At 45.2% G+C, this 122,776-nt stretch overlaps 1 protein-coding gene across 1 annotated transcript; it reads left to right on the top strand.

Annotated features, from left to right (window-relative positions):
* The first annotated feature begins 60,789 nt into the window (after positions 1-60,789).
* PIK3CA (phosphatidylinositol-4,5-bisphosphate 3-kinase catalytic subunit alpha) lies at positions 60,790-121,669 on the top strand. Its single transcript, XM_040428258.1, has 21 exons — positions 60,790-61,032; positions 74,876-75,298; positions 78,038-78,247; positions 79,627-79,877; positions 80,795-81,040; positions 81,163-81,248; positions 81,643-81,748; positions 82,087-82,239; positions 87,967-88,101; positions 89,108-89,232; positions 91,107-91,188; positions 94,212-94,376; positions 101,235-101,338; positions 108,324-108,495; positions 109,899-110,005; positions 110,091-110,212; positions 110,922-111,000; positions 114,379-114,549; positions 117,866-117,983; positions 118,715-118,866; positions 119,086-121,669. Exons 2-21 carry the CDS (start codon positions 74,947-74,949, stop codon positions 119,354-119,356), a joined length of 3,207 nt encoding a protein of 1,068 aa, XP_040284192.1. The 5' UTR covers positions 60,790-61,032; positions 74,876-74,946; the 3' UTR covers positions 119,357-121,669.
* Positions 121,670-122,776: the final 1,107 nt, after the last annotated feature.

Genomic DNA, 122,776 nt, shown 5'->3' on the forward strand with positions numbered 1-122,776 from the left:
TAGACATTTTAACAATGTTTCTGTTTAGGCTATGCTTCTCCACTCCACCTTCCCACTAGAAGGTTCCACTTTAGCTAGAAATTGTATATAAGAAGAGCAGTCTGAGCCCATAGTTGTCTGCAGAAAGGGACCAGACTGTATATGTGACCAGAAAAAGATGTGTTTGTACAGTCAGAGTTTGATGCAGATTTCACCAAAAGGCCAGTGAGCGGCCATCGGAATCTGTGTTTTTTCTTGCCATATTTGCAGCAGTAAACCTCCCATTTGAAGCCCTTTGAACATCCCCTTAGACTATGTTCACTTGGCTATATTACAGCTCCAAATTGGAGGCATATATAGTAGGCTTTGTTAAAGGGGTTGTCTCACTTCAGAAAATGCCATTTATCGTGTAGACAAAGTTAATACAAGACACTTACTAATGTATTGTGATTGTCCATATTGCCTCCTTGGCTTGATTCATTTTTCCATCACACTGCAAGATGACTTTTTGCTTGATTATGACTGCTTGTTTTTTCACTTGGCTAAAGTGTGAATAAAACACTGAACTGTTTGATCCAAAAAACGTGTTGCCACTATACTGCGTACGCTAATCCTGTCTACCAGAGCGAAACCCCACAAATGGTGGAGGATGCGGGAAAGAGCAGTAAGGCTGGTGTGAACGCTAATATTTTTGGTTTCTGCATTTTTCAGGCACGGTTGTATGTCGTACATTAAACCAGCTGTATTACAACCAGTGCCCCACGACAAAATGGAGGCTGTTGTGAAGGTCCTCATGGAGGCTAATCTGCAGCAGCAAGAGACAAACCTGCAGCAACACGAGGCTAATAAGCAGCAGCAGGAGACTAACCAGTTGCTGCTACAACACGTGATGGCTTTGAAGACAGCAGGAGCAACCCCGAGCGTCCACGATGCCTGGAAAGCAGTCCGTGCCGCGATTCCTAAGATGACCCCTGCAGACGACATCGAAACCTACCTGCCGATGTACGAGATAGTGGCCGTCAGGGAAAAGCTACCCCGTGACCAGTTGGCTGAGGTCATCGCTCTATTCCTAGCATTAGATTCCCAGCGGGTGTATTTCGACTTGCCGGATGATCAAGCTGCCGACTACCAAAAAGTAAAGGGTGAGATTTTGGCAAGAATGTGTTGGTCCGGGCCCAGCGAGGACCCAGTATTATGACTTACTCCACCTCTTGCAAAAGTGGCTACAGCCTGATGGATATGGCTATGCTGGATAGACTATTGGCTGATATGTTCTGGAGGGCGCTGTCACCCCCTCTCCAGCACTGGATCGGCCAGGTGTCTCCTGGCAATGCTCTTGAGATGGTGGACCTGGTGGAATGCTATGAAGCTACCAGGAATCTAAAGGAGGGTTTTGTTAGGAGGGGGTTGGCAAACCCGGAAATCTCCACCCCAGGCCCGGAGATTTGATCTGGTAAAACCCGCCCGGAATGTACCCATGGCGGACCTGGCTCCGATAGTCTGCTGGTGGTGTCAGGAGCCTGGCTATGTAAAGGCTGACTGTTCCCATCAGGTTGAGCCCATGGACACTAACTATGGCTACCGTCAGTTGCTATATGCCAGGAGGCTGTGTACAAGAGGTACCCCAGAGTCTCTAGATCACTTGTGCCAGGTAAAAGTGGGAGACACTCCGGTGGAGGCTCTGCTGGACTCAGGGAGTCTGGTGACCCTGGTAAGGGCTACCCTGGTGCGGTCCACTGAGTATACTGGCCGGAAAGTTGGAGTGATGTGCATCCACGGAGACCTAAAAGACTACCCCACCGCGCTGGTGTCTCTAACCATGGTGGCCAGTAGATGGACCCACGAGGTGGCTGTCGCCACAAATCTGAATTGTGAACTCATAATAGGGAGAGACTTCCTGGGCTTCCCGACACTGTGGCCTGCTATGAGAGGGACTGATACCCATGAGACAGGGGTAACCCTAGCAGAGTGGCCCGGCTCAGGGGGCCAGCGGTAGGGGTGACCACCACTTCGGTGGAAGAGGGGGAGACAACCCCGCTAAGTGTGATGGTGGAAGACGTGGAGGACTTACCGCCGGGTCCTGAATTGGCAGACCTTAATGTCTCCGCGAATAATTTTGGTACCGCCCAACGTCAGGACCCAACCCTATACCGCGCCTGGGAAAATATGCTAAAAGTAGATGGTGAACCACAACAACTTTGGGCAGAGTCAGTGTATCCCTGTTTTGTGGTTCATCAGGATATGTTGTATCAGGTAAACCAACTACAGGGTGAGCCTATTGAACAGTTGGTGTTCCCCAAGGCTTATTGCAAGCTTGTGTTAGATCTAGCCCACCAACACCTCCTCTGGGTTCACCTGGGGCTGCAGAAAACTCAGGATCGCATTCCACAGCGGTTTTACTGGCCCAGGATATTCAAAGAAATGGAAGAGTTGTATAAGTCTTGCCCGACCTGCCAGATAACTAGCCCCAGACACATTTCCATAGTCCCCTAGTACCTCTCCCGATTATCGAAGTACCATTTGACCGAATAGCTATGAACCTCATAGGCCCAATCCCGAAATCCGCCAGAGGGCATCAACACATCTTAGTCATTCTAGACTACGCCACTCGGTACCCGGAGGCAGTGCCACTGCGACATACCTCGGCCAAACTCATAGATAAGGAGTTAATGGAGTTGTTTCCTCCCGAGTGGGACTACCTAAAGAGGTTCTGACCGACCAAGGGACCCTTTTTATGTCCAAGGTGATGAGGGAACTCTGTAAGTTGCTGCACATAAAAAAACTACGGATGTCCGTTTACCATCCGGAAACGGACGGTCTTGTAGAACTGTTTAACCAAACATTAAAAATATGTTGAAAAATATAGTGTCTAAAAATGGGAAGGACTGGGACCTCCTTCTGACGTATGACATGTTCTCAGTGCGAGAGGTACCCCAGGCCTCTACTGGGTTCTCACCCTTTGAACTGCTATATGGCAGACACGCTCGCAGTCTCTTGGACGTGGCCAAAGAGGCGTGGGAACAACAACCCACTCCACATAAAAATGTCATTGAGTACGTTACCCAGATGTAAGATCGGATAGAGACATTGTTGCCTCTTGTTAGGGAGCATATGGAGGCAGCTCAGCGAGCCTAGAGTCGGGTCTATAATCGGCAGGCTCGGGTCCGGATCTTTAACCCAGGTGATCGGGTTTTGGTTCTGGTACCGACTGTGGACAGCAAGTTCCTGGCTAAGTGGCAGGGGCCCTATGAGGTACTCGAGAAAATTGGAGATGTAAACTACAATGTACACCAGCCAGGGCGGCAAAAGCCAGAGCAGGTTTACTATGTGAATTTACTCAAACCGTGGAAAGATAGGGAAACGTGTACAGAAGACAGCCCGCAGCCGGGTTTTCTAGGAGAAGAGGTACAAGCCCCTCTGTCTGATGCAAGAGAGGCGGCTGCCACAGTAAAAATTGCTGACAGCCTCTCCTCTAAACAGACTCAGGAGGCCAGGGAGTTAGTTAGTCGGAACACGGATGTGTTCTTGGACCTCCCTGGATGCACTTCCATAATCCAACATGACATTGTCACTGAGCCTCAGGCAAAAGTTCGACTAAAACCATACCGGATACCCGAGGCTCGGCGACAAGCCATATCAGAAGAGGTGCAGCTAATGTTGCAGCTAGACGTCATTGAGGAGTCAAAAAGTGAGTGGGCCAGTCCTATAGTATTGATACCCAAGCCAGATTGGACGTTACGGTTTTGTAACGACTTTCGAAAACTTAACGAGGTTTCCAAATTCGATATGTATCCCATGCCCCGGGTGGAAGAGCTCATCGAGAGGTTAGGACAAGCCTGGTATTTTTCTGTTTTGGACCTCACGAAAGGGTACTGACAGGTGCCCTTAATGAAGCCTGCCAAAGAGAAAACTGCCTTTATCACGCCTGAAGGGCTGTATCAATATAAGGTCTTACCCTTTGGTCTGCATGGTGCCCCCGCCACTTTTCAGCGACTAATAGACATTGTGCTTCGTCCACATTGTCAGTACGCTTCGGCTTACCTGGACGATATTGTCATCCACAGTACCAACTGGGAAAGTCACCTACCCAAAGTGCAGGCTGTAGTGGACTCCCTTCGGAAAGCTGGCCTAACCGCTAACCCAAACAAATGTGTGATAGGGTTAGAAGAGACTAAGTACCTGAGGTATGTCATTGGGTGCGGAGTCATCAAACCCCAAGTGAACAAAATAGAGGCGATACGTAATTGGCCTCGACCTGTCACCACTAGGCAAATAAAGTAATTCCTGGGAATGGTGGGCTATTACATGAGGTTTGTTCCCCACTTTCCTACTCTAGCCGCGCCCTTGACAGGACTCTTGAAGGGACACAAGTCAACGATGGTACGCTGGGATGATCAGGCGGAAGAGGCTTTCTGCGCTTTGAGGTTGGCCCTGTCCGGTTTTGGTGATGCCCGACTTCAAAAGGGAGTTTGTAGTGCAGAACGATGCCTCCAAAGTAGGCCTCGGTGCTGTACTGTCTCATGAAGTCAACTGGGAGGAGCATCCCATTGTCTCTCTCAGCCATAAGCTCACCCCAGCTGAGACCAGATATAGTATAGTGGAGAGAGAGTGCCTGTGTCACGCTTTGCCCTGTGAATGTGCGGAGGTCTGTCAGACTGACTGCACATGTCTGACTTCTCTGTTTGTTTTGATTTGGCTTTGAGCTGGATCCACCTTCCCTCAGGTGTACTGGGTTTCATTGCAATTTATCCCTCCTTCCCCCAGTGGCCTGTGAGAGTTATAGTTCTTTCCTGGGAGCTCTTGATGTGCGGTGGATTGTCTGCTCCAGCTCTTCTCAAGATAAGTCCTCTCCATTATTTCCCTTTGTGTGTTGTATCTAGGCCTCTAGGGAGACGCTCGCTTCCTCCTGGTTTGAAGAAGCAGGTTGCCTCTTCCCTTTTCCCTGCTGCTTAGGGTTTGCCCAGGGTGTTTAGGTTTAGGCATGAGGGCATGTGCATATCCACTATAAGGGTATTATAAGGGCTTTTTCTCTGCCGACCGGTTCACCATACCTCTGGTCGGTGGATGAATTTTTTAGAGCCTTGGGCTTGATTTATGATGTTCCAGACTGGGTCTCTATGGCTGAATCTAAGCTGCGCAGTTTGTTACAGGAAGAACGTCCTGCGGAGTCGTATTGTGCAGAATTTAGAAGATGGGCAACTGACTCGGGGTGGAATGATCCTGCACTCCGGAGTCAGTTTTGGCAGGGGGCTATCTGAGAGTTTGAAAGATGCCCTTGCTTTTCATGAGTATCCTGATTCATTGGAGACGACCATGTTTTTGGCAGTGCGACTTGATAGACATCTCAGACAGAGGTATAAGATTCCTCTCGAGCGGGTGTTCCCGTCTGTAAGTGGATCCGTCCCACCTAGTTCCCGGGTAATATGACTTTTGAATCTGGGGCAGGAGAGGAGCCTATGCAGTTGGGCCAGGTTTCCTTTTGCTCAGGTGATAGGGATTTTAGGAAGCTGAATAAGCTATATTACTTCTGTGGAAAAGAAGGTAATTTTGTTTGTGGATGTCCTTTTGTTAAACCTCAAAGTAGTAATGAAAAACTACGGAGGTATTCACATAAAGAGGAAAAAAAAAACTTCCCTGACTCTTGGTAGTGTGAATGGGGAGTCTGAGCAAGCAATTATGCATTCTCCCTGCAATACCAGTTTCCTCCTGCCAACCATGGTGGCGCTAGACTCAGGAAATTTAGATTTTGAGATATTTGTTGATAGTGGTGCAGGGGTAAACCTTATTGATTTTCAGTTCCTCCAAAATCTTGGTTTTATAACTAGCACTTTAGATAAAGAGATACCAGTGTTTGCTATTGATTCCTCCCCTCTCTCACAAAAGAGTCTTACTCATATCGTTCATGACATTCAGTTAAGGGTGGGTGATTCACATGTTGAGTCCATTTCTTGTTTTGTTATGAAGGGCTTGCCTGCTCCGATGGTTCTGGGTTTACCATGGTTGATAAAGCATAACCCTACTATTGACTGGTAAACAAGGCAAATCAGTAGCTGGAGTAAATCTTGTTCGGACAACTGTCTTTGTGCTTCTATCTCAGGAGTGTCAACTACGGTCCTACCTCAGTTTCTCATTAATTTTGCGGACGTATTCTCAGAGGGTGGAGCTCAGGAGCTGCCGCCCCATCGAGAATATGATTGTCCGGTCAATCTCATCCTTGGAGCTAAACTGCCAAAATCTCGACTATACAACCTTTCCCAACCCGAAAGAGAAGCTATGCGGAAGTATATTGCAGAGAGTTTGGCAAAGGGACATATTAGGCCATCTAAGTCCCCTGTGGCCGCCAGCTTCTTTTTCGTAAAAGAGAAAAACGGATCACTTAGACCATGTTTAGATTTCCGGGAATTGAATCTCATTACGGTCCGTGATCCATATACCCTTCCTTTGATTTCTGATCTATTTGATCAAATTGTCGGAGCCAAGGTGTTCTCCAAGTTGGATTTAAGAGGAGCTTATATTCTGATCAGAATTAAGGAAAGAGATGAGTGGAAAATGGCCTTCAATTTCGATTTCGAGAATCTTGTCATGCCCTTTGGTTTAACTAATGCGCCAGTGGTCTTTCAGCGATTTGTCAATGATATTTTCCATCATTTAGTGGGAAGGTTCATTGTTATTTACCTTGATGATATACTAATTTACTCACCCGATTTGGAGACCCATCAGGATTACGTGAGACAGGTGTTGTCGATTCTTCGGGAGAATAAATTGTATGCAAAATTGGAGTTACAATTGTCCAGGAGTTACCATTTTTAGGATACCTGCTTTCTAACTCTGGTTTTCGTATGGACCCCGAAAAGGTCCGGCTGGTACTGTAATGGGACCGGCCTGAGAATCAGGAAGCTCTGATGCGGTTTTTGGGTGTTACCAATTACTCAAATCACTGCAAAAAATGCACCAAAATGATACGCAACTGACAATACTAGCTAATTCCTCAGGCCGATGTTAAAAGCTGAGAATTTTGCCTATATCTTCCAGTCAGGAACATATCGGAGCCCCTCATGCACCACGTCGCGGTGTCTCAGCACGCATGGGGTCCTACCACTCAACTGCCTGTGGTGTGTGAACAGGGTCTGAACAGTGCTAGAAACCAACTCACAGCCAGACTCTAACATGCCATCATAGTGGTATCACCAATGCACTATGAGGTAGGATAAAGCTGTGAGCCGCACTCACAATAGACCATGTGACACAGAAGCTACCAGGTGCAAAAGAATGTTACCAACAAAATAAAGGGGCACATTCCATACACATAAAGACAAAAACTCACTGAAAAAAAGTGGCCTAAACGGGTGAAAATGCTCCAAACCCAGACACTGTAGCGGGTCTATAACCGGGGGAGCAATTCCTCCGCATGCGTTCCACAGACAATGCCAATTCCCAGCAAAAAATGCGTACAATGGAGGATGCCAGGGCGGACCGCATGCACCACAAAAACATCTTACACAAAATGATATATTGTGCAGATGAAAAAATATACATACACAAATCACTGCAAAAAATGCACCAAAATGATACGCATTGAGGGGCTCCGATATGTTCCTGACTGGAAGATATTGGCAAAGTTCTCAGCTTTTAACATCAGCCTGAGGAATTAGCTAGTATTGTCAGTTGCGTTATTGTCATTTTGGTGCATTTTTTGCAGTGATTTGTGTATGTATATTTTTTTTATCTGCACAATGTATCATTTTATGTAAAATGTTCTTGTGGTGCATGCGGTCCGCCCCGGCATCCTCCATTGTACGCATTTTTTGTTGGGGATTGCCGTTGTCTTCGGACCGAATTGCTCCCCCTGTTATAGACACACTACAGTGTCTGGGTTTGGAGCATTTTCACCCGTTTAGGCCACTTTTTTCAGTGCGTTTTTGTTTTACCAATTACTACAGAAAATTCATCTTGAATTATTCCACCATTGTAAAACCTTTGACAGATATGACTAAAAAAAGCGCCAACTTTTTTGTCTGGTCGGATGAGGCATTACAGGCCTTTTCTGCTATTAAGAAATGTTTTGCGTCTGCTCCCATTCTGATGCAACCTGATGTGTCTCAACCGTTTATCGTGGAGGTTGATGCATCAGAAGTGGGGGTCTGAGCAGTTCTGTCGCAGGGTCCATCCCCTAGCAAATGGCGTCCGTGTGCTTTTTTCTCCAAAAAACTCTCGGCCGCTGAAAGAAATTATGATGTAGGAGATAGAAAGTTGCTGGCCATTAATCTGGCCTTTGAGGAATGGCGTCATTGGTTGGAGGGGGATACTCATCCTATTACGGTATATACAGACTACAAGAATTTGGCTTACCTGCAGTCTGCTAAGCGCCTGAATCCTAGACAGGCTAGATGGTCACTGTTTTTTACTAGGTTCAATTTTGTGGTCACCTTTCGCCCTGGGGTATCAAGTGGGGAATCTCTTTGCTACTATTTGTTGGGGAGAAACTTCCACCTGGTAACTGACCACACCCCTCTCAAGGGGATGAGCCAGGCCAAAGAGAGAAATGCCCAAGTCACCAGGTGGTTTCTCTACCTGCAAAACGTTAGGTATTTGGTGGAACACAGGGTAGGCCGGTCACAGGGAAACCCCTCAGGGTTGAATAAAGGGGGGGGGGTATGTGACATAGTGAGAGGTTTGGTCTGGGAAAACAGGTATTTTCCTCCCAGCCTGTGCCGCTGGGCTGATTTACAGCCAGGTGAGGTCAAATACCGGACCGGATTTTAAGTGACGGTCCGGGTTTTGGCAGAACCTGTCTGTCCTTAAATAGGAGAAGCGAGGTCTCTGTGTTGGTATCTGGGAGCCTTGTGTCTGGATGAAGGCTTGCTACCTGTTTGGTGTGAAAACAGGTTGGTGCTGCTATGCTCAAGGACTCTTTGAGGGAGATTTGCCGCATGGTGTGAATTAACACCAAAACTGCAAGGTGACTTTTTGCTTGATTATGACACTTTGCCTAATTTATCACTTGCCTAAAGTGTGAATAAAACATTGAACTGTTTGAGCTAAAGAACTTGTTGCCTCTATTCTGCATCCGCTAATCCTGTCTACTAGAGCGAAACCCCACAATGGTTTAACAGTCGAGTAATTCAAGATAAATTTACGGCAGTAGTTGGTGAACCCCAAAAATCGCATGAGCGCTTTCAGATTTTCGGTTCGATCCTAGTCCAACACAGCACGGATTTATTCCTGATCCATACGAAAACCCGAAGATGAGAGTAAGTAACCCAGGAATTGCACTTCCGGAACTGCAAATACACACTTCTTCATCTTAGCATACAATTTTTTCTCCCTTAGGATCTGTAAGACCTGTCTCACGTGATCCTGATGCTTCTCCATGTCAGGGAAATAAATTAAAATATCATCCACATACACCACCACAAACCTGCCTACCAGATGATGAAATATGTAATTGATGAAATGTTGAAAAACAGCAGGATCATTGGTCAACCCAAAAGGCATGACCAAATTCTCAAAATGACCTTCAGGGGTATTAAAGTCTTCCATTCGTCCCCCTCCTTGACCCTTACCAGAATTTATTCCCCCCTCAAATCCAACTTAGAGAACACCTTCGCACCGACAATCTGATTGAACAAATCTGAGATCAAAGGAAGGGGATAGGGATAACGGACAGTAATGCGATTAAGCTCACGGAAATCCAGACATGGCCCAAGAGTTCCGTCCATTTCTTAACAAAGAAAAACCCTGCATCACCTGGGGATTTGGACGGTCTTATATGTCCCTTACCAAACTCTGGGTGATATACTGTCGCATGGCTGCTCTTTCTGGTTCAGAAAGATTATACAACCGAGATTTGGGCAATTTAGCTCCGGGAATAAGGTTGATAGGGCAATCATACTCTCGATGTGGGGGTAACTCCTGGTCTCCACTTTCAAAGAATACATCAGCAAAATCAGAAATAAAGGAAGGTACAGCTTTAGTGGTTACAACAAAAAGTGATGTGCTAAGACAGTTGTCTATGCAATAATCACTCCAATCAAGAATCTGTCTCGCTTGGCAATCGATGGTAGGATTATGTTTACTTAACCACGGTAAACCTAGCATCACTGGAGCAGGCAGACCCTCCAGCATAAAACACAGGATGGATTCTTGATGAAAATCACCCACCTTTAAACGGATGTCCTGCACAATTTGTGATAAACATTTTTGAGTGAGTGGAGCGGAATCAATTGCAAACACCAAAATATTTTTGTCTAATGCATTTGTTGTTAAACCATGCATACGAACAAACTGATCATCAACTAGCTTAACCCCTGCCCCACTGTCAATAAACACCTCAATTCCCACAGTTTTGGAGTCTAGCGTCACCTCGGCCGACAGGAAAAATCGGGTACTACGAGTAAATGAAAAAAGTAAGTTTTCTGACTCCCCACCCACAACACCAATAGTAAGTTGGGGATTAAACGTATTTTATTTTTATTTTTTTTCACTTTGACGTTGAACGTACAGCCATATATTCACAAAATGTCCCTTCTTTCCACAGCAAAAACAGACTACCTTCATATGACCAAAGCTCTTACCAGCAGTTCCAGAAGTAGCTCCTCCTAACTGCATAGGCTCGTCACAAGGTGTAACCACAGGTGTCTCTCCACCATAAGTGTGAAAGGAAGCTGCCACATTATTCGACATTACATCCTCAGGGTGAGGAACCATAGATCTCTCTCTCAGGCGTCTATCAAGATGTACAGCAAGGGACATAGCTGCTTCCAATGACTCAGGATTTTCATGAAAGGCCAATGTGTCTTTCAGCCTCTCAGATAGCCCCTGACAGAATTGGCTACGGAGAGGAGGATCATTCCACTTCATATCCTTAGACATTTCCTGCCATAAACCACGTAATTTGGTCTCGGCCTGAGAGATCCAATCAAGGTCATTTTAAAAAAGACCCAAGGCTCTAAAAATTAATCTACCAACTTCAGGAACTGTGATCCAGTCGGCCGAGAAAAAGCCCAAGACTGTGCGTCACCTTTAAGCAATGAAATGATCATACCCATACGTTGACTCTCATCCCCAGAAGAGTACTAACGCAGCTTAAAGTACAATTTACACGACTCCCTGAACCGAATTAAATTGTTGCTACCCCCGGAAAATCTGTCCGGGAGGGCAACCTTAGGTTCAGGGCAAGCCTGGTACCCACCGCCGGAACCAGCCAGCTGAGGTCTCTGGATCTGCAAGACGGTCGCGCAGAGGTCAGATACCTCTAAAGACAGACCCTGCAGCTGTCCGACCAGTGCAGACATAGGATCCATAGCTGCACTGATCCGAACAAAATGGCGTTTTTTTGGCGGTTGATAATGTCACAAATATAGAGGAGGGAAGGGACACAGAACTAGGCCTCAAGGCTAGGGAAAGGGAAAAGGTCACCTGCTAGGAAGCCCCTAAACCATGCCCTGACTCCTGTTAGTATATATAGACCCTAAAGGTGGGAAAATACATACGCTGTAACCTAGACCCTAGGAACCCTGAAATGCCCTCGGTTGTGGCAGGAAATTAGACTACTGGTTCCTTCCCAGGTTAACGAACCAGCGTCTCCCTGAGGCCTAGTAACAACAAGCACTGGGGAAACAACCAAATACAAAGAGCAGAACAACTTATAGAAAATGGATGAGCAGGAACACAGGTAAGGTCCACACACCAACTCTTCCAAATCCAAGCAGAGAATATCAACCGCATGGTATGAAGGGTGAGACCAAACTAAGTAGTGAATGCAGTAATGACCACGGGCTACACCTGACAAGAGGTGTGGTCATTACCAAACCATAACACTGAGAATCAAGAGACGGTCAGTTAACCTCACGTGCAGTCAGTCTCTCCGATCTAACCTATGTGCCTTTAATGAACTGTGTGAACAGGACTTGCAAAACCCTGCTTTATTGTAGACTGCCTATTGTGAATGAGCCCCAACTGTTTGATTCTATTGGGCCAAAGAACTGTTAAAACTGCTTAAAGACTGTCTGCATGTATTGTGCTATCCTTCTACTACAAAACCGCATCGTTAAAACTGCAAAATTGTGGGCATTCTCTCGGCTGCAAGGAAGCCTTTTGCGACCTCCTGGAAGCTGCCCATTACTCCTCAGGTGACTGATGTGATCTCACTGGTTAATCAGTATATGCAACATGAATATATATATGCAGATTCTTACTCTGAACGCTTAAAAGCTCACAAAAGATGGGAATTGTGGAACTCTTGCCCGTTTGCAGCTAAGATTCACTCTTTGGCTTTGTAGTGACTGATAATGTGGTATACATAGCAGGAGAGAACGGTGGATAGATAACTGTCTAGGAGATAACTATATAGTGGTACGCTAAAGTATAGAATAAATTATATCTTAGAAAAGGATCACAAGTTCTGGATTAAATCTATTAGTTTTGTTCTTGGATTGACTATGTTACAATCTGTTGTATATGTCATTAATATGCTTTACATATATTAGTGATTGTTGCTGGATTATACAAGTGACATTTATTATCTGATATTCTTATGTTGGATTAACTATGTAACATCACAATATGAATGTCAAAGTTGTACTTTGCAAATCTTAACATTGTTCTGGCTTATGCAAGTGACATATTTACTGTCTGATTTTCTTATGCTGAAAAATCAATAAAACTTGAAAGTAAAAAATAAATAAATGTGAAATTGTGGATTTTTGAAAAGTCAGTAGCGCTGCTGCTTCATTTGAATGGACTGTTTTGCACTTAAAATGGCCGCCTAAAGGCTTGTAATTGTTTGCTGCGCCATCACTGAGCAGCTTGGCCGTAAAAACGAAGACACTCCCCTCTGAAAGCGGGAAAAATATTTCCGCTGCCCACAGACCCAGCCTAATTTGCATGGATTACAATATGTGCACTGCCTCCCCTATACTGGACTACCTAGGGGGCGTACCCGAGAGAGGGTGGAGTCTGACTGAGCAGTGGGAAGGACTGATGCATGTCCTGCTGCCTACGAATATGCCGGAGACTGCGCTCCCAAGAATGACGGGCACCAGAGCAGTTACTGAGACTCCTTCACCTGCCGATGCACAGCCCGAAGCCGCAGCACTAGAAATGGGTGAGCAACCTGCTTACTGTCCGGGACCGGAGAGACCACCCTGCCCCTGCCTAAGTATAAGCAGAGATTTTCCTAGGCCGAATCCCTTGTGGCCTATTCTAATGCAGGAGATACATGCCGCTGCAGTACGGAAGACTACCCAAGTTAAAATATACTTTGAGGAAGTCGCCAAAGCCATCCATAAAGACCCCAGGTACTGTCAGCCCCGCCTGGAACGGAGGACGGGTACTGTCATCGCCTTTGATAAGGATTGCGGGTTCGGCTTTATTAAAGACCTCACCACTGGCCGCGATTTATTTGTGAACTGCAGATCGGTGAACTGGAGCTACCTACCAGGATATATGCACAACCTCCGCGATGGTGAGCCCGTGAAATTTACCCCTGCAGAGGACCTGAGGGGTCCGTACGCCGCGGCTGTGATGCTCCCGCGGCCTAAATCAGAAAACTGGGAGGACCCTGATGAACTGCCTGAAACTACCCTAAAGGTCCCCAGTAAGCGGGTCCACACCACCTACCACGAAAAAGCCACCTTCATTGGGCCCAACGTCTTCTGGCAGCCCACTGTGCTGATAGTCCATATCCGTCCCCAGAGCTGCCGCACAAACATCAAACACCTGAGGATATCGTGAACCAGGAATGGTTCAGCGATTATCTGGACCAGATGCGCCAGAAAAAGACAAAACCCGCTGCCGCTGAGCCTGATGCTAGGACCCAAGATATACAAGAACGGATCGCCCAATTAGAAATACACCTGGAGGATCTGCGCTATATTGCTGTACTTCAGACAGCCCATCCCCAGCGCGGTGAGTGTGATCAGGAGCAGCCACCCGAGAAAAGCTGTACCCCCATGGACTCTGCTACACCAGAGCCAGTTTCTGCTGTTCCTTTAAGTTCAGAATCTACCCGTGATGATGCCATGATTGCCGCATCCATGAGGAAACTTTCCTATGCCACCAGCCGGGTCCGTCCACAGAGAGAGTACCTGCACCACAACCTGTAGGACCAACGCAATGGGTAGGTCCTTTTCCCATTTACCTGCCAGCAAGCACAGTTGCAAAGGTTAACCCTCTATTTGACCCGAACTACAGGCCTCAGTTGAAAGCAGAGCCTGGATTCACCATCTATGATGACCAGGGTGAAATGGACACCTATTTGTAAGTAGGCCTGCTAATCCAGTTTACAATGACTGCTCCAGTGTGGGATTTCCTTTGTTGCTACAATGTTTAGCTGCTGCCAGTTCCCCACGGCCAGTGACAGTTTCCTAAAGTCACTTTTGGATCCAATGCCACATTGTGCCTTTTTCAGGATTCCCTACTGAACACCAGTATTATTCATCACCGTTGTGCCTGTTTTTGCACATTTTTCCCTTTAACCCTCTTTTCAGGTTGATTTGTGATTTTTGCTATGGACATGTTTTATAATGTTTTAAGCCATATGCCCAGAAGGACATTTTTTGTGATTATTGCACTAAACTATTTCTTAAAAGTTCTAGATGCTAAAATAATATATTTGCACTTTTTAATATATGCCAATGCTTATTGGGACTCTTATTACTTGCCATTGACTTTATTGCCCTTACTTATGATCTTCGCCCATATTTCCCCGTCAAGCACCAAAAAGTGTCAATGCCCATTGTTCATCCAGACTACTGATATATATATTATATGTGACGTATTTGCCTAGAATGTATTTGTAATACATTGCAAAGTCCACATTTATATTTGCTCTTTTTGGAGGTGATTGTATATGGCGTATGTTTTGGCGTCTTTCAGGTGACCGTCTTCCTATTACTGGATGTGACCGTGGGCACCGCAAACTTGTTTTAATTATGTTTTATTGTCATGCAATATGCCTGCATTTTGTACTTCATCTCCTGTCATATTCTCCCATGTCACAATGTGATCCTACATGCAAGATCCTTTACACAGGCCTAGTTAGGATGCACTACACTTGTTTCTCCACAAGATTGGGCAGTGTCAGTGTATATATACAGTGCTGCCCATAATTATTCATTTCCATGGCAAATTTTGACTTAAAGTTACTTTTATTCAACCAGCAAGTAATTTTTTGATGGGAAATTACATAGGTGTCTCCCAAAAGATAATAAGATGATGTACAAGAGTCATTATTGTGGGAAAAAAAACATTTCTCAGCTTTTATTTACATTTAAACAAAAAATACAAGATGTTCCGCACTGTGGAAAATCTCAGAGGACGTGGTCGGAATCCAAAAGTGACACCTGTGCTGGCCAGGAGGATAGTTAGAGAGGTGAAAAAGAATCCAAGGATAACCACCAAGGCCATTCTGGTGAATCTGGGCTTTGCTGGTGGCAATGTCTCAAGGCACACAATCCAACGGACACTGTACAATGCAGACCAAGGAGGACGCCACTTCTCCAGATTAGGCACACAAAAGCTCACTTGGCCTTTGCAAAAGCTAATCTGGACAAAGAAGAAGACTTCTGGTCTTCTGTGTTATGGTCAGATGAAACAAAAATTGTATTGTTTGGTCACGATGATGTTTCCTTCATTTGGCGTAAAAAAGGAGAAGCCTTCAACCCAAAGAACACCATCCCCACTGTCAAACATAGTGGTGGGAACCTAATGCTTTGGGGGTGTTTTTCAGACAATGGACCAGGGAACCTAATAACAGTAAACAGCACCATGAAAAAAGAGCAATACATGAGGATTCTCAACGACAACATCAGGTAGTCTGCAGAGAAACTTGGCCTTGGGCACCAGTGGACATTTCAGCATGACAATAACCCAAAACACACAGCAAAAGTGGTGAATAAATGGTTAGCAGACAACAACATTAACGTTTTGAAGTGGCCCAGCCAGAGTCCAGACTTGAATCCAATTGAGAATCTGTGGAGTGAGCTAAAGATCAGGGTGATGGCAAGAAGACCCTCCAACCTGAAAGATTTGGAGCTCATTGCTAAAGATGAATGGGCAAAAATACCTGTGGAGACATGCAAAAAGCTGGTCTGCAATTATAGGAAGCGTTTGATTGCTGTAATAGCCAATAAAGGCTTTTCTATTGATTATTGAGAAGGGTATGAATAATTTTGGACTGGACACTTTTTGCTCAAATGTAAATAGAAGCTGAGAAAATGTTTTTTTCCCACAATAATGTTTCCTCCGAAAGGGGGTTGCTTTCCCGGAGGGGTTTAAGCAAACATCTAGACAGTGCGTTTCCGGTCCATCTCGTCGGCGGCAGGTAAGTTCTGGTAACCTAGGTTGTCTGCTGCCTTTTGTTACTTACCTGTCATTCAGCTGTGAACCCTGTCTAGTTGGTTGCAGGCTGGAGACACCATGCATCCGTTGTGTAGGATGAATGGGTGGTCTCTGCCCTGTCTTCAGGCTTAGGGAATAGAAGGGATACCTAGGGTTCTAGGTTGGTGAGCATGAGCCCCCTTACCTTCTGAGGCGGCTCATGCATTAGGAGTTTAGGGAGATCTTCAGGGTCGCGTTAGGAGGTGACTTGCTCCCTGTTCCCTGCTATCCGGCGTAGCAGCGACTGATATTATACGGTGGGGGGTTTCCCCCACTCCCCGCTGTGACAGTTAGTGAGATAGCAGCAGCAATGTAGCGGTATAGCTGGAGGGAGGCATATTCACAGCCTCTCTGCTCTGTCCCTGCCGGCTCCACAGTCCAGGGTTAAAGCCTGCAACTATTCTACCTAGAGGTGAGCAATCCACTCCTATAGATCGCTCCTCCGGGGTTACCAATGTCCAAGGTGCATTCAACCGAGTATCTAAGGGAATACTACAGTTTATTCAAGACAAAGGATTAGCAAGACAGCCATTACTTGAGGGCTTAATAGGCACCTTTGTATCAGGTGTAGGAAACAGCATAAGGCATCCACACCACCAGTTTAAACTCTGAGGACAGTTAGGCCAACTGTCAGAACAACATTGGAATAGAAGTTCCAGGATTTAGAAAAGCACCTTCAACCAAGGTTAGAATAAGGCTGGAGTTTTTACCAGTGTAAGACTTTCATATTTTACAAGCCTAGTCTGAAGCAGTAGCTTTCTTATTCATTACAAAGAGCCTGTTTTTCACTGAGGACTTGCATTTCCCTTTTTCCCCATATGCATGGGAGATTGTGCTTAATGCCTGGCTGTACCAAGATACTGTTTAATACTTTGGATGTACTGTTATCAGGAGTTATCTTCATTAAAGTTCCACCCTGGATTTCATCCTTCTTGTCTCAGTCTCAAGTTCCTCCATTAACACTACAGTAAATGTTTGTACCTCCATACAAAAGGTACTGGCGTCACAACTACAAGGGACCTTGCCATAGGCACATTAATACAGACCATCAAGGGCACCTCAAACCACCATCTGGCCTGTGTCCCTTACACCAGAGTATGCCCCAGAGAATCCTTGTGCCATTCTCCTCTTCGTTTATGCGAGTCTGCCCAGGGACGACGTAACCGTGAGTAACCAGAACTGTATTTACCTCGGCCCACCTATTGCTCACACAGTGATCTCACGCATAATTCCCCTGTTAGGTCTGGCATACCGCACCTCTTCTTGCATGCGCGGTAGGATTGGCACCATCAACTTTCTCTGTGGGTGGAAATTCCTCTAACAGCGCCCACAACAGCAGAATGCAGCATCTCTCGAAGCAAGGCCTGGAAATGCTGCATTCTGACAGCCCTCTGTGATGCTGGTAACAGGTCCGCCATTTTGTGTTTGTATTGGGGGTCTAAGTACGTTGCCACCCAGTACTGGTCCTTGCCCTTTATGCTTTTTATATGGGGGTCCCTCTTCAAACACTGAAGCATGAAGGCCCCCATTTGCACTAAATTGGAAGCGGTGGAGCAGCCTGGCTCCTACTCATCGCCCAGGAGAATGTCGTCCTCAGTCTCCTCCCCCCATCCACAGACAACATAAGGGATTTCAGAAAAGTTTAAAGCCTGCTCGTCTTGCTCCTCCTCCTTCTTCTTCCCCTAGCCACCATCCTCCTCTGACTCTTCTTCAGACTCCTGCTGACTTGTCTCAGATGGAGTAGCCCCCCAGAACCTGTCCTGCCGCAGAGTTTGTACAGGTAGTCGTTAACGGCACGTTTCTGCTGGAGCAGCCTATCAAGCATATACAAGATGGAGTTCGAGCGCGTAGGACAAATCAGACGTCTGATGGGCAAGTGGTGTCACCGCTGAACGTCAGCAGGGCCAGCCATGGCCGTGAAAGATCTTCTAAAATGGCCAGAGATTTTACAGGCCTGCCGCAAGACGCCCTGGACCACGGGGTATTTGGGAACGAATCGCTGCACAACTAAGTTCAGGACGTGTGCCATGCATGGCACGTGTCATTTTGCCGTGTTTCAGCGCGCTCAGTACGTTATCGCACACCACTTTACCAACTGTCAAATTGAGCGGGGTTAGCCACTGATCGGCCTGTGACCGCAGAGCTGAAAGCAGTGCAGGACCGGTGTGGCTCTTGGCTTCCAGGCAAAACAGCCGCAGCACAGCATGGCAACGTCTCACCTGGCACGTCAAATAGGTTCAGGGGAGCTGGTGGGGTGCAGCAGAAGAGGTGATAGCAGTGGAAAAGGAGGAGTCAGCTGAGGAGGAGACGGAGGATGGAATAGGAGGAGGAGAAGAAGAGGCAGGCCTGTATGCAATCTGTGGCGGTAACACCAAATCCACATGGGTGCCACGGGTTGCATGCTTGACAGCAGTCAGAAGGTTCACCCAGTGGGCAGTAAAAGTTATGTACCTTCCCTGCCCGTGTTTGATAAACCACGTGTCTGTGGTCAGATGTATTTTGGCACCGACACTGTGTGCCAGAGATACATTCACTTGCCGCTGAACATGGCCATATAGCTCTGGGATGCCCTTCTGGGAGAAATATTTCCTTCCGGGGATCTTCCTTTGCGGTGTGCCAATGGCCACTCATTTTCTAAAGGCCTCTCAATCAACTAGTTTGTATGGCAGTAGTTGGCGGGCTAGCAGTTCCGACAAGCCGGCGGTCAGCCGTTGGGCAAGAGGGCTGTCCGGCATCATCAATTTTTTATGTTCGTAAGTTTGGGCCACGGAAGCCTGCCTTTTGCCAGATGAAAGCAACGACGAAACGGTGGAAGGTGGAGTGGAGAACAAATGGGAGGCGAGAGAGGAAGGAGAAGAGGCAGGATGAGGAGCGCCGGGAGTGTGGCTTTGTGGGTTCTGACGGCGTCCTAGGAGCGCCAGATGTGACCGTGCATGATGGACAGCTCGCTCCAGATACATTTGCAGTCTGCTTTTTGCCTCCTGTGCACTGCGAGTTCTGCCTGCTTCTCCTACTTCTACCCCCTATATGCTGCTCTGCCTCTCCCTCTGAACTCCCCTCCTCTTCCTCTCTTGTGGGCACCCACGTGATATTCAGCGACACGTCATCATCGTCACCTTCCCCACCACTGACATTAGAGATCTCGGAGTAGGCAGCAACAGCGGGGACCTCCGTCCTTGGGTTGATCTGGGTACTGTCGTCAGACCGCTGGGTGGCAACCGTTGCTACCTCCTCTTCCTCATCCGATGCCAAGAATGGCTGCGCATCGGTAAGGTCTGGGAATGGATGGGAAAATAATTCCTCTGATTAAAGTGGAGGGGCTATGGTGGTGGTGGTGTATTTGGGGTTGCACACAGCAGAGAGTCAGAAGGGTTCAGATAAAGAGGATGAGGAGGGTGCAGAAGCGGAAGGCTGAGTGAGCCACTCAACCAACTCTGGTGCGTCCTTTGACGTAATCGCACACACCTTTTCCAACTTCCCACTTAGGCTCCGGCCTGGTGCACCTGCCCGACCCCTACCACCCCTGCGTAATGGTCTGCCTCTTCCTCTGCCTGTCATTTTCAAAATGACCCTGTGACAAAGTCCCTAGAGAAGAGCAGTATTTGTGGAAGCAGGTATATCAAACACCTTAATCAGTTTTTTGGGGGGCAATAGGTATATCACACCAGTTGCAATTAGTTGTTCCAATAGCGTTTGCCCCTCTGCATAGCTGCGGTATCGCAGCAGAACCGCACACAACTGTTGCACAAAACAAATGCACTATATAGAAAGTATATTATAGGTTTATCACACCCCTGCCTCAGTCAGTTTTTTGGGGGGGCAACTGGTTTTTGTGCTTTTTCATAGGTGCAAAACATTTATATTCAAATATTCTAGTTATAGTGGATATCGATTGCCTATAAGAAACCATGTTGGATTATATGCACCATCTCATATGAATTTTCATGTATAGTTGAATATAAGTTCATGGTGAGGTTACTGTGTATAAAGGTAACTGCTCATTAGTGTATTCTGTTTATGAATCTACCAGTCTGAGAAGAGGCCTCCTTGTCTCCTTATAAATTTATGGCTGAGATAAGGGTAAGCCCTAGAAGCAGCTGGTACTAATTACCTAAACAGTTAGGTATTTATTAATGAAACAGAATATCTATGTATTCATATAATCAACCTTAGTTTTGTATAAGAAAATTAATATGACATCTGTCTTGTTTCATATTGTTAGATGTTATGAAAGACCTTGATGTATCCAGTATCATATATATATATATATATATATATATATACACTGCGTGCAGAATTATTAGGCAAATGAGTATTTTGACCACATCATCCTCTTTATGCATGTTGTCTTACTCCAAGCTATATAGGCTCGAAAGCCTACTACCAATTAAGCATATTAGGTGATGTGCATCTCTGTAATGAGAAGGGGTGTGGTCTAATGACATCAACACCCTATATCAGGTGTGCATAATTATTAGACAACTTCCTTTCCTTTGGCAAAATGGGTCAAAAGAAGGACTTGACAGGCTCAGAAAAGTCAAAAATAGTGAGATATCTTGCAGAGGGATGCAGCACTCTTAAAATTGCAAAGCTTCTGAAGCGTGATCATCGAACAATCAAGCGTTTCATTCAAAATAGTCAACAGGGTCGCAAGAAGCGTGTGGAAAAACCAAGGCGCAAAATAACTGCCCATGAACTGAGAAAAGTCAAGCGTGCAGCTGCCAAGATGCCACTTTCCACCAGTTTGGCCATATTTCAGAGCTGCAACATCACTGGAGTGCCCAAAAGCACAAGGTGTGCAATACTCAGAGACATGGCCAAGGTAAGAAAGGCTGAAAGACGACCACCACTGAACAAGACACACAAGCTGAAACGTCAAGATTGGGCCAAGAAATATCTCAAGACTGATTTTTCTAGAGTGAGTCTTGATTGGCCAGATGGATGGGCCCGTGGCTGGATTGGTAAAGGGCAGAGAGCTACAGTCCGACTCAGACGCCAGCAATTACTGGTTTGGGCTGGTATCATCAAAGATGAGCTTGTGGGGCCTTTTCGGGTTGAGGATGGAGTCAAGCTCAACTCCCAGTCCTACTGCCAGTTTCTGGAAGACACCTTCTTCAAGCAGTGGTACAGGAAGAAGTCTGCATCCTTCAAGAAAAACATGATTTTCATGCAGGACAATGCTCCATCACACGCGTCCAAGTACTCCACAGCGTGGCTGGCAAGAAAGGGTATAAAATAAGAAAATCTAATGACATGGCCTCCTTGTTCAACTGATCTGAACCCCATTGGGAACCTGTGGTCCATCATCAAATGTGAGATTTACAAGGAGGGAAAACAGTACACCTCTCTGAACAGTGTCTGGGAGGCTGTGGTTGCTGCTGCACGCAATGTTGATGGTGAACAGATCAAAACACTGACATAATCCATGGATGGCAGGCTTTTGAGTGTCCTTGCAAAGAAAGGTGGCTATATTGGTCACTGATTTGTTTTTGTTTTGTTTTTGAATGTCAGAAATGTATATTTGTGAATGTTGAGATGTTATATTGGTTTCACTGGTAAAAATAAATAATTGAAATGGGTATTTATTTGTTTTTTGTTAAGTTGCCTAATAATTATGCACAGTAATAGTCACCTGCACACACAGATATCCCCCTAAAATAGCTAAAACTAAAAACAAACTAAAAACTACTTCCAAAAATATTCAGCTTTGATATTAATGAGTTTTTTGGGTTCATTGAGAACATGGTTGTTGTTCAATAATAAAATTAATCCTCAAAAATACAACTTGCCTAATAATTCTGCACTCCCTGTATACACAGTACAGACCAAAACTTTGGACACACCTTCTCATTCAAAGAGTTTTCTTTATTTTCATGACTATGAAAATTGTAGATTCACACTGAAGGCATCAAAACTATGAATTAACACATGTGGAATTATATACATAACAAACAAGTGTAAAACAACTGAAAATATGTCATATTCTAGGTTCTTCAAAGTATCCACCTTTTGCTTTGATTACTGATTTGCACACTCTTGGCATTCTCTTGATGAGCTTCAAGAGGTAGTCCCCTGAAATGGTTTTCACTTCACAGGTGTGCCCTGTCAGGTTTAATAAGTGGGATTTCTTCCCTTATAAATGGGGTTGGGACCATCAGTTGCGTTGAGGAGCATTTATTTTTTGCTAGGAGAATATTCACTTCTAAAACATTGATAAAGTGTGTTTGTAAAGATGTAATGTTTTTGTAACAAACAATTAATCACCTGTTGGTACAGCAGAGGAGGTACCCATATCTCTGTGAGAAAACAAGGCCCATTCATATTATTACAGGTCCATAGATCAACAGTGTGAGAAATATTCAGAGGGACGCCTAGAGGTCTGTCTCTAATTGGGAAAAATATCAGAATTAATCCCTATAGCTTTGATTTAAACTTCAGGTGTCAAATGTCTAGAATGACAGATGAAGTCAGACTTACATAGTTAACCCTTTATAGGATGATGCAAATAGCTTTGACAACAGTGCCACCTAGATATGAGTAGGTGACATTGCAACAGTAGCAAAAGTGCATTCTGGGTGATGTTATGATGTCAATTCCCTTATCAAAGTACACGCCTATCCGACAATGATTGGAAAGCTCCAAACTAGGAAGATGTCTAACTGATTAGTTTGTGATCATAGATTCATAAACCAAACACACATGGAGGAAAGAAAAACCCCATTAAAAAAAGAGATGCCAGAGGAACCAAGCAGATGGACAACTACAGAGGTGAGAAGACAGGCTTAGACACACAAAGACAAGTTGAGCTCTCTAAAGGGGTCTATCAAGATGAAAGCCATGGTGAGATACGCTATGATGGAGCACCCAGCTTTCCTGGGGCAGAAGGGAGATTCCTACTAGAGATGTCCCAAACTAATCGCCGGCGAACAGTTCCCGGCGAACATCGCTTGCTCGCGTTCGCCGCGGCGGGCGAACATATGCGATGTTCGGTCCGCCCCCTATACGTCATCATTGAGCAAACTTTGACCCTGTACCTCACAGTCAGCAGACACATTCCAGCCAATCAGCATACCCTCCCTCCCAGACCCTCCCACCTCCTATCAAAAAGCAAGGACAGCATCCATCTTAGATTCATTCTGAAGCTGCAATGTTAGTTAGAGCAGGGAGAGTGCTGCTGCTGCTGAAATAATAGGGAAATCATTAGCTAGGCCAGTGTTCTGTGTCCACTCCAGTCCTCAAAGACTCATCTGCTATAAGGACAGCGTCCTGACAGCACCCCAAAAAGCCCTTTTTAGGGCTGGTACATCAGTCTGCTTAATTTTATTTTTTATATATATATATATTGCAGTTTCCTGCCCGTGTGTGAGAGGCCACAGGCCCACAGACTGTACTGTGTGCACACCACTCATATCGGGTGGCACAGTACCTTGCAGATAAAAAAAGTCATTTAAATTTTACCCTTTAATATAATTGCAGTTGCCTGCCAGTGTGTGTCAGGCCCACAGATTGTACTGTGGCCACTGCCAGTGCCCACCACTCATATCGGGTGGCACAGTACCTTGCAGATAGAAAAGTCATTAAATTTTTTCTTTGTAATATAATTGCAATTGCCTGCCAGTCAGTGTCAGGCCCACAGACTGTACTGTGCCAACTGCCCACCACTCATATAGGGTGGCACAGCACCTTGCAGATAAAAGTCATTTAATTTTTCCTCTGTAATATAATTGCAGTTGCCTGCCAGTGAGTGTCAGGCCCACAGACTGTGCTGTGCCCACTGCCCACCACTCATATAGGGTGGCATAGCACCTTGCAGATAAAAAAGTCATTTAATTTTTCCTCTGTAATATAATTGCAGTTGCCTGCCAGTGAGTGTCAGGCCCACAGACTGTACTGTGCCCACTGCCCACCACTCATATAGGGTAGCACAGCACCTTGCAGATAAAAAAGTCATTAAATTTTTTCTCTGTAATATAATTGCAGTTGCCTGCCAGTGTGTGTCAAGCCCACAGACTGTACTGTGCCCACTGCCCACCACTCATATAGGGTGGCACAGCACCTTGCAGATAAAAAAGTCATTTCATTTTTTTCTCTGTAATATAATTGCAGTTGCCTGCCAGTGTGTGTCAGGCCCACAGACTGTACTGTGCCCACTGCCCACCACTCATATAGAGTGGCACAGCACCTTGCAGATAAAAAAGTCCTCTGTAATATAATTAAAGTTGCCTGCCAGTGAGTGTCAGGCCCACAGACTGTACTGTGCCCACTGCCCACCACTAATATAGGGTGGCACAGCACCTTGCAGATAAAAAAGTCATTTAATTTTTCCTCTGTAATATAATTGCGGTTGCCTGCCAGTGAGTGTCAGGCCCACAGACTGTACTGTGCCCACTGCCCACCACTCATATACAGGGAGTGCAGAATTATTATGCAAATGAGTATTTTGACCACATCATCCTCTTTATGCATGTTGTCTTACTCCAAGCTGTATAGGCTCGAAAGCCTACTACCAATTAAGCATATTATGTGATGTGCATCTCTGTAATGAGAAGGAAAGTGGTCTAATGACATCAACACCCTATATTAGGTGTGCATAATTATTAGGCAACTTCCTTTCCTTTGGCAAAATGGGTCAAAAGAAGGACTTGACAGGCTCAGAAAAGTCAAAAATAGTGAGATATCTTGCAGAGGGATGCAGCACTCTTAAAATTGCAAAGCTTCTGAAGCGTGATCATCGAACAATCAAGCGTTTCATTCAAAATAGTCAACAGGGTCGCAAGAAGCGTGTGGAAAAACCAAGGCGCAAAATAACTGCCCATTAACTGAGAAAAGTCAAGCGTGCAGCTGCCAAGATGCCACTTGCCATCAGTTTGGCCATATTTCAGAGCTGCAACATCACTGGAGTGCCCAAAAGCACAAGGTGTGCAATACTCAGAGACATGGCCAAGGTAAGAAAGGCTGAAAGACGACCACCACTGAACAAGACACACAAGCTAAAACGTCAAGACTGGGCCAAGAAATATCTCAAGACTGATTTTTCTAAGGTTTTATGGACTGATGAAATGAGAGTGAGTCTTGAAGGGCCAGATGGATGGGCCCGTGGCTGGATTGGTAAAGGGCAGAGAGCTCCAGTCCGACTCAGACGCCAGCAAGGTGGAGGTGGAGTACTGGTTTGGGCTGGTATCATCAAAGATGAGCTTGTGGGGACTTTTCGGGTTGAGGATGGAGTCAAGCTCAACTCCCAGTCCTACTGCCAGTTTCTGGAAGACACCTTCTTCAAGCAGTGGTACAGGAAGAAGTCTGCATCCTTCAAGAAAAACATGATTTTCATGCAGGACAATGCTCCATCACACGCGTCCAAGTACTCCACAGCGTGGCTGGCAAGAAAGGGTATAAAAGAAGAAAATCTAATGACATGGCCTCCTTGTTCACCTGATCTGAACCCCATTGAGAACCTGTGGTCCTCCATCAAATGTGAGATTTACAAGGAGGGAAAACAGTACACCTCTCTGAACAGTGTCTGGGAGGCTGTGGTTGCTGCTGCACGCAATGTTGATGGTGAACAGATCAAAACACTGACAGAATCCATGGATGGCAGGCTTTTGAGTGTCCTTGCAAAGAAAGGTGGCTATATTGGTCACTGATTTGTTTTTGTTTTGTTTTTGAATGTCAGAAATGTATATTTGTGAATGTTGAGATGTTATATTGGTTTCACTGGTAAAAATAAATAATTGAAATGGGTATATATTTGTTTTTTGTTAAGTTGCCTAATAATTATGCACAGTAATAGTCACCTGCACACACAGATATCCCCCTAAAATAGCTAAAACTAAAAACAAACTAAAAACTACTTCCAAAAATATTCAGCTTTGATATTAATGAGTTTTTTGGGTTCATTGAGAACATGGTTGTTATTCAATAATAAAATTAATCCTCAAAAATACAACTTGCCTAATAATTCTGCACTCACTGTAGAGTGGCATAGCACCTTGCAGATAAAAAATTCATTAAATTTTTTCTCTGTAATATAATTGCAGTTGCCTGCCAGTGTGTGTCAGGCCCACAGACTGTACTGTGCCCACTGTCCACCACTCATATAGGGTGGCAAAGCACCTTGCAGATAAAAAAGTCATTTAATTTTTCCTCTGTAATATAAATGCAGTTGCCTGCCAGTGAGTGTCAGGCCCACAGACTGTACTGTGCCCACTGCCCACCACTCATATAGGATGGCACTGTACCTTGCACGCATAGTACCACTAATCTAAAAAAAAATGACAGGCAGAGGCGGGCCACCCTGCAGGGGCCATCGTGGTCGTGGTGCTGTGATTTCCTTTGGCCCTAGAATAATGCCCAGTGTTCAGAGGCCACGTACCCTGAACTCGAAAAATTCTGAGGACATAGTTGACTGGCTTACACAGGACACCCAATCTTCTCCGGCTTCCGCTCGGATCCTTGACGCACCATCCTCCTCCAGCTCAGCTTCGGGCACCTCTCAAGTTACCACTCGCCCGCCCGCCGCCACCACCAACACTAGCACCACAGCCGCTTCACTTGATCTGTCAGAGGAGTTATTTACACATCAGTTGGAAGAAATGAGTGATGTGCAACCATTATTGCCAGAGGATGTAGATAACAGGGATATGTCTCAGTCAGGCAGCATTACACACATGGACGTACGGTGTGATGATGATGATGTTGTAAGGAGCTAGTGGCACAGTCAGACAGCATGTATCGGCACCCGGGGTCAGCCAGACAGCACGCCAATCAACGCATGCTGTTGCCACCACCAGAATGCCGTCATTGCAAAGCTCAGCAGTCTGGCATTTTTTTTGTGTGTCTGCCTCTGATAACAGCGATGGGAAGTCCAACACCCACCTAGGTACAACTGCTTTGAGAAAGGCACATGATCTCACATCACAAACGCCTATGGGATCAACACATGATGAGTACAAGCAGCACACAAATTCAAAGCCACCATCCTCCTCCTGGTCCAGCATCTTCAGCCATGTCAACCACTGCTGTCCTCCTTGCCCCCTCTCAACCACCCGCCACTCCGCCTCACACCTTCAGCAGTTCCTGCTCATCTGCCCACAGTCAGGTGTCTGTCAAGGAAATGCTTGAGCGTAAGAAGCCAATGTCACAGAGTCTCACCCCCTTGCCCGGCGTCTGACAGCTGGCTTGTTGGAACTCTTTGCCCGCCAGCTTTTACCATACAAGCTGGTGGAGTCTGAGGCCTTCAAAAAATTTGTAAATTTTTTTCACAAAAGGCAATCCCCAACCTGTACTTTATTGTGGAAAAGGAAGTCATGGCATGTCTGGCACACAGTGTTGGGGCAAGGGTCCATCTGACCACTGATACCTGGTCTGCAAAGCACGGTCAGGGCAGGTATATCACCTACACTGCGCATTGGGTAAACCTGCTGACGGCTGCCAAGCATGGAATGCGTGGCTCTGCAGAGGAGTTGGTGACACCGCCACGACTTGCAGGCACGCCTGCTGCCACCTCCTCTACTCCTCCTACTCCATCCTCTTCGCTAACCTCCTCGGCTGAGTTCTCTTCTGCTGCTGCGTCTTGCTCCACATCAACTGCACCCCCCCAGCTCCCCAGGGGCTATTCCACATCCCGGATACAACAGTGTCACGCCGTCTTGGGGTTGACTTGCCTGAAAGCAGAGAGTCACACCGGACCAGCACTCCTGTCCGCCCTGAACGCACAAGTGGATCAGTGGCTGCCCCCGCACCAACTGGAGATCGGCAAAGTGGTGTGTGACAATGGAAGCAATTTGTTGGCGGCATTGAATTTGGGCAAGTTGACACATGTGCCGTGCATGGCACATGTGTTGAATCTGATCGTACAACGCTTTGTGCATAAGTACCCAGGCTTACAGGACGTCCTCAAGCAGGCCAGGAAGGTGTGTGGCCATTTCAGGCGTTCCTACACGGCCATGGCGCACTTTTCCGATATTCAGCGGCGAAACAACATGCCAGTGAGGCGCTTGATTTGCGACAGCCCGACACGTTGGAATTCAACACTCCTAATGTTTGACCGCCTGCTCCAACAAGAAAAAGCCATCAACGAGTATTTGTATGACCGGGGTGCTAGGACAGCCTCTGCGGAGCTGGGTATTTTTTTGTTACTGGACGCTCATGCGCAATGCCTGTAGGCTCATGCGTCCTTTTGAGAAGGTGACAAACCTAGTCAGTCGCACCGAAGGCACCATCAGCGACATCATCCCATTTGTTTTCTTCCTGGAGCGTGCCCTGCGAAGAGTGCGGGATCAGGCCGTAGATGAGCGTGAAGAGGAAGAGTTGTGGTCACCATCACCACCAGAAACAGCCTTATCATCATCGCTTGCTGGAGGGGGAGTCTGAGGAAGAGGAGTCAGAGGAGGAATGTGGCTTTGAGGAGGAGGAAGACCAACCACAGCAGGCATCCCAGGGTGCTCGTTGTCACCTATCTGGTACCCGTGGTGTTGTACGTGGCTGACCTTCAATGAGATCAGTGAGGACGAGGAACGGGACATGAGTAGCTTTGCATCCAACCTTGTGCAAATGGGGTCTTTCATGCTGTCATGCCTGTTGAGGGACCCTCATATAAAAAGGCTGAAGGAGAACGACCTGTACTGGGTGGACACGCTACTAGACCCCCGGTATAAGCAGAAAGTGGCTGAAATGTTACTGAATTACCGGAAGTCTGAAAGGATGCAGCAGTTCCAAAACAAGTTAAAAAGTATGCTTTACACAGCGTATAAGGGTGATGTCACAGCACAACAGGAATCTAACAGGGGAAGAGGTGAAAGTAATCCTCCTCCTACCACGACCACGCCGGCAAGGACAGGACGCTTTACAGACGTGTTATTGATGGAGGACATGCAGAGCTTTTTAAGTCCTACGCATCACCACAGCCCTTCGGGGTCCACCCTCAGAGAACGACTCGACCGACAGGTAGCAGACTACCTTGCCTTAACTGCAGATATCGACACTCTGAAGAGCGATGAACCCCTTGACTACTGGGTGTGCAGGCTTGACCTGTGGCCTGAGCTATCCCAATTTGCGATAGAATTTCTGGCCTGCCCGCTTCAAGTGTCCTGTCAGAAAGGACCTTCAGCGCAGCAGGAGATATTATCACTGAGAAGAGAAGTCGCCTAGGTCAAAAAAGTCTAGATTACCTCACCTTTATTAAGATGAATGAGGCATGGATCCCGAAGGGACTGACAGTGGGGGATTCATTTGACTAAAAAAGGCCTGATGAGATGCCTTGGGCTAAAAATGGTCCACACGCTGCTGTATTTAATCTCTGCATGCCGGATGACTTGCGTGACTTCTCCGCCACCAACTAGAGTTCAAGCTGCAATGTTTTAGTGCACTTTCTGCCTGGAAAACATCAATTTTTCCGGCCGCTACTACAGCAGCAGCTGCCACAATACCAGATTTTTCAGGCATGTGTACATGCCTAATTTTTCTGGCCTCTGGTGCTGCACTGTGGCTGCAAAAACAAAACAAAAAAACAGTACAGACCAAAAGTTTGGACACACCTTCTCATTCAAAGAGTTTTCTTTATTTTCATGACTATGAAGGCATCAAAACTATGAATTAACACATGTGGAATTATACACTCACCTAAAGAATTATTAGGAACACCTGTTCTATTTCTCATTAATGCAATTATCTAGTCAACCAATCACATGGCAGTTGCTTCAATGCATTTAGGGGTGTGCTCCTGATCAAGACAATCTCCTGAACTCCAAACTGAATGTCAGAATGGGAAAGAAAGGTGATTTAAGCTATTTTGAGCGTGGCATGGTTGTTGGTGCCAGACGGGCCGGTCTGAGTATTTCACAATCTGCTCAGTTACTGGGATTTTCATGCACAACCATTTCTAGGGTTTACAAAGAATGGTGTGAAAAGGAAAAAACATCCAGTATGCGGCAGTCCTGTGGGCGAAAATGCCTTGTGGATGCTAGAGGTCAGAGGAGAATGGGCCGACTGATTCAAGCTGATAGAAGAGCAACGTTGACTGAAATAACCACTCGTTACAACCGAGGTATGCAGCAAAGCATTTGTGAAGCCACAACATGCACAACCTTGAGGCGGATGGGCTACAACAGCAGAAGACCCCACCGAGTACCACTTATCTCCACTACAAATAGGAAAAAGAGGCTACAATTTGCACGAGCTCACCAAAATTGGACTGTTGAAGACTGGAAAAATGTTGCCTGGTCTGATGAGTCTCGATTTCTGTTGAGGCATTCAAATAGTAGAGTCCGAATTTGGCGTAAACAGAATGAGAACATGTATCCATCCTCTGATGGCTACTTCCAGCAGGATAATGCACCATGTCACAAAGCTCGAATCATTTCAAATTGGTTTCTTGAACATGACAATGAGTTCACTGTACTAAAATGGCCCCCACAGTCACCAGATCTCAACCCAATAGAGCATCTATGGGATGTGGTGGAACGGGAGCTTCGTGCCCTGGATGTGCATCCCTCAAATCTCCATCAACTGCAAGATGCTATCCTATCAATATGGGCCAACATTTCTAAAGAATGCTATCAGCACCTTGTTGAATCAATGCCACGTAGAATTAAGGCAGTTCTGAAGGCAAAAGGGGGTCCAACACTATATTAGTATGGTGTTCCTAATAATTCTTTAGGTGAGTGTATATATAACAAACAAGTGTGAAACAACTGAAAATATGTCATATTCTAGGTTCTTCAAAGTAGCCACCTTTTGCTTTGATTACTGCTTTGCACACTCTTGGCATTCTCTTGATGAGCTTCAAGAGGTAGTCCCCTGAAATGGTCTTCCAACAGTCTTGAAGGAGTTCCCAGAGATGCTTAGCACTTGTTGGCCCTTTTGCCTTCACTCTGCGGTCCAGCTCACCCCAAACCATCTCGATTGGGTTCAGGTCCGGTGACTGTGAAGGCCAGGTCATCTGGCGCAGCAACCCATCACTCTCCTTCATGGTCAAATAGCCCTTACTTTCAAAGTTTTCCCAATTTTTCGGCTGACTGACTGACCTTCATTTCTTAAAGTAATGATGGCCACTTGTTTTTCTTTACTTAGCTGCTTTTTTCTTGCCATAATACAAATTCTAACAGTCTATTCAGTAGGACTATCAGCTGTGTATCCACCTGACTTCTCCTCAACGCAACTGATGGTCCCAACCCCATTTATAAGGCAAGAAATCCCACTTATTAAACCTGACAGGGCACACATGTGAAGTGAAAACCATTTCAGGGGACTACCTCTTGAAGCTCATCAAGAGAATGCCAAGAGTGTGCAAAGCAGTAATCAAAGCAAAAGGTGGCTACATTGAAGAACCTAGAATATGACATATTTTCAGTTGTTTCACACTTGTTTGTTATGTATATAATTCCACATGTTTTAATTCATAGTTTTGATGCCTTCAGTGTGAATCTACAATTTTCATAGTCATGAAAATAAAGAAAACTCTTTGAATGAGAAGGTGTGTCCAAACTTTTGGTCTGTACTGTACATGTGTCAATTCCCCTTCATGATCGTTACCTTGTTGTGGTGAAGGGGCTTGCGTATCACAATGAAGCAATCACCTCTATGAGTGTGTTGGCAATGTTGGCACATCCCAGATGATAAGGTCGTTGCTTCATTGAGGACAGACCAAAAGCGATCGGCTGGATAATTTTTCATAGAAAAAACATAAATTTTCTTTGTGATCGTCTAAGGTGATCATTAAAGCCTACTAGGCCAACAATGGGCCCACATTGCAGAATCATTGTTTTCTGGGTCACTTAACTGTCGCTGAACTACCTCAGCACGACCATAGGCTTTGAAAAACCGCCATCGCCTTCAATCTCCCAAACAGTCATCACTACACCAAGATTGACGCATAGAGGAATAAAATTTATGTCATGAGTGTGTCAACTATTGACAACTCTTCGCGGTTGTCTAAAATCTATTCGATACACATCCCCTGATAGGGGACGTAACAGTGATTAAACCCATAAGAATAGTACTACTTAACACACCACTCATATAGGGTGGCACAGTACATTGCACGGCGCACGCGCAGTGCCCCAATTTGGAAGTAAGAGGACCGACCAACCATCTTTTTCCATCTCCCGGTTCCTAAAATCTATTCCATACATCGGCCCCTGATAGGGGACGTAACAGGGATTAAACTGATAGGAATAGTACTACTTAACACACCACTCATTTAGGGTGGCACAGTACATTGCACGGTGCATGCGCAGTGCCCCAAATTGGAAGTAAGAGGACCGACCAACCATCTTTTTCAATCTCCCGGTTCCTAAAATCTATTCCATACACCGGCCCCTGATAGGGGACAAAACAGAGATTAAACTGGTAAGAACAGATTTTATTATTTTTTTAAAAAAGAGGACAGCCTCTGCGGAGCTGGGTATTTTTTGGCCGCGTTACTGAACGCTCATGCACAATGGCTGTAGGCTCATGCGTCCTTTTGCGGAGGTGACAAACCTGGTCAGTCAAACCCAGGGCAACATCATCGACCTCATCCCATATGCGTTTTTTCTGGAGCGTGCTGTCATGACTGTGACTGATCCAGACAGGTCTGGGAGGAGAAGGTCGCAGCGACTTGCTACTCGCGATAGCTTGTGAGTTTGCTCCGTGGTTCAGGGTATGTCATCTGGGTTTTGCCTTGTGAACCTTTTTGTCCTGACTGGGAGTTTGTAGGCATCCTTCTCAGGTGAGTCCTGTCTGCCACTCCCAGCTACTATATTAGTTTCACTTTCACTTGCAGTCATTGCCAGATATAGTCCTTACTTCCAGTTCTATTCTGACCTTTGAAGGAGATCGTTTGATGGTGTTGCTGTGGAGCTCTTGTCCGGCGTGGACTGTCGTGATTGGGATCGCTTTCTCTGCTCGTGACTGGATAAGTCTATCTCTGATATAGTTTGTTTGTTGCTGTCTTCCCCTGCTGTTCTCCTAGACATGAGTGATGGTGACTAGTGCTCCCATCGGCCTTTCCCCACTCTAAGCTTGTTAGGGTGACTGAAGGTTTTAGGCATCCTGCTCGCCGCATGGGTTCACACCCCGTCTAGGGTATCAGGGCAGACAGGTGCCAGCTTAGGGTTAGTCAGGGGTGGCCATACTATTCCCATCCGTAGATAAGGGTCCCCCTTCCCCTCCGTCTGGTGCGACACGACTGCTGCTGGGGTAGCGGTCGTGACAGTATATCTGGCCTTTTAAAAAAAAAAAAAAAGTGACATTTCTTTTTTTTTTTTTTGCTTGCTGTTTTGCTTTGTATTTTTCTGTTCCACTATGGATCCGGTTACGGTTTTGGCGAAACAATTACAGGGATTATCCCTTGAAGTGGCAGGATTAAAAGCAACAGTGCTGCAGCAGCAGCAGCCATCCTTGGGTTCCACCGTTGCTACGGGAAACCAAGGTACTCCTGAGCCAAAAGTGGCTTTACCTGATAGGTTCTCAGGAGGGAGAGACCAATTTGTAACCTTCAGAGAAGCTTGCAAATTGTTCTTCAGGTTACGCCCTAGATCCTCCGGCGGTGAGGAACAACGGGTGGGTATTGTAATTTCTCTCCTGCAAGGAGATCCGCAGGCTTGGGCTTTCTCCCTACCATCAGACTCTCTGGCCTTACGATCAGTGGAGGAGTTTTTTGAAGCCCTGGGTCTCGTATATGATGACCCGGACAGGGTCTCACTGGCTGAGTCTAAGCTACGTAGACTTCGGCAAGAGAACCGGTCTGCTGAACTATATTGTTCCGAATTCCGTAGGTGGGCTACTGATACGTTATGGAACGACTCGGCCCTTAGGAGTCAGTTCTGCCAGGGGTTGTCTGAAAAATTAAAAGACGCGCTGGCGGTATACGAGGTCCCTGGGTCTCTGGAGGCTGCTATGTCTCTGTCCATAAGAATCGACAGACGACTCAGGGAGAGACTATTAAATTTTACGGAGGCCTCTATAGGGCAGGGATCGGTTTGTTATGATCCAGTCGAACCAATGCAAATAGGGGGCACCACTAGACGGGTGAATCCTCCTAAGTTCCGCTGTAGGTCAGAGGTTTGTTTTCGTTGTGGGGGGAGGGGTCATTTTGTAAAGGTTTGTCCCTCAGAACCCAAGAGACCACAAACAAAGGAGCCGCCGGGAAAACTAGAGTCCCCAGATTGTGCGGAGGATAACAGTCTGGGCGTATTCGTTTCCTCCATACGCATGTCTCAGTTTTTGTTGTCCGCTACCGTTGAGGCGGGCAATAAGACTGAGATCTGTTCCGTCTTTTTGGACAGTGGGGCGGGGGTCAACTTGGTGGATTCACGGTTTGCTCAGGCTCTGGGTTTTACTCCAGAACCGATACGCAGAACTATTCCTGTTTTTGCCATCGACTCCTCCCCTCTTACTCAGAAAGAGTTAACTCAGATCATTCATAATATCAATCTGCAGGTAGGAGACCTCCATAAAGAGCATATCTCGTGTTATGTCCTGGACGGTCTTCCGGCTCCTATGGTATTGGGGCTTCCCTGGCTGGTGACTCACAATCCAGTGGTGGATTGGCAGGCCGGGGAGATTGTGGAGTGGAGTGAACATTGTAAGGACAACTGCTTGAGTAGTAGGTGCTCTACACTCTCTGTAACATCTTTACCTGCCTTTCTGTCAGATTTTATGGATGTGTTCTCTGAGAAGGGTTGTCAGGGGTTACCACCTCATCGTCCATATGATTGCCCGATTAATCTACTACCTGGGGCCAAACTACCTAAAACCCGGTTATACAATCTTTCCGGCCCGGAGAGGAAGGCTATGGCTGCAGGGTTCTTTTTCGTTAAAAAGAAAGATGGGGGCCTACGTCCTTGCCTGGATTTCCGGGAATTAAACCGGATAACTATCCGAGATCCCTATCCTCTTCCTCTCATTCCCGACCTCTTTAATCAGGTTTCTGGTGCTAAATGGTTCTCCAAAATGGATCTCAGAGGAGCCTATAACCTGGTTCGCATCAAAGAGGGGGATGAGTGGAAGACGGCTTTTAATACTCCGGAAGGGCATTATGAAAATCTGGTCATGCCATTTGGTCTTACTAATGCGCCTGCGGTATTCCAACATTTTGTCAACGATATTTTTAGTCACCTTATCGGGAGATTTGTTGTGATATATCTTGATGACATCCTGGTCTATTCCCCGGATCTGGATACACATAAGATCCATGTGAGACAAGTGCTGCAGATATTAAGGGCCAACAAATTGTTTGTTAAGTTAGAAAAATGTGTGTTCGCCGTAAAAGAACTGCCATTTCTGGGGTATGTGTTGTCAGATTCAGGTTTCCGCATGGATCCAGAGAAAGTCCGGGCGATTATAGACTGGGATCTGCCTGAGAACCTGAAGGCATTGCAACGCTTCCTGGGGTTTGCCAATTTTTATAGAAAGCTTATAAAAAACTATTCCTTGGTGGTCAAACCACTGACGGACATGACCCGAAAGGGATCCGATTTTTCCAAATGGTCACATGCAGCCAAAACTGCCTTTGCATCTCTGAAGGAGAGATTCACCTCGGCCCCTATTCTCGTACAGCCAGATGTCTCGCTTCCTTTTATTGTAGAGGTTGACGCATCAGAGGTGGGGGTGGGAGCGGTACTATCTCAGGGCCCGTCCCCTGGTGAATGGCGTCCGTGTGCTTTCTTTTCGAAGAAATTGTCTACTGCAGAAAGGAACTATGATATTGGCAACAGGGAACCTTTGGCTATTTTGTTGGCTTTTGAGGAGTGGCGTCATTTTTTGGAGGGGGCGGTTCATCCCGTCACAGTGATTACTGATCACAAAAACTTATTATATCTGGAGTCTGCTAAACGTCTCACCCCTAGACAGGCTCGGTGGTCGTTATTTTTTACTAGGTTTAATTTTGTAATAACCTATCGCCCGGGGGCAAAAAATACTAAGGCGGATGCATTGTCTCGAAGTTTTCCTGGAGGGGGTGATGTTGAGGTACCAGAGCCCATTTTGCAATAGGGGGTGGTGGTCTCTGCATTACACTCAGGTTTGGAGGGGAGGGTGTTGGAAGCTCAGGGGGACGCCCCGGCCTCCTGCCCCTCGGGTAAACTGTTTTGTGGCAGAAAATTTACGATTGGAGATACTAAAAGAACACCATAACTCCACACTGGCAGGACACCCAGGTAGTAGGGAAACCTCTGAGTTAGTGTCTCGTCGGTTCTGGTGGCCTAAATGGCGCCAGGAGGTGTTGAATTTTGTGTCTGCATGTGCTACCTGTGCTCGTTCTAAGGTAGATCATACTCGTCCGGCAGGGCGTCTTTTACCTCTGGCCATCCCCAACAGGCCTTGGACGCACCTGTCAATGGATTTCATTACGGATCTACCAGTATCAGCGGGGAAGACTGTTATTCTTGTAGTTGTTGACAGATTCAGTAAAATGGTGCACTTTATTGCTCTTGCCGCATTGCCTAATGCTAACACACTGGCTCAGGTTTTTATTGACCACATCGTGAAGCTTCACGGGGTCCCTTCCGATATTGTTTCGGATCGTGGTACCCAATTCGTTTCTAAATTTTGGAAAGCTTTTTGTTCTCGTTTAGGGGTTCATCTGTCGTTTTCTTCATCTTTCCATCCACAGTCCAACGGTCAGACTGAACGTTACCAATCAAAACCTAGAGACATATTTGAGATGCTTTGTTTCCGAAAATCAGGAGGAATGGTCATCTTATTTACCGTTAGCCGAGTTTGCCATTAATAATCATCGTCAAGAATCCACCGATAAGTCACCATTTTTTGGTGCGTATGGTTTCCATCCTCAGTTTTGTACGTTTAGTGAGGGGGGGGCCGTCTGGGATTTCCGAGGAGGAACGATTTGCGTCTTCACTTTCTTCAGTGTGGCAGAGTGTGCAAGAAAGTTTGAAGAGAATTGGTGGTAGATACAAACGTGCGGCTGATAGGAAGCGCTCTGAAGGTCCGGACCTTGGGGTGAATGTCTTGGTGTGGTTGTCTACCAGAAATATCAAGTTGAAGGTTCCCTCGTGGAAATTAGGTCCGAGATTTATTGGTCCTTATAGGGTAATTAAGATCATTAACCCAGTGGCTTTTCGTCTGGAGCTACCTCAGACTGTAAGGATCCATAATGTCTTCCACAGATCTCTGCTTAAGAGATATGTAGAACCTCCTGAACCATTGCCCTTACCGCCTCCACCGGTGGTTGTTGATGGCAGTCTTGAGTTTCAGGTAGAAAAGATTGTTGATTCACGATATGTTCGCCGCTCTCTTCAGTACCTGGTGCACTGGAAAGGTTATGGTTCCGAAGAGAGAATGGTGGTTCCAGCATCAGAGATAAAAGCGGACAGACTCATTCGGGCTTTTCATAGCTCCCATCCGGAGAGGCCTGGTCTTGAGGGTCCAGGGGCCCCTCGTAGAAAGGGGGGTACTGTCACGACTGTGACTGATCCAGACAGGTCTGGGAGGAGAAGGTCGCAGCGACTTGCTACTCGCGATAGCTTGTGAGTTTGCTCCGTGGTTCAGGGTATGTCATCTGGGTTTTGCCTTGTGAACCTTTTTGTCCTGACTGGGAGTTTGTAGGCATCCTTCTCAGGTGAGTCCTGTCTGCCACTCCCAGCTACTATATTAGTTTCACTTTCACTTGCAGTCATTGCCAGATATAGTCCTTACTTCCAGTTCTATTCTGACCTTTGAAGGAGATCGTTTGATGGTGTTGCTGTGGAGCTCTTGTCCGGCGTGGACTGTCGTGATTGGGATCGCCTTCTCTGCTCGTGACTGGATAAGTCTATCTCTGATATAGTTTGTTTGTTGCTGTCTTCCCCTGCTGTTCTCCTAGACATGAGTGATGGTGACTAGTGCTCCCATCGGCCTTTCCCCACTCTAGGCTTGCTAGGGTGACTGAAGGTTTTAGGCATCCTGCTCGCCGCACGGGTTCACACCCCGTCTAGGGTATCAGGGCAGACAGGTGCCAGCTTAGGGTTAGTCAGGGGTGGCCATACTATTCCCATCCGTAGATAAGGGTCCCCCTTCCCCTCCGTCTGGTGCGACACGACTGCTGCTGGGGTAGCGGTCGTGACACGTGCCCTGCGAAGAGTGCTGGATCAGTCCGTAGATGAGCATGAAGAGGGAGAGTTGTGGTCACCATCACCACCAGAAGCAGCCTTGTTGTCGTCGATTGCTGGACCTGCAGCAACGCAGAGAGAGGAGTCTGAAGAAGAGGAGTCAGAGGAGGAAGGTGGCTTTGAGGAGGTGGAAGACCAACCACAGCAGGCGTCCCAGGGTGCTTGTTGTCACCTTTTGGGGACCCTTGGTGTTGTACGTGGCTGGGTGGAGGAAGAGACCTTTAATGACATCAGTGAGGACAAGGAACGGGACATGGCTTGCTTGGTATCCAACCTTGTGCAAATGGGGAGTTTGCGGTTGTGCAAATGGACTGTTTGTGGTTGTTTGTGGTGCGTTAAACGGGGAGTTTGGTCTGTCAGAGTTTGGTCTGTCACTGTGAAGCGGGCGTAACCCTTACACTACCTGATCGATACAACATCATACCTGATCATATACACACACTGGATGTTTTAAAGCACGTTATTCCAAACAATTTAGGAATGTTAGGTGATTTATGCCCTTTATGGATTAAAACCTGACTCTGCGTCAACTACGTAATTTTCCATGGGAGTTTTGCCATGGATCCCCCTCCGGCATGCCACAGTCCAGGTGTTAGTCCCCTTGAAACAACTTTTTCATCACTATTGTGGCCAGAAAGAGTCCCTGTGGGTTTCTAAAATTCGCCTGCCTATTGAAATCTATGGCGGTTTGCCCGTTCACGAACATTTGCGGAAATTCGCGTTCGCAAACTGAAAATTTGATGTTTGCGACATCTCTAATTCCTACTAGGACTTGGTAAAAGACACAAGGAATGATATTTCATTTTATTAAATCTAATTGGATAATGTGGGTGAAATTATACCATCTAGATTGGCAAATAAATAAATTAATTAATTAATTGATCATCTTCATATTGAGATGTAGTCTTAGGATATTGTGAGGCTTCATTCTACCTGCAGAAGAATCAAGACTCATAATTTATCAAAGCTTTAAATGATTGCTTATATATATTGATAGTAATATTCTTCGCCAAGCTAAGTGATGGATTCCCACAGGAAAGACTTGTTCCAAGTTCTTCCCATTTAAAATATAGTAATAGGTTTGATCATAGGATGCCTGTTTGTCTTACCAAAGTCATGTGTGTGAAAATAGTCCAGGATGGGGCGGAAGGATACAGTTATCTCTTCTAAGTTATATCCTTGAATGGATTTGTCCATTCTTGAAGTCATGTTATGTGTAGTTGGTTAGAAGGGGGAGAATATATTTAGGATTCCATATTGAGGTCTAGGATTAGACATACCCATCCTGATATCATGAAGTTTCCTCTGAACAGAAGTGATGTATATAACTTATGTTCCTACTTTGATATCCTAACCTAATAATAACTTTGTTATAATGTGACAAGTTATTTCTACTCACATGTATTGTTAAGCTTGTAATGCTTTATATCAACGCTGAATATATTAATTTGCATGTATCATTGTGTTTATTTACTTGTTTATGTTTATAACCTTGTAACTAGAGTTGAGCGGACACCTGGATGTTCGGGTTCGACCGAACTTCACAAAAAAGTTCGAGTTCGGGACCCGAACTTGCCCCCGTACCCCACTGAAGTCAACCGGGACCCAAACTTTGGAGCACTAAAATGGCTCTAAAAAAAGTCATGGAAAAGGATAGAGGGCTGCAAATGGCAGCAAAATGTGGTTAAGAGCATGGCAAGTGCTCTGCAAACAAATGTGGATATGGAAAGGACTTAAAATAACATAAAATACGTAAAAATAAAAAATAATAATCTTGGTCTTAGAGGATGAGGTCCATATGGAGTAGGAGATTAAGGTGGCGGTGTAGGTGGAAGCGGCGGTGGAGGAGGAGGTAGCCTACACTGCTTTTTTGTTTTATTTTTTATTATTTTATTGTTTAAATTAGGGTGCACCCCAAAACATTGGAAAATATAACCTGTGATAACCCCCTCCAGCCATGCTAAACAATCGTTCAGACAATACACTGGCTGCAGGGCAGGCCAGCACCTCCAAGGCGTAAAGGGAAAGCTCAGGCCATGTGCCCAATTTGCAGACCCAGAAGTTGAAGGGGGCAGACCCATCATTCAGTACGTGTAGGCGTGTACACACATACTGCTCCACCATGTTGGTGAAATGCTGCCTCCTGCTAAGACATTCCATATCAGCTGGTGGTGCTGGTTGTTGTGGCGTGCTGACAAAGCTTTTCCACATTTCGGCCATGCTAACCCTGCCTTCTGAGGTGCTGGTGGTGCCCTAGCTGCGTATGCGACCTCTTCCTCCCCCTCTGCCTTCGCCTTGTGCTTCCTCTGTGCCCCCGCTGTCAGGTGAGAATGCCACCGGCAGCGTGTCTACCAGCGTGCGTTTGTACTCGCGCATCTTACGATCACGCTCCAGTGACGGAATTAAGGACGGTACGTTGTCCTTGTAACGGGGATCCAGCAGCGTGGCCACCCAGTAATCAGCACAAGTTAGAATGTGGGCAACTCGGCAGTCGTTGTGGAGACACTGCAGCATGTAATCGCTCATGTGTGCCAGGCTGCCCAGAGGCAACGAAAAGCTGTCCTCTGTGGGAGGTGTATCGTCTGTGTCCTCTGTATCCCCACATCCAGTGATGGCCATGAGCTGGTTTGGGTGCCACCCTGCTGTGAACACTGCTCCTCCTCCTCCTCATCCTCCAACTCATCTTCCTCCAGAACTGTGCCCTGGCTGGACAATTGTGTACCTGGCGTTTCTGGGCCTGGGCGTTGACTGGCCTGAAACCCTATGAAATGATCCCTCTTCCTCCTTCTCCTGTGCCACATCCTCTTCCATCATCGCCCGAAGCGTTTTTTCAAGGAGGCATAGAAGTGGGATAGTAACGCTGAGAACGGCGTCATCGGCACTGGTCATGTTGGTGAGGTACTCAAAACAGCGCAACAAGGCACACAGGTCTCGCATGGAAGCCCAGTCATTGGTGGTTAAGTGGTGCTGTTCCGCAGAGCGACTCACCCGTGCGTGCTGCAGCTGAAACTCCACCATCGCCTACTGCTGCTCAGACAGTCTGGCCAGCATGTGCAAGGTGTAGTTCCACCTAGTGGGCATGTCGCATATGAGGCTGTGAGCGGGAAGGCCGAAGTCATGCTGCAGCGCTCACAGGCGAGCAGCAGCAGGGTGAGAACGCTGAAAGCGTGCACAGACGGCCCACACTTTCTGCAGCAGCTCTGACATATCGGGGTAATTTTTAAGGAGCCTCTGCACCACCAAATTTAGCACATGCGCCAGGCAAGGGATGTGTGTCAAACCAGCTAGTCCCAGAGCTGCTACAAGATTTCACCCATTATCGCACACCACCAGGCCGGGCTTGAGGCTCACTGGCACCAACCACTCATCGGTCTGTTCCATGCCCGTCCACAGCTCCTGCGCGGTGTGAGGTTTGTCCCCCAAACAGATAATTTTTAAAACTGCCTGCTGTCGTTTACCCCTGGCTGTGCTGAAGTTGGTGGTGAAGGTGTTACGCTGACCGGATGAGGAGGCAGTAGAGGATGAGGAAACGGAGTAGGAGGAGGAAGCAACAGGAGGCAAACTGAAGCGCCCTGCAATCCTTGGTAGTGGAAGGACATGCACCAAACTGCTATCCGCCTCAGGCCCAGCCGCCACTGCATTTACCCAGTGTGCTGTTAGGGAGATATAACATCCCTGGATTCAATCGTCCTTAACATCTTCTTCCACCCAGTCTTCACCCCTGCCCTCCTTGTTGGTCTGCATACTTTCGAAAGCCATAGCAGTTGGCATCTGTGTTTCGTCATCATCCGAGACATGCTGCGGTGGTCCTCCCATGTACTCATCTTGAAACATAAGTGGTTGGGCATAGGTGCACCCAATCTCTTCCACTTCTGGGGCAGGGCTATGTGGATGGCCCTTGGAAACCCTGCTAGCAGAGTCATCAAAAAGCAGAAGAGACTGCTGCATGACTTGGGGCTCAGACTGCTTGGCTGATTTGCAAGGAGGTGAGGTGAAGAACTGATGGACATCGGCTGCAGGTGCCAACTCTGATCTTTCAGCAGGAGACTGGGTGGAAGACAATGTGAAGGAACTGGAGGCACTGTCAGCAACCAAATCTACTATCGTCTGTACTTGTTCTGGCCTCACCATTCGTAGAGCCGCATTAGGCCCGGCCAAATACCGCTGCAGGTTCTGTCGTCTATTCGCACCTGAGGAAGGTGTTTCACTTGTGTGTGTAGCTGGCACAGATCGACCACGTCCTCTCCCTGCAATAGGAGCTCCACCAGCATCACCACGTCACGTCCCTTATTTGACGCTCTCCTCATTCTCTGCAAATTTAGGCTCTTGCCCCAAATGGGTGTTTTTTTACTAACAGAATATAACAGCAGTATCTAACGCTTGTATTTCACACTGACAAAGGCAGCAAAGACCGCTAATTTAGTATTTTGCCCATAATGGGTGTTTTTTTAATAACAGAATATTATTTCAGTATTTCAAGCTTGTATTTCACACTGACAGATGCAGCAAAGGCACCAGATGTAGGGTATTGCAAAAAATGGGTGTTTTTTTAAACCCAGAATATAATTGCAGTATTTCAAGCCTGTATTTCACTGTGACAAATGCAGCTAAGGCCCCAGATGTAGGCTATTGCAAAAAAAATGGGTGTTTTTTTAAACCCAGAATATAATTGCAGTATTTCAAGCTTGTATGTCACAGTGACAAATGCAGCAAAGGCCGAAAATTTATTATCTTGCCCAAAATGGGTGTTTTTTTAATAACAGAATATAAACAGCAGTATCTAACGCTTGTATTTCAAACTGACAGATGCAGCAAAGGCCCCAGATGTAGGGTATTGCCAAAATGTTTTTTTAAACCCAGAATATAATTGTAGTATTTCAAGTTTGTATTTGACTGTCACAAAAGCACATACCGTATTTTTCGCCCTATAAGACGCACCGGCCCATAAGACGCACCTAGGTTTTTGAGGAGGAAAATAAGAAAAAAAAAATTTGAACCAATAGGTGTGCTTTTGGTGGGTTTTGAACAAATTGTGGTCTGTGGATGACACACTGTTATGGGGGATCTGTGGATGGCGAACTGTTATGGGGGATCTGTGGGTGACGTACTGTTATGGGGGATCTGTGGGTGACACTTATGGGGGATCTGTGGGTGACACTTATGGGGGATCTGTGGGTGACACTTATGGGGGATCTGTGGGTGACACTTATGGGGGATCTGTGGGTGACACTTATGGGGGATCTGTGGGTGGCTCTTATTGGGGTCTCTGGATGGCACTGTTATGGGGATCTGTGTATGACACTGTTATGGGGGGGATCTGTGGATGACACATATATATCATCTTATGCTATGTGTCATCCACAGATCCCCTCCATAACAGTGTCCCTGTAGTGAATGACCCTCAATACAAGGGGTGGGGGTCGCATCTGCTTTTATAATGACAGCGGGGCCCGTGCAGTGACTGTATTCTACAACACGGGCCCCGCTCACTGTATAATCGTATCTGTATTCTGTAATAGTTAATTGTGTATATAATGTAATCGCATAATCAGCGCTACTTACAACTACAAGCGCTCGGTAGGTAGCAGAGAGGAGGGAGGAGGCAGGCCGGGAGGACGGGCGCTGGCAGCGAGAGTCACTACGTCATGCGCCCATGCCGCCTGCTTCATTCATAAAGTGGGCGGCGCAGGCGCGTGACGTAGTGAGTGACGCGCCGCCCGCCCGTCCTCCCGGCCTGCCTCCTCCCTCCTCTCTGCTACCTACCAAGCGCTTGTAGTTGTAAGTACCGCTAATTATGCGATTACATTATATACACAATTAACTATTACCTAATACAGATACGATTATACAGTGAGCGGGGCCCGTGTAGTAGAATACAGTCACTGCACGGGCCCCTCTGTCATTATAAATGCAGATGCCGGCCCCCAGCCCCTCCTCCTTCACAGCTGATACACCCGCCGCGCGGCATCGCGGCGGGTGTTTCATTGAAAATACGGAAAAATCAGCAGCATTCGCCCCATAAGACGCACTGCTATTTTCCCCCCACTTTTGGGGGGGAAAAAGTGCGTCTTATAGGGCAAAAAATACGGTATGCTATGCTGGTGCACTGAACTTGCATAAAATGGCCGCCGACGCCCACCTAACAGACGGATAAAAGTTATTTTTCTGTGTCACTGGGTTCAGGGCAGGGTAAAACTATTGTGCACTGCACCCACAAAACTAAATTTATGTAGATCGCTCAGTTCAATTGAAGTTCTGATTAAAGATTCTTTCCTATTCTCTCCCTCACAGCAGCAGCATCCTCTCCCTACACTAAGCACAGCAGAGTGACGTTCAGCGCTACGTGACTCCAGCTTATATAGAGGCTGGGTCACATGCTACACTGGCCAATCACAGCCATGCCATTAGTAGGCATGGCTGTGATGGCTAAGGGCACACAGTTAAAGGCTTGTTGATTGGCTGCTCTGCAGCCTTTCAAAAAGCGCCATTAACTCGCCGAACTCGAACTTTTACTGAAAGTATATAAACTTTTATAGAAAGTATATTATATGTATATCACACCCCTGCCTCAATCAGTTGTTTGGGGGGGCAACTAGTATATCACACCAGTTGCAATTAGTTGTTTCAATAGAGTTTGTCCCTCTGTATAGCTTCAGTATCGCACAGAACTGCTGGACAATACAAATGCACTATAATATACTCAATAGCACACCTATACTAGTCCTTAAAAGGACTTTTGTGGCCCTATTAGCTAGCGTTTGGTGTCCCTAATAGTCTGTCCCTGCTCCACACAGCAACCTCTCCTTACACTGGCAAGAGACTGAATGTAAAATGGCGGCCAGATCAGGTTTATTTATAGGGTAGGGGTGTATCCATGTGCTGAAATGTCTCAATTGGCTGTCCTGTCCCACCTGATGGATGTGTCATGGGTCAAAGTTCTGCACAATGCAAAACAATATGGCACCGGCGGACATCGCCATATGTTCGCCTGTTCAGCGAACCGTGAATGAGCAAAGTTTGCCACAAAACCACCGCCCGGCGGAACCGCAAGGCCATCTCTAGTCATAACTACTGTGAGGGGGCACATACAGTATCTGGGCGTAATCTATGAAGGTGGCATAATGCTCACATAAATACTGTGTGGTGGCATAAAGGAGAAATAATTACTATGTGTGGGCATTTAGGGGACTGGGTGGGATAAGGTGTTTAGTTATGTTTTAGGCAGAGTTAGAGGCGTGGCCTAGTGTAAAAAAAAGCTTGCAGCAGCGCGCTTCGCGCACCGCATATGGTATCCCTCTTCCTTCTTTTCAAAAGTTGAGAGGTATACTGACTACAAAATGGTCTAGGCTGATCCAAACTGTCTTCCCCGTGTGTGCATCGACGCGGGGTGTGCATCGACGCGCGTTTCACGTGTTACCACTTCGTCAGGAGGATAATACAAACTCATACTGAATGATCTGGTACCACTATAAATGTCTGGCTTACTGTTGCCAGATTGTGTGATGTTACATCTTGCCAGATTGTGTGATGGGTTCTATCCTGTGTTGGAGTAATATTGTTGTATTTTATTATTATAACTAGCAGAAGGACCCAGCTTCGCACGGGTATATTTCATTTAATGTTTGTGTATGTCATTAGAAGATATCGACAGTATCCCCCTTAACAGTGACCTCTACAGCACCCCACCCCTTTACACTGATCTCCATAGCAGAGCGTCCCCTTAACTGTGACCTCCACAGTTCCCTGTCCCCTTATCAGTGACCTCGACAGCATCCCGCCCCCTTAACAGTGACCTCCACAGCAGCCTGCTCCTTCATTAGTGACCTCCACAGTACCCCATCTCCTTAACAGTAATTTCCACAACACCCCGTCCCCTTAACAGTGGCCTCTACAGCAATCTGCCCCTTAACACTGATCTCCATAGTGGACCGTCCCCTTAACTGTGACCTCGACAGCAGCCTGCCCCTAGGGTGGCCAGACATACGGTTTTAGGCAGGACAGTCCGAGTTTCAGACTCCCTGACCTCTGTCCGGTGCAGGGCCTGGACGGACACAGGGGTGTTCTATTGAACAGCTCACTCTCAGACAGCAGCCCTGTGCTGTCTGAGCATGAGCTGCAGGAAGAAAATCACCCTCCCTCGATCCCCTGCAGCTGATAGAAGTTGATTTTTACCTTCATTTTTTCAATCCCCGTCGGCTGTGGAGTGGGAGGGGGCGTGGCTTAGTGGGACCTGGGGGCAGGGTTTTTAAGTCCGTCTGAACTGTGACCTCCATAGCACTCCGCTCCCTTAACAGTGTCATCTACAGCGCCCTGCCCCTTTAAAGCTGACCTACAGCAGTGAAGAAAAATGGCTGGGTTATTATGGAAACCTGGTGTAAAACTGTGTGTATGTGGAGACTAAGGGCCTGAGAGCTTCTATTGGCTGATAAGGGTCATGTGACCAGGCTTCTATTGGCTCTCATGCAGGTATGTCCTTTTGAACAGCACTGTGCTGTCTGAGCATGAGCTGCAGGGAGAAAGCCTCCATCCCTCCCACCCCTGCAGCTGACAAAAATAGATTTTTACCTTAATTTTTTCAATCCCTGTCGGCTATGTTGCGGGAAGGGCGTGACCTACCTGGATTTGGGGCGTGAGTTAGTGGGACCTGGGGCAGGGTTTTTAAGTCTTTCTTTTGAGGGTGGCCTGAATGGCCACCCTACCTGTCCCCTGAACTGTCACCGAACAGCACTCCGCTCCCTTAACAGTGTCATCCACAGTGCCCTGCCCCTTTAAAGCTGACCTGCAGCAATGAAGAAAAATGGCTGAGTTGTTCTGGAAATCTGGTGTAAAACTGTGTGTATGTGGAGACTAAGGGCCTGCAAGCTTCTATTGGCTGATAAGAGTTATGTGACCAGGCTTCTATTGGCTAATGTAGGTCATGTGATATTCCATATTAGCATTTTTGGGGAATATCTCAGGAACGGTATGTGCTAGAGCTGTGACCCCCACAAGATTTCTTTCCAGGTAGCAAGGGATGTGTATAACAAGTTTCGTTTGAAATCAATCGGTTGTGTTTTTGAGTGATCGCGGAACATACATGCGTCTCTATATATATACAGGGAGTGCAGAATTATTAGGCAAGTTGTATTTTTGAGGATTAATTTTATTATTGAATAACAACCATGTTCTCAATGAACCCAAAAAACTCATTAATATCAAAGCTGAATATTTTTGGAAGTAGTTTTTAGTTTGTTTTTAGTTTTAGCTATTTTAGGGGGATATCTGTGTGTGCAGGTGACTATTACTGTGCATAATTATTAGGCAAATTAACAAAAAACAAATATATACCCATTTCAATTATTTATTTTTACCAGTGAAACCAATATAACATCTCAACATTCACAAATATACATTTCTGACATTCAAAAACAAAACAAAAACAAATCAGTGACCAATATAGCCACCTTTCTTTGCAAGGACACTCAAAAGCCTGCCATCCATGGATTCTGTCAGTGTTTTGATCTGTTCACTATCAACATTGCGTGCAGCAGCAACCACAGCCTCCCAGACACTGTTCAGAGAGGTGTACTGTTTTCCCTCCTTGTAAATCTCACATTTGATAATGGACCACAGGTTCTCAATGGGGTTCAGATCAGGTGAACAAGGAGGCCATGTCATTAGATTTTCTTCTTTTATACCCTTTCTTGCCAGCCACGCTGTGGAGTACTTGGACGCGTGTGATGGAGCATTGTCCTGCATGAAAATCATGTTTTTCTTGAAGGATGCAGACTTCTTCCTGTACCACTGCTTGAAGAAGGTGTCTTCCAGAAACTGGCAGTAGGACTGGGAGTTGAGCTTGACTCCATCCTCAACCCGAAAACATAGAAACATAGAATGTGTCGGCAGATAAGAACCATTTGGCCCATCTAGTCTGCCCAATATATCTGAATACTATTAATAGTCCCTGGCCCTATCTTATATGAAGGATAGCCATATGCCTATCCCATGCACGCTTAAACCCCTTCACTGTATTTGCAGCTACCACTTCTGCAGGAAGGCTATTCCATGCATCCACTACTCTCTCAGTAAAGTAATACTTCCTTATATTACTTTTAAACCTTTGCCCCTCTAATTTAAAACTGTGTCCTCTTGTGGTAGTTTTTCTTCTTTTAAATATGCTCTCCTCCTTTACCGAGTTGATTCCCTTTATGTATTTAAAAGTTTCTATCATATCCCCTCTGTCTCTTCTTTCTTCCAAGCTATACATGTTAAGGTCCTTTAACCTTTCCTGGTAAGTTTTATCCTGCAATCCATGTACTAGTTTAGTAGCTCTTCTCTGAACTCTCTCTAGAGTATCTATATCCTTCTGGAGATATGGCCTCCAGTACTGCGCACAATACTCCAAGTGAGGTCTCACCAGTGTTCTGTACAGCGGCATAAGCACTTCACTCTTTCTACTGCTTATACCTCTCCCTATACATCCAAGCATTCTGCTGGCATTTCGTGCTGCCCTATTACATTGTCTTCCCACCTTTAAGTCTTCTGAAATAATTACTCCTAAATCCCTTTCCTCAGATACTGAGGTCAGGACTGTGTCAAATATTCTATATTCTGCCCTTGGGTTTTTACGCCCCAGGTGCATTATCTTGCACTTATCCACATTAAATTTCAGTTGCCAGAGTTCTGACCATTCTTCTAGTTTTCCTAAATCCTTTTCCATTTGGCGTTTCCCTCCAGGAACATCAACCCTGTTACATATCTTTGTGTCATCAGCAAAAAGACACACCTTCCCATCGAGGCCTTTTGCAATATCACTTATGAAGATATTAAACAAAATTGGTCCCAGTACAGATTCCTGTGGAACCCCACTGGTAACATGACCTTGTTTTGAATGTTCTCCATTGACTACAACCCTCTGTTGTCTGCCCCACAAGCTCATCTTTGATGATACCAGCCCAAACCAGTACTCCACCTCCACCTTGCTGGCGTCTGAGTCGGACTGGAGCTCTCTGCCCTTTACCAATCCAGCCACGGGCACATCCATCTGGCCCATCAAGACTCACTCTCATTTCATCAGTCCATAAAACCTTAGAAAAATCAGTCTTGAGATATTTCTTGGCCCAGTCTTGACGTTTCAGCTTGTGTGTCTTGTTCAGTGGTGGTCGTCTTTCAGCCTTTCTTACCTTGGCCATGTCTCTGAGTATTGCACACCTTGTGCTTTTGGGCACTCCAGTGATGTTGCAGCTCTGAAATATGGCCAAACTGGTGGCAAGTGGCATCTTGGCAGCTGCACGCTTGACTTTTCTCAGTTCATGGGCAGTTATTTTGCGCCTTGGTTTTTCCACACGCTTCTTGCGACCCTGTTGACTATTTTTAATGAAACGCTTGATTGTTCGATGATCACGCTTCAGAAGCTTTGCAATTTTAAGAGTGCTGCATCCCTCTGCAAGATATCTCACTATTTTTGACTTTTCTGAGCCTGTCAAGTCCTTCTTTTGACCCATTTTGCCAAAGGAAAGGAAGTTGCCTAATAATTATGCACACCTAATATAGGGTGTTGATGTCATTAGACCACACTCCTTCTCATTACAGAGATGCACATCACCTAATATGCTTAATTGGTAGTAGGCTTTCGAGCCTATACAGCTTGGAGTAAGACAACATGCATAAAGAGGATGATGTGGTCAAAATACTCATTTGCCTAATAATTCTGCACGCAGTGTATATAGCAGCAAACAAAAAATTACACAGCAGCACTAGTCCAATAGCACGGGTGCAAAATCCTCCCAGCCGCAGGCTCAACGGCTAATAGATAGATAGATATACAGTACAGGCCAAAAGTTTGGACACACCTTCTCATTCAAAGAGTTTTCTTTATTTTCATGACTATGAAGGCATCAAAACTATGAATTAACACATGTGGAATTATATACATAACAAACAAGTGTGAAACAACTGAAAATATGTAATATTCTAGGTTCTTCAAAGTAGCCACCTTTTGCTTTGATTACTGCTTTGCACACTCTTGGCATTCTCTTGATGAGCTTCAAGAGCTAGTCCCCTGAAATGGTCTTCCAACAGTCTTGAAGGAGTTCCCAGAGATGCTTAGCACTTGTTTGCCCTTTTGCCTTCACTCTGCGGTCCAGCTCACCCAAACCATCTCGATTGGGTTCAGGTCCGGTGACTGTGGAGGCCAGGTCATCTGGCACAGCACCCCATCACTCTCCTTCATGGTCAAATAGCCCTTACTTTCAAAGTTTTCCCAATTTTTCGGCTGACTGACTGACCTTCATTTCTTAAAGTAATGATGGCCACTCGATTTCTTTACTTAGCTGCTTTTTTCTTGCCATAATACAAATTCTAACAGTCTATTCAGTAGGACTATCAGCTGTGTATCCACCTGACTTCTCCTCAACGCCACTGATGGTCCCAACCCCATTTATAAGGCAAGAAATCCCACTTATTAAACCTGACAGGGCACACCTGTGAAGTGAAAACCATTTCAGGGCACTACCTCTTGAAGCTCATCAAGAGAATGCCAAGAGTGTGCAAAGCAGTAATCAAAGCAAAAGGTGGCTACTTTGAAGAACCTAGAATATGACATATTTTCAGTTGTTTCAGACTTGTCTGTTATGTATATATTTCTACATGTGTTAATTCATAGTTTTGATGCCTTCATAGTCATGAAAATAAAGAAAACTCTTTGAATGAGAAGGTGTGTCCAAACTTTTGGTTTGTACTGTATGTTCAAAAGATGAGGCAGCACTCCAGAGGTAAAGTGGGGTCAATAAAGGGTCCATTGTTTTTCACTTTACCTCTGGAGTGCTGCCTCATCTTCTATATATATATATATACAGTGGGGGAAATAATTATTTGACCCCTCACTGATTTTGTAAGTTTGTCCAATGACAAAGAAATGAAAAGTCTCAGAACAGTATCATTTCAATGGTAGGTTTATTGTAACAGTGGCAGATAGCACATCAAAAGGAAAATCGAAAAAATAACTTTAAATAAAAGATAGCAACTGATTTGCATTTCATTGAGTGAAATAAGTATTTGAACCCTCTAACAAAAAAAGACTTAATACTTGGTGGAAAAACCCTTGTTTGCAAGCACAGAGGTCAAACGTTTCTTGTAATTGATGACCAAGTTTGCGCACATTTTAGGAGGAATGTTGGTCCACTCCTCTTTGCAGATCATCTCTAAATCCCTAAGGTTTCGAGGCTGTCTCTGTGCAACTCTGAGCTTGAGCTCCCTCCATAGGTTTTCGATTGGATTAAGGTCCGGAGACTGACTAGGCCACTCCATGACCTTAATGTGCTTCTTCTTGAGCCACTCCTTTGTTGCCTTTGCTGTATGTTTTGGGTCATTGTCGTGCTGGAACACCCATCCACGACCCATTTTCAGTTTCCTGGCAGAGGAAAGGAGGTTGTCGCTCAGGATTTCACGATACATGGCTCCGTCCATTTTCCCGTTTATGCGAATAAGTTGTCCTGTGCCCTTAGCAGAAAAACACCCCCAAAGCAAAATGTTTCCACCCCCATGCTTGACGGTGGGGACGGTGTTTTGGGGGTCATAGGCAGCATTTTTCTTCCTCCAAACACAGCGAGTTGAGTTAATGCCAAAGAGCTCTATTTTGGTCTCATCAGACCACAGCACCTTCTCCCAGTCACTCTCTGAATCATTCAGGTGTTCATTGGCAAACTTCAGACGGGCCTGCACATGTGCCTTCCTGAGCAGGGGGACCTTGCGAGCCCTGCAGGATTTTAATCCATTGCGGTGTAATGTGTTTCCAATGGTTTTCTTGGTGACTGTGGTCCCTGCTAATTTGAGGTCATTAACTAACTCCTCCCGTGTAGTTCTAGGATGCTTTTTCACCTTTCTCAGAACCATTGACACCCCACGAGGTGAGATCTTGCGTGGAGCCCCAGAGCGAGGTCGATTGATGGTCATTTTGTGCTCCTTCCATTTTCGAACAATCGCACCAACAGTTGTCACCTTCTCTCCCAGCTTCTTGCTAATGGTTTTGTAGCCCATTCCAGCCTTGTGCAGGTCTACAATTTTGTCTCTGACATCCTTGGACAGCTCTTTGGTCTTTCCCATGTTGGAGAGTTTGGAGTCTGCTTGATTGATTGATTCTGTGGACAGGTGTCTTTTATACAGGTGACTAGTTAAGACAGGTGTCCTTAATGAGGGTGACTAATTGAGTAGAAGTGTCTAACCACTCTGTGGGAGCCAGAACTCTTAATGGTTGGTAGGGGTTCAAATACTTATTTCACTCAATGAAATGCAAATCAGTTGCTATCTTTTATTTAAAGTTATTTTTTCGATTTTCCTTTTGATGTGCTATCTGCCACTGTTACAATAAACCTACCATTGAAATGATACTGTTCTGAGACTTTTCATTTCTTTGTCATTGGACAAACTTACAAAATCAGTGAGGGGTCAAATAATTATTTCCCCCACTGTATATATTTAATTTAATAAAGATTAATTTTAAGGACAAATGGTGGTAGCTCTGCTGCTTGTTTTCTTTTTTTGGTTTGGAGATAATTAGTATGAGGAGTAGAGCAGCTTATGGCAAAGCTACAATTTAAAGGACTAATTGTTATGTTATTTTCTGAATAATGTATGTATGATGGGGGTATTTGTCTTGGTAATGACATGGCGGAAAAATTTGTTTATGGTATAACCATATCTTTGGACACAGTATAATAGATTTGCAGCAGTAAATGGAGATATTATTTAAAGGGGGGTTCCAGTTTGCATCAAAATAACAACTTAAAATAATCATTCATGAAGGTAGCTGTAATTTTGTGATGTATTTCATTTACCTTTATTGCTCCTACCTCCTGTGCTGGGCTGGGCTCACATGACCATGTCCATACAGCTAGTTCTCATTTCCTGTGATGTCATGTCCATAGGTGTCAACGCAGCAGCAGGGACAGTGATAGAGGAGTGTGAATGTAAATAGCTGGTGGGAGGAGCTATCAACTAGCGGGGTGTTGTTAGGAGCAGTGATAGGGGAGTGTCTATGTAACTGGCTAGGTGGGAGTAGCTATAAACCATCTGGGCATCGTTAGAGACAGTAATAGGGGAGTGTCTATGTAACCAGCTGGTGGGAGGGGCTATAAACTAACTGGGCGTTGGTAGGGGAGGAGCTAGAGCTGTGGCAGAGAAAGGAGAAGAGCATTATAGGCTGGTTGGATACAGCAACAAGAAGTGCTATATACAGTGTAAGGGTCCATTCAAACATCCGTGTGTTTTTTGCGGATCCGCAAAACACGGACACCGGCAATGTGCGTTCCGCATTTTGCTGACCGCACATCGCCGTCACTTAATAGAAAATGCCTAATCTTGTCTGAATTTTTTCAGGAACGGAATTGCGGACCCGGAAGTGCGGGTCCGCATTTCCAGATCCGGGCAGCACATCATGCGGCCCCATAGAAATGAATGGGTCCGCAATTCCGTTCCACAAAACGCGGGAACAGAATTGCAGACGTGTGAATGGACCCAGTTTGAAAACTGTCTGTGTTCCCCATAGCAAACAATACAATTCCATCATGCTACGGTCAACACTGCCAGTTTTCCTTCCCACTAGTTTAGAAAAATCTCCCTCAGGGTGTTAAGAAACTTGAGTGATTTGTTGACTTGGTGAAAAACAGGTTAGGGGAGTTCAAACTAAAAAAAGAAGGAAGATGTACACGAGAAAAAGAACTGCACAAACATATCCTGGAAATTCCCTGCAAAGAATTAGATTGTTTGAGCAATGTATTGTGGTATTATTTGGTCAGAATATGACAGTATTATTATAGTAAGGGACAGTATTATTTGGACATTGTAAGACAGTATTATGAGAGGTGTATACAGTATGGCAGCATTATTTAGACATAGTATAGCAGTATTATATAAGCTATATATGGCAGTATTATTTGAGCTTAGTATTACAGTGTTATGTGAAGTTCATATGGCAGTATTATTTTGACATGGTAAGACAGTATCATGTGAGCTATATATGGCAGTATTATCTGAAAATGTTATGACAGTATTATGTGAGCTATGTATGGCTGTACTACATGAACATAGTATGACAGCATTATGTTTGATATATATGGCTGTACTACATGAACATAGTTTGACAGTATTATGTAAGATATATATGGCTGTACTACATGAACATAGTATGACAGTATAAGGCCTCATGCACACGGACGGGGTTTTTTGCGGTCCGCAAAAACGGTTTCCGTTGTACCGTGATCCGTGTCCGTTTTTTCATCCGTGGGTCTTCCTTGATTTTTGGAGGATCCACGGACATGAAAAGTGAAAAAAAATAATAAGTCAAGTTTGCATTGAAAATGATAGGAAAAACGGACACGGATCACGGACACGGATCACGGACGCGGATGACTATCTTGTGTGCATCCGTTATTTTTCACGGACCCATTGACTTGAATGGGTCCGTGAACCGCTGTCCGTGAAAAAAATAGGACAGGTCCTATTTTTTTCACGGACTGGAAAAACGGATCACGAACGCGGAAGCCAAACGGTGCATTTTCCGATTTTTCCACGGACCGCTATCACACAGGCACGCACCGCCGTACTTTATATGGGCGGACACCCGATCATCACCGAGGTAACCAAAGAACGCTCCACAGGTGCGTAACTATGTGATTAAAATCAAAGCAAGGAAAAGGATACAATATGTGTACACATAGAGCGCAACAAGGTAAATGGACAAAGCAGTCTCATATGACTACAAGCAGTCACATTCTGTAAACAATTGTGGAATCGCATAAGGGCTAAGCAACTTCATAGAAAAACTGCCATATCATTTTTATCATTAAGGCCGTGCAAGCCCATGGCGCTAGTTTTAATGATCCATCGGGCCTCCCGCTGCAGCAAAAGGCGGTGCCGATCACCACCCCTCGGGATGGGTCCCACGGCCACAATGCCAGCAAAGGAGAGGCTCAATGGATCACCGCCATGGACTGCACGGACATGATCAATCAGGCGAGGAGAACCTCGTCCCGTTCTGATGGAACTCAAATGTTCCCATACTCTTTCAAAAAGGGGTCTAATAGTCTTACCCATGTAAAACCTATGACAGGTGCACATTATAATGTAGACTACGTAGGGTGTATGACAGGTAATAAAGTCTTTGATTTTATGAGTGACTCCTCCCATGCATAACATTTTTCTCTGCGAATTTTGGGGGCAAAACGAGCACATTCCACACTTATAGTTTCCCTGCGGTCTCCTATTCTGCAACCAATTACTTCAGAGTATGACATTTTTTAAAAGTAATTAGAGGCTTTTTAGAAGCCAGGTCCCCTTAAAACGGACTCGCCTTTTAGGAGGTCCCAATTGTTTAACACGGCCTGTCTCACTATGTCCGCTGCCGGACTCAATTTAAAGACTAACGCAAATCTGTCGTTATGACTTGCTTTTCTCCTATCACTGAGGAGGTTCTGACGTGCATAGTGGCTAGCACGGTGCAAAGCATCGACTACGTCTCTCCGGGGGTAACCCCTCTCCAAGAGCCTCTCCTTAAGTTGGCGGGCCTGACTAAAATAGCTCTCATCTGTGCTGTTAATTCTGCGGAGACGGATGAATTGCCCGAATGGGAAATTGTATCTGCACTGAAAAATAAAGGTAACATTTTAACCGAGCTGGACCTTTTTCTCTTTTTACTAATGATAAAAATGATATGGCAGTTTTTCGATGAAGTTGCTTAGCCCTTATGCGATTCCACAATTGTTTACAGAATGTAACTGCTTGTAGTCATATGAGACTGCTTTGTCCATTTACCTTGTTGCGCTCTATGTGTACACATATTGTATCCTTTTCCTTGCTTTGATTTTAATCACATAGTTACGCACCTGTGGAGCGTTCTTTGGTTACCTCGGTGATGATCGGGTGTGTCCGCCCATATAAAGTACGGAGGTGCGTGCCTGTGTGATAGCGGTCCGAGGAAGCGCAAGTCTCGCGCGAAACGGCCGTCACCGCCTACTCACACTGAAGGACCATTCCGCTCCCCAGCCTGCGAACTTCCTGCAAAGAAATAAAGCCTTGAAGTTCCCCTACGCAGTGGTGAGTCCCGCGATTTCTTTCATCTACTTTCATGTGATATCAAGTTATTACTTGCATCGACCTCGCTGAGCACCACGCCAATCTGTTCATATTTGCTGGGCCCTTGGTTTGCGATATCTGGCAGGACAGGGGTGAACGTGGGGCGAGAGCAGCAGTGCCGCTGATTCCTTATCTTTCTACCTTGTTCATTATACATAAGTGATATAAATATGGTATTATATGCCTCCCAAGTGTCACTCTTTTGGAGGGAAAGTCCCTCTTTTTGACCCAAGTCCCTCTTTGGTCCTTAAATGTCCCTCTTTTTGACCTGAGGAATTAATACATTTACTAAACTGCTCCTTATTAAAGTGTCTGTATGGTTTCTACCTGTACATTAGGCCTCACAGGCCACCACTATTCTAAAACATAACCTTTAATTATTAAATATTAAAAGCCAATACACCCATAGTACAATGAAAAAAAAAATTATTCAAAAAGAAAATGAAAAACTAATGCAGAATAACTATTCCGCTGGCTTATGATTGTAGGAGGGTAGGCAGACATCTCAAAAGCATAGGATTGGGGCAATGTCCCTAATACTGACCCTATCTCTGCTGCCCTGCCTACAAACGGAATAGCCGCCCGATAGGGGCGATCCCGTGTCTCGTGCCTCCTGATGGCCCTAAGGTCACTCTGACACGGGGGAGTATTCCAACTCTGTGGAATAGTGGCCCTAAATATGGACCTGGACTAATATAAGTACCAAAAATAACAACCAAGTATAATGCCCCAGATGGGGTGACAAGAACCACCCAATGCCATATTGTCACCGGACGCCAAAGGCGCACTCGGTCACCCATCAGCTGCAGACCTGCTGCTTAGCTTCGGGAGCGAGGATCTGTGTTTGGCCTCGTTCCCAGGGCGGCTTTGCTAGCTGTGAGGCTCCCTGCTCCTCGGTCATGTGACGCTGGCCACGTCACATGACCCTCAGACCCCACTATAAATACAGGCAGCCTGCTGGCCACAGGTTGCCTGTTAATTCTAGGTTCCTGGCTATTTGTTGAACTACTGATTACTCACCTGATCCTGTTCCCTGACGATCCTTTGCCTGCTCCTCCTGTACTGCGCATCCCTCCTGGTATTGTGACCTCGACTCCCACCTGACTAATCTCTTAGGACTCCTCTGGTACTTCTCTACTCTCCTGGTATTTGACCCCGGCTTCTCCTGACCATTCTTTGCTTAACCCTTTGTACTGCGTAGTTCTCTTGGCTCTGACCCGGTCCGTTCACATTCTGTTATTTGTCTTGTCTGTCTTCCCAGCACGTATCCTAAGTTAGGGACTGCCGTCTAGTTGTCCCCTGTCATTAGGACTTGCGAGGCAAGGAGGCAGGGCCAGGGGTGAGGGTGGAGCGCAGTGGTCACTATCCTCCCCCCTGTGTGTAGTGTACATGACCGTCACAGATTAACAGGCCGTAACCTAACCACTGTATCATGAATCCTCTGGTGACCCTGACTGACCATGTCTCTAACCTGACGCAGATGGTGCAGGAGCTAGGAGAGAAATTCTGTTCTTTTGAGTTAGGACAAGGTACTTCCATCCCTCAGGCCTCCAGTCCACATTTAGAGCCCCAGATTAAGCTTCCTGAGCCCTTTTCTGGAGATCGGAAGAAGTTTCTTTCCTTTAAAGAAAATTGTAAACTTTTTTTCCGTTTGCGCCCCGTATCCTCTGGCCCCGAGAGTCAACGCGTGGGCATTGTCATTTCCCGGTTACAGGATGATCCCCAGGACTGGGCATTTTCTTTACCTGCTGACGCCACTTGTTTAACATCAGTGGAGGGGTTTTTTCAGGCCCTGGGTACCCTGTATGATGAACCAGACAGGACACTGGTATCCGAGACTGCTCTAAAGGTTCTGGTTCAGGGCGATCTACCTGCGGAGGAGTATTGCACCCAATTCAGAAGGTGGTGTGTTCCCTCAGGATGGAATGAACCAGCACTTAAGAGTCAGTTCAGGTCAGGTCTGTCTGATAACTTAAAGGATCTTCTAGTGAGTTATCAGCTTCCAGAGACTCTAGAGGAGATGATGACCCTTGTAGTCTGACTTGACCGACAGGTTAGAGAGAGATGACAGGAACGACAGTTCTCTTCTCATATGGTGGCCCAGCCTGAGGTCTATCCCAGAAACAACGCTGAGGTCTCTACAGAGGGAACCCATGCAGGTCGGCATGACTCAAGGGAATCTGCGCCGCAGACGTGGAGTGTGTTTTTACTGCGGAGATCCTGACCATTGGATCAACCAGTGTCCTAAGAAGGCCCTCTCCGTTAAGTCTCCCAAGGCAAGGCAACCTAAAGACCAGGTACACCATGATATTACGAAATGTAAGCTTTTGGTACCTATAACAATATCTCTAGGGGTTAATAAATGGCCGGGTAAGGCCTTTATTGACTCTGGTTCAGCGGCCAGCTTTATTGACTCTGATTTCTCCATTAGACTGGGTATTCTAATTCTTTCTCTTCCTACACCTATCCATGTCATGGCTATTGACACCACTCCCCTGGTAGGTGGTATGGTGAGGTCATGTACCTCAGAGATTTCTTTAACCGTGGGGGTGTGCCACTCTGAGAAATGTTCCCTCTTAGTCCTGGAGAACTTACCGGTCGAGGTGGTACTAGGGTTGCCTTGGCTCCGATTACACAACCCCACTATTGATTGGTCCAGGGGGGAGTTGGTGAAATGGGGACCTAAGTGTGACTCGTGCTTGTCTATGGTACAAGCTGGGGTCTCAGTAGAATCTGATATATTACCCACAGTCATTAGGGAATATTCTGATGTGTTCTCATCACCTACCCCGGAGGTTCTACCACCCCATAGACCTTATGATTGCGCCATAGAGTTAGTAGAAGGTGCCAGGTTTCCTAAGGGGCGTATTTATAATATCTCTAAGCCCGAACGCAAGGCCATGGAGGATTATATTAAGAAAAGCCTCGGTAAGGGGCACATTAGACCTTCTGTCTCTCCTATGGGAGCGGGGTTTGTCTTCGTTAAGAAGAAGGATGGTGGTTTTGGGCCTTGTATCGATTACCGGAAATTGAATAAGATCACTATCCAGAATAGATACTCTCTCCCATTGATTCCGGATTTATTTAACCAGGTTCTGGGGGCAACCTGGTTTTCTAAGATTCACCTGAAAGGGGCACACAATCTAATCCGAATCAAGGAGGGAGACGAATGGAAGACGGCGTTCAATACTCCGGCAGGGCACTTTAAATATCAGGTTATGCCTTTTGGACTCAGCAATGCCCCAGCTGTGTTCCAAATCTTTATGAATGATATTCTTAGAGAGTTTTTAGGTAAATTTGTCATTGTCTATATTGACGACATTTTGATATTTTCTCCTGATTTCAAATCCCATGTGTCTCATGTTAGACAAGTATTAGAGGTGTTGAGGGAGAATCAGTTGTCTGCTAAACAAGAGAAATGTGTCTTTGGTGTACAGGAGATTCTGTTTCTAGGGCATGGCCTGACCCCTCACGCCTTCAAGATGGATCCTGGTAAGGTACTAGCTATTAAGGAATGGGTAAGGCCTTCATCCTTAAAGGCCTTACAACGGTTCTTAGGTTTTGCCAATTATTACCGTAAATTTATTAAGAATTTTTGAGTAATTGCTAAACCGTTGACCGACCTCACTAAGAAAGGGGTGGATTTGGAGAACTGGTCTACTGAGGCCATTACTTTGTTTGAAACACTAAAAAAGGCATTCAGTAGCGCTCCCATTCTGATCCAGCCAGATCAGGAGAGACCTTTTATTGTGGAGGTGGATGCGTCTGAGGATGGCGCAGGAGCAGTCCTTTCACAAGGTCCTGCTAGTCTAACTAACCTGAGACCGTGTGCCTTATTTTCCAGAAAATTTTCTTCCACCGAGAGAAACTACGACATAGGGAATAGGGAGCTGCTGGCCATTAAGTGGGCATTTGAGGAGTGGAGGCATTTTCTGAGGGGCATTCAAAAAATTGTGAGGGGTGTACTTACCTTTGTGAGATCCTGTATGTGGCAGTGTTATTTGGACATGGTATGACAGTGTAAAAGTAGGATATATATGGCAGTAAAGTATAATATGAGGACCATCACTTCTCATCTGCTTTACTATCTTTTCCCAGTGCTTCCAGTGTGGTATTTACTGCTGTATGCACACACAATATCAGTCACATGAAGCTAACTCATCACGGTTCGCTGTCTTTATGTCATTTATATATAAAGCGTCAAGAATTGAAAAAAAAAAGAAAAAAAAAAGCCAAACGTGAGGCGGTGGTGAATGACGTCACCGGATGCCGGAAGCGGGAACGGAAACGGAGCGGCTGAGGAGGAGGAAAAAATAACAAAACGAGCCGCCTAGAAGGAGACGGAACCGGACCGCGTGATAAGCTGAGGCCGAGTTTCGCCGCCCATCCTGGTGACCTCCTCTTCCCCCAGACGGGGGAGGATGGAGAAGGACAGAGCCCGGTAACGGCACTGCAAGGAATTGGAGCTCAGAGCCCGAAGGTATGCGACTAGTAACGGGGGCTGGTGGGGAAGGAGCCGGCAGTGTGACAGGCATGACCGGCATGACCCCCTGGGAGTGTGGAGCCGCCTCCTCTTCAAGGGATGGTCCATGAGGCAACCTGTGGCTCCCCGAGCACGAGAGCTGTCACCTGGTTCCAGGAGCCCCCTCCATGTGGGGTCTGGGAATGAAGGCTGAAGCTGTAGGGTTAATAATTCGTTTTGTATTATGGTACAAGGGGCTTCTCTGCAGGTGTCCTTCCGTTTTGAGGGTCACAGACCAGACAAGTGATGGGACTGACAACTCATGACTTGCTGTCATCTGGGAGTACCTTGAGGTTGTCCAAGATGACAGAAATATGGCTGCGCTCCATGGGTTTTGTCTGGTATTGCAGCTCAACTCCTCTGAACGGGTTCATCTAGTCATGGACAGCCCCTTTAAATCATACAGCTACTGAAGGTGTAGGCTACACCCGCACAGGCTTTTAAAAAAAAATATAATAATAATCTGGCCACCTTCTGCTCAGTTTGGTCAGTTCTTACCCCTCCGTCGGGCCACACTGGTCGGATCTGTATACTGTATATGGACTCGGGAAGAGCCTGCAGCCATTAGGCACAGCGGGGTAAGTACTGAATTTCTGCACAGATCTGTTAAAACGCTGCCACTGTAAACCCGTCTGTCTGGTCAGGAAATCCACTGTATCATGTATGACCACCAGTAGGTCAGTATTGCTGGTTGTCATGTTTTCCTGTGTGATGCGTCTGTAATAGCCCCGACACCTTCCTTGGAGCGGATGAGGCGACCTCTCCATTTTGGGTTTGTTCGGACAATTTGTATTTGCTGGCCCCGGGCTATATATAGTATTAGTTAATGATTATCAACCATACATGCTCAATAATAAATAAATAAAAAAAAAAAAAAAATATATATATATATATATATATATATATATATATATCTGAGAAATCAATACCCCCTAAAATAATGTATTAAAAATGACCCATCCAATGGTCTCCATTCATATATGACTGTGGAAGACACACTGAAATCAATGCGGAAAAAGTGCTGTGTGGACATACCCTTCCATGTATCGTGCTGCACAATCTGCAGTAATCCCACCGCGTGGGAAGGTCTTTGCGGCTTAAAATTCACGTTGATTTTCTATTGTATTCTGTGCCAAAATCCACATCCCATGATTTCCAGTGTAAGGCCAAGGTGCCGTTCACATGGGCGCAGACTTTTTTCAGATCTTTGTTGTGCAATGCATGCAGATTCTGTGCAGAAAGTGGGCATCTGAAGGCAGATTTGCCCATAGATCACCCCATCAGGGGGGCTAATCTGTGGCATGACACATGAGCGCCTGCCTCTGATTCAGGGGGTTTCTGCACCTGTAGACGGTCCCATCTGACGCCTCTCCCCCCCTGCTGACCATACATTTTGGTAGGAAATGCCATAGGACCCCACTGATCACACCAATGAGGTGCTGGAGTACGTGGTGGTCACACGTGCGCTGCTACTCCATTAACTGCAGGGACCCTGGGGCCTCGTTCTTCTAATCCGAGTCCTAGGGGTCCGGTGGTGAAAGGCAGAATCCGGCTAAGGCTACTTTTACACTTGCATTTGGTGCGGATCTGCACAGACAGATCAGTTTTCTATTGTGCCAGAGAAAACGGATCAGTCCTCATTGACTTACATTGTGTGTCAGGGCGGATCCGTTTGGCCCCGTTTCATCAGATGGACATCAAAACGCTGCAAGCAGGTGTCCGCCTCCAAAGCGGAATGGAGACGGAACGGAGGCTTTCTGAGCGGATCCTTTTCCGTTCAGAATGCAAACTGATCCGTTTTGGACCGCATGTGAGAGCCCTGAACACATCTCCTAAACAGAAAGCCAAAACACGTGTGTGACAGTAGCGCAAGCTGCATCCAGTGAACTCCTGCAGACTGTTCTCTGCCGGAACAACCTGCAGATATGGTGATTGTATGTTTTAGGCAATTGCAGGGCTTATCCAAGAATTTAATTTATCTTGGACAACCCCCTTTAAATCTTTGTAGCCATCACAATATTTTCAAAGCCATATTATAGGGCAGCCTCTCCTTACCGTGGAGTCAGTAAGAAAGTGGAGGGATGAATGTTTTCCGGTAGGACATGAGAGGCCATTCTCCCCTGTCCTAGGTACAACACTTTCCTGAGCCCTTTCCTGTGAGAGAGGAAGCAGAGGGAACTGAGGATATGGCAGTCATCGGGAGAACTCGCACAAAGGGAAAACTACTCCCTTCCCCCTGCCTGCCCCTAACATTGCAAGCATTAGTTATACCTACTAATTATATACATACATATATACATATATACATACACACACCGTATTTTTCACCCTATAAGAGGCACCGGATTAGAAAATGCCCCTAGGTTTTAAAGGAGGAAAAATCAGATTCTATATTTTTTTTTTTTTTCCTCATCAGAACTCAGATCAGACCCTCAATCTTCATCAGACCCCAAATAATAAAATGAACTTCACTTTAATGCTTCAGACGTCACCATTACTCTGCACATCCCGTTGCTCTTAATGCATTCACCGCTCCATGTTCTCTGGGCCTGGAAAAGACCAGGGACTAGTGAGTACAGGCAGTGCTACATTTACCGCTCACTAGTATTCACTTAATAAGACACACTGCGATTTTTCCCTCACTTGGGGGGGGGGGGGGGGGGGGTAATATGCATTGTACAAAGCAAAAAATACAATGTGTATATATTGTAAGGGATCGTTCTCTCTCAGGGGGTCTCAATCACAGATTTCTCACAGACAACCGGATTGAAGTTCAAAAGATGCTTTATTTTCTAGCACTTTAGCATAGTACAGCAACCAAAATAACTCCTGCCCGTCTAGGCTCTACCTAATACATAATTCATTCCATACAGTTCACACACGTGATCACATGCGGCTTTCTCAGCCCAAACAGTGCAGCAGCCTCCTGGCTGTGACTACAACAACATCAGTACCTTTGGGAGATTGTGGCCCAGAAGTCCCCCTGACTCTGGCCGTGTGATCCTCTCTCTGCAGGCGTCACTAGGTCCCCAAACTCGGGCTTCCTCAGCCTTTCACTCACTCACTCACTCACTCACTCACTTACTCTCTCACACACACTAAAGGACTGTCTGCTTTTCAGGGATAGTGGCTAGGAAATAAATTTTTTCAGTGACAGAATGTTTAATGTCTCTCGTGTGCATGAGCCCCTAATTTGGGGGAGGGGGGGAGGGGGTTATGGCTGGTAGGCCCATCCACTTATGTGTATTCTGGTCAATATTTTGCATAGGACAAAACCAGTAATAAGTCCAGAACACAAATGCCTCATTCACATGTCAGTGTTTGGTCAGTGATTTTCCATCAGTGATTTTGAGCCAAAACATGGTGCGGCTCTAAACACAGAACAGGTGCAGATTTTTCCCTTATCTTATGTCTGTGGAGGCTCCAATCCTGGTTTTGGCTCATAATCACTGATGAAAATCACTGACCAAAACACTGATGTGTGAATGAGGCTTAAAGGTTAAAAAATTTCCATTGCTTCTTCTCTGTCCCACTCCTAGTTTTGGATTACAAATGCTGATGCAAAATACCTGACGGATCATAACTGCATCCAGTAGTCACCACTGACCTATAATCCGGCCACTCGGGGTAACATCCTATGACAAGATAATTGCTGCAAGTTGCCAAATGTGACCGACACTGCCACCAGACCTATGGAATGATTTCTTATATACTTGCACTAATTGTGATGATGTTCTTGGAGGGTGGGCTGTCATGTATACGTCAGGGACTACATCAAAACTGGACATTGTTAACATGGCTAAGGTTACTTTCACACTAATGTTTTAGTTTTCCGGTATTGAGATCCATCATAGGGTCTTAATACCGGAACAAAACGCTTCAGTTTTGTCCCCATTCATTGTCAATGGGGACAAAACTGAACACAACGGAATGCTCCAAAATGCATTCCGTTCCGTTTAATTGTGTTCCCATACCGGAGAGCAAACCGCAAAATGATGTAGTTTGCTTTCCGTCCTGGGATGCGGAGCAAGACGGATCTGGCATGACCCCCAATGCAAGTCAATATCTAATGGGACGGCTGAGCTGTAATTGCACCGTTCTGTACCATAGGTGGACCTGTAATTACACTGTTCACCGCTACAATATCAATGGAGCAGGTAGACGGTGCTTTCTCTTCAAACAGCTGATTGACGGGGGTGCCGGCTCACTCGCCCACCGCCCCCGATCTGATATTGTTGACCTATCCTGATGAAAGGTCATCAATATAAAAAGCAGACAACCCCTTTTACTGCGCCAGTTGAAGAGAATGGGAGCAGCGCTGCGGTAAGGGTTTATTATGAAATCGGCATTGCCGGACACTGCTGTGCTCCTCTGGTGATCAGGCCGCTTTCCAGGGTAAATGCTGGTTTTGTCCGGACAAATACAGTTGCATGCATCGGTTTTTGTCCAGTTGACTGCCAGAACAGGCCGCTGGATTGCTTAACGCTAGTGTGAACCTAGCGTTACCCGCTCCACCCACAGCACATGATGGACAGCGGGCCTGTGGGGTGTCCGACTCCAGGGGATCAGATATTGATGGCCTATTGGCTCATCTCAGGAGATACATTCTTCACAAACTGAAGAAGCTACCATGGAGTTAGGCCAGTTTAGTGTTATTAAAAGCCCAGAGAATCCCTTTAATATTGCTATCGATGTCCTATCCTCAGTATCAGATCAGCAGGGGTTTGATACCCGGCACTCCCGCCGATCAGCTGTATGAGGAGACGGCTGCATTGCCAGCAGTGGGGAGCAGGAGACGGCATGTGCACACTGCATGCGCCTTATCTTCCTACAGCCGATTGGCGGGGGTGTCGGACCCCTGCCGATCTGATATTGATTACCTATCCTGAAGATAGGTCATCAATATTAAAAGCCCGTGTCTGTGTGGCGATGTGGGCCTGATGAGTATGGTGTGATCTGGCAATTTTGTGCAAAAGGGGACTTACACAAAACATTATGGTGGGCATTTAGTATTTGCTTTACGCCACTTTGTGGCAAACTAAGGTCGTAGATTTTGTCGCAAAGGTACCCCACTCACGCCATTTGTGCGAAGTGGCGGGAAAAGTGGACACCGATGGAGGAAGAGGGCTGGCCAGCCGGCCCTTCTCATTCATCATTTTCCAGGCCAGCTTATGGACGCCAGCAAGACCCAGGCTCACGTAGAGGGAGATTAAGACTGGTCTTAATAAATGTCCCCCTATGACTTTATCACCCTTTTCTGGCACGTGGAGCTTGATAAATTCTCTCCATTGTTTCTGAAAAGTGTAGAAATAGTTTTCTTTGCTCACGCTTCAGTTTATAGGTCCCTGTTCTTTACATATTACATAGCCTGAGGTAAGCAACTGCCTACTTAGCGTCTAGTAATCGCTCGCTCCTCATAGGGCATCGCTTCCAGTGTAACGCGGCTTGTTGTTTAGTCAGTGTTCCCAGAGGATCATGTGAGTCTGCTGGGATGGCAAACCCTTGCTTCACCCAATATATTCAAGGATGTACCACAGGAAGATCTCTCAATACTTTGTGTAAAGCACAGTATCACTCCATTATATGTCCTCTGCTAAGCTTTGTGTGGGTGGTATATGGTAAATACCCGAAAACAGTGGCCCAGATCTACTAATGAGTCTGCCTAATAGATCGGTAGACTGAAGCGTCAGTACCAAGACCCCATCTTATATATATTATGTCAGTTCTCCTTGTCTCACTTCAGCAAATGGCATTCATTATGTAGAGAAAGTTAATACAAGGCACTTACTAATGTATTGCAATTGTCCATATTGCTTCCTTTGCTGGCTGAAGTCATTTTTCCATCACATTATACACTGCCCGTTTCCATAGTTATGACCATCCTGCAATCCATCATTAGTGGCCGTGCTCACACTTGATAGGAAAAAGTGCTGGACCATGTGCACTGTGACGGTCCCGGCCACCAGAGAAGCCTGCACGTTTTCTTATAGTCTTCAAGAACGGCCACCACTGCTGGATTGCAGGGTGGTCTGTAACCATGGAAACAAGCAGTGATGGAAAAATGCATCCGGCCAGCAAAGGAGGCAATATGGACAATCATAATACATTAGTAAGTGCCTTGTGATGACTTTTTCTACATGATAAATGCCACTTGCTGAAGTGAGAGAACCCCTTTAACCCTCTAAGGCCCCTTTCACCCAAGCGAGTTTTCAGCGCGGGTGCAGTGCGTGACGTGAACGTATAGCACACGCAGTGAATCCTGACCCATTCATTTCAATGGGTCTGTTTACATGAGCGTTTTTTCCCACCCATCAGTTCTGCGTTGCGTGAAAAACGCAGCATGTTCTATATTCTGCGTTTTTCACGCAGCCCTGGCCCCATAGAAGTGAATGGGGCTTCAGTGAAAAACGCTTCCCTCCACACCTCCGGAGCTAATCCGTTACGCTCGTGTGAAAGAGGCCTAACTGGTTTGCCCCAGTCCAGCTCCAGCAGTGGGAAAAGTAGCTGGAGGGGGGCTGCTTTAGATGCTGCTATCTCCTGAATGGTAGCAGCTAGAAACATTCCAAGCTTTCAGACAATACCAGAATGACAGCAATATGTTCAGGACAGGGGAAGATATCACTGATAGATATCGGGATGCGGTGAATGCAGCTGAAAGTAAAAACAGGTTTTACCCGCGATTATTCCCGACTCAATTTCTAACGATGATATCTGCTCTGTTAGGCCTCTTTCACACTTGCGTTGTTGGGATCCGGCATGCACTTCCGTTGCCGGAGGTGCCTGCCGGATCCGGAAAAACGCAAGTGTACTGAAAGCATTTGAAGACGGAACCGTCTTCCAAATGCTTTCAGTGTTACTATGGCACCCAGGACGCTATTAAAGTCCTGGTTGCCATAGTAGGAGCGGGGAGCGGGGGAGCGGTATACTTACAGTCCGTGCGGCTCCCCGGGCGCTCCAGAATGACGTCAGAGCGCCCCATGCGCATGGATGACGTGATCCATGTGATCACATGATCCATGCGCTTGGGGCGCCCTGACGTCACTCTGGAGCGCCCCGGGAGCCGCACGGACGGTAAGTACACTGCTCCCCCGCTCCCCGCTACACTTACCATGGCTGTCAGGACTTTAGCGTCCCGGCAGCCATGGTAACCACTCTGAAAAAGCTAAATGTCGGCTCCGGCAATGCGCCGAAACGACGTTTAGCTTAAGGCCGGATCCGGATCAATGCCTTTCAATGGGCATTAATTCCGGATCCGGCCTTGCGGCAAGTGTTCCGGATTTTTGGCCGGAGCAAAAAGCGCAGCATGCTGCGGTATTTTCTCCGGCCAACAAACGTTCCGTACCGGAACTGAAGACATCCTGATGCATCCTGAACGGATTACTCTCCATTCAGAATGCATTAGGATAATCCTGATCAGGATTCTTCCGGCATAGAGCCCCGACGACGGAACTCTATGCCGGAAGACAATAACGCAGGTGTGAAAGAGCCCTTACTTGGACTGTCATTTTGGTCTTGTATGAAAGCCTGGAATGTTTCTAGCTGCTACAATTCAGGAGAAAGCAGCATCTGAAGCAGCCCTCCCCCTCCAGTTAGCTACTTTTCCCACTGCCCGAGCTGGACTGGGGCAAACCATTTAGGTGGTTAAGGAATATCTCGTGTGCACGGTCTCTAAAAATAAGAACAAGTTTGTCACCTTTGCGTCAAAATTGGGAAAGTGCTGGATTCTTTTTTTGCTCTCATCAGGCATGCTCAAGCTGCGGCCCTCCAGCTGTTGTAAAACTACAACTCCCACAATGCCCTGCTGTACGCTGTTTGGGCATGCTGGGAGTTGTAGTTTTGCAACAGCTAGAGGGCCGCAGGTTGAGCATGCCTGTCTTATGATACCTTCACCTTCAGTATTTTTCCCTAAGGTGCGTCCCATTCACTACTCACTTTCTATAATATAAAAACTATCATAATTTGGTGACATTAGTACTTCTCCAGGTTTTTTTTCTGACTTGCTTGCAAAGAGAGTGGGGCCTAAGGTGTGTCGTTTTACTCTGGGGTAAGCAAAGCAATAGTCTGACCTGCTTAGACTACGCTATTCTGTCCAGTACAGGATGAGCTTCAGATTTCTGTTCTCTACATAATGTCTGATATTTTCCAGAGACTGTGGAAAATCTAAGTATTTACTGAGTCAAACAGGTTTCTGGAGTTAAACATTGTATCCTTAACCCCTTAAAGGGAACCTGTCACCGGGATTTTGTGTATAGAGCTGAGGACATGGGTTGCTAGATGGCCGCTAGAACATCCGCAATACCCAGTCCCAATAGCTCTGTGTGCCTTTATTGTGTAAAAAAAACAGATTTGATACATATGCAAATTAACCCGAGATGTGTCCTGTACGTGAGATGAGTCAGGGGCTGAACTCATCTCTGGTTAATTTGCATATGTATCAAATCAGTTTTTTTTACACAATAAAAGCACACAGAGCTATGTGGACTGGGTATTGTAGATGTGCTAGTGGCCATCTAGCAACCCATGTCCTCAGCTCTATACACAAAATCCCAGTGACGGGTTCCCTTTAAAGAGGCTCTGTCACCTGTTTCAAGTATACCATGCTAGATATATAGTGAGGTGGGGCTCCAAACGCTGATCAGAAACATACCTTTATTTCCCTTATTTCAGGTCCGATCACACTGTAAAATCCACTTTAAAAATATGCTAATGAGCAAACGGCGCACTCTGAGGCGAGCGTCTTGCTTCTGAGCACCGCATTTTCAATGCCCTCCTGCCTGTTAGTGCCGCCCTGTATGTAATAAAAACGCCCCCACTCATTTGACAGCTCTAGACTCACTGGTCCATTCACACGTCCATATGTGTTTTTTGCAAATGCAGATGCGGACAGCACATTCCGGCCCCATTGAAAATGAATGGGTCCGCACCTGTTCAGCAAAATTGCGGAATGGATGCGGACCCATTTTGCGGACATGTGAATGGACCCTAAGAGAAATAAAGGTATGTTTGTGACTTTGTGATCAGCGTTTGGAGCCCCACCTCACTATATATCTAGCATGGTATACTTGAAACAGGTGACAGAGCCTCTTTAAGAACACAGCCTACTGTAGTTTGGTGCTTGAAAGGGGATAGGCCATCACTAGCTCATCGCTGCTCCTATAGAAATGAATGGAACGGCCGTGCGCATTTCCGACCAGGGACTCCGTCCATTTCAGGGGGCTCCACAATGTACAGATCCCCCGTTTTCTTGATTAGTGGGGCTCCCAGCACTATTCCTCTGTGAGCATATCTGTCTGTCTGTCTATCCATAGATCTATAAAAACCCTTCCTTGTGTATTAGAATAATAAACCTAATACTCTGCTCTCCTCTTGAGCGCTTTTATCTCTGAGATTACTGCTACAGGACGACAATATTTTGTACTCAAAGGGGTTTTCATGGACCCAGCAGGTCCTGCAAGCTCTCCTTAAAGGGGTTATCTGAGACTAACAAATTCCCCCCATATGTTGGGCCCCTATCACTGATTCTACTTGTGCCGCTCCTGGTCTCTGTGCGCAGATGAAAACATCCGGTGTCGGGGGTGAGGGGGGGGGGGGGTGAGGTGCAGTCAATGGCAGGCAGTGACGGGGATGACTCTCCCTAGCCTCACCTGCGATGCTAGGGAGGCTTGTCCCCATCACCACCTGCTATTAGCTGGTACCCCCCTCCCTCGACACTGGATGTTTTCATCCGCACATGGGGAGAAGCAGCTGCGGCGGTGCAGGGACCAGGAGTGGCGCGGGGAGCCAGGCAAATAGATTCAGTTTGAGGGGCCCGGGATATGCGGAGGCATTTGTTAGTCTCGGATAACCCCTTTAATTGTACATTACACGCCTGTAGGAGACAGCTCGGATTATACTTACCATTCCAAAGTTCTGTGGATCGACCTCCCAGGAGCCCAGTCACTTGATGGTCCCTCCCTGAAATTTAAGCTTTTGCTGATATCACATCCTTTACCAGGTTTCTGGTCCCGGCTATGAGCAGGACCTTCCACCAATTCAGGAATTTGCAATGCGCCAGGAGGAGAAATAGTTCTGGGCTGGTCCACAGCAGAAGTGATCTCCTATCGGGCTATGCCAGCGGCATTAAAGAAAAACTTATTTAGTTGAAAGCATTGCTGAGATAACGCTGACCAGGGAATGCAGGGGATTTGCAAAAAGGATAAACCTGTTCACTGCAGTAGATGTCTGCTCTACCACAGACTAGTTGCTAAATGTTGAATCTGAAATATGACTGTTCCTCGTCCTCATCACTAACTTGTTTGTGGTTATAAAGGAATTGGGTGAAATAATGGGGGAGCATGCTCCCTGCTGCTCCATACAACTCAATGGATGATGTGAAAACAGCAAAGCGACAGCCTGACCTCACTAGACAGCTGCTCATCTCAACTTCCTGAAATTCGGAATTTGGGGAGAGCGCCTTAATCGGCGTGAGGAGACTTATAGGCCATACATGCCTCTCTGGAATTCTGCGAAGAAGAGATGCAAATGAACTCTTAACAAGCTCTGGCTCTAATGTCACCAGATGTCAGGCAGCTATCCTATAATTCAATGTTTGACCCTTAGCTAGGCCTTAGGACATGACTCGGGTAATAAATAAGCCAGCACCTCATCAGTGCAGAGCAGAGAGTACTGGCTTAATTGGGTGAGAGGCTTAAGTCAGGATTTGGGGGGTACTATCTCTCCTTGGGGGGAGAGCGCCTTAATCGGCGTGAGGAGACTTATAGGCCATACATGATCCTCTGGGATTCTTCGAAGTCCTAGCTATAGGGTGGAACATTGACTTACAGGATAGCTGCCTAACATCTGGTGGTATTGGAGGCAGAGCTTGTTAGGAGCTCATTTGCATCCCTTTCTTCTGAATACATTTCAGTCATGCTTTTCATGAGTTTTTAGAAGCTTTTTTTGAGAGGTGGATTTTTTTTCTATACAGACATTTGTCATGTTTTTATCAGGCTTTTTTTTTCTCAAATAAAGCCCCTGAAACAAAACACCATATGTAAAGTCTGTAGTGTCTTGAAAAGTCTATGGACCCCCAAACACTGGACCAATGATGAAGAAAAAACACAAGAAAAACATATTTGTAGTGTGTTTAATATTTTGCTATTGCCTTATACAAGGGAAAATTGCTGCAAAAAGAGTGATTTTGGGAAAATGCCACAATGTCTAAAACCACCCTAAGGCCTCTTTCACACGGGTGTCCCGGATTTGCTCCGGATGCGTCGCATGTGCATTGCAGGAAACCCGCACGAGTGCATCAGTTTTGACTGCGATTGAGTTGCGTTGTTCAGTTTTTATCAGGACCTTTCAGGACCTGCAAAAGGACCTTTGACTATCCTTCTATCTTCATTCAGCAGGAGCTGCGCTGACTTCACCACGATCACCACGTGGTGAGCGCGATTACGTCAAAGGTCCTTTTGCAGGTCCTGAAAGAAGACTATGCCAGCTGCGCGAACAAGAGGATGAGATGAGTTTATTTTTTTATTTTTTAACCCCTCAAGCCACATTTTTGTAAACATGTATTAAGAATGCTATTATTTTCCTTTATAACCATGTTATAAGGGAAAATAATACAGTGAATTTACTTTATTGGGGTCCGGGGTTGCTTTCATCCCTACCATCTCCTAGCAACCATGCCTTAAAATCGCACCGCATCTGCACTTGCTTGCGATTTTCACACAGCCCTATTCATTTCTATGGGGCCTGCGTTGCGTGAAAAACGCAGAATATAGAATATGCTGCGATTTTCAAGCACTGCACAGGTGATGCGTGAAAATCACCGCTCATCTGCACAGCCCCATTGAAGTGAATGGGTCCGGATTCCGTGCGGGTGCAATGCGTTCACCTCACCCATTGCACCCGCGCGGAAAACTCGCCCGTGTGAAAGGGGCCTTAGGGATGGAGTTACTCTACACATATGCCAAAATACTTTTCTTCAGGTATACTGTACATGTGCTGTATTATTGGTTATGGTTATGCTTGGCATTTCCCAGCATATGTACCCTACTTGCCCACCAAATGCAGTGTGAACAGAGTCTTGAAGGGGTTTTCTAGTAGCACAAACTCTGCGTATTATTGCCCCATACACCTGTTTTTCATGTCGGCTTTCTGTGCCTACTGCATGGTCTCTCCGTAGTAGTCACACTCCGTACACCTCCCCCTCCATGCTAGGAGGAGCAGGCCCTGTGAAAGCATGCTGGGTTTGATTGGCAAACCCAACAGGAAGTTCTGCATGGAAAGATCCTGCCAGGATGCAGCAATGGGGAGAAAAGCGCAGATGTGAAATACCGGTGTATAGTGGAAATAATGCAGCGCTTGGGGTACTGTAGGCAGTTAATAAAATGTTGTAACGAAGTCGAAGAACTCCTTTAGCCTAGACATTTTGCTTGGGAGACAGTTATCATGGGATAAACAAATTTCTAAAGTTCATTTCTTTTACACTACTTTGCTTTTCTTCTCGTCAGTGCAAAATCTGAATCGATGCAATGTGTGTAGAATAAGTCATTCTATATTGTCTGTTTGTATGTAATTTTTATACTGCTTTGTAGCAGTTTAGGACATTTTAGGCCTCTTTCACACTTGCGTTGTCCGGATCCGGCGTGTACTCCACTTGCCGGAATTACACGCCGGATCCGGAAAAACGCAAGTGTACTGAAAGCATTTGAAGACGGAACTGTCTTCCAAATGCGTTCAGTGTTACTATGGCACCCAGGACGCTATTAAAGTCCTGGTTGCCATAGTAGGAGCGGGGAGCGGTATACTTACAGTCCGTGCGGCTCCCGGGGCGCTCCAGAATGACGTCAGAGCGCCCCATGCGCATGGATGACGTGATCCATGTGATCACATGATCCATGAGCTTGGGGCGCCCTGACGTCACTCTGGAGCGCCCGGGGAGCCGCACGGACGGTAAGTACACTGCTCCCCCGCTCCCCGCTACACTTTACCATGGCTGCCAGGACTTTAGCGTCCCGGCAGCCATGGTAACCACTCTGAAAAAGCTAAATGTCGGCTCCGGCAATGCGCCGAAACGACGTTTAGCTTAAGGCCGGATCCGGATCAATGCCTTTCAATGGGCATTAATTCCGGATCCGGCCTTGCGGCAAGTGTTCCGGATTTTTGGCCGGAGCAAAAAGCGCAGCATGCTGCGGTATTTTCTCCGGCCAAAAAACGTTCCGTTCCGGAACTGAAGACATCCTGATGCATCCTGAACGGATTTCTCTCCATTCAGAATGCATTAGGATAATCCTGATCAGGATTCTTCCGGCATAGAGCCCCGACGACGGAACTCTATGCCGGAAGACAAGAACGCAAGTGTGAAAGAGCCCTTAGCTTGGCTTTATTTTTTATTTTGCCTTTTATTTAAAGGGGTTCAGTGTCAAGATATTGATGACCAATTGTCAGAATAGGTCATCAATTTCAGATTGGCGGGGGACTGACTCCTGGCACCTCCACCAATCGGCTGTTTGAAGAGGCCGTGGCGCTTGTGCTGCTTGCATTGGGTGAGCAGCTGTATACCGCTATAATAGATTTGCTTTCTAATGAATCTTGGACAGCATACTGTTCAGAATCTTGATCCACTTGTATAGGATGTAGAGTAGTTATTTTTATGATATTTTCCCTTACAGTCTATGTACCTTTAGTTCACTGTGATCTGGCAGCGTCACCTAGAACATTGTGAGCTATAGCAGTAAATTTGTGCTGCTTATTGCTTTAGGGTTTTTTCCTTCATTTCGTGTGCTGGTAATTCAACATGTGTTCTTCTTTCCAGGTTCCATATGCAGGAGATATACTGCGCTGATACTCTTCTCTTAGAGAGGTAACCAGTCTAGCTTGGCAATCATGCCACCAAGACCTTCTTCTGGTGAATTATGGGGGATCCACTTAATGCCCCCCAGGATACTGGTGGAATGTTTGTTACCAAATGGAATGATGGTGACGTTAGAATGCCTTCGCGAGGCTACTCTGGTGAACATTAAGCATGAGTTGTTTAAAGAGGCCCGGAAGTACCCTCTTCACCACTTACTCCAAGATGAGTCCTCCTACATGTTTGTTAGTGTTACGCAAGAGGCAGAAAGAGAAGAATTCTTCGATGAGACCCGACGCCTGTGTGACCTTAGACTGTTCCAACCTTTCCTCAAAGTAATTGAGCCTGTGGGTAACAGGGAGGAGAAAATCCTAAATCGAGAAATTGGTGAGCTCCATTCAATGCTTCCAGCGACTTTGTTAATAGATATGCAGATGTACAGTACAGACCAAAAGTTTGGACACACCTTCTCATTCAAAGAGTTTTCTTTTATTTTCATGACTATGAAGGCATCAAAACTTTGAATTAACACATGTGGAATTATATACATAACAAACAAGTGTGAAACAACTGAAAATATGTCATATTCTAGGTTCTTCAAAGTAGCCACCTTTTGCTTTGATTACTGCTTTGCACACTCTTGGCATTCCCTTGATGAGCTTCAAGAGGTAGTCCCCTGAAATGGTCTTCCAACAGTCTTGAAGGAGTTCCCAGAGATGCTTAGCACTTGTTGGCCCTTTTGCCTTCACTCTGCGGTCCAGCTCACCCCAAACCATCTCGATTGGGTTCAGGTCCGGTGACTGTGGAGGCCAGGTCATCTGGCGCAGCACCCCATCACTCTCCTTCATGGTCAAATAGCCCTTACTTTCAAAGTTTTCCCAATTTTTTTGGCTGACTGACTGACCTTCATTTCTTAAAGTAATGATGGCCACTCGTTTTTCTTTACTTAGCTGCTTTTTTTCTTGCCATAATACAAATTCTAACAGTCTATTCAGTAGGACTATCAGCTGTGTATCCACCTGACTTCTCCTCAACACCACTGATGGTCCCAACCCCATTTATAAGGCAAGAAATCCCACTTATTAAACCTGACAGGGCACACCTGTAAAGTGAAAACCATTTCAGGGGACTACCTCTGGAAGCTCATCAAGAGAATGCCAAGAGTGTGCAAAGCAGTAATCAAAGCAAAAGGTGGCTACTTTGAAGAACCTAGAATATGACATATTTTCAGTTGTTTCACACTTGTTATGTATATAATTCCACATGTGTTAATTCATAGTTTTGATGCCTTCAGTGTGAATCTACAATTTTCATAGTCATGAAAATAAAGAAAACTCTTTGAATGAGAAGGTGTGTCCAAACTTTTGGTCTGTACTGTATATACTGTTAGTAGTGCAATGAGAGGCCAGATCACAGCAGACCCCTTGAAGTTCCCCTTTTGTTGCGGTTTATGCTCAAAAATAGGATTACACACACCCTTCTCTTTATTACAACTCCTATGATGGGCCTAACTCCAAAAATGGCACCATATGTGTCCCCAGTTTGTATGTTATTGTAGCTCAGTGACATTCACTAGAGGAGCTATAATATCTGGCACAACCTATGGACAAGAAGGAAGCAGCGACTGCTGTGTATGCTTCCTTCATTGGGTGCAGCGGTGACTGCTGGCTGCTTGTACCTTCCTCAGTAAGGCTTATCAGCTTCATACATGATACGCTGTATTATGAGATTTTATAAAATCCCTTTAACATAGTGTGAAACGTGCATGGCTTTCAGGACATTTTTATTTATTTTATTTTAACTTTTGCAACAGAACTGCATTTCTGAACTATGCAAAATTAATTTAGAGTTTCGATTAAAAATAGTTTTTTTATTTTTCCCTCTGGTTTCTATGAATTAAAAGTGCACCAAGTTATCTTCATAACTTAAGCGATCCAGCACAGGGTCTTTATTAACACTGGCGTCTAAAACGCTGGTCTTAATAAATGATCCCCTTTGTGTTTTACAGTACAGGTACATCATCTGTTATGTTGGGTCTTATCATGTTTGATCGTCAGCTTAATAGGGAAAATTAACCAGTAATGGGAAGCCTTAGTTTGTATCTGTTTCCTTTAAAATGTTTCTAAACTGTCCTGAATGCACGTTCTGTAGTTCCTTTCTTATTCGAGGGATCGACTTTGTTGTGTTGGAGCAATTTCCTGTTTTTCTAATATTTTGCATCTGAGAGCTTCATCCAAACCACTGTGGGAAGCCAAGTAAAAGCAAACATCCATTTATTGACCAGAAAGGGAGGGACGTGCTTGGGAGTCTTGTATTCTCTTATTTTAGTATATACCCTGTGCAAGGATACTGCAGCTGTAGTTTATTATGGCTTTTTATATATTCGTGCATAATTTCATAGCCAAAAAATTTTCTCACCTCCTTGGATAAGTTTTTAAATTGGGGAAATACCAGATTTGTGTAAAGAAAAATATTTGTGGTATGCCCTTTATAAACTGCTGACCATGCGACATAGAAGTCCAAGTGTTGTTCCCACTAGCACCATTCACAAGTGCCTTGGAGATGGTCATTTAGACTGATGCCAGTCTTAGTTCATGTCCACTGGCGATTGATGGCGCTGGCCGTGCGACTAGCTTAAATCTCGGCCAGTTCCCTTCCTAAATTCAGGCATAGAAAATGATAAATGAGACAGACCAACTGGATCGCCCCCGTTCTCCACCACCTCAAAGTGGTGTGAGCGGGGAAAAGACCCAGATTCAGCTGCAAATCCCCTTTGAGACCGAATCTGCAAGAAAAGTACGCCAAAAAGTGGCGTACTGTGCTTCAGAAATGACCCCCTTAGTGTTGAGTGCCCTTGGTTCTTTGACTTCAAACTTTACCAGATCCTCCACTTAGTCTCACCAAGACTACCCCCACCATCACACACAGACTGTTCCACATGGCTCACTCTCTGACTTCTTCAGGATTTGCTGTAGGCTTGTGTTTTTTGTTTTTGAGTGAATATATATATTTTCTATTATTATTATTTATGAAGTGGGGTAGTGTGTTTTTATGTACAAGCTTATTTAAGTGGGTGAACTGATTATTGTGCTGTTTTATGTAACCTCTTTTCCCTGTTTTAAAAAGGTTTTGCAATAGGAATGCCCGTTTGTGAATTTGACATGGTAAAAGACCCAGAGGTTCAAGATTTCAGGAAGAATATTCTCAATGTTTGTAAAGATTCAGTTGAACTTCGTGATGCAAATGGCCCCATTAGTAGAGCACTTTATGTTTACCCTCCCAATGTAGAATCCTCCTCCGAGCTTCCCAAGCACATAGAAAGCAAATTAGACAAAGGTAAGTCAAATATTCTACAATAACGAATACCTACCCAGACTGTAATAGTACACTCAGCTGGTATATCTACCTTTGATGTATTCCAGTGCATGTTAAAAAATAAAAAACAATGTACAGTGAAGTTGATGCTTCTCCGTAGAACAACGTAATGAATGCTGTACCATACGTAAAAAAGTTTACTGGCCCAGTGAAAGCCAAAAAGACCCTCTTGCCTCATTCGCATGGGTCTTGATTCCCTTTGTGCTGCCAGAGGATGTGACAACATTATGTGCAGGCGCACTCCTGATTTGTCGCATTCTCCGGCTTGCGGTGTGACATACACATTTTCACAAGCATACCTTTTAGTCCCTGTTTGTGTTCATATGCAAATTAGTTGGAAAAGAGCCCTATGGGTTAATGACACCCAGGCACTTCTACATCAAGCCCTACTCCTCCTCCAGTCAGTACCCCACACTGTGCAGGCTTGTTCTTCATGTGCAATGAACCCGATCACGCTAGAGGGGTACTGAGTACTGTGCAGGTGTGAGACGAGACCTGCTGTGCGCCTGCGCTGGAGTTCATCTAGGGGCTTGTACAGAGCTGAAATGAGGTGGAAAGAAGATACAGCGTGAAGGAGCTCGTTGTAGATGGCAGTGCCTGGGTACTGTTAGCCCTGGAGACTTCCAACCTATTTTCAGGGGCTGTGAAAATGAGCAACAGGGTCAAAAGGTGTGTTTTTGAAACGGTGTATGTCACTTGTAGGGCAACAAGAGCGGTTTAATGTAGTAGTGCTGACACATTTTATTAGAAAATGAATCAAGCTAGGGCAGCTACACAGCGACTTTGGTCGTCCAATGGAAACGCCATAAAGTTTGTGCAACATCTGATTGAAGTAGGGTTGTCACAATACTTCGATACCCAATGCAACTCTAGATTGAAGGTGGATTGTGATTTTTAACACCTGTCAAATTCCATTCATATCAATAGGAGACGTGTTTGGGGGAGGGGGGGGATAAAGTTGCATGTTCATTTGTGAATAATGTGACCAGAATCATTGTGTATATCGGCACTCCAGCTGCTGTGAAACTACAACACCCAGCATGCACACTTACTTGGCTATTCTTGTAACTCTCAGAGAAGTAATAGGAGGAGTCAAGGAGTTGTGAGTTTCCGAACAGAAATCTTGATTATTATATCATTTTCATTTTTATGCTTTTTATTTAGGTCAAGCAGGTTGGCTAATGACCATCTGACACGTTAGAGCTATAGTTATTTATATATGCAATAAGTAGGATACACTGGTGAATAAATGGCTTGTACGATATGCAGGATATACTCAAATATTTTCTGGTGACCAACTTTGTCTCTGCTAATCTGCATGGACCACTTTATTCCAACAGGACAAATAATTGTGGTTATTTGGGTCATTGTATCCCCCAACAATGAGAAGCAGAAGTACTCTTTAAAGATCAACCACGATTGTGTACCAGAACATGTAATAGCAGAAGCAATTAGAAAGAAGACTCGGAGTATGCTCCTGTCCTCTGAGCAGCTGAAGCTTTGTGTTCTGGAGTACCAGGGGAAATATATATTAAAAGTTTGTGGATGTGATGAATACTTGCTGGAAAAGTATCCACTGAGTCAGTATAAGGTGAGAAGAACTCTATTAACATTATTCTCATGTATAATTTCATATACATCACCCATAGCGCTCCCATCATTTTTGCATGCCATTTAGACTCTGTTCACGTCTTTATTGTTTCTGTAGTTCTGCTTTGGCATAGACGCAAACAACAAAAATGACGTCAGTACCTGATCCATGACACTGGATGCTAAGGGTACTTTAACACTAGCGTTTTTCTTTTCCAGCACTGAGGCCTGTCATAGGGGCTCAATACCGGAAAAGAACTGATCAGTTTTTTCCCCATGCATTCTGAATGGAGAGCAATCCGTTCAGGATGTCTTCAGTTCAGTCCCTTAACGGCGTTTTGGACGGAGGAAATATCGCAGTATGCTGCGGTATTATCTTCGTCCAAAATTCCGGATCAGTTGCCAGAATGCTGGATCCGGCATTAATTTACATTGAAATGTATTAAAAATACTGCAATGCCGGATCTAAAAATGTGAAAAAAATAAACTGATCCGTTTGTCCATTTGACAATTGCAACGCATTCGTGAGACTGATCCGGATCAGTCTACAAATTCTGTCCGGTTGCATGCAGATTGCCTGATCCAGCAGGCAGTTCCGGCGACGGATTACTGCCTGCCGGATTACTCTGCCGCAAGTGTGAAAGTAGCTTAACAGTGCCTGACGTATCTCACTTGGGTTCTGTCATGGTTTCAGTCATTTCACTAGACAAATTAGCTCGGCATGCTGTACTATGTTGTCCACCTTTTACAGAATGTGCAACTGGTGCTCCAACGTAGATGTGCACATAGCTTGGCGCTTCAGTTCACCAATCACAGTCTAGTCTAACAACTTGGCAGAATTATCACAAGTTTTATTACATTTATAGTTCATTATATGTATTCAATTATAACTTTTAATGAGGTTTTATTATATTTCAGTATATAAGAAGCTGCATTATGCTTGGCCGGATGCCCAATTTAATGTTGATGGCCAAGGACAGCCTATACAGCCAGATCCCAGTTGATACCTTTACTATGCCCTCGTACTCGAGGAGGATTTCAACAGCAACGCCTTACATGAATGGAGAAGCCTCTGCTAAATCTCTATGGGCGATCAACAGTACTCTTAGAATAAAAATTCTCTGTGCAACATATGTCAATGTAAACATCCGAGATATTGATAAGGTACACGTTATTAATTATGCAGGGAGATATATATTATATATATATATATATATATCTATATCTATAATGCAGGGATATATATAATTTTTGTTTTGTGTAAACCCCATTTACTTTTGCTTTAGATCTATGTTCGAACTGGTATTTATCATGGAGTGGAGCCATTGTGTGACAATGTCAACACTATGCGGGTTCCCTGTTCAAATCCAAGGTGATTTTATTTCATCATTCTCTTTTGGATATTTACATCTATATTGTTTTTGTATTTGTGTAAGTTGCTATCTTTCTAGATATAGATGTCATAAATATGATCTTTTGAACTGCACTGTGTGACTTCCCTTGCTATGAAATACTGTAGAAGAAATACGAAAACCGCACATAAACACTTGTCTAGTTTGGTCTGTGTGGAGCTGTAAAATATGTCCAATGGAGACTTGTATATAAGTTTAGGGAAGGTAGATAGTGTGACCGTTCTGAATGCTCTTGTTGCAGACATGCATAAATAGTAAAATGTTTTATACAAATGAGGTTTCATAAGCTACACTTTCCTAGTTCTGTCATTTCATAAATTGCTTTCAATACGCAAATACGTCATCTGTTTCCAGGTGGAATGAATGGCTTCCCTATGACATGTACATCCCAGACTTGCCCAGAGCAGCTCGCATTTGTCTTTCCATCTGCTCGGTAAAAGGCCGGAAAGGAGCTAAAGAAGTAAGCGTTCTAGTCTTTTATAATTTTTAAGTTCTATTTCAGTTGTAGGTGCAATTTGCAATCGTGTCTCAGTCCTCAAATATTCACTTACCTGTGGCTTCCCTTGCTGATTTTGACAGATGTGGATGTCCGTCCCCAGGCCTTCTTCCTGTCACTACAGGTCTAAAGTCATAGGTCTAGGAACATGTACAGAAATCTCCATGTCCACTTTCCGCTAGTCATTGTAGAGTCCTGTGTGAATCAAAATTTGTGGGCCTGTACCCCATCTTGTTAAAAACCATTTACTTTTACGGATATGTCATTTGACGTGCTAATGTGGGCGTTTTGTCTTTTGGCAGGAACACTGCCCATTGGCATGGGGCAATATAAACTTGTTTGATTATACAGATACATTAGTCTCTGGGAAAATGGCTTTGAACTTGTGGCCTGTACCTCATGGATTAGAAGATTTGCTTAACCCTATCGGTGTCACAGGGTCCAACCCAAACAAGGTACTAAAATATTCATCCCATCTTTTAGTCCATGCGAGTCTGTGTCTATGTGCCTTTATTGTATTTTACATTCTAGATGTTCCCTGGATGATGTCCATACAATGACATTTTAGGACAAGTGCCAAATGTCTTTGTATTGTTTCAGAACAGCTTAATAAAAAAAAATCCCAATTTTTTAATCTTTATTTTTATTAGTTATTCAAAAAAATTATGTGGGACACATTAAAGAGGACCTTTCACCGATTATTACACTATGAACTAAGTATACAAACATGGAGAGCGGCGCCCGGGGATCTCACTGCACTTACTATTATCCCTGGGCGCCGCTCCGTTCTCCCGCTATGCCCTCCGGTATCTCCGCTCACTAAGTTATAGTAGGCGGAGATTTCAGTCCCTAAGTTATGGTAGGCGGAGTCTGCCCTTGTTCTGCTCTAGCGCTGGCCAATCGCAGCGCAGAGCTCACAGCCTGGGAGGTTATTTTCTCCCAGGCTATGAGCTCTGCAATGCGATTGGCCAGCACTACACTCCGCCTACCATAACTTAGTGAACGGAGATACCGGAGGTCATAGCGGGAGAACGGAGCGGCGCCCGGGGATAATAGTAAGTGCAGTGAGATCCCCGGGCGCCGCTCTACATATCTGGATACTTAGTTCATAGTGTAATAATCGGTGAAAGGTCCTCTTTAAAGGGAGTCTGTCATCAAAGTTTCACCTTTTTAACCCTTCCCATAGCTTTCTAGTAGCCTTACAGTTAATAAAAACGTTACCTTTATGAGCAATCCTGGACTTCTAAAACCAGCAAAAAACATCTTAGTTGCATATGCAAATGAGAGCTCGCAAGTGCCCAGGGGCGGCGTTACCCTCGCAGGTGCCCAGCTAGCTTAGCCTTATCGTCGCTTCCCCCTGCCCATTCTTTCCCTCTGCCCGCCTACCCTTTCCCTCTGACCTCCCATCTACTTACTTCTTGTTTGCGCAGGCGCAGGATCTCGGCGATTCAGGCCGGCGCATGCGCACTGCGATGCCCATTCCTTGTACGGCATCACAGTAATTAATGCGCACACACAGCCGGGTGTAGAGTGAAAGGTGCGCCATATGGTTTTTGGAAGGCAGATTTTGCTGGACTGTTTTTTTTGACACCATGTCCCATTTGAAGTCCCCCTGATGCAACCCTTGAGTATAAACTCCATAAAAGTGACCCCATCTAAGAAACTACACACCTCAAGGTATTCAAAACTGATTTTACAAACTTTGTTAACCCTTTAGGTGTTGCACAAGATTTAATGGAAAATAGAGATACAATTTAAAAATTTCACTTTTTTGGCAGATTTTCCATTTTAATATTTTTTTTCCAGTTACAAAGCAAGGGTTAACAGCCAAATAAAACTCATTATTTATGGCCGTGATTATGTAGTTTACAGAAACACCCCATATGTGATCGTAAAATGCTGTACGGGCACACGGCAGGGCGCAGAAGGAAAGGAATGCCATACGGTTTTTGGAAGGCAGATTTTGTTGGACTGTTTTTTTTTTTTGACACCATGTCCCATTTGAAGCCCCCCTGATGCACCCCTAGAGTAGAAACTCCAAAAAAGTGACCCCATTTTAGAAAGTACGGAATAGGGTGGCAGTATTGTTGGTACTAGTTTAGGGTACATATGATTTTTGGTTGCTCTATTACACTTTTTGTGCGGCATGGTAACAAGAAATAGCTTTTTTGGCACGTGTTTTTTTTTTGTTATTTACAACATTCATCTGACAGGTTAGATCATGTGGTAATTTTATAGAGCAGGTTGTCACGGACGCGGCGATACCTAATATGTATACAATTTTTATTTTATTTATGTACGTTTTATACAATAACTTCATTTTTAAAACCAAAAAAATGTTTTAGTGTCTCCATAGTCTAAGAGCCATAGTTTTTTCAGTTTTTGGGCGATTATCTTGAGTAGGGTCTAATTTTTTGCGGGATGAGATGACTGTTTGATTGGTACTATTTTGGCATACATGCGACTTTTTTGATCACTTTTATTACCTTTTTTGGGAAGTAAGGTGGGCAAAATTTCAATTTTCCCAGTTTTTTTATTTTTATGGCAGGGAAAGTAACATGACCGTTTTATAGATCAGGTCGTTACGGACGCGGCGATACCTAATATGTGTAGTGTACTTTATTTTTTTAATTTTTATTCAGTGATAAATGTTTTTTTTTGTTTTTTTTAAATCTTAACTTTTTTCACTTTTTTTTACTTTTTTTGACCCAGACCCACTTGGTTCTTGAAGATCCAGTGGGTCTGATGTCTGTATAATACAGTACAGAACCCTATATAGGGTTCTGTACTGTATTTTACTTGCACTGAACAGATCTATGCTTTTAGCATAGATCTGTTCAGCACCATGGACAGCAGGACGCCTGAGCAGGGGTCCTGTTGCCATAGGAACCTTCCCCGTCTGCCACAACTTCGCAGACGGGGAAGGGTGAGGAAGGGGCTTCGGGGGGCTGTCGGGGGGGCTCTCTCCCTCTCCATCGGGGGGCTGTAAAGGCACAGCAGCCCCCCGATGAGGGAGGGAGGGAGCCCCTTGACCCTGACAGTTAACTTTTTCCATACAGCGGTCCGTACGGACCGCGGTATGGAAAGGGTTAAACGGCTGACATCTGCACAGATGATAGAAGCCAACGAATTTTCAAGGGGAGGCGGGCGGGGGACCGCCTCCCGCAACGCCCCCACCGCCTGCGACACCCCTCCTGCACCACCCGCCGGCATCAAATCGTGCAGGGGGGGTGCAAAATCTTGATTTTAGGCACTCTAAAGTTTCTGATCCCCGCGGTCAGGGACCGTGGGGATCAGAAACTGCAAAAAGCGCAGCAAACCGCAGGTCTGAATTGACCTGCGGTTTGCTGCGATCGCTGACACGGGGGGGGGTCACATGACCCCCCCTGGCGTTGTGACAGGATGCCGGCTGAATGATTTCAGCCGGCATCCTGTTCAGATTAACCCCTGGGGCGCCGGAATGCCTATTTAAAGTTAGGATGTACCGGTACGCCCTGTGTCCTTAATGGGTGGGGTTAAAGGAAACAGGGATGGGTATGGCACTATAGGTGCAGAAATACGAGGAACCTATCATATTTTTTATTTTTTTAAAGTGAATAAATGAAGCATATTCTTATCAAAAAAATTACCTGTAAGAGTAAAGCAACATAGCGGGGAGATATGCCTCTCATCAATAATCAGCAGTCAATAATGAAAGAGGATTGAGCATCAAAAGCAAAATTGCAGACAAGCCTGGTTTCCAGAAATGTATCAGATGTATTACGAATGAGGACAGTCATTATATAGAGCGGAGATCCTTTAAGGGCAGATTTAACCCTATGACACTGTCTGACCTGTTACATGTGCACTTGACAGCTGAAGGCATCTCTGTTGGTCCCATGTTCATATGTGTCCGCATTGCTGAGAAAAATAATGTTTTAATATATACAAATGAACCGTTAGGAGCAACGGGGGCATTGCCGTTACACCTAGAGGCTCTGCCCTCTCTGCAATTGCTATGTCCTTTCAACTTTGACAGGGTCAGACATGATGATGTTTTTCACGGCTTAGTCCTGTCAAAGTGGAGGATGCAGCAGTTGCAGAGAGCAGAGCCTCTAGTTGTAACAGCAACTGCTGCATCCTCCACTTTGACAGGACTAAGCCGTGAAAAACATAATCCTGTCTGACCCTGTCAAAGTTGAGCGGACATGGCAATTGCAGAGAGGGCAGAGCCTCTAGGTGTAACGGCAACGCCCCTGTTGCTCCTAGAGGCTCATTTGCATATATTAAAACATTATTCTTCTCAGCAATGCAGGCACATATGAACATGGGACCAACACAGATGCCTTCAGCTGCCAAGTGCACATGTAACAGGCCAGTGTCATAGGTACGAATCTGCTGACAGATGTCCTTTAATTCAATAGTAAAGACCTCATCTTGTCGGCGGTACAGGTGAGACAAGTTGGAGTGTGGAGGAGCAGCCGTGCGCTGTATTTGCTTTGGTTTTTAGGGGGTACTTTTAAAAGATATATTAGTAGATTAGGTTAATGGGGTTGTCCCACCACAATTGTAGATGTAGCCTAGAATCTGCTCTGCCTAAAGAAACAAAGCCACTTAACTAGTCACCGGCGCTCCATTCCATTGCTGAGATTCCATCCCTGCTGCTTATGGTGCTCAGTGAATGGCTGCCATGGTCCAAGTGATGACAGACCGGATTTTATACTTCCGGTCGGCACAGGACTAGAAGCAGTGGGGACAGGGACCTTGTAAAAGAGAGCCAGTGACTAGGGAAGTGGCTTTGATTCTTTAGGCAGAGCAGATAAATCTACAATTGTGGTACAGGTCAGACAACCCCTTTTTAAAGGTTAAATATTTCCTGAAATGAAGGTTAATCTGTTGCTGCTGCCACACCTAGAAGACCTAGAATGTGTGGAAAGAGAACCGCATGCATATATGTAATATCACCAATTTTAATAAACATTTAGATCAGGAGCCTATCAACGGACAACTTTAGAATCTAGAGCAATGCATATGTTTGGCTCAAAAAGCTAAGTGGCTGGATCTCATGAGCCATCACTACATGGATGGCAATTCTACCTGAGATGGTTATGCTTGTAGATGGCCATCTGTTTGCTCGGACCTTAGTTTCATATAACTGTAAGGCCTCTTTCACACGGGCGTGTGTGAGGGCCGGACAAAATGCGTGTGCGTTGCGGGAAAATGCGCAATTTTTTGGCACTAGTGCAAAGCATTTTAATGCGTTTTGCACGCACGTGAGAAAAATCTGCATGTTTGGTACCCGAACCCGGACTTAACAGAAGTTTGGTTTTGGGATCGGTGTTGTGTAGATTTTATTATTTTCCCTTATAACATGGTTATATGGGGAAAATAATTGCATTCTTAATACAGACTGCTTAGTAAAATAGGGATGGAGGGGTTAAAAATAATAAATTTAACTCTCCCCATCCACTTTGATTGCGTAGCGGATCTCCTCTTCTTTCTACTTTCTTCAGGACCTGGCTAAAGGACCTTTTTGATGACGTCACTGCACTCATCACATGGTCCATCACTATGGTGATGGACCATGTCATGAGCGCAGTGACATCAAAGGTTTTTTAGCCAGGTCCTGAAGAAAGTAGAAAGAAGAGGAGATCCGCTACGCAATCAAGTGGATGGGGAGAGTTAAATTTGTTGTTTTTTAACCCCTCAATGGACATTTTACTAAGCAGTCTGTATTAAGAATGCCATTTTCCCTTATAACCATGTTATAAGGGAAAATAATAAAGATCGGGTCCCCATCTCGATTGTCTCCTAGCAACCAGGCGTGAAAATCGCACCGCATCCGCACTTGCTTGCGGATGCTTGCGATTTTCACGCAGCCCCATTCACTTCACCACAATATAGAGCATGCTGCGATTTTCACGCAATGCACAAGTGATGCGTGAAAATCACTGCTCATGTACACAGCCCCATTGAAGTGAATAGGTCCGGATTCAGTGCGGGTGTAATGCGTTCAACTCACGCATTGCACCCGCGCGGAATTCTCGCCCGTGTGAAAGGGGCCTAAGATATCCATTTTATTGCAAATTGACTGTAGAGTTTTGCTTCAGTTACTAGACCATAAATCTACTGTCACCAGTGAGTTATTGGTTACCCATTTGTGTCTAATTTATTTAACTTCTTTTGTTGTTGGACTTTTTCAGGAAACTCCCTGCCTAGAGCTTGAATTTGACTGTTTCAGTAGCCCAGTCAAGTTCCCAGATATGACGGCAATAGAAGAGCATGCAAACAAAGCTCTAGAGCGAGAGATGGGCTACAATTACAGCCATTCCGGACAGGTAAATTAATAAAATTTATTATGCCTCATCCAAGAGATTTCAGATTATAGTCTATAGTAAATACAGTAGATTTTATTTATTTTTTTTCTTCTGCCAATGCTGTTTTATATTTATATTTTCAGTATACTGCAGAATATTGCTTTGGTTCCCTTTAGCAACTCTCTGGTTCAATGAAGAAAAAAAAAAAAAAACACATTAAGGGCTCATTCACACGAACGTATGAATGGATCCACATCCGTTCTGCAATTTTGTGCACCGGGTGTGGACCCATTCATTTCAATGAGGCTGCAAAAGATGCACATCCGTTGTTCCGTTCCGCGGCTCCCCAAAAATTATAGATCATGTCCTATTCTTATCAGTAATCACATTTTCTATATATCGCCGGCCCTATGAGGAATGCACACGGCCGGTATCGGTGTTTTGCAGATCCACAATTTGCAAGCAAGGCACAGTCGTGCCAATGCACCCCAACTGTGGAACAAACAGAACCGGATGCCGCCTTTTTCATCTTTTTAGCTGCAGATCTGCCAGTTCCCAGGCTCCACTTTTGCCATCCAAGATGGCCACACCACTTCTCAGACTGCCTGATGCATACTGTGCAATTGGTAACCTAAGACACTTCCTGCTGCTCTCGGATTGGCTTGTGAGCAGGCTGGACATGTAGGAAGTGTCTTTGGCTACCTATGAGCAGTGCGTATCAGGCAGTTTGATAAGTTGTGCAGCCATCTTGGATGGCAGAGAGGAGTCCAAGAATTAGTGTATCTGCAGCTTAAAAGATGAAAAGGAGGTGTCCATATAAGTGTTCTGTTAGTTCCCCACTTTATACAAACTTTTTTCCTGAACCGGAGGGGTGCTTTAACGCTCCACAGTATTGGAGCTGTCTGTTGGCATTCTTACAACGGACAACTTTTTTATTTCCTTGTGTATTGTGAACTGTTTAAGATGCCAAGGGAGACGATAACAACATTAGTATGATTTATATATTATGGTAATGTTATTTTTTCAGACTAGCAGAATAGCCAGAGATAATGAAGTCAGAGAAAGTGATAAAGAGCAGCTGAAAGCCATTTCTACTCGGGACCCTCTCTCTGAAATCACTGAGCAAGAAAAAGAATTCCTTTGGAGCCACAGGTGTCTTTCATGCTTCTATGTTCAGTGGGTCTGATAGAAATGTAGTTGTACAAAAATTCTATTCCAAAAACTAAATGGGTCTGGGTTGACACAATCTCGTTCCCTATGTACTGTTGAGGTGGTTGTGTATGCATATCTGTGTGAATGCTGCGTCTGATTTCATATGGAGCATAAATGCTTTCCAGCGTGTAGCTAGTAAAAGTATTGTGACAGTAGCACTATACATTAAGTGTGCGACTACACCTTCTCACAGAAGTTCACGTTGGTAAGATTTAAGCTGTATCTTATTGGCCCATTTTCAGTGGTTATGCAGCACTTACTGTATAATCCTTGCAGCTCATGATGGAGAACAGAGAGGTCATCACTGCTATAGAAGAGTTTGGCTTCTTCATGAGCTTCACCACCCACCCACCACTGATCGACAGCTTTCTTCTAATGGCTTATTCACACAGTCAGTGTTTGCCAAAACCAGATGCGTCTCTATACACAGAACAGGTGCAGATCTTTTCCTTATACCTTATGTCTGTGGAGGCTCCAGTCCTGGTGTTAGCTCGAAGACACTGATGGAAATCACTGATCAAAACACTGGCATGTGAATAAGGCTTAGGGCGCATTCACACGACTGCGCTGTGTTTTGTGGTCTGCAAATTGCAGAGCTGCAAAACACAGATGCCGCCTGCATGCATTCCTCAATTTGCAGAATGGAACGGGCGGCCCATTATAGAAATGCCTATTCTTGGACATGCTCTAAATTTTTTTGCAGGGCCGTGGAACGGAACAACTTTTGCGGACCCATTCATATGGCCGTGTGAATGAGGCTTAAGGAAAGGCAATGGCTGGTGTGTGGGGATAGTTGGTGCTCATGATTAAGTCAAACTCTTCTCCGGCACACACTGCAAGGTTTATATAGTAAGTGCTCCACAACCACCGAACATAAGCAGATAAATCAGCGTGTGTCACTACTTTATGCTGTTCTCAGTGAGGATAGCAAATAGTTAATGACTGGTTACCTTTAAACCTTATCTTGCCAAGCACTTGTAAGTACATTGTGACTTTAAATGCTTATCACATGTAGAATATGTTTTATAGATAATTTCAGCCCATTATTATAAACACATATAAGCAGTCTTTTAAATTGTAAAATGTTTATATCGCTACACCTGCTGTTTTCTATTGAGCAGCCCTTCTGTGTCAGCCTCAGTAAATGTGCCGAGGTGGACACACATGCTCAGTCTTGTCTCTTTCTTTGCGCCCTTAGGTGTGTGAGGGATTCCTTGTATGTTGAGCTGGCTACTTCTGAAGCAGCAGCTTCTTGTTTTGCTTTCTCAGAGACAAAGTGCAATCAACCAATGAATTTTTATTTTATTTTTTTAGTAACAAGCGTTCAAAACATCCTATATAGCCCCGAATTATACAAATGAATACTATGGGGGTCATTTATTAAGACCGGCGTTGTAGGCGCTGGTCTTAATATCCCATATAGCTGGCGGTGGATCCGCCGGCCTCTACATAACTTCAGCGGACCCACCGCTACTTTGAAATGTAGGACATCCCTGTCTGCGCCACGCCCCTTTTTTAGACCTGGCGTGAGCGGGGAAAAGTCACAGAATGGGGCACGAAGCACCTTTGTGCCGCAATTTGCGCCAGATATACACCTAATATAGGCTTATTTCAGGTTTGCAAATGACCCTCTTTAAGTTGTCCTGCAAACATTAAGCCCTCTCACTGCTCCGTAGAAAGAAAGGAAAAAAAAGTCAAGGGTCCTGGGATGCACAATCCTGGATGTTATCTGTGCTGAATGCAAAGCCAATACTAGTCAAAGGTGAAGCTTTTCTTATGCTAGTGTATCATGATCTCATTCCTTGTTTTTTCAGGCTTTATTGCCAAAATACTCCAGAAGTCCTTCCTAAGCTGCTCCTAGCTGTGAAATGGAATTGCAGAGATGATGTTTCACAGGTAAAATAGACTTTGGATATTGATTTGTACCAGATCACGCCCCACATTCTCCTATTATGTAAATCTGTTTGCTGTTTCTGAAGCGTGTTGTAGCAAAGAACAGTTGTCCTCTTGCTATTGCAGTACTTCTCAGGATTCCAGAAGATCGCCACAGCACGATAAAAATAAAAAAAACTATTTGGCACCTACATTTTTAGACTTTGGAGCCAAAGGCAACTAAGTTATTTATTTTATTTATTTACTTTATTTTTTTACCAAAGTCCTGCTGCAAAGACACAGACTTAAATTGATTATCTATCCTCAGGATAGAGCATGATCAGTGGGGGGGGTATGATACTCCCGGCCGATCAGCAGTTTGAAGAGTAGGTGTTGCTACATTTGAGAGCTGCTTCCTCTTCATTACACCGCCTGTCATCTCTGAAGTGCAGTGTAATTACAAGTTCTCACTCCATTCACTTCAATGGAGTACTAGTAATTAAACTAGGCTGCTGCTGCAGAGGACTCCTGCACAACGGAAACCAGACGGATCCGTTATGCGGCCAATAGACTTCTATTATGACAGAATCCAAAATGAAATGCCACTTAAACTTGTTGAGTTCCATGTATAACAGTGTATGGTACATGGCTATGCTGCCTCTAGTTGCGCCAGCTGGACACATTGTTTTCTGTAAATGCTTTCATCAGACCACAGTTTAGTGTAAAAGTTTTCTTTACTTCTAGTTATGTTTATTTTGGTGTCAAGATTTTTTGACCGAGCCAGTGGTACTCCGGTTTTTAGCCTGTCCGGCTTCTGAGCTTACTTTTTTAAAGGCCTCCTTAGTGATAGGGGAAGTAACTATAAGGGTGGCTGCAGACGGTGCAGATTTGTGTGCAGAAGGGTAAAATCTGCACATGAAAAGCACAACAATTGACCAGCTGCAGATTTCAAAATCCGCACAACAGGTCAATTTCCATACCTAAGAAAAAAACAGTGTACATGAGAGTTGTCTAATCTCATACACGTTACTAGGACTGTATTACACTACAGTTTTTCTGCACGAAAATCCGCACGCAATCTCCATCGTGTGCAGCCACCCTTACTCAGAAAGAAGGAAGCTTTGAACGGTTGTAATGTTTCAGTAACACACCTTTCTCAGTAGGTGCAAAGTAGTAAGCAGTCTATGAATTAGTTTCATGCATACAAATGCATCTAGATAAATCAGTCAGTCCCCCGACAATGTAACATTTATCACCTGTCCAGTCAACAGGTAATCAAGGTTTTATGCTGGAATAGCCCTTTTAAGGATCACGGTGTTGATGTATGGCAACCAGTTTCAACAGGCGTGGACTGCTCTTTCCTGAGCATTCAGAAACCTTTCTAGTTTCACTTTTATGACCCTCAGCTTAGAAGGTTGTGAAAATTGCAATAACTGAACTCTCTGGAGTCAAGGTGATTTGACTGCTGTAGAGCAGGGCATTTGTTCTGGAAGTTGTTAGTGCTATTCTCAAATCGGTAAAATATCCGAAGGTAGATTGTACAGATTTCTCCTTTAACCCCATTCCTGACAGTACGGCGGATGTTGGCTCCTGCTCTGGAGCGAAGTGATCGTCATCGCTACCGGGTGCCTACTGTTTCATACAGCAGACACCCGTGGCTTATGTCTGAGATCCACAGTAATGCCAACTGCGGACATTTAACCCCTCAAATGCCATGGTCAAATGTGACTATGGCATCTGAGAGGCCGGAAACGTGCGCTTCACTTCTAGGAACGCCTCCTCCTGGCAGAGATCGGGGAGGGCATTGCATGTAAGTAATGAGCATGTACATGGGACCAACACAGATGCCTTCAGCTGCCAAGTGCACATGTAACAGGTCAGCCAGTTTCATGGGTACAAATCTGCTGACAGATGCCCTTTAAAGGGGACCTAAATCTTTGCTAAAAACATGAAGGTGTGGCAGCTATTCAGAGCACTCTGCATATTTAGGTTTTAGGCTACATTCACATGTCCATGGTGTGTTGCGGACCCGCAAATTGCGGGTCCGCAACACACCAGCCCGTCACCCCCATAGAAATGCCTATTCTTGTCCGCAAGCTGCGGACAAGAATAGGACATGCTCTATCTTTTTGCGGAGCTGCGGACCCAAAATCGGGGTCGCGCTCCGCAATTGCAGCTGCAGACAGCACACTGTGTGCTGTCCGCATCCATTCCGTCCCCATAGAGAATGAATGGGTCCGCACCCGTTCCGCAAAATTGCGGACACATTTTGCGGACGTGTGAATGGAGCCTTATGGGCTCTACTCTGCTTTTCCAGTGTGCGGGGAACGTATATATACTATCTATGGATCCATACTCCACATGCTGGAAAACCTGAACGTGCAGAGAGCACTCTGAGACGCGCTGCTGAACCTTAATGGTTTCAGCGAAGGTTTAGGTGTGCCATAAAGGCTATGGATTCATTTTGGGGCATTTTGTTTTTATTATTGCATTCTACTTGGTCTTTATTAAAATTATCAATTTGTTGTCTTTCAGTTTTCACTGTCCTGCAGACCGTGCTTTCTGCTTTTAACTGAAATCTTTCATAGAGCTGCTTTGTTGGCTTGATCTGTAACCCTTTTCCCTTTTCAGCTCATAAACCATATTATCAGTTTGATTGAGTTTAAATGAGTGTTTGAGCTGTTAGGGATAAAGAGATGAGTGCTATAGATAGGGCTGTCTGAGCAGTTCTCTTGACGAGGATCAGTCTACAGATGCAGTAAAAACTGAAGACTGTGGTAGACAAACTAGACCAATTAGAAAATTGTTAGCCCACGATAATAGAATACACTAATTAAAAATGCTCCCCAAAGGCGTCCATGGTCTTTAAATCCCTTACTGGAAGGAGTCTTTGACCTAGGATCTTATTATTCTCATGCAGAACACCAGAAGCTGTGTGCTTGAAATCTGTTGTGCAGCATTTTCATACGGTTGTATATCTTATATTCATTACATTATTACATGACTTAATAATAAATCATACAATTTCTACTGTTATCAATACACAGATGTACTGTCTGCTGAAAGACTGGCCTCCAATCCGACCCGAGCAAGCAATGGAACTGCTGGATTTTAACTACCCAGACAGGATTGTACGGTCGTTTGCAGTTACATGCCTTGAGAAGTATCTGACTGATGACAAGCTGTCACAGTTTCTAATCCAGCTAGTGCAGGTAATGTAGTTTAAATATGTGTATAAACAAGAAACCGAACTGGATCGCACCAATACTATGCTTTAATAAATATGTGCTGTCCTAGAAGTAAAACATTCATTCAGAGAATTATAATGCACTAGGAATAATGTAGACTAGTAGTCTGTTTAAAGGGGGTTATCCAACCGCTGTCTCCTACCTAATTTTACATTAATTAAAATAGAACATGTGCACGATATTTGCTGGGAGTCTCTTGGCCGCCTTGGCAACTGTCCTGCCCACATTTAGAATATACTCTCCACACCTGATGTCAGATTAGGACAGAGAGAGGGTCTGGACAACTTGTTTAAACACCCCACCACCACCACCACCAGCGATCAGCCCATACACCGTTTTTCAAGCAGAAAAAGTCTATGTTTTGAATAAAGGGTCACTTCTAAAGGTTGTTCTAACTGCAATACAGCTGTTAGGCTACTTTCACACTAGCGTTTTTGCTGAATTCGGCTGGGCTCTGCAAAAATGCTTCCATTACTGATAATACAACCATCTGCATTCGTTATGAACGGATCCGGTTGTATTATCTTTAAAGAGGACCTTTCATCATGCTAGCTCTAGTCTAATTTTTATCCTACCTTTTATAGGGCAGCCCCCACTGATGCCATGGCACTTCTTCTTCTTTTTTTTTTTTCTCTACAGAACCCCCCCGTTTGTCCTCTGTTGGCCCCGTATATTTTGGCGCATTAGATTATAATAAAACAACGCAGTTATACTAGGCGGAGACTTGTATTCTTGGTTATATTAGGCAGAGACTTGTATTTTCCCTGGGAGTGGTTATCTTCTCCCTGGCTGTGACCGCATCCAATCAGAGCGCACCGCTCTTAGCCAGGGAGAATGAGCTCAAGTTCTCACGAGAACTTGAGCGTGTAGACATCCTTGAGCTCATTCTCCCTGGCTAAGAGCGGTGCGCTCTGATTGGATGCGCTCACAGCCAGGGAGAAGATAACCACTCCAAGGGAAAATACAAGTCTCTGCCTAGTATAACAGTCGCCTCATTATAATATAAGGCGCCAAAATATATATGGGGCTAACAGCGGACGAACGGGGGATTCTGTAGAAGAAGAAAAAAGTGCCATGGCATCAGTGGGGGCCGCCCTATAAGGTAGGATAATAATTAGACTAGACTGATGAACGGTCCTCTTTAACATAGCCAAGACGGATCCGTCATGAACTCCATTGAAAGTCAATGGGGGACGGATCAGTTTTCTATAGTGTCAGAGTTAAACTCCATTGACTTGCATTGTGGGTCATGATGGATCCGTCTTACTCCGCATCCCAGGACAGAAAGAAAACTGCAGCTTGTTGCGGTTTGCTCTCCGGTATGGGAACGCAACCAAACGAAACAGAATGCTTTTTGGAGCGTTCTGTTCTGTTCAGTTATGTTTTGTCCCCATTGACATTGAATGGGGGCAAAACGGAAGCGTTTTTCTCCGTTATTGAGACCCTGTGATGGATGTCAATAACGGAAAGTACAGGGAGTGCAGAATTATTAGGCAAGTTGTATTTTTGAGGATTAATTTTATTATTGAACAACAACCATGTTCTCAATGAACCCAAAAAACTCATTAATATCAAAGCTGAATATTTTTGGAAGTAGTTTTTAGTTTGTTTTTAGTTTTAGCTATTTTAGGGGGATATCTGTGTGTGCAGGTGACTATTACTGTGCATAATTATTAGGCAACTTAACAAAAAACAAATATATACCCATTTCAATTATTTATTTTTACCAGTGAAACCAATATAACATCTCAACATTCACAAATATACATTTCTGACATTCAAAAAAACAAAAAACAAATCGGTGACCAATATAGCCACCTTTCTTTGCAAGGACACTCAAAAGCCTGCCATCCATGGATTCTGTCAGTGTTTTGATCTGTTCACCATCAACATTGCGTGCAGCAGCAACCACAGCCTCCCAGACACTGTTCAGAGAGGTGTACTGTTTTCCCTCCTTGTAAATCTCACATTTGATGATGGACCACAGGTTCTCAATGGGTTTCAGATCAGGTGAACAAGGAGGCCATGTCATTAGATTTTCTTCTTTTATACCCTTTCTTGCCAGCCACGCTGTGGAGTACTTGGACGCGTGTGATGGAGCATTGTCCTGCATGAAAATCATGTTTTTCTTGAAGGATGCAGACTTCTTCCTGTACCACTGCTTGAAGAAGGTGTCTTCCAGAAACTGGCAGTAGGACTGGGAGTTGAGCATGACTCCATCCTCAACCCGAAAAGGCCCCACAAGCTCATCTTTGATGATACCAGCCCAAACCAGTACTCCACCTCCACCTTGCTGGCGTCTGAGTCGGACTGGAGCTCTCTGCCCTTTACCAATCCAGCCACGGGCCCATCCATCTGGCCCATCAAGACTCACTCTCATTTCATCAGTCCATAAAACCTTAGAAAAATCAGTCTTGAGATATTTCTTGGCCCAGTCTTGACATTTCAGCTTGTGTGTCTTGTTCAGTGGTGGTCGTCTTTCAGCCTTTCTTACCTTGGCCATGTCTGAGTATTGCACACCTTGTGCTTTTGGGCACTCCAGTGATGTTGCAGCTCTGAAATATGGCCAAACTGGTGGCAAGTGGCATCTTGGCATCTGCACGCTTGACTTTTCTCAGTTCATGGGCAGTTATTTTGCGCCTTGGTTTTTCCACACGCTTCTTGCGACCCTGTTGACTATTTTGAATGAAACGCTTGATTGTTCGATGATCACGCTTCAGAAGCTTTGCAATTTTAAGAGTGCTGCATCCCTCTGCAAGATATCTCACTATTTACTTTTCTGAGCCTGTCAAGTCCTTCTTTTGACCCATTTTGCCAAAGGAAAGGAAGTTGCCTAATAATTATGCACACCTAATATAGGATGTTGATGTCATTAGACCACACCCCTTCTCATTACAGAGATGCACATCACCTAATATGCTTAATTGGTAGTAGGCTTTCGAGCCTATACAGCTTGGAGTAAGACAACATGCATAAAGAGGATGATGTGGTCAAAATACTCATTTGCCTAATAATTCTGCACGCAGTGTAGAAATGCTAGTGTGAAAGTCGCCTTAAAAAACGGGTCCTAGTGATCGCTGCATAAACATCCACCTCGTTTTCTCTAGTTGTATGACAGCTAACAGTGCAATCCCAGTCTTGTTTTAAAGCTGTGCAGCCTGAAATATTCCAGTTTAAAGTAGCCCCCCATTCAACTCATGTAATCTCAGACAGTCTGGAAGAGGGGCAGTGGGGGATGTGCTGACAGGCTGCAAGGTGAAGCGGAGAAAATTAGATCCTCATCTTCATAAGTTTACATGACCCCAGAGGAAGGGTATCCCCTTTATCAATCAGATGGCAGGCTTGCTCTTTGATTGTCACATATGGGGGGAGTTTTTTTTTTTTTTCTCCCCAGAAGAGTTTTGTGCTGATGCTCTTGCTCATCTAATCACCCCTCTACTGTTAACTTGTACGTTCATTGATGCTACAAGCCTAATGTTTACCAGTATCTTGGTCATGGAATCAAATAAGTCAAACCAAATACTTGTTCCCCGCATGCCGGTCTTAATTAATGACCCCTTATGTGTATCCCAAAAACAACTCATCCTGCAAAATTCATGGTCACTGAACACTGATATTGGTTCTTTAGCCTTAAATTGGTTATGCCACTAAGGGGTTAAAATGCACTTAACCTGCGTAAGGTATCAACTATTTATTTGAGACATAAATTCAAAGGGGGGCATTTATCAAACCTGGTCTAAGGGAAAACTGGCTTCAGATTAGGGTTGTTGCAGGTATCGATATTTTGATACTGGGATTTCCATTTTTTCAATACTGGGCAGTCTAGTATCACAGAACATGAGCGCGCTGCTGCTATGTGCACAAAGCCCAGGGAAGCAAGGAGAGTGTGAAGTCCTATTCACCCTAATAGAGCTCTATTAGGGTGAATAGGACGAGGGATGATAAAATCCCAGGTTCTAGCCCCTAAGGGGGGAAATAGTTATTAAATAAAAAGTAAAAAAAAAGTATAAATCACCCCCTTTCCCAATTTTACATATAAAATATATAAACAATAAATAAATAAACATATCACATATCACCACGTCCAAACTATTAAAATATTGAAAAAATCTATGCGGTGAAAGCTGGAACAGAAAAAAAAGAAGAACTGCGCGATTTGGCTTTTTTTTTTTTTTCGGAAAGCATGTGGCTTTTTTGGTTTTATATTTTTTTTCGCGTGGTATAGAGTATCGCAATACTTTTTTATGGTATCGAAATCGAATCAAAAATTTGGTATTGCAACAACTCTACTTCAGATTCCACCTTTAATTTGCCAAAGGAGCTCTGTAAAAAGGAAAGGTGGAATCTTATTGGTTGCTATGGACAACTAAGCCAGTTTTCCTTTACACGAGTTTTGATAAATCTCCCCCAAAATCTACAAAAAGGTGACATTTTAGTTTTTTTTTTTTTTTTTTACCAGTTGTAATGTAACTGTTAGGGGGTTAAAGCCTAATACGCCTTAGCAAGCTCTCCTGTACAGATGTAACTAAACCCAAGTTGTATGTTAATTACTTATCTACATGCCATTCCCTATTTCCAGCACATCCTAAATAAGCCCAGGACTAGTGTTGAGCGAACTTCTGTTTTAAGTTAGGCGTCTAAAGTTCGGCTTCCGGTTAGCGGAGGATCCCGATATGGATTCCGAATTCCGTTGTGGTCCGTGGTAGCGGAATCAATAATCGGCCATTATTGATTCCGCTACTACGGACCACAACGGAATTCGGAATCCATATCGGGATTCTCCGCTAACCTGAAGCCGAACTTTAGACGCCGAACTTAAAACAGAAGTTCGCTCAACACTACCCAGGACTGGAAGCAATCTTCCATAATTGGTGGAACCTCCCTGCCCGCTCCTCTTCCAGGCCACTATGTGAATTCTTGTCTGTAACTTTAGTTTAGCCTGTGTGGTCAGTGAGACTGAAGTGAAATCATTTGATTGACGTTTGCAGGCAGGAGGACATCAGTTGGCACAGAAGGAAATGGGTGGAGCAGATTATACAGTGAGGAACAGAAGTATTTGAACACCCTGTGATTTTCCAAGTTCTCCCACTTAGAAATCATGGAGGGGTCTGAAATTCACATTGTAGGTGCATTCCCACTCTGAGAGACAGCATTAAAGAATCAGGAAATCATATTGTATGATTATTATTTTTTTTATTTATTTGTCTTGCACTGCTGAACATAAGTATTTGAACACCTGAGAAACAGCAAGAATTCTGTCTCTTAAAGACTTGTTACTGTGCCTTTTAAAAAGTCCCACCTCTACTCCACTCATTAATCTAACTTAATCTAATTTAGTAGCACCTGTCTGAGCTCTTTAAAGACACCTGTCCACCCCACAGTCAGTCAGACGCTAACTACTACCATGGGCAAGAACAAAGAGCTGTCAAAAGACACCAGAGACAAAATTGTGGACCTCCACAAGGCTGGAAAGGGCTACGGGGCAACTGACAAGCAGCTTGGTGAAAATAGTTCAGCTGTTGGAGCAATTGTTAAAAAATGAAAGAGGCTAAAGACGACTGTCAGTCGGACTGGGGCTCCATGCAAGATCTCATCTCATGGGGTATCACTGATGATAAGAAAGGGGAGGAATCAGCCTAGAACTACAAGGGAGGATCTGGTCAATGACATGAAGAGAGCTGGGACCACAGTTTCAAAGGCCACTGTCGGTAGAACACTACACCGTCATGGTTTCAAATCATGCATTGCATGGAAGGTTCCCCTGCTCAAGTCATCACATGTCCAGGCCCGTCTGAAGTTTGCCAATGACCATCTGGATGATCCAGAGGAGGCATGGGAGAAAGACATGTGGTCAGATGAGACCAAAGTAGAACTTTTTGGTCTAAACTTCACTCATCGTGTTTGGAGGAAAAAGAAGGATGAGTTGCATCCCAAGAACACCATCCCTACTGTGAAGCATGGGGGTGGTAACATCATGCTTTGGGGATGCTTTTCTGCGGAGAGGACAGGACGAATGCACTGTATTAAGGAGAGGATGAATGGGGCCATTAATTGTGAGATTTTGGGCAACATCCTCCTTCCCTCAGTCAGAGCATTGAAGATGGGTCGTAGCTGGGTCTTCCAACATGGCAATGACCCGAAGCACACTGCCAGGATAACCAAGGAGTGGCTCCTTAAGAAGCATATCAAGGTTCTGGAGTGGCCTAGCCAGTCTCCAGACTTAAATCCAATAGAACATCTTTGGAGGGAGCTGAAACTGTGTTGCTCAGCGACAGCCCCGAAACCTGACAGATCTAGAGGAGTTCTGTGTGGAGGAGTGGGCCAAAATCCCTGTTGCAGTGTGTGCGAACCTGGTCAAGAATTACAGGTAACGTTTGACCTCTGTAATTGCAAACAAAGACTTCTGTACCAAATATTATTACTGATTTTCTCAGATGTTCAAATACTTATGTTCAGCAGTGCAAGATGAATAAATTCTTTAAAAATCATACAATGTGATTTCCTTTTTTTTTTTTTTTTTTTTTATTCTGTCTGAGTGGGAATGCACCTACAATGTGAATTTCAGACCCCTCCATGATTTCTAAGTGGGAGAACTTGCAAAATCGCAGGTTGTTCAAATACTTCTGTTCCTCACTGTATAACAGAATGGCACTTCTTATATCGGTCACATCTTGTTTTTTCATGCACTTTGGTTTTAATGTTGTCTTGAACAATTATCCATGCAAATGTTCATGTGTTCACTTGACTTTAACAAGTACATAGATGGCAAAAAGATTACCTCCCAGGACGTCATGGGGTTATATGTATTCATGTTTTCTGCAGGTGCTAAAGTATGAACAGTACCTGGACAATTTACTTGTTCGATTTCTGCTGAAGAAGGCCCTGACCAATCAGAGAATTGGACACTTCTTTTTCTGGCATTTGAAGTAGGTTTCCAGCTAGAAAGCTGTATATCTTCCACCTTTCTCTGTGTGTTGTACTTGTGGGTTTATTGGTGGAGGGACGCAGAGATATTCACAATGACTTCCTTGTCACAGTGAGAAGGATTTAGAAATTTGTGTCCTGAACATAAACATAGTGGCTGAGGTAATATAATCATGTAAGCCTTCAGGGTGCCTTCAAATGTGGCAGATTTTGTTACAGAAGATTTCTCGCTTATATCATTGGGGGACACAGACCATGGGTATAGCTGCTTGCTGCCACTAGGAGGCGACACTAGGCTGAAAACTGTTAGCTCCTCCCCCGCCAGCTATACCCCCTCCGGCCAGGAGAGAGCCTTCAGTTTTTAGCTTAGTTTCGTAGGAGGCGGACCTCCTGCTCTCCAGGGTGGCTATTTTATTTTTTTAAGATTTTTATCTTTTATTTTTATTTTCTCTTTTAGGTTGGGGGTCCAGGGCTACTAAGAGCTCTGCATCCCCGGGGGCGCTGACCGGTGACGCTTATTCCACCGCTCTGCCCCCCACAAGAAGACAAAGTGGACCAGGAGGGCTTGACCTTCCTGCTCCCCCCAGCCATGGGGCCACTTATTCCCGCCCTCCAACCCGGTCCCTGTCACTTGTGCCAGGGACTAAAGAGGTGGCACCGCTGGTCCATATCTTTTGGGCGAAGAACACAGATGAAGACAGGTAAGTAGGTCTGTCTGTGTCCTGTGTTCCCAGAGATGCTTAGGGGCTGGACTCTCTCTATCTGGAAATCACTCTGGTCAGCCCTCCCCCCCCCCCCCTCATTTTCTGTCGACAATCATTGTACCTGGGGACCTGCCGCAGGGGCACCGTCGGCACGGGGGGGGGGGGGGGGGGGTTTAATCGGGGAGCGTTTCTATGCGGCCTTCCTCCTTGCGGCTTCAGCAATTTCGGGCGGTCTCATTTTATGGCCCTGGGAGACATCTTCCATTCATTCTTTGGCCTCGGCCGGGACCCCTTCGACCTCGGCTCGCAGGGGGGGGGGGGGGGGGGGTTCACGCCGTTGATCCGTGCTTCGGCCGGGTGGAGCCTAATTTTCCCACCGCGCTTCCGTCTGCCTGCTCCGTTCGGAAGTGCATCGGCAGTGCGCGCGTCTCCCCCTGAGAGGATCGTCCTTCTCGCCGCAGACCACCTCCCCGCCGCATCCTGCTCCTGGAGACACGTTCTGACAAGGGTTACTCTGCTCCACTCTGGTAGGACCAGCGCTGCTCGCCTCCTCTATACCCTCTCTGGCTCCCTTCCTCCGGTCATGTCGGACCCAGCGGATCCTGCGCCCTAGGTCCTTGGTAGGGCTACCCATTATGCCTGCACTTCATGCAATGTGAAGTTTCATAGGGGTCAGACGAACCCCCTCTGCGCCTCATGCAAGGCCACCCAGAGCGTGCCACCTCAGTCGCAGTCAACTGACGTGCACCTTTCTGCTGGAAGTATGGAACCGGAATTGGCCAAATCCCTGTCCCGGGCGGTGACTGACCTGTCTAAGATCTCCCAATCCACCCTTTCCTTAATGGGTCGCTTGGTGGAGACGTTGTCACCTGCGCCACCTGCTCTCTCCAAGGCGCACCATCCAGGAGCAGGCACCCCAGCAAGCGTCCCAGACAGGAACGCCCCTCCTCCTCGGATGCATCTCCTCCTCCTCCCCCCCGGTTAGCTGTCCAGGGCGTCCTCGTTGGTTGGGGACCATTCGTCGGAGGAGAACTTGCTGAGTCGGACACGGATCTAGATCCGGACCGCTCATCCCAGATGGCCGCCTTAGTGGACAGTCTGGTTTCGGCAATCCGGGACACCTTTCAACTTCGAGGAGGGGCCCCTTTTCCAGTCACCAGGGAGTTTCTTTCCTGCGTAGCAAACGGGCTCCCAAGTCGTTCCCGGTACATGACGACTTTTCCGTTCTCACCGCTAAAGCATGGGAACAGCCGGGTTCACGTTTCCTGATCCCCAAGCCGTTGGACCTTCTTTATCCGTTCCCCCCGGATTGGGTGAGTAAGTGGTCTTCCCCTCCAAAGGTGGACTATTCGGGTTGCGGACGGCTCCTCTCTGCAGGACCCCGTGGACCGGCAGGTCGAATCGCTGGCGAAGTCGTTTTTTTCTGCCGCCAGTTCGGCACTCCATCCCATTTTCGCTTCGGCGTGGGTGGCTAAGGCGATTTCTGAATGGGCCATGCGCTTACAACATTATTTAGATTCAGACCTTTCCCGCACAGACCTCCGGGCTCTGGCGGCCCAGATATCCCAGCCAGGGAAGTACCTTTGCGAGGCGGCCCTGGACGCGCGTTCCTCCGCCTTTTGCAGTCTCCATTCGGCGGGAACTCTGGTTAAAGGCCTGGCAGGCCGATTCTTCCTCCAAGCGTTCCCTTCTCTCCCTTCCCTTCGCTGGTTCTCGTCTTTTTGGGCCCAAACTTGACGAAATCATTTCTGAGGCCACGGGTGGCAAAAGCACCCATCTTCCGCAGCCAAAACCCAAGCGTTCTTCTCGACCACGTCCTTTTACCGCTTCACGGGCACCCGCCTGGCAGCTCCCTCGACCACAAGGCAGCCCACCCAGGAGCAACAGCGGAAGCCTTCGTTCAAGCCCCAGCCCACCTGGCGTTACCGAGCGCAGCCTCAGCGCTCTTCCTCTGACAAGCAATCCCCTGCATGAAGGTGCGCCCCTACCTTCCTGGGTGGGGGGGGGGGGGGGGGGTCGGCTCCTTCCTTTTCAGGGGGTTTGGCAGGCCCACATCTCAGACGCCTTGGCGCTGGAGGTGGTCACTTCGGGCTACAAGTTGGAGTTCAAATCCATGCCTCCAAACTGTTTTTTTCTGTCCCGTCCCCCCAGGGAGCCATCTTGTGCGGGAGCCTTCTTTCAAGCGGTTCAAGATCTGCTGGTCAGGGGGAGTGATCTTCCCCGTTCCGGCAAGGGAGCGGTTTTCCGGTTTTTACTCCAACCTCTTCATTGTGCCCAAGAAGGAGGGAGCGGTCCGTCCGGTGTTGGACCTCAAGAGGTTAAACCGTTACCTTCGAGTGCGCTGTTTTCGCATGGAGTCTTTTCGCTCCGTGATGGCTTCCTTGGCGCAAGGGGAATGGTTAACTTCCGTGGATATCCAGGGCGCCTACCTGTACGTCCCCATCGCGATCGCCCACCAGCATTTTTTGTGCTTCACGGTCCACTCGGACCACTACCAGTTCGTCGCTCTGCCAGAGGGTGTTCCCCAAGGTGCTCGCTCCGCTTATGGGCCGCCTTCGCTCCAGGGGCATCACCTTGATTCCGTACCTGGACGACATTCTCGTCAGTGTCGTCATTCCGGCATTGCGAGGAGAGTCTGCAGATCATCTTGGACACTCTCGCCCGCTTCGGGTGGCTAGTGAACCTTCGGAAATCCTCCCTGGTCCCGTCCACTCGGATTCGGTTCCTCGGTATGATGCTGGACTCCGGGGCAGCTCGGGTGTGTCTTCCAGCGGACAAGGTGAAGGACCTTCGCAGCGCAGTGCTTAGTTTGCTTCGGCAGCGCACAGTCTCCATCCGGACTTGTATGCGGGTGTTGGGCCTTATGGTGGCCTCGTTCGAGGCGGTACCATTCGCTCAATTTCGCACCCTGTCTTTTCAGCGGGCGATCCTCTCGACCTGGGACAAATCCCAGGAGTCCTTGCATCGTCAGTTTTCCCTTCCTCAACAGGTTCGGTCGGACCTCCATTAGTGGCTCTCCCCAACTCACCTGGAGATGGGAAAGTCTTTCCTTCCGATCAGATGGACGGTCATTACGACCGACGCCAGTCTTCAGGGTTGGGGAGGAGTCTTCGGCACTCGGACTGCCCAGGGCGTATGGTCTCCGTCAGAGTCCAGACTATCCATCAATGTCTTGGTGCTTTGTGCAATTTTCCTCTCACTGCGCCATTGGTCTCCCCTCCTGCGGGGCCTGAGTACAGTCAGACAATGCCACAGCGGTGGCATATGTCAACCATCAGGGGGGGACTCGCAGCTCGAACGTCATGTCGGAGGCGGTGAGGATTCTCAGGTGGGCGGAGGCCCATGTTCTGGCCCTGTGGGCGGTCCACATTCCCGGCATTGTCAATTGGACGGCAGATTTCCTGAGCCGGACGACGATAGACTCCAGGGAATGGTCTCTCCATCCGGAAGTGTTCAACGCTCTCTCTCATCGCTGGGGCGGCCGGACGTGGATCTGATGGCCTCCGGCCTCAATCACAAGCTTAAGTGCTACTTTGCCCGCACAAGGGATCCCGCAGATTGCGGAGTGGACCCGCTCGTGGCGCCGTGGGACAGGTTCACCTTCTGTCTTTCTGCGCGGTCCCTCCTGCCTCGGATTCTCTGCAGGATCAAGTGGGAGGCCGTTCAGACTCTGCTGATCGCTCCGGACTGGCCGCGCCGGCATGGTACTCGGATCTTGTCCTCCTGCTAGGGGACGTTCCGTACCCGCTCCCTCTCAGACCCGATCTTCTGTCGCAAGGGCCCGTCTTCCACCCGAGTTTAGATACCCTTTGTTTGACGGCGTGGCTCTTGAAACCTTCCTTTTGAAACAGCGGTGTTTTTCCGATGCAGTGGTTCGGACGCTCATTCGGGCCAGGAAACCCACTTCTTCCAGAATATATTATAGAACCTGGAAGTCCTTCCTTCCTGTGAGGAGCGGGACCTATCTCCCAGATCCTTCTCCCTGCTGGTCGTTTTGGCCTTCCTTCTGTCTGGACTGGAATTGGGCATGGCGCTCAGCTCCTTGAAGGGCCAGGTGTCGGCCCTTTCCATTTTCTTTCAGCGATCCTTGGCGGGACTGGGTCCGGTTAGGACCTTCCTTCAGGGCGTTGCGCACTCCGTTCCGCCTTACTGTCCTCAGCTTCATCCGTGGAATCTCAACTTGGTATTGGGAGTTCTGCAGGTTTCCCCTTTCGAACCCTTGCAGGAGGCTTCCCTCCGCCTGCTGTCCTGGAAAGTGGCCTTCCTGGTGGCCATCACATCCATATGAAGGGTTTCAGAATTGGCAGCTCTGTCATGCCGTGAACCATTCCTGGTCTTACATCAGGACAAGGTGGTCCTCCGTCCGGTCCCTTCCTTTTTACCCAAGGTAGTGTCGGCTTTTCACCTCAATGAGGACATTGTCCTTCCGTCCTTTTGCCCTAGGCCCTCCCATCCGAGAGAGGTGTCATTACACCGTCTGGACGTGGTGCAGGCTCTGCGGGTTTACCTTTCGGCCGTGGCTCCCTTTCGGCGCACGGACGCCTTGTTCGTCCTTCCTGACGGTTCTAGGTAGGGATTGGCAGCTTCAAAGGTGACGCTCTCCAGGTGGATTCGCTCCACTATTTTGGAATGTTACCGCGTTCGGGACAGGACGCCCCCTCCGGGAATCACGGCCCATTCTACCAGGGCACTACCTGGGTCTTCCTGTGCTCACTTCCACCGGGCGTCGGCGGCTCAGTTGTGTAAAGCCGCGACCTGGTCCTCCCTCCACACTTTTAAAAAGTTTTACAGGGTTCACACACTCGCTTCTGCGGACGCCGCTCTGGGTCACCTGGTTTTGCAGGCCATGGTGTGATGACTGTCACGAGGGTCTCTACCTTCTTCACTCTGTTTGGTGTTCCCTCCCCAGGGACTGCTTTCGGACGTCCCATGGTCTGTGTCCCCCAATGATATAAGCGAGAAAACGAGATTTTGTGAAACTCGACTGTAAAATCTGTTTCTCGCTTGATTCATTGGGGGACACAGCACCCACCTCCGTTTGGGTCCGTTGACCGTGGAATTAGTTGATGTGGTTATATCCTTCTGCTTCTCCTACTGCTTTTTCACAAACTGAAGGCTCTCTCCTGGCCGGAGGGGGTATAGCTGGCAGGGGAGGAGCTAACAGTTTTCAGCCTAGTGTCGCCTCTTAGTGGCAGCAAGCAGCTATACCCATGGTCTGTGTCCCCCAATGAATCAAGCTAGAAACAGATTTTACAGGCGAGTTTCACAAAATCTCATTTTCTGTGACTGAAAATCAGTTCCGTTCATCTGAATGGGGTTATTTTGATGGGAAGCACATGGATTTCTGCAGGTCCCATTCAGATGAGTGGAACTGATTTTCAGTCACAGAAATCTTCTGCAACAAAATCTGCTGCATGTGAAGGCATCCTTATGGGAGGCCCTTAATTAGCTCAAAGTAGCTGCTGTGAGATAATGGTTAAGATTTATCCCATGATAGGTCATCAATATCTGATCGTTGGGGGTCTGACCCGGCACCCCGTGTATCCGCTGAATATAAGGCCACACTCCATGCCAGCGCCGCCTCCTCTTCATTGTTTGCCTGCTCGCTGTCGACATCGCAACGGTGAGCAAGTGTAATTACAAGAAGCCGTCCCATTCACTTCAATAAGACTGCTCCTTCCCATTTAAGTGTATAGGAACAAGACGTCCCATTGAAGTGTATGGGGTGGCTTCTTGTAATTACACCGGCTCACCGTTGCGATGTCAACAGCGAGCCGGTAAACAATGAAGGGAAGGCTGTGGCGTTCTCTTCAACTAGTGGCAGTTGGAGGATAGAACAGAACATGGGTTTCCATCTCAGTGAGTGGGACAAAGAAATTAGAATAAGAACAAACAGCAGGTGGCGCTAAACAGATGTCATTGAATAACTCATTAGCTGTAATACATTTTTTATTACATGCAATTACATAAGTATTCAGATCCAGGTGCTGGTTTAAAAACGGTAGAATATTATGTTATTATTTGTGGGACAACCCCTTTCATAATCTGTGTAGATTCACTGTCAGCGCTCAAATCGTACTGCACCAGTGGGTTATAGTCCTCTCAATGTTGGGATCACCCTCTCTCTTTATGGCAATTTTTTAAAATATTCCCTGACATCAGACTGTGTATTCTTTAGTGATAAGGTTACATACATTTGTATGTATGCTAAACTATCTCTATATACGTATGGGTCCGGTCTGCTTCCCTTTGTCTACAATGTAATCTGTTAAACTCATTTTAGGTCTGAAATGCACAACAAAACAGTCAGTCAGAGGTTTGGGCTGTTGCTAGAATCCTACTGCAGAGCCTGCGGCATGTACCTCAAGCATTTAAGTCGACAGGTGGAGGCTATGGAGAAACTCATTAACCTCACTGACATCCTCAAGCAGGAGAAGAAGGATGAACCTCCCAAAGTAAGGGAGGCATTCAGCTTACTTAAAAAATGTTTGTAGATGTTTTTAGAAAATGTTACATTTTCATTTAGGGTACAGCCACATTAGTAACACTGTGGCCGAGATTTATTAAAACTAATGCAAAAGAAAACTGGTTTACGTGCCCATAGCAACTAATCAGATTTCACCTTTTAATTTTTCAGAGCTCCTTTGGAAATTGAAAGGCTCTATCTGATTAGTTGCTTTGGGCAACTAAGGGTCCATTCACACGTCTGTAGTGCATTGCAGATCCGCTATACACCTGGTCGGCACCCCCATAGAAATGCCGATTCTTGTCTGCAATTGCCCCTCAAAGAAGATAGAATATGTCCTATTCTTGTCTGTTTTGCTGACATGGGATCTGCAAAAAAAATAAAAAATACCTGATGCAACACGGACATTGCTCATTAAAGGGTTTCTACCACCAGAAATACTGTTATGTAGCTGACTGACATTAGCGATGCGCTAATGTCAGCACTACATAACAGTATGTTTCTAACATTAGTCCCTGCAGCTGTTTTTGTTAAAAAAAAAAAAGCACTTTTATTATATGCTAATGAGCCTCTAGGTGCTATGTGGGCGTAAAATCAGCACCTAGAGGCTCCGTCCACTCACGCTTTATCCCGCCCAGGTCCAGCGTTCTGCCCGCCCAGCTCCTCTTGATGCCACTGTTCCCTGCATCGTTGGCGAAATCCCGCGCCTGCGCTGTTCACTTCTGTCTTCGGCGCAGTGAGTGAAGGCCGCTCTCCTGATGCCGGCTTCCTCCCTGTGACGTAGTCGGTGCAGGCGCAGTGAGGAATCTGGCACCAGGATCGCATCATTCACTCACTGCGCCTGCACCGAAGACAGAAGTGAACGGCGCAGGCGCGGGATTTCGCCAACAATGCAGGGAACAGTGGCATCAATCAAGAGGAGCTGGGCTGGATAAAGCGTGAGTGGATGTAGCCTCTAGGTGCTGATTTTACGCCCACATAGCACCTAGAGGCTCATTAGCATATGATAAAAGTGCTTTTTTAACAAAAACGGCTGCAGGGACTAACGTTGGAAACATACTGTTATGTAGTGCTGACATTAGCGCATCGCTAATGTCAGTCAGCCCTATAACAGTATTTCTGGTGGTATAAACTCTTTAAGGAGTGGCCCAAGTTTAGGAGACCAGAAGTCGGCGCCGGAACTACACAGCACTGCTTGTCAGTGGAAGCAGTGCTGTCCACTACAATATTGACAGTGTTGTGTAGTTCCGGCCATGACTCCTGGCTATACAGAACAGCCGATTGGTGGGGTGTCACTATCCTGAGGGTAGGCCATCGCTTAAAAAGGCCGGACAACCCCTTTTAATGGTATTGGACTTGGTGCACATGTTGGTGATACATCTTTTGTTGTAGGTGCAAATGAAGTTTCTTGTTGAGCAAATGAAGAGGCCAGATTTTATGGATGCATTGCAAGGCTTTACCTCACCTCTCAATCCTGCACATCAGCTGGGGAATCTCCGGTATTTCCATGTGTAATTTTCCCTCTTCCTTTCCTTCTTGTCTGGCCTGCAGATACTTTTTCTAACTCGTTCTTTTGTCCTTTAGGCTTGAAGAATGCAGAATAATGTCTTCTGCAAAAAGACCACTTTGGCTAAACTGGGAAAACCCTGATATTATGTCTGAGATGCTGTTTCTGAATAATGAGATCATCTTTAAAAATGGAGATGGTACGTTAAACTAAGGCTGTCCGGGATGTATGACGAGCTGACTTTAGAGTGAATGCTGTGTAATTGCCATAATATTAGTTACCAAAATGTAAAAGCCAAGTAGTAAGATATTCCTAGCATGATCTAGCTGAATAAAATCTTCTGACTGTTGGTTTATAATTCATGCGGAGCAGGAGGTTTGTGCGCTTTTCCCATTTCCTTTGGTGCAGACACTCTTGTGGAAAAAGGATGGACGAGAAATGAACTTTCCAAACACTGAGTGGAGGTTACCTCAATCAGTAGCCAAAAGGGCACAAAAGATGTGTTGGAGTACAGATCAACTCATAGGGGGAGATGTATCAAAGCTGCTGGAAAGGAAAACTGGCTTAGATGCCCATAGCAACCAATCAGATTCCACCTTTCATTTTCCAAAGGAGCTCGAGAAAATGAAAGGTGGAATCTGATTAGTTGCTATGGGCAACTAAGCCAGCTTTCCTCTACACCATTTTGATAAATCTTCTCCATGGACTGTTGTAGATGCTCTACCAAGTTTCTGCTTGTACTGAAATGATCATTGTATCAAAGAAACAAACACTGTTCCAGTACAGTGCCAAGTCTTAGTGTGAACTGGGGCATTCATTTATGTAATGACAGCCACACTATGCCTACCAGTTGTTTCACAGCTTCTCTAACGCTGCTGGGAATATTTCCTGTGTTTATTTTTTTTCAGACTTGCGTCAAGATATGCTGACGCTTCAGATCTTAAGGATTATGGAAAATATTTGGCAAAATCAGGGACTTGATTTACGGTGAGTAAAATGTCTTTTTCATGGTTAGAGATGAGGGCAAAAAATGGTACATACGTGTTAGTATTAAATGCTATTGAAATTATTGGTAAAAGATGTCGTCACTCTCATTGTTGGGGACGTTAACAATTCTTAGAACAAGAGGGGTGTTGGTCTACCTGTTTTTTTTCTCTAGACACCACCTTTCATGACCAAAGAGGAACCATTCCTTAGTTGCCCTGTTGGGATTGGTACTCTGCAGAGATCAGTGGAGGTAACTTAGTGTTGTTGGAATATCCATATAAAGGGCATCAAAGATAGGATCCGGATTTGGTTATCTTTACAAGGTCTAAAGGCCCCTTTACACAAGTAGATGATAATTTGAAAAATAGTGAAATCGAGCAAAAGTGATGAATTATCGAGTAGTGTAAATCATAGAAATCTAACAAGCAATAATCATTTAGAGGGTCATTTACTAACCAGAAATACGCCAATATTGGGCGTATTTCTGGCACAGATTGCCGTGCAAAGGTCTTTTGAGCCTCAATCTGCTACTTTTCCCTGCTCACGCCAGGCCTTTAAAAAAAAGTGGGCGTGGTGTGGAAGGGAACGAGCGTGCAGGCCCATCTCATTTACCTTTTTCTATCCCTGGTTTTGGCGTAGAAAATGGTCTAAGGCTAGGGCTACATGACGACATGTGTCGTGCGATCGCACAACAATTTTTATAATAGTCTATGGTGTCACACTTCAACATGCTGCGACACTACAGTAGCAAAAAATCCATCCTGTCTCGTCGCATCATGTTGCAGTTCGACACCATAGACAATCATTATAAAAATTGTCGTGCGACATCAATGTCGCGTGACACATGTTACAGTGTAGTTGTGCCCTATGTGTCGCGCAACTTATTGTAGGGCAACACATGTCGTTGTGTAGCCCTAGCCTAAATGTAAGACAGCAAGAAAGCTGTCTGACATTTAGAAGCGGCAGTGGATCCGCCGAAGTTATGTAGACTCCGGCTCCTCTTCATAACTCTGGCAGATCCACCGTGAGCTAAAGGGGATATTAAGACTGGCGTCTAAAATGACGGTCTTAATAAATGACCCCCTTAGTTTGTCTGAGGCCTGTCAGCATAGTCTGTGATGAGAGCTCACGTGTCGGTAACTTCTCCCTTTTTATAAAGGACTTTCACTTCCTTGGAAACCTTTCTTAAGTACACATAATTAGGAAAATGAATGCAAATTCTTCTACAAAAGCTTTGAGCCTCATACAATAATGTGTATGACGTATAACCTCCTGGCTAGAGGTGAGGGATTTTTTTTTCACCCAGTTTGCATTTTGCTGGTTTTCCTGATTCAACACTCATTAGAGTTTATTAGAAAATTCATTCACCGGTTTGATTTTATAATTTTTTTTGCAAATTTCTGATAAAATAGACAAATCGTTGTTTTCTATGGACCAGCGAATCAACAAAACCGTAAAATGATTAACATGTGTCTACTAATGGGCAGGACTGTGCACAAATCTCATTGACATTCAGATGCTATAGATGCAAGGTTTTTTTTTGTATCATCCAGACAAATACAAAATGTGTGTGTATATACTATAAAGAAGGCAATTTCATTAGGCTTTTTTTACTTAGTCATATTTTAATATGGCATATAAAAGATCTGATTAGTCCATTGCATGGAATGGTATTTTTCAAGGTTACTGCTTTACTGTTTACCACAACTTGTAGATGATGCCATGGAGCTCTACCCTAATAGAGTTTACACACGTGTATACAGGGAGTGCAGAATTATTAGGCAAGTTGTATTTTTGAGGATTCATTTTATTATTTAACAACAACCATGTTCTCAATGAACCCAAAAAACTCATTAATATCAAAGCTGAATATTTTTGGAAGTAGTTTTTAGTTTGTTTTTAGTTTTAGCTATTTTAGGGGGATATCTGTGTGTGCAGGTGACTATTACTGTGCATAATTATTAGGCAACTTAACAAAAAACAAATATATACCCATTTCAATTATTTATTTTTACCAGTGAAACCAATATAACATCTCAACATTCACAAATATACATTTCTGACATTCAAAAACAAAACAAAAACAAATCAGTGACCAATATAGCCACCTTTCTTTGCTAGGACACTCAAAAGCCTGCCATCCATGGATTCTGTCAGTGTTTTGATCTGTTCACCATCAACATAGCGTGCAGCAGCAACCACAGCCTCCCAGACACTGTTCAGAGAGGTGTACTGTTTTCCCTCCTTGTAAATCTCACATTTGATGATGGACCACAGGTTCTCAATGGGGTTCAGATCAGGTGAACAAGGAGGCCATGTCATTAGATTTTCTTCTTTTATACCCTTTCTTGCCAGCCACGCTGTGGAGTACTTGGACGCGTGTGATGGAGCATTGTCCTGCATGAAAATCATGTTTTTCTTGAAGGATGCAGACTTCTTCCTGTACCACTGCTTGAAGAAGGTGTCTTCCAGAAACTGGCAGTAGGACTGGGAGTTGAGCTTGACTCCATCCTCAACCCGAAAAGGCCCCACAAGCTCATCTTTGATGATACCAGCCCAAACCAGTACTCCACCTCCACCTTGCTGGCGTCTGAGTCGGACTGGAGCTCTCTGCCCTTTACCAATCCAGCCACGGGCCCATCCATCTGGCCCATCAAGACTCACTCTCATTTCATCAGTCCATAAAACCTTAGAAAAATCCGTCTTGAGATATTTCTTGGCCCAGTCTTTACGTTTCAGCTTGTGTGTCTTGTTCAGTGGTGGTCGTCTTTCAGCCTTTCTTACCTTGGCCATGTCTCTGAGTATTGCACACCTTGTGCTTTTGGGCACTCCAGTGATGTTGCAGCTCTGAAATATGGCCAAACTGGTGGCAAGTGGCATCTTGGCAGCTGCACGCTTGACTTTTCCCAGTTCATGGGCAGTTATTTTGCTCCTTGGTTTTTCCACACGCTTCTTGCGACCCTGTTGACTATTTTGAATGAAACGCTTGATTGTTCGATGATCACGCTTCAGAAGCTTTGCAATTTTAAGAGTGCTGCATCCCTCTGCAAGATATCTCACTATTTTTGACTTTTCTGAGCCTGTCAAGTCCTTCTTTTGACCCATTTTGCCAAAGGAAAGGAAGTTGCCTAATAATTATGCACACCTAATATAGGGTGTTGATGTCATTAGACCACACCCCTTCTCATTACAGAGATGCACATCACCTAATATGCTTAATTGGTAGTAGGCTTTCGAGCCTATACAGCTTGGAGTAAGACAACATGCATAAAGAGGAGGATGTGGTCAAAATACTCATTTGCCTAATAATTCTGCACTCCCTGTATATAATGCAGGTCGAGATCATTGTATATAATATAATATTATATTATCTTTCAGGATGCTGCCGTATGGGTGCCTCTCTATAGGAGACTGCGTAGGGCTTATTGAAGTGGTCAGATGTTCTCATACCATTATGCAAATTCAGTGTAAAGGAGGATTAAAAGGTGCTCTGCAGTTCAACAGCCATACCTTACATCAATGGCTCAGGGACAAAAACAAAGGAGAAACGTGAGTTGCAGTCTTGTAACTTGTAATTGGGGCTTTGACTGATCTTATGCAGGTGCATCTTGACAAATTAGAATATATAACCAAATAATTTATTTTAATAATTCAAAAAGTGAAAATCATATCTATTCATTACACACAAAGTGCTCTATTTCAAGCGTTTATTTCTTTTAATGTTGATGATTATGGCTTACCGCTAATGAGAACCCAAAGGTCAGTATCCCAGAAAATGAGATTATGTAAGACCAATTAAAAAAGGATTTTTAATGCAGAAATATTGGCCTACTGAAAAGTATGTGCAGTATATGCACTCAGTACTTAGCCAGGGCTCTTTTTGCATGATTTAATGCATCAGTGCGGCGTGGCATGGAGTTGATCAGCCTGTGGCACTGCTGAGATGTTATGGCAGCCCAGGTTGCTTTGTTAGTGGCCTTCAGCTCCTCTGCATTGTAGGGTCTGGGGTCTCTCATCTACCTCTTGACAATACTCCATAGATTCTGTATGGGGTTTAGGTCAGGTGAGTTTGCTGGCCAATCAAGCACAGTGATACCGTTTTTTAAATATATATATATATATATATATATATATATATATTGTAAACAGCCGGCTTCTTTAGCAATGTGACTTACCCTCCTTGTGGAGGATGTCAATGACTATTTTCTGGACAACTGTCATGTCAGCAGTCTTCCCCACGATTGTGTAGCCTAATGAACAAGACTGAGGGACCATTTAAAGGCTTTGGAAACCTTTGTAGGTGTTTTGTGTTGATTAGCTGATTTAGAATGTGACACCAAGTTTCCCACAATATTTAGATATTTCAGAGATACAGATTTTTTATTTTATTTTTATATTGGCGGTAAAGCCATAATCCTCAAAATTTTAAATAAACGCTTGAATTAGCTCACTCTGTATGTAATGAATCTATAGAATGAGTTTCACTTTTTGAATTGAATTACTGAAGTAAATTAACTTTTCGATGAGATTCTAATTTATTGAGCTGCACCTGTATACAGTACATGTTTAAAAGGAATGTGTCGTTCCTTTAAAAGGAATTGCTTACTGTTTAAATCACGTTTTTACATTAAAAATAAAAACTATTGGTGAGGTTTTTTGTCACTAAGTTGAATTTTTTATTTATTTAAAGGCTCATTCACACAACCATGTGTGTCCCATGCTGCAGACCGCCAAATTGTGGTCCACAATGCACGAGCACTGGCCTTGTGAATCCCGTATTGGAGCGCAGCCCATTTACTTGAATGGGTCCGCAATATACAGCAAAAAAATAGGACATGTCCTATCTTTTGCAGTGCGGAGTTGCAGACACAAAAGCTCACGGAAGCGCTTTGTAGTACTTCTGTGGGCTTCCGATCCGTGCCTTCGTTCTGCACCACGCTGTATCTTGCAGATTGCGGACCCATTCAAGTGTATAGGGTGGTCCGCAATATAGGCATAGACCGCCTACGGTCCTCTGACTGTGCCCTAATCCTCAAATTTTCACACTGGCCACTAGGTCTAATCTGCTTTACTAAAATATTTTACGGGAAAAAAAAGCCAAAATTAGCCAAAAATAAAGTTATGGGGGTCATAATATGGCAATGCAAAGAAAAGATTAGTTTTCTCCAAAGTTTTTAATAATTTTTTCTCTATTAAAATGGAAGGAAAACTATACATGTGTTATCGTTGTAATAATACTGACCCGGAGAATAAAAGTAACAGGTTAGTTTTACCACATAGAAAACGTTGTAAAACATAAGAGTGGCAGAATGTTGTTTTTTTTTTTTTTTTTGTTTGCTTGTTTTTTTATATCTTTAATTCCACCCCATTTGGAATTTTCCCCCTCTCCCACCACATTGTATACAACCGTAAATGGCGCTATTAGAAAGTACTTCTTGTCCCGCAAAAAAAAAAAATCATATGGCTACGTGAATGAAAAGATAAAAATGAGTTATGGCTTTGGGAGGAGAAAAGTCACCCGGTCTTGAAAGGGTTAATAATATGTCCGTTTTCACTCACGGCGATGCCCATGGTGTGTGTGTTTTTAGTTATGTATGATTTGGGGGAAAGGGGTTGTAATTATTTTTATTTATTTTTTCTTTGTCATTTTGTCAGCCAGCAAAAAAAATATAAATCATTAGATTGGCCATTGTGTTCTGTGATGGATAAATAGCCATTTACAATATACCAGTACAGTGCTGCCACCTTCTGACATGTATTGGTATGTTCTAGTAACAGCTACCAAAGCCTGCTTGAGCCTTCTGTCTACTACTATACTATAACAGTTTCCCTCATCTCAGCCGGGGGACGCTGTTGCAGGGGCAGGAGCACGTGGCTCCCGGTTCCAGACTGCTCAGATGCCGTGGTCATATTTGTCAACGGCATCTGAGGGGCTAAATGTTGCTTTTTGAAACGGCAGAAACACGGTACCTATGGTGCCTACGACATGCGCGAGCAGGCGCCATCTTTAAAGTGGTGACTTGTGCCGTACATGTAAGGCAGAGGTTGCCAAGGGGTTAATGTGGCTTTAAAGTCGGTCTGTCTCGAGTTGTATTACAGCCAACTATGGCCATCAAGTTAATTAGCCTCATTGGCCTACCCTGGATACCAACTTGCTCCAACCACTACACCAGGGATCAGCAACCTCTGCCACTCCAGCTGTTGTGAAACTACAACTCCCAGCATGTTCCACTCGCTTTTATCTTGAATGGGTTTTTTGCGACTGTCCTGTTGCAGTGCGACACCATAGACTAGCATTATAAAATGTCTTCGTGTAGCCCGAGCATTAGAGTGCCGAAGTTTGTTGACACCTGCGTTACATTTCTAAACATATGGAGCTGAGCAGTCGCTGACGCAGCAGTGGACAGAGACGTTCCCTACAATGTCTTAACTGAGATCAATCCATAAGCAGAATAGTAGTGACATGATGCTGGAACCACTGGGCACTTGTGTGGTCCAGTCTTGACCTCTTGCACTGGGTAATGTGCTGTGTGAATGTAGAACCTTCGTGAGGCACCATATTCTCCCCCAATGGGGAAAAACCATTATGGTGTATGTTGGAGCATGCCAGAAACCATAAGAAAAAAAAAAAAGCATTTGTGCTGAACGGTACAAGAAGGAAAAGTGCGGCTGCAGTTGTCTTATTTGGGATGTTTCTTATACCGTTCCTGAATACTACCGTGTGCTCGAGGTCATACTCTGCACATTCTCTCACCTGTTCACTTGCAGCCCCTTTGTATCAGCAGCATGGATAACTAGTATCGCAGTGGTTAGTAATGGAAATTATTAGTGAGCTTCTAATCTATCGGCCTCACTTTTCCTACAGGTATGATGCCGCCATCGACTTATTCACGCGATCATGTGCTGGTTACTGTGTTGCCACTTTTATTCTTGGAATAGGTGATCGTCACAACAGTAACATTATGGTAAAAGACAATGGGCAGGTAAGTTGAAACCTAAAGTGTGCATTGGTTTTTGTTGTGTGTGTGTGTTTTTTTTTTTTTTTTTTAAATATATAATTTATCTCACAGCCGCTGTATTTTCTTATTCACCCTTCTGAAAAATACACAACATAGTTTTATGCTGAGCATCCGCGGGTTAAAGGGTTATTGCCATGTTAGGCTACTTTCACACTAGCGTTTTTGTTTTCCAGTATTGAGATCCGTCATAGGGTCTCAATACCGTAAAAAAAACGCTTCCGTTTTGTCCCTATTCATAGTCAATGGGGACAAAACGTAACTGAACAGAATGGAATGCATTCCGTTCTCATACTGGAGAGCAAACCGCAGTGTCCTGGGATGCGGAGCAAAACGGATCCGTCATGACCCACAATGCAAATCAATGGGGACGTTTTCTCGGAAACAATCTGACACAATAGAAAACCGTTCCGTCCCCCATTGACTTTCAATGGTGTTCATGATGGATCCGTCTTGGCTATTTTACAGATAATACATCCGGATGCAGATGGTTGTATTATCAGTAACTGAGGCGTTTTTGCTGACCCCTGCCGGATCCAGCAAAAACGCTGGTGTGAAAGTAGCCTTAGACATTTAAAGCACATCCATATGTGAGTGTTAAGTAATGCATAGGAACAAGCAGTTAGATGCTATTGAAAGAAAGTTTAAATTGGTACTTATTCATACCTGTACAGTGTTAACGCGTCTTCTCTTGTCAGCTGTTTCACATAGATTTTGGGCACTTTCTGGATCACAAGAAGAAGAAGTTTGGCTACAAGCGAGAGCGTGTTCCCTTTGTCTTAACACAGGACTTTTTAATTGTCATCAGTAAGGGAATTCAAGAGTGCACAAAGACCAGGGACTTTGAAAGGTAAGATACTGTTAGAGGAGACCTTAGGCCAGGTTCACACAGTGCGCTTTGGTGCTGTTTCTGCGTGTCCTAGCCAAAACCAGGAAACAATCCTGTAGATTCATAACCTAATTTTTATTGAGTAGAAACTTCCTTGGGAAGAAGTTGCACTTGTAGTGAAGCAATTGATGATATGATGGTGGAAGATACTCTTCCTAAAAGATTGTCTTCACCTCCTAGGTTTCAAGAGATGTGTTACAAAGCTTACCTGGCCATTCGGCAGCATGCCAATCTGTTCATCAATCTGTTTTCGATGATGCTTGGCTCTGGTATGCCTGAACTGCAATCTTTTGATGACATTGCTTACATTAGGAAGACACTGGCACTGGACAAAACTGAACAGGAAGCTCTGGAGTATTTCATGAAGCAGATGAATGACGCCCATCATGGTGGCTGGACAACGAAAGTGGACTGGATCTTCCACACAATAAAACAGCGAGCTTTGAACTGATCAGGGAACAGATTGTGGTCTCGCCATCCACCTTGTCGCTCGCACACTGCACTGTTAATATGGACAAGCAGCAAAGACCAGCTGCATGGGAATTGCACAAGTCACGAGAAGCATTTCTATCACAGAACCATTAACACTAACAGGGTCTACAACACTAAAGGAAAACATTTCAAGAGCTACCGTCTGGATTTCGAATATTATGCCTTAAGGTCAAACAGGAGGCTAACCCTCTCACCTTGCGTTTTAGTACCCAATGTATATGGTCATGGTCTGTTTGATACAAGTAGAAGTTTGGCATAGAGAATATTTTTGTGATTCCCATGCGTGTTTTGGAATGCTGGTTTCTCTACCTTGGTGCAGTAATAACTAGGAAACCGAAGGGATCACCCTTCTCAAATGCCTCACAGTATTGTTTAACTGAAATGCAACTTTAGACGCGCTTGACAAGTGTCCATTTTTATTTTTGTTTTCTTGAAAATGTGATACCCAGTCTCATGAAAAGGATACTGGTCTTGTTCTGTCTTTCTCCAATCTTTTTGTTTTTATAAGCCTATGTTTTATACTTTGCAAAAGTTGCACCATTGTCAAGAACACAACTTTCCTGACATGTCAGATGCACACCGTAATTGTGTGCCCTCAGCCCTCTCTAATAGACGTCATTGAAATTGAGAGATTTTGTGTGTATATTTATATACACTTCATACACCTATATATGTATGTATTAAAATATACTTTTTTTCAGATACTACAAAATGAGAGACCAGAAGGATATTGTATTGTATTAAGTTAACTGCTTATTGCACTGAAAGAGCCTCTGTCAGCATGATCAACCCTTTTAAACTAGGCACATTGCCTGGTAGGGTTGATCGTGCTGAGTAAAACAATATATTTCTTTCTTATAAAAGATTTATATTTCCTATAAAAGATTTATATTGGCTGACATATATGAATTTATGTAAATTACCTATTTGGAGCACCAGGGGGCTGGCCATAGCGCAATGCCGCCTTGTGGTCTCTGTATTTTCCCCCCACTTCTTTGAATGACAGTCTAGACATCTCATCTAGCCCTGTGTTCTCGTGGCAACGCTAAGGCTTGGTGCCTGCGCAGTGGATCTAATGAGCTCGGAAAGCAGTGCTCATCAGATCCACTGCACAGGCGCCGAGTCATTGAGCCGATTCGGTGCTTTAAAAAATGGATCTTCTGCTGCTTTCCAAGCAAGTGAGCTTCGGTGTTTCCAAGAAAGCCCAGGGCTAGACATGTCTAAACCTGTCACTTAAAGTGCAAGGGTGGGGGTGGAGGGGGGGGTACAGAGGCCGCAGGGTGCATTGCTTTTGCGGTGCTCCTAGTGCTATGGCCAGCACCCTAGTGCTCCAACTAGGTAATTTACATAAATAGAACAATTCATATACCTTTGCCATTATTAACCCTTTAAAGAAAATATTTTACTCTGCATGATCAACCCTACAAAGCAATATGCCAGGTTTAAAAGGGTTGATTATGCTAAAAGAGGCTCTTGAAGAATGTTGCTCTTTATTTTTATTTTTTTTAAATATATATAGTCTTCCTAGGCTATGTTAAGAATTTTTATTTTCTCCTTTCCTGTAAACCCTGTTTTCAGAAGTTATTTTATGTGTAATATGTATCCATGTTAGTGTATGGTTGTTTTTGTTTTTTATAAAGGTTATGCAGTTATTTTATTTGTTATTTTCCCATCTTCTGATGCCTGCAAGTTTGAGAGTACCTGACTTTATATATGTATGCCTACGGTTTTTGCACACAAGATTCATTTATCCTTTAAAATGTACGTAAAATAAATGTACAGATTTTTATATACTATATATAACTACACTACATTTTAATGAGTGGTAGTCAAACCCACATATTTTACACTCTTACCCTGCAATGTTGTATTATAGTTTAGACATTTTTATTTATTTAATTTTTTTAATATACCCCACATTTTATTACATTTTTTTTAGCCCTATCTGAGCCATATCCAGCATGCACCATTTTATAATAATTTCTGGGGATGTATGACAACCACTGATAATTCCTTAAAACAACAAATCTGCATCAGAAAGTGTGGACATTCAAGTCATTGAGTTCTTTCATTTATCAAATTTGGGCCCTGCGAAATGTATATAACAGAACTCACTACTTACGGTTATTAAAGGCATCTGTCAGCCCCAGGACTGCCTTCAAAACATCTAATAGATGATTTGTCTGTAATAGATTCTCCTTAGGTTCTTAGTGTGACAACACCAAGCACTTTTAGGAATTCCGTAATCCATAGGTGTTGAAGCGTATTACAACGACACCGTGTTCTGAGGGTAAGATGCTGACTTAACAAGCTAAACCTGCTGCTGTTGTTGACCTAAAGCATTAAATCAAGTTATGTTTAACCCTTTCATGACCAAAGGTCATTGATGCCCCAGTGTCCAGGTCAAAATTTACAAATCTGACATGCGTCACTTTAAGTGGTAATAGCTTTGGAACACTTTTACTTATCCACGCCATTCTGAGATTGTTTTCTCGTGACACATTGTACTTCATGACAGTCATAAATTTGAGTCAATATATATCACCTTTATTTATGAAAAAATCCCAAATTTACCAAAAATAAAAAAAAAAATAGCAATTTTCTAAATTTCAATTTCTCTGCTTCTAAGGGCTCTTTCACACCTGCGTTATTGTCTTCCGGCATAGAGTTCCGTCGTCGGGGCTCTATGCCGGAAGAATCCTGATCAGGATTATCCTAATGCATTCTGAATGGAGAGTAATCCGTTCAGGATGCATCAGGATGTCTTCAGTTCCGGTACGGAACGTTTGTTGGCCGGAGAAAATACCGCAGCATGCTGCGCTTTTTGCTCCGGCCAAAAATCCGGAACACTTGCCGCAAGGCCGGATCCGGAATTAATGCCCATTGGAAGGCATTGATCCGGATCCGGCCTTAAGCTAAACGTCGTTTCGGCGCATTGCCGGAGCCGACATTTAGCTTTTTCAGAGTGGTTACCATGGCTGCCGGGACGCTAAAGTCCTGACAGCCATGGTAAGTGTAGCGGGGAGCGGGGGAGCAGTGTACTTACCGTCCGTGCGGCTCCCCGGGCGCTCCAGAGTGACGTCAGGGCGCCCCAAGCGCATGGATCACGTGATCGCATGGATCACGTCATCCATGCGCATGGGGCGCTCTGACGTCATTCTGGAGCGCCCCGGGAGCCGCACGGACTGTAAGTATACCGCTCCCCCGCTCCCCGCTCCTACTATGGCAACCAGGACTTTAATAGCGTCCTGGGTGCCATAGTAACACTGAAAGCATTTGGAAGACGGTTCCGTCTTCAAATGCTTTCAGTACACTTGCGTTTTTCCGGATCCGGAGTGTAATTCCGGCAAGTGGAGTACACGCCGGATCCGGACAACGC

This window comes from Bufo bufo, chromosome 4, assembly GCF_905171765.1.
Source record: "Bufo bufo chromosome 4, aBufBuf1.1, whole genome shotgun sequence".
NCBI lineage: Eukaryota > Metazoa > Chordata > Amphibia > Anura > Bufonidae > Bufo > Bufo bufo.

Coding starts and splice junctions, on each gene's coding strand:
- PIK3CA (XM_040428258.1), top strand. CDS start 74,947: ATGCCACCAAGACCTTCTTCTGGTGAATTATGGGGGATCCACTTAATG. Junction 114,550..117,865: donor GACAAAAACAAAGGAGAAAC/GTGAGTTGCAGT, acceptor CTTTTCCTACAG/GTATGATGCCGCCATCGACT. Junction 118,867..119,085: donor AAGACCAGGGACTTTGAAAG/GTAAGATACTGT, acceptor TTCACCTCCTAG/GTTTCAAGAGATGTGTTACA.